The following is a 144,179-nucleotide window of genomic DNA, read 5'->3' on the forward strand; positions in this document are numbered from 1 at the left end:
CATGAAGAAATGCTCAACATCTCTGGTCATAAAAGAAATGCAAATCAAAACAACTCTAAGATTCCACCTCACTCCAGTTAGAATGGCCAGGATCAGGAAAACGAATAACAACAGATGCTGGAGGGGATGTGGCCAGGAGGGATCACTACTACACTGCTGGTGGGAGTGCGAACTTGTTCAACCACTATGGAAAGCAGTATAGCAGTTCCTCAAAAGACTAAACATAGAGCTCCCCTATGACCCAGCAATTCCACTACTTGGCATTTACCCAACCATCCAGAAACAAGGGCATACTAAATCCACTAGCACAACGATGTTCATTGTAGCACTATTTACCATAGCAAAGATATGGAACCAACCCAGATGCCCCTTATTGAGTGGATCAACAAGATGTGGTATTTATACACAATGGAATTCTATGCTGCTGGCAGAAAGAATGACATTGCCCCATTTGTAAGGAAATGGAAAGACTTAGAAAAAAATCATATTAAGTGAAGTAAGCCAGACTCAAAGGAACATAGGCTCAATGGTTTCCCTCATTTGCCATAATCAGTAGAAACCCTCGACTCTTCTAGCAGAGATTTACAATAGAGCAAAACCTAGATACACAGGGCCATACAGTATGACGCTAAATGAAAGGACCTCTAGGATATAAAAACAAAAGCCATATAATGAGTGATTGTTGTTCTTAATGTACTATGTTATCTCTCATCTATGTATCCACCATATAGGATGAGGCTAAATGAAAGGACTTGCAGGAAGTGGTAACAAGAGCTATATAATGTGTGATTATTGTTCTTAATGTACTATTATATTTCCCATCTCTTTTGTTGTCAATTGGTTATTCTCATATTATTGCAGTATCTTACCTTGTTACCTGGTATATATTGTTTATACATTTATGTGTGGATTTGAAATAGGAGAGGGAAAGGGGAAAACAAGATGAGGGGAGGGGTGGGGGGACAGAAATGGGGACAAAAGAATGAGAAGGGATATCAATGTGGGTGAAGTAATGAACCTTCTATCTGGCAAATATAACTCTAAACCTTTTACTAATTACAATAAATAAATGAAAAACTGTAAGTTTGCCAAATACCATCCTAATCTTAGAAGCTGAGAGAGCTTCTTGAAATGAGCTCCAAAGATTGAAATAAACAAAAATGAAAAATAACTTCACTGACTTGAAATTAACCACTACCAGAAAAACAGTAGTAAGAATTACATTGACAAAAGTATTTTATAAACAAAGTTAACAACAACAAAAACAACTGACACATATGTGCCAAAGGATTATCATATTAAGAATAGGTAATGAAATGGTGGAGATGTAGCTCAGGAGTAGAGTGAGGGGTAGGTACTATTAAGTGCACATGAGGCTCTGGGTTCAAGCCTCACTACCATAAAATCAATCAAACAACACCAATCAGTCAATCACTACTACAAATAAGTGAAAAATTGAAAAATTCAATCAAAAATGAACTAAGAACATAGGCGGGCCATTCAAGTCAAGGAAATACAACAGCCAAGAATTTGTCCTTGAGCTGAAGAGCTCAGGGACTGTACCCAGGCCCAGTTCAAGCCCCATGACACACACGCACAAAAGGAATGCCTACTGGGCACTGGTGGCTCATGCTTACAATTCCAGTGACTCCGAAGGTTGAGAACCAGGGATTTTGGTTCAAGGCCATCAGGGAAGGAACATTTGTGTGAATTATGTCCAATTAACTACCATTGAAACCCTGGAGGAAGTGGAGCTGTAGCTCATGTGGTAGAGCACTGGCCTAGAGCAAAAAAATGCTCAGAGGCAGCACCCAGGCCCTTAGTTTAAGTCCCAGGAATTGCAAAAAGAAGAAGAAGAAGAAGACGTAGGAAGGAGGAGAAGAAAAAAAGGAAGAAGAGGAGGAGGAGGAAGAGGAAAAGAAGAGAAAAGAATGTTGAACCTCAATTACACTTGAGGTTATAATTAAAATATTTAGTAGTAGGACATCAGTCCAATAAGTCATTGCTTTTTTTCACCCAAGTGGAATAAAATGAGCTACTGAACTGACAGCAAGTGCTCTGCTGACCATGGTGGAGGTTCGCCTAGGCACTGAGGAGGGCTGCTCGACAGTTCCACAAGCAAACCACACATGAGCTACGATGCAGGGATTCCTCTCCCCAGTGTCTCCTCTAGATACACACCAGCTTCCCCACATGCCACTCAACTATGCAAATGAGAACAGCGAGGGTCACCAGTAACCCTGAAACACCAAAACCCTTCCATACCTATCACAAAGCAGTGGCTCAATGAAGTGATTTCATGCTGTGATTTCTTAGATAGCAGTACACTAAATGAGGTAGAGCTCCACACACACATAACTAATGTCCAAGCCGTGCTGTGCAGTGGTAAAACACAATGACAAGATATGACAACAAACACACCTGCCAGCACCCACATTCATGTGTACACATGTGTGGTGTGCTAATAAACACAGGAAACTGGTTACTTCTATGGGAACAAGAAGTCAGGATTAACAAGGTGAACGAGAGAGAATTTAGTCTTGTCTACACTGCTTTGCCATTTTGCCAGGAACATGTAAGTTTTTTTAAATTACTTTACAATTCAAAAAGTATCTATAAAAAAAGAATAGCTAATGTTTTGGAGGTCTGTGGTGTTTATTCCAGAATACATTGGGATCATTTGATAGCTAGGAGATATAAATGCTTTCTAGGAAGGGCCAGGTAGTTAACAATTCAGGATCTGCAGGCCATGCCATCTATTGTGCAGCTGTTATCTTCTGCCATTGTAGGACAATGCAAACTGCATTGTAAATGGGCATGACAGTGTTTCAATAAAACTTTACTGATTTAAAAAATCAGGCGTAACTGGCCTGTGATATTATATCTGGCTAATTTCGAATTTAGACTAAGATAGGCATTAAATAATTATATTTTGCCAGTCCTAGTGCTTGAACTCAGGGACTATACTCTGTCCTTGGGTTTTCTCAAGGCCAGAGAGGCCTACCACTTGAGCCACAGAACTACTTCCAGCTTTTTCTATGTATGCGTCACCAAGAAATCAAATCTTCATGCATGTGAGGCAAGCACTCTACCACTAGGTAGACTACCAGGCTCCATAAATAAAATATTTTCAGTACTTACATGTACAGAAAAACCCATGTTTTCTATTAGTCAATGAATTAAGTAAGCTGTATTTACTGAGGTCTGGCTAAGAATTCTTGAGAGTCATCAGAGTGGAGATAAGTTATAACCCACTAGCCCCACAGCAACAGTGCCACACAGCCACCCTACAGACACAGCAGACTTTCATATGACTCATGAAGGCCTTCAAAGTATCTCCTGACCTGCCCAAGACTAACAAGGGTCTTAGGGCAGTGCCTCTGGATGTCACCTTGGACAGGAGGGGTTTGCCGGATGGGGGCAGAGGAGGGGGAGAAGGCCTGGGGACACTGAACATTTCAGGGCAGAGCCAGTCATGCAGGACCAGGTGACCCCCATACAAGCAGAAAACTCAGAAGTCCAAAGCCAACACAACCACAGGGCTGAGCTTGGGTGCGATGGGATTGGGAGAAGGGAATGTCTAATGAGGGGTGCAGGCTGGTCTGCTGCTATCCTAGTACCAGAAGCAACTAATTCTCACCCAAATAAGCCCACAGGACCCAGGGTAGTTGTCCTGGCTCCCATAGGCCAGAGCAGTATGATTTTCCATGTCAGGGAGAGGGCTGGCTAGACAGATGAGTCACAATAACTCACTCCCGCATTTGATTCCTCTGGCTGGGAGAGGCCAGGGAAGCAGGGCCATCGGATCAGTACTCAATGAGGGTCTTCATTCTCTTTTTCAGCTGAGCCATGAGTAGAGTCCCACCTTCCCAGCCCACCATTGCCAACCTCCTGTGTGAGGCAAGCTCCAGCTCCCATGGAGCTCCTGCAGGAGCTGGAGGACAGTGCCCCAGGAAAACCAGGAAAGAAAGGCCATACCTGCTGGGGTGCCGCTGCTTTGTTCCCACTACTCCTTTGGATGCTACTTTGAACAACTTGGGGGCAAAGGGCAAACCAAAAAGCCCAGCAAAGCCACACTTTCTGCCTGGGTGTGGTGAAGCCCCAGGTGGGCTCACATGTGGTAGGAGGGAAGGCTGGGCTGGCAGGAGAGGCCTGGACTCTGCTGAGGAAAGAACAGAGTGTCCTTCTCCTGTGTGGCCTCAGCTAGGGCATCTCCGGATATGAGCTAGGCTTGTCTCTCACCTGCATTGCAGCCCAGGTCCAATGTAGGCTCTAACTGGCTCCATTTGGCACTCCTAAGTCCCAAGTCCAGCACAGGAACTAACAAACCAACAGATTACCGTATTTACTCTCATTACATTACCCTCCCTTTTTCCCCTCCTGTCCAACACTGTACTGGAGGAGCAGGATACTCTCCACTCTGCCCAAGGAATTCTGGACACACTGTGTGTCTGAAGATCTCTGTGGACCGGCACTTGGAAGCAAAGATCCTTCCTTTTGGTCAGTCCTGGTTCTTGAACTCTGAGCCTGAGTACCGTCCCTGGGGGGCTTTTGTGCTGAAGGCTAGCAGTCTACCACTTGAGTCAAGCTTCAGTTCCAGCTGTTTTGTGGTTAATTGGAGATAGGAGTCTCCTGGAGTTTTCTGCCCAGGCTGCCTCAGATCCCAGCCTCCTGGGTTACTATTATTGCAGCAAACCACTGTTACCTGGCTACAAATTCCCTGAAGACTTCTTCCTGGGTCTAGGCCATCTTCCTGCCTGGTGTTATTTCAGGGAAAATCAAGCCATGTTCTGAATTATGACAGTGTCCACCACTGGGATGTTGATGTGAGAGGAAGGGAAACAGAGGCAGGACAGTAGGGGACAGAGGTCAGACAAATGAGTTGCCTGCTCTCCAGTGTCAAGACACAAGCTGACCAGGAACAGAGCGATTGGACCTACGGGAACTTCTGAAGTTCTTTCCTCTTGCACATCCTGCCAGGGCTGGCAAGCATTGCCTTAAACCCTAATGCCCAGGAGGTTGCCTTGGGCAGGAAGGATCTAGAACAAGTGAGGGCTGACATTGCTTTTCAGTGAGAGTCTGTCTCGTGTGCTCTGGGTAGAAGACAGCCTGGGTGATGCCCTAGGTGGACGTCCCTCAGAGAAGAAGCTCCAGATCCTCAGCTACAGTCCAAAGACCGGGGAGGCTGAAAGGGGTTAAGAATCCACCCAGGATGTTCATTTACAAGATGGATAGGTGCCAATCAGGTCTGTACCCAGGCCAACATGGGCAGCATCCTAGCTCAGGAAAAGCAGCTGGGGTCATGGAATAAACACATAGCTTGTATCATCTCTCCGATCTCTTCTGGCTCAGGAGGGCTGGCCTTTCCTCTCTAATATATGAAACATGGTGAATTATTGACAGCACAAACAGGGAGTGAAGGGCAACTGATGCCTCCACTAAAGTGAAGGAACTCGTTGAAGTGAGATCACTAAAGAGACCATCTGGATCTTTTTCTTCCTATGGTGAGGTTTCATAGGTTGCAGAACTGCCAGGCTTAGCTAGTAATTACAGAATCTATATTAAGCATGGATGGCTTAGGAGAAAAACAAAAACATCCACATATTAAACAACAGCTTACTGATACCCCCAGATGGGGCCTGAAGTAATCCACGCACATGTGGACCGCAGGAGAAATTGCACCTGACCCACCATTTCTACTGGCAAGAATAAGCAGAGTAAAGCAGATCTGAAAAGCAGGCATACTTTGGCTTTGGAGTCATCAAGTATTTTCTCTTCTACCAGATAATATTTGTATTTACAAATATGAATATATATATATATATATACTGTTCTGTGCCAGTGGGTCAAGCTTATCATTCTAGTTATTTAGGAGGTAGAGATGGAGGGGGGCTGGAGTTGCAGTTTAAGGCCATTCAGGGCATAAATGTTCCAGTGATTCCATCTCAACCAATGGCTGGCATAGGGACTCATGCTTTTCATGTACAGTGACTTAGGGATTCACAAGTAAGAGGATGGCAACCCAGATGGCCTGGGTGCCAAAGCAAGACTGTACTTCAAAAACAATCGGCATGGTGGGAGTTGGTTTCTTACTGCTATTATCCTTGCTACTCAGGAAGCTGAGATCTGAGGATCACAGTTTAAAGCCAGACTGTGTTGGGGCCTGACCTCCATCTCTGAGGCCTGATTCTGGCTCAGCTGCAATTAAAGGGCTTTGGCCAGGCATTCACTCCTTGCAGACCTCTTTTAAAGCATCTCTGTGTACCTGACTCGATTGAGGCCCCCGCAGCTTCGTGGGTCTCGCAGCAGTGGAGGTCTCACAAGCTTTCCTGAACTTGTCCCACTGAGTACCTGAAAGTCACCCCCAGACCCTTAGTGGTAGCACGGTAGCCCTCTTCCTATTGGCTAGCTTCCCAGTTCCCACCTTCTCCTACCCCAACAGTATATAACTAATTGTCTGACACAATAAAGAGAGAACAGCAGATCAGATCAGATCAGCAGAGATCAGCAGAGAGATCTGATGCGCTTTCATGGTTAACACTGTTCCTAACTCAGGGTGGTTTTTTCTTCCCCGGTAATTGGGGGAGGGCTGGGTCAACAATACTTACCATCTTGCTTGGCTCCGGGGGACTACAGGCTGGTCCTGTGTGTCCCTCCCCATTCCCCGTGTTGCCCCAGAGAAGCAACAAGACTGGGCAGGAAAGTTCATGCATGTATTTTGTTTATCCCCAGTCCTGAGGCTTGACCTGAGGGCCAGGTTGCTGTCCCTTAGTTTCTTGTGCTCAAGGCCAATGTGCTACCATTTGAACCACAGTCTCACATCTGGCCTTTTCTGAGTAGTGTCTTGGAAAGAAGAGTCTCACAGGCTTACTTGCCTGTGTGTTTTCTAACCACAACCTTCAGATCCCAATCTCCTGAATAGCTAGGATTACATGCACTTGATCATGTGACTATTATCTAGAATTAAACACCAAAAGGCAAAAGTGAAACTGGGATTCAAGTGGTAGTTTGTTAGCATTGAGAGAAAAAAGTCACGGACATGCTCATACCTTGAGATTAAGACCCTGCTCTAACACCAAAACAAACAAATAAACCCCCAAAATAAAACAACACCCACAACAAAAAGTCTAGAAAACAAAAGCAGAAGCTACTAACCAAAGGACTCTTGCATTGATGGTATAAATTCTGGAGTAGTACCAGCAAAACTAGCATTTGTCACTTAGCTAGGTAATATTTCTCAAAATCTCCCAACATCCCCCTGGGTGTGGTCCAGGGACCAGAATCAGAGCCTCTTTGAGGAACCATCTCTTTTTATCCTTCGTGGTGGCAGCAGCAAGGCCTCAAGAAGAGGAGGAAGAAGCTTTTCTTTGAAAGCAGCTCCATTTTACCATGAGTAGAGCAGAGACACAGTTTCCCTTTTTAGATATGGCAGGCCCCTGGAAAGATGACTAAAACTGAGCTCTAACTGTTTGAGGTCTTCCCATTACTCCTGCTGTGGCTGAAATCCCAGTCTTGCTCAGTTCAGAATCTCAGAATGCTTTGTTTTCACCTCATGTATGAATTGCACAGCAGGGTGTGCTGTGTGTGACTTAGTCTCCCTCTCTGGCTCTAATCTTGAAAGGTCCCACAAGGTCCATGTGTTACAGGCCTGGCCCACAAGGTAGTGCTATTGGCAGGTGGTGGAGTCTAATGAGAGGACTTTAGGTCATAGGTGGTGATCCCCACAAGGATAAGAGGAGCCTGAGGAAACAGGGTGATTTGGCTCTTCCATTCAGCCCCAAATACATATACATATACATATACATATACATATTCAGATACAGATACAGATACATTTATATATATATATATATAATGTCTCATGGTGGACTCAAATCTCCAAAACTATGTACTAAATTGGTATGTTTATTACTGCAAATATTAATTATAACAATGGAGATCTGACTGGCATAATCTCCTTCATGGAAGTAGTTCTTATCTTTTTTTTGATTATGTTGTACCAATTTACATTGGTAGCAGTTTAGTAATTCTTTCTAATGTGTTTTTTACTGATATTACTCAAATAGAATTTCTCTTTCATTAAAAAAGACACACAAAAAAACCTCCCTCTCATTTTCCCTGAGGTTCAGTGTCACTATTAAATGGAAGTTAAATTTAATTTTGTTATTACATGAGTTGCCAATCAAATGTGTGAAATGCAAATTTTAATATTTAAAGGTATATAATAGCAAATGTCATGATGAAGATAAAATCATTTTGATAGCAGAGAGATAACTGAGTCATATATATATATATAGTATTATAAAAACTAAAGCATGATTTGGAATTTTACATTTAGTTTTAAACAACCATTCAATCAATCAAGGATATCTCATAGCTGGATGCCAGTGACTCACACCTATAATGCTAGCTACTTGAGAGTTGGCAATCTGAGGATCTTGTTTCAAAACTAGCCTGGATCAAAAAGTCCATGAGACTTTCTAGCTCGCTTATGATTTTACAAAGCGTTCTCATCTCTGGTAGTCCTCCTTGCCTTGACATGTACTATGCAAGCTGCAGCAACAAAGCCACTTTAATGGTCATGTCTTCCATCATGCATCTTTTCCTTCTATTCATTCTGTTCTGCTTTTTTTTAAAAAGACACAACATTTGATGTAGGCATAGTCCTTTTTTCCTATATTGCTGGCTCTTTGGAAGGCTAAGATCACAGTTTCACAGTTCCAGGCCAGACCAGGAAAGATGGAATTTCCAAAACTCTATCTCAAGGCAAGAAATCAGTGTGGTATTATGTGCCTGTTACCCCAAGTTACAACATAAGCAAGCATAAACAACACATAAAGCATAAATAACACAGTTGGGGTCCAGGCCAAACCAAGAAAAATAATACAAGTATTCCCAAATAATCCGTGCATAAAAAGGCTGGAAGCATGGCTCAATGGTGGAGTTCCTGCTTAACAAGTATGACACTCCAACTTTGGATGTCAGTACCTTTAAGACCAAGAAATCAAAGGGGAACTGTGCCCATAATTTCAAGTGTTTAATCCACTAGCATCTAATGAATGTTAAATTTAGGCATATCATTTTTCTGTTCACTTTCTCTTCTTGTTGGTTGTGGGACTTGAACTCTTGGCCTGGGCACTGTCCCTGAGCTCTCTAGCTCAAGGCTCCCACCCTACCCCTAGAGCCACAGGGCCACTTCCGATTTTCTGGTGGTTAACTGGAGATAAGAGTCTTATTGAACCTTAGTGCCAAGGCTGGCTTTGAACCATGATCCTCAGATCTTAGCCTCTTGAATACGCTAGGATTATAGGCGTGAGCCTCTGCTCCTAGCTTTCTGTTCACTTTCTATATATTCCAAGTTGGTTTCAGCCTTCCCTTTCTCTTTCCTTCTACCTTCTGGATTCATGTGTAGGATTCCCACTAGGAGAAAATATATCATCCCTTTCAAGATGCTCTCATTCAATTTTAGGTTAGATTTGCAACACCTCCCAAGTCTTTGGCCTCTGGCAACAAGGCTAATTCTGCACTGGAAAACCACCATTCTCGGTGACTTAAGTGGGTAAGAATTAGGGGGAAAGAAGTAAATTTGTGCTGTTCCCACCAGAACTCACAGGAATGTGCCTATTTCTTCTCCATCACAAATACATAGTTGGTTCCCTACAATGACTATTTTTGTCAACCGTGTCCAAAGTATGCTTTGTGCAGTGAGTGAGTGTTGTGGACTCCTTTCTTCTACCAATTTTTTAACATAGTTTATCCAATATCAATAGTTGCAGCTGTGGCTGTCTCGTGACTGTGACAGAGCACGTGCCTGCAAGCGAAAAGCCCTAAGTTCAACGCTCAATGTCATAACAAGAAAAGTCCAGTAACAAACTGGGGTGCTCATTTGAATACAATTTAAAGAAATACTAAAACAGCAAACAAAATTGGTTTTATTGGTGACAAATTTGTTAAGAGTGGAATGGGAAAGGAAAAGAGATTAGCCCTAGATGAGCTTGGGTAATTGCTTTCTCATAGGCAGTAGAAATTTTTGGAGAAGCCAGAATAAATATACTAGACGCGATAAGCAAAACAACTTAAAAAAAAAATTCTGGGCCAGGAGTTTGTCCTAGTGATAGAGTGCTTGCCTAGCATGCACGAAGACCCGGGTTCCATTCCTCGGTACCACGTACATTGAAAAAGCCAGAAATGTTGCTGTGGCTCAAGCGGTAGAGTTCTAGCCTTGAGAAAGCCTAAGGACAGTGCTCAGACCCTGAGCACTGGCAAAAAAAAAAAAAATCTGAGCTGGGGGAACAGTGGAGGTCTAGCCTGGTACATGCATCCAAACATTCCAACCTCAAAGTTCACTGCGAGTCATGTGCTAGTGGCTCACACCTGTAATCAGTCCTAATCAGGAGACACAGGTGGCTAAGAGTTGAGGCTCATGGTTCAAATCCAACCCAGGCAGGAAAGGCTAAGAGACTACTACTCAGAAAAAGCTAGAAGTGATATTGTGACTCAAGTCGTAGAATGCCAATTTTGAGCAAAAAGAGGCTCAGGGACACCATCCAGACCCTGAGTTCAAGCCCTAGGACCAACACACACACGCACAGAAAATCATTTGTAATTTTATATTACTATAAACTGTACCATTCTAGCCTCAAGCCTGTACAGAGCTCCAATCACACTGCAGGTGTTTTAATTTCAACAGCAAAGGTTGTAAATGTTGGAGTGTTTAAACTCAAGCCATTATAAGGTTACTGATACCAGGAAAACTGTTGTCCTCTCCTGGAAAACTTCCAGTTTCCTTTATGCTTGTGTGTTTAAATATAAAACCTAGTTACAAAAGACAGATAAAGATTTTTCTAGGAAAATATTCCAAGTTTCATTATCTATGCCCTTTGAGAGAGGTCACTAAATCTTTTTGAAAAGTAAGGATGCATTTTACATAGCAGCAGAGATAAGCAAACCTGGTCCATGGACCACAATCATCCTGCTGCTGTTTAAAGTAAATTTTATTAGAACTCAATTATTCTTCTTCATTTATGCTACCTATGGCTGCTTATATAACTCTACAATAGCAGAGCTAAGCAGATGCAGTACTGATCTCTTGACCTGCAAAATGGAAATCATTAGTGTGACCCTTGTTGTTCTCTGCTGGATAGTATTCTCCTCCCATTTTTGCCTGGGCTGGCTGGACTGTGATTCTCTTACCTACAGCTGGGTCTACACCACTAAGATCACCACCTTCTAGGTAGTCGTGATTATAGGTATGTACTACCATGCCTAACCCCCATTTTTTCAGCTCAGAGTTTTATGGGTGTTTTGTTTTGTTTTGAATTCAGTGTCTGCTTATTGTTTCTAATTTATTTGTTCTGGTTTCTTCAAGAATTTCTAGTGCTCATATGATTGTGCATCCAGTGCTAATGTCTTGGTCATTTTTATCTCTTGGCTCTTTTTTCTCCTATTCCATATTTAACACATTTGTCACCAATAAAACACATTTTGTTTGGGCTACAATAGTTTGGTTCTTTAAAATGCATCCAAATGAATACACCAGTTTTGTCATTGAGTTTTTCCTGTTGTTGATGCAGGGCTTTGTGTTTACTAGTGCTCTATCAATGACTTGAATCACAGCTACAGTTTTTGAAATTGGATTATTAATCCTTTTTGAATGACTTTCTTTCCTTTTCGATATTTTTTACTGTTCCCTAATATGATTTGTAAGAAGGCTTTTCTTTCTGCCTCTCAGTACAAACACCAGAAGTTTCTGAAACCTTTCATGTTTCTTAAAGTAATATGTCATGTGAGATAAACTTTTATTCTCAGTGTAACACAGATTTTCTTTTGTAAAGTCCTTACAGGGGCTCCATGTTGATTTTGCTGCTGCTGCTTTTGTTTGTTGATTTGTTTTTCTGACTTGCTCGTCTTTGAATGAAGAGAAATCCATTCAATTCTGATCTTTGTGGTGGATGGGCAGACCTGCCTGCCTTCCTGGTCGGGCTGGGTGACTCTATGTCTTATACCCCAGCTCAGTGCCAGGTTGAGTGCTGTGGAAAAAAAATACATCCATGCTTATTGTATCCACTCCAGTAGTGAGGACATGTGGATTTCCAGTTTGCAGGTCACAATGACTAATACGTGGTGCCTGTACTCATGCATTTCTGTTGGATATAAATCCCGGAGATGAAATGCTGGATGAAGCCCATGTTCTACCTTAGTAGATAATTCCAAGGTCCTAGGAATAGCAACCTGAAACAACGTAAGAAATATTCAGCACATTTCTTTTTGAGTAGACAAGCCAGCACATAATCATAGTGAAAATGCTGAAATAAGACGCAAGAATAATTTTCTCTTGAAGTAGAGGGCATCTAGAAAACACCAAAGAAAATAAAACTCTTTTCAATCAGCAGTTACTAGTGAAAGTCATTTGAAGTTACTGGGCATGTTAGGAAAAGAAATCTGTCTCCTCAGGAAGCACATATGGACAAGCTCTCAAGAGCCGCATGTCTCAGAAGAAGCACTGACTACTGGAGTTCTCAAGATGACTTGTACAGCTTCTTAAAAAACCATACACAATCTGAAAAAAAAGAAGTCAAATAGTTAAAAACGAGTCTTCTTTTACAAACATTTATTTCCAGAATGAGAAAAACTGTCTAGCTATGATGCACTGAGCTCTGGTTTTAAAGACAGGCAGCTCCCGGCTACCCTCGCTCTGTCATTTAGAAGCCTATGGATTCACATATTTCTTACATCAGTATCTTATTTTCCAAATATTAGTACTGAAGAACAAAAGCTTTCAGTTAACTGGTTTATAACTGAAAACTCAGTATTTGCACATGTAAAATATTCAAACCACATATGTTATCAAGACTGTCACCCCAGGAGTTAGGACTTCACCATATGCATGCCCCAGCATCCACTGCCTTCTCACACCAAACATTCATTCCATCCCCCAACAATCCAAAAACTCTTCTTTTTTTGTTTTTTTTTTTTTTTGCCAATACTAGGGCTTGAACTCAGGGCCTGGACACTTTCCTTGAACACTTTTTACTCAAGGCTAGCGCTGTGCCACTTGAGTTACAACACCACTTCTGGCTTTTTCTGTGTATGTGGTACCGAAGAATCAAATCCAGGGCTTTGTACATGCTAGGTGAGTACTCTACCACTAGGCCATGCTCCCAGCCCCCAAGATTCTTAACTGGTTTCAGTATCAGACCGAAAGTATGAAGTCCCAACTGTTGCTTGAATATTATGTAAGCCAAAATGGGTGAGACTCAAGATACAACACATTTCCAAGCAAAATTCCCTCTCTAACTGTGAGCCTGTGAGACCAGACAACTTACGAATTCTTCCAAAATGCAACGGTGAACATGCTCTGCATAGCTATTCCCATTCCAGTAAGGATAAGGTGGAAACAACAGGCCAGTGAGCAAATCTGGGACCTTGTAAGGCTAATGCCATTGGAGGTTAACGCTTGAGAAATGGCTTCCTTTCAAGGCCACAGCAGCACCATCCCTGTTGCTCTTCTGTGGGGGAGGTTCTGATCTTTGGAATCTGCGATGACCCACCCCAAGGCTTGAGGCAGGGATTCTTCCTTTAAGGTTGTGCTGGGACTAGAGTCTCACCACCGAGCTCAGAGTGGAGGACAGCTGGCTTGCTGACTCTTCAGTCTCCTGTGGGGTCATTCACACTCCTTCATTCCATCCAATCAAATCTCAGAAGTCCAGTAGCTTTCCCCTGTCTCTCTAGGTCAAACTGGCAATGTGGCTGATCATATAATCCCTTTATAAACTCCTTTTCAAATGGTGGTTCAGCCACATCCTAGTGGTCTCATCTGATTTTCTTATTTTTTGCAATATGAATAGGCTGAGAATTTTTCAACTCTTTCAGACCTGGTTTCTTTTGGTTTAACACTTTTTTCTTTGTGTCATCTCTTGTCTTCCCTGTTTATTGTAAGTAGCCAGGAGAAGCCACAATCTTTTAGCATTTTTGCTTAATAGACTACTCAGATAAATACTTAGTCTTATTGCTCATATCCTCTATGAAAAATTAGAATACAGTTCCGGAAAGTTTGCAATAATGTGTTTTACACTTCCATCTGATATTACATGCATCTCAACATTCTATCTGTTACCCATTACAAAGCCACTTCCACATATGTAGGTATTTATTATAATAGCATCCAATCCAATTTTTGTTTTTAAGTTCATCTTATTCATCTGGGGATTAAATCACAGAAATTAGTTTTTTCCACAATTGAAAAGGTTCTAAGTCAATGCAGTGAACACAAGCATTTTAAGAATCACAATATTCAAGATGTCTTCGAGTTGTTTCTATCATCTACTGTTTCCACTGCTGCTTGTTCAAGTGCCATGTCTCTGCTTGTACCCAGGTATCCTTGACTGTGCCCTACCAGTTGTAGGTGATAATTTGTTTTTGAAAAAAGAAAATTCAGGTCCAGGGTGATGTTAACCTCCTCTAAGGAAAACTGAACATGTTATTTCTGACAAGTTACTGAAGAATCAAATAATTATTACTTAATTCCACTTCTGGGATTATTATTTTTTTATTGTAGGGGTAATGCACAGAGGAGTTACAGTTACATTCACCAGATAGTAGGTGCATTACTTCTGACATATTGATACCTCTTCTCATGCTTTTGTTCCCATTTCCCTCATCCTACCCCCTCCCAATCATCTTGTTTTCCCCCCATAAACATATATACAATGTACCAGGTAACAAAGTCAGATACAGTAACAATACGAGATTAACCAAAGGGCAATAAAAGAAATAATGAGAAATAATGTAGTACACTAAGAACAACAATCAGACAAGATAAAGCTCTCATTTACATATCCTAGATCCTTTCATTTAGTCTCATCCTACATGACCTTATGTACCTAGATTTTGAGCTATTGTAATCCTCTGCTAGGAGAGTCCTAGATGTGTACTAATTACTACAAATGAGGGAAACCATTGAGCCTATGTTCCCTTGGGTCTGGCTTACTTCACTTAATATGATTTTTTTTCCAAGTCTTCCCATTTCCTTACAAATGGGGCAATGTCATTCTTTCTGATGGCTGCATAGAAATCCATTGTGTATACACACCACATCTTGTTGACCCACTCATCTACTGAGGGGCATCTTGGTTGATTCCATATCTTTGCTATGATACATAATGCTGCAAAGAACATCCTTGTGCTAGTGGCTTTAGTATGTCCTTGTTTGGGGACATTTGGGTAAATACCAGGGAGTGGAATTGCTGGGTCATAGGGTAGCTCTATGTTTAGTCTTTTGAGGAATCGTCATACTGCTTTCCAGAGTGATTGAATGCGATTTCATTCCGTTAACACTGTAATAGCAATCCCTCCTGGCCATATCCCCATCAGCATCTGTTGTTATATTTCTTGATCCTGGCCATTCTAACTGGAATGAAGTGGAATCTCAAAGTTGTTGTGATTTGCATTTCTTTTTTGGCCAGAGATGTTAAGCATTTCTTCATGTGTCAATAGGCCATTCTTACTTCCTCTTCAGAGAAGTCTTTCTTTAAGTCTTTAGACCATCTTTTAATGGGATGGCTGTTTCTTTGAAGATTTGTTTTGGAGCGATTCAATTTTTTTAGCTGTAGACATTTTAGATATGAGGCCTTTGTCTGTTGTATGGCTAATGAAGATCTCCCACTCTGTGGGCTTTCTATTTAATTTGCTAGCTACGTCCTTTGCCCTACAGAAGCTCTGCAGTTTAATGCAGTCCCATTTCTCCAAACTTTCTTTAATTTGTTGTGTTTCTGGGTCTTTATTAAGAAAGTTTCTACCTATTCCTTCTCATAGAGTTTTCAAGTTATCTGTGTTTACCTCAAGGTGTTAGATCCATCTGGAATTAATCCTGGTGCAGGGTGACATAGAAAGATCCAACTTTAGTTTTCTGCAAGTGCTTAACCAGTTCTGCCGGCACCATTTGTTAAAGAGGCTGTCTTTTTCCAATCTATTTTTTTGTTTCCTTATCAAAGATTAGGTGGCCATCAGTCTGTGGGTTGATTTCTGGGTCCACAGTTCTATTCCATTGGCCCTCAGGCCTGTTCTTGTGCCAGTACCAAGCTATTTTGGTTACTATAGCTTTGTAATAGAGTCTAAAGTTTGGTATTAAAATTCATCCAGTGCTGTTCTTTCTCGTACGAATTCTTTTTGCTATAAGAGGTCTTTTATTATTCCATATGAAATTTTGGATTCCTTCTTCTATTTCCTTAAAAAATGACATTGGGATATCGGTGGATATTGCACTGAATTTGTAGATAGCCCTTGGCAGGATTTCCATTTTCATATTAATTCTTCCAATCCAGGAGCATGGGAGGTTTATCCACTTCCTCAGTTCTGCTTTAATTTCCTCTATCAGGTTTTTAAAGTTTTCATTATAAAGGTCCTTTATGTCCTTAGTTAATTCCTAAGTACTTTATTTTCTTTGTGGCTATTGCAAAAGGAGTAGCTTTTCTGATTTCTGCCTCATTCTTCTCGTTGTTAGCATATAGGAAAGCCATTGATTTTTGAGGGTTAATTTTATACCCTGCTACCTTGCCAAAGTTTTGTATCAGCTCAAGCAACTTGGGAGTGGAGTCTATAGGGTTCTTTAAATACAGAACCATGTCATCTGCAAAGAGGGAAAATTTCACTTCTTCTTTCCCTATTTGGATCCCCTTTGTGCTTGCTTCTTGCCTTATTGGTCTGGCTAGGAATTCTAATACTATGTTAAAGAGGAGTGGAGAGAGTGGGCATCCTTGTCTTGTTCCTGATTTTAGAGGAAATGGCTTTAGTTTTTCCACCATTAATTATAATACTAGCTGTATGTTTGTCATACAGAGCCTTTATTATACTGAGGAATGTTCCACGGAATCCTAGTTTCCCCAGAGCTTTTAGCATAAAGGGGTGTTGGATCTTGTCAAATTTCTTTTCTGCAACTATTAAGATAATCATGTAATTCTTGTCCTTGCTCCTATTGATGTGATGAATGATATTTATTGACTTGCGTGTATTGAACCAGCTTTGCATCCCTGAAATGAATCTTGTTTGATCACAGTGTATAATTTTTTTTGATGAGTTGCTGAAGACAGTTGGCCAATATTTTGGTGAGAAGTTTTGCATCAATATTCATCAAAGAAATGGGTCTATAGTTCTCTTTCTTTGATGAGTACCTGTCTGGTTTTGGGATGAGGATTATGCTGGCTTCATAGAATGAGTTTGGCAAAGAGCCTTCGCTTTCAATTTCATTGAAGAGCTTGAGGAATATTGGTGTGAGCTCTGCTATGAAAGCCTTATAGAATTCAGCAGTGAATCCATAGGCCCTGTGCTTTTCTTGGATGGTAGGTCTCATTGCCATTTCTATTTTAATACTTGAAATAGGTCTATTTAGTTGATGTAGATCTTCTTGGTTCACTTTGGTTATGTTAATATTGGCTAGAAATTCATCCATCTCGTCTAGATTTTCAAATTTGTTGATATAAAGGTTTGAAAAGTATTCCTTATGATGCTTTGGATCTTGGTAATTTCTTTTGTGATATTTCCATTCTCATCCATGATTTTATTTGGGTGTGTTCCCTTCTTTTTTTGGTAAGATTTGATAAGGATCTGTCAATTTTGTTAATTTTTTCAAAGAACCAACTCCTTGTTTTGTTGATTCTATCTATGGTGATTCTGGACTCTAATTCACTTAATTCTGTTTTAATTTTAATAACTTGTTTCCTTCTACTGGCATTGGGATTTGTTTGTTACTCTTTTTCCAAGAGCTTAAGGTGACCATTAAATTGTTGGTTTGAGATTTTTTTTCAATTTGTTAATGCAGGCTGTCAGAGCTATAAATTTTCCTCTGAGTACTGCCTTTGCTGTGTCCCAAATGAGCTGGTATTTTGTGTGTTCCTTTTTGTTAAATTCTATAAACTGTTGAATTTCTGTTCTGATCTCCTCAATGATCATTCAACAACGTGTTGTTTAGTCTCCATGAGTTACAAGATTTTCCTTGGTGGAGACTGATGTTCAGTTCCAATTTTATGTACTAGTGGTCTGAGAGAATTCAGGGAATAATTTCAGTGTTTCTGAATCTGCACAGGTTTGCTTTCTGCCCTAAACTGTGGTCTATTTTAGAAAATGTTCCATGTGTTGCTGAAAAAAAATGTATATTCCAGTGCTGCTTGGTGGAATAATCAGCAGATGTCTGTTAGGTCTAGTTGGTCTATGCAATTGTTCAAGTCTGAGGTTTCTCTGTTGAGTTTTTGCCTGGTTGATCTATCCAGAGGTGATAGTGGTGTGTTAAAGACCCAAACAATCACTGTGTTTGGATCTATGTGTAGTTATAGTTTATGTAAAGTTTGTTTGATGACGTTAGGTGCTCTGGCATTAGGTGTGTAAATATTTAGGATGGTTCTATCCTCCTGAAGGAGAGATCCCTTTAGTAGTATGTAATAATATTCTTTGTCTCTTCTCACTAATTTTAGTTTGAAGTTTAATTTATCTGATAAGAGGACTTCAACTCCAGCCTGCTTATGGGGGCCATTAGATTGATAAATTTTGTTCCAGCCTCCCCTTCTCAGAATATGTTAGTTTTGGGGGGCAAGATGTGTCTCTTGAAGACAGCAGAAAGATGGATCTTGCTTTTTGATCCAACTAGACAATCTATGCCATTTAATTGGAGAGTTAAGTCCATTGATATTGCGGGTTAGGAGTGAAAAATATTTACTAGTTCCAGCCATTTTTTTTTCATTAGGGCCTGTGACTTGTCAATTCTTGCTGTAATTAGCTGGTATGATTTTTAGGTGCCATTTCTCTGTCAGTAACATGTTTGTATCGATTTTCAATATGTAGACTGTCTTTCAGAATTTTCTGTAATGCTGGTTTGGTCGATAATGTTTCAGCTTTTCCTTGGTATAGAAGGTTTTCATTTTTCCCTCAGCTACGAATGAACTTAGCTGGGTACTTTATTCTTGGTTGGTAGTTATTTGTCTTTAGGTATGACATACATCATTCCAAGCTCTTCTTGCTTGCATGGTCTCTGCTGAGAAATCTGTGGTTTTTCTGATTGGTTTTCCTTTATTCTCTTCTCCCTGGCTGTTTTAAGGATCCTTTCCCTGTCTTTATGGATCCTGTAGGGATTATAATGTGGCAGTAGGATGTCCTTTTCTGGTCAGGTCTGTTTGAGGTTCTAAAAGCTTCTTGTATCTGGATGGGCCTGTCCTTCTGCATATTTTGGAAGTTCTCTGAGATGATTCCCTGAAGTATATTTCCAATTCCATTGACCTCCTTCTTCAGGCCCTCCTCAATACTGATTAGCCTTAAATTAGGCTTCCTAATTGTATCTTAGAGCTCCTGAAGAGATCAGTCATAGTTCTTAGACTTGGTTTGACTTCTTTTTCTGGTCTTTCTCTATAACTTCTAGGTTATCTTCAAGTCTGGAGAGTCTCTCTTCAGCATTGTCTAATCTGCTATCAATACTTTCTACTTTGTTCTTCACTTGGTCCTTCTACTTGGTCATTTTTGATGCCTTGCATCTCTTGTTTTAGATCATGATTTTGAATTGAGTGCTCTCTTTGAAGTCCTATAGCTCAGAAATTTTACTCTGAGATTATTTTTTTATCTTTTTTAAAAATTTATTTTTTCATATAGTTTTATTGTAATTAATAGAAGGGTTACATGATATTTGCCAGATAGATGGTGCATTAATTCCCATACAACTGAGATTATTTTTTTAATTCATTTGAATGATTGTAAGCTTAGCTGTAGTATGTACAAGAAGATTAACTTCCAGTTAACTTGTACCACTAGGGCATAGTCTTTTTGATTCCCTACACAAAATGAAAGGGGAATCCTTAAGGCTTCAACTTTGACTCTAGCTTTTGTCCTCTTTGTTTATGCTTTTAAGTAGCATTGTCCAATGTTTCAATCACATTTTCTAGAATTGTCATAGCTCCTCAGGAAATAAACATAAAAACTTAAAAAAAGACAAAAGGACCTTTGAAATCACTGATACGTATAAAAAACATATTAACAGGAAAAGAGAGGTTCTAAGTACCAGAGTCAACTCTGAATTTCTTTTAAGATTTTGGCCTGGAAGTTCTCCACAGTGTTATAGCTCCATGACTTTCCAAGTAAGACATGTATCTCAACAGTCAGTAGTCATTACTGCTTCCCCTCTCCCTGTGCATTACTAAGTCATCTTACAACTTTCCTGATCCTACAAGAAGGAATGGAGAGGAATATTATGAGTTGGGGACAACAAAACCTATGTTCCACTCATGTGATTTATTGGATGATCTTTGCTGAGGGTCCTTAAAACTTGTTTTAGGGTTTTTTTAAAGATGTTTTATAACTATCATACATGCTTTACATGGGTTTGATGAGGTGTATTTTACTTTCAATCCATAGTTGGAAGATGTCTTTTTTTTTTACTCCTTTACTTTTACTTCATGGGTCATCATAATAGGGAACGTATAAAAATCAGATATATATAACTCAAGCTGGGTAAATCACTAATTTTATTCAATTCACACTCCAGAAAAATGACATTTCATTTCTCTGGCTTACTTTTATCAAGAAAACAGGATAGGCAAAATGCTTTGAACTGATGTGGTACAGGTCATTACATATAAGCATATGGTTAATATCGTCAAAGATTTCTGAGGTTATTTCATTACTTTTATTTTGTTGTTGAGACAGTCCACCCTTTACATTCATGCCTCCTCCTCCTCCCTCTCATCATTTTATTTCAGCCTTCCTTTCATGATCCTGTCTTTGACTGGGGGTTAAGATTCCAATAGATCCCTGCAGCGGGTCCCCTAGAACATGTGCAGTGCATGAGCAGACCCCACGAGAAGGGCAGCATAGGAAACTATACTGTTAGCAGCAGAATGCCAAGACAGGAGTTCTCTCATGCACTGATGCTTTTTCCTATCACGACAGTGAGAATTCTAGGTAAAAAGCAAAAATATGTGTCCTCCAAGGCAGGAAAAGAAAGGCTGATTTGAGCCAAGAGCCACTCCCTTTTCCTTTTAAAAACTTTCAATTGACTCTTTTAACTTTCAGTAGACTCTAGTTCTGTTCTCCTAGTCACCTGATAGATAATGTAGCACATATCAATTAGGCTGCTAAGTGGCTTCTACTACTTTGGATAAAAATGACCCCTGACTGGTAAACTGCATCTGGATAGGGTGGACTTGTGAATAAACTACTAATACTGCACAGGAAATGATTACTTTGAGCTCCCCCCCCCAGTGTGCTAAGTTTTGTTACTGGGTGAAGCAATTGTGGAAACCCTTAAAGCTATGCCTAAGGAATTATTACAAGAGATTATAGCCCTTGCGATATGAGCCTGGTAGCTCCTGTTCTATGCACTGCAAAACTTTTCCTTGGTAACCCAGGACTAAGGAAAAGAAGTCTGTGTCCTATATGGCCAAGATAAGAACTTCTACAGACAGAAAAGTGACATATTTCTCTGCTGGAAGCCATGTTTCCTGTTGCATCTTGCTGAGTACACCCATGCCGAATGTGGTCTGGGCCAGACTTGTGAGGATGAATGTTTACTCTAGCCTAACATCAGCCCCTGGTGGGAGCTGCAGATGACGTCCGAATTGTCATCTTGCACAGGGTTAGTGCTTCGTGCTAGATTAACAACTAGCTAAATGCATAGCCTGTCCGCCTTCGTATGAGCATGCCTTTTAAAACAGTGTTCACCATCAAATGTGGCGGCTTACACCTATACTCCTAGCTCAGTGGGAGGCGTAAGTAGGAGGTTCCCGTAGTCCGGGTCAGCCAGAGCCATTTGAAAAGTAACTAAAAACAAAAAAGGCTGAAGGTATGCAATAAGAAGTAGAATACTTGCCTCACAGGAGTGAAGCCCTGAGTTCAGGCCGCAGTACCACTAGAGGAGGAAAAATGGTTCATCATTCAGAAAACCTTGTCTAGTTCTATGCTAAAATAATTCACAAGAAATAACTAGATTCCTACTTCCCAGATCCTAGCATCCCACTAGGGGTGGTCACTGACGCAATGCTAAATGTCAAGGTGGAAGCCCAGACCTAGAAGGCATGCTCAGTTTAAGTAGGAGTACTTGGTTTTCTTAAAGAACAAGAGAGTCATTGGCATTCTGCTGTCAGACAGGCACAGGGCTGAGGTTGCTCCTTTTCCTTCGCTGTTTCCTCCCCACGGAAAATCACGCTTACCTTAGCTGTCTTCCTCATCTTCACCTTCTGTGTTGCTCTCTGGTTTCTCCTCATTCTCAGGCGCCTCCTCATTCTCTGGTGCTTCCTGGTTTTCAGGTACCTCCTCCGGGGCCTCCTGTGTCTCAGGGACCTCCTCTGTCTCGGGGACCTCCTCTGTCTCAGGGGTCTCTTGTGTCCCTGGGGCCTCCTCTGTCTCGAGGACCTCCTCTCTCTTGGGAGCCTCCTGTGTCTCTGGGAACTCGTGGCTCTCAGGGGTCTCCTCTCTCTCGGGGGCCTCCTTTGTCTCAGGGGTCTCTTGTGTGTCAGGGGCCTCTTGCGTCCCTGGGGCCTCCCCTCTCTCAGGAGTCTCCTGTGTCTTGGGAGACTCCTGTGTCTTGGGGGCCTCCTGGTCCTTGAGGGTCCCTTGGCTGTCAGAGGCCAGGTCAGCATCAGTGGCTGGACCCCTGTCCCGCGACTGCTGGGAGAAGTTCTGCTGGATCATGGCCTGCGTGTGCTCGTGGATGATCTGGTGGGCTGCCAGGATGTGCTTCCGCTGCGCGTTCCTCACTGTACCAAACAGAAGGATTTCTATTCTGAAAACCCGAAGGAAGCCATTCCCAAATGTTCTCAAGGGCATGGGGACACAAATTCTAATTTCGCAGGCCACATCGTTTCTGCGTAGGGCTACCAGGATTCAGCACAAATGCTGGGCTCTCTGACAAGGCCAGGCGTCTTCTAAAGGTAAACCATACAGCTGCCACAGCTTAGCTGTGAAACCCACCTCCAGCTCCCGCCCTCCGCATCACCAAAGGGCAGGCCTGACCACCAGGATCAGGCTGGATCCACAGCAGAATGGGCCTTTAGGAGGTGGGCCTTGCGTGAGGAAGTAGATCAGTGGAGCATGACTTTGAGGGATGTATCACATTCTCAAACTCTTCTCTGTCTCTCTGTCTGTCTCTCATTCTTTCTGTGTCCTTGCCACCACAAGGTGAGAGACTTCACTCTGCCACGATGCTCTGCCTTTCCACAGTCCAGAAACAACAGAGCCAGTGAACCAAGCATGAGACCTTTCAAAATGTGAGCCCAGCTTGACCCTTCCTCCTTTCCAATGGTTTCTCTTGGGTATTTGGTGTCAAGGGTAAACAGTGACTAACAGAAAACTCACGCCTACCCCTCCCTCTGTCTCCTGAGGTTTTAAACTCAAGGTCTTGCATTTGAGTCATCTACCATGTGAGCCACTCTTCTAGGATTTCAGAGAGATTTTTTTTTTTTTGCCTTCTTGGCCTAGGCTTGTGCTTCTCCTACCTACATCTCCCTGTTACCTGGGATTCCAGATATGAGCCACTGCTCCTGGCTCCAAACTTATTCCATGCTGCTCACATTGTGCTTCGGGCTGGGGATGTCCTTCCCTCCGCCCCTCACCCCTCCACAGCTTTTGCCTCACCCGGAATGTCTGCAGTGGCAGCCCTAGGTTTTCACAAAGCTCAGTTCAAGTCTCTGCTCCTCTAGGATATCTACTCTGATGAGGACATCCCATCACCACTCACCACACTTGCATTTTGGACCAACCTGGCAGCCCCAAAGCACTTCACATAAGGTATAGTTTGTTTTCTCCCTCTATCACCAATGATCATGAATGACTGTTTAGCTTTAATGAAACTCTTGCCTCATACTTCTCCTTGAACCTTAGTTCCCTGCATGGAGGGTTCTGTTGATTGATGATGACTTAATCATCAAATTCTAAGAATATTTATTACCAAGCCTCAGTACAGACAAGAGAAAGTGCTAGTCTTTGGAAAGGAGAGGTGTTCGTGTGGGTGATGATGCAGTCATTAGCATTTGTCCTTAATTTGTTCCAAGCACACTTTTAAGCAGCTGACATGTAATTATTCATTTAATTCTCTTACAACCCCAAAAGAGAATATTATTAATATCTTCATTTCACGAAGAATAAACAAGACATAGAGAAATTAGGTAACTGACTCAAAGTCATATAACAAATGAAAGACAGTAAGAAATACTATGGGGAAAATAATATAAAAAATGATAATTAAAAAAAAGAAATACTATGGAATAGCTTTGGTGGCACATTACTGACTTCAGCACTTGGGAGCTTAAGGCAGGAGTATCATGAGTTTGAGGCCAGCCTGGGCTACATAGTTAGACCCTGTCTAGATAGATAGATAGATAGATAGACAATCTTTGCCCTTTGAATATCATTTACTTTATGCAGGGTAATACATAGCATTTTTTTTAGCATGTGACAGTAGTGTAGCTGAAAAAGTGCGACCTTTGAAACCAGAGATCTTGACTTACTTCTGCATACTGTGTGCTTCCAAGGATAACTTTCTCAACTGAGAAAAGAGAATATGCCTTCAGTTGTTATGAGAAAAGGAAATACTAAGGCCAGAAGTAATGTAACTGTAACCTCTCTATGCATTCCCCTGACAATAAAATAAAAATAAAAAAATTACGGGCCAGGAGTTTTGCCTAGTGGTAGAGTGCTTGTCTAGCATGCATGACAACCTGGGTTCGATTCCTCGGCACATATATAGAAAAAGCCGGAAGTGGTGCTGTGGCTCAAGTGGTGGAGTTCTAGACTTGAGAAAACCCAAGGACAGTACTCAGATAATGAGTTCAAGCTCTGAGACTGGAAAAAAAAAATGAGTAAAAAGAAAAGGAAGTACTAAGGAGGCTAATACCTGAGGATGGAGGAGGTTCAAAGTCAACTTAGAAGAGTTAAACCAGAGATATTCTTATCTCCAGTTAACCAGCAAAAAGCCAGAGTAGAGGTGTGACTCAAGTAGTAGAATATCAGCCAAAAGCAAAACCACAAGGCCCTTAGTTCAAACCGAAGTACAATCAATCAGTCTATCAATAGATAAATAATGAAGTTTTGTAGTTCCTGTTATTTTACACCTATATATGTCTCTGAGAAAAAAAAAAGCTAACTCAGTAAGCACTGATGGATCATACCTGTAACCCTAGTTACCCAGGATGCTGAGATCTAAGGGTCACAGTTCAGAGTCAGCCCAGGTAGGAAAGTCTATGAGACTCTTATCTCCAGTTAATCACCAAAAAGCCAGAAGTAGATCTGTGGCTCAAGTGATAGAACACTAGCCATGAGCACAAAAAGCTCTGAGACAGTATGTAGACCCTGAATTCAAGCCCTAGGACCAGAACCAAAATTTTTTTTAAAACAAAAGGTAATTCAAGTGGCCAGGAGTTTGGCCTAGTGGTAGAGTGCTTGCCTAGCATTCACAAAGTATCACATACATAGAAAAAAGCCGGAAGTGGTGCTGAGACTCAAGTGGTAGAGCTCTAGTCTTGTGAAAAGCTTAAGGACAGTGCTCAGGCCCTGAGCTCAAGCCCAGGACTGGCAAAAAAAAAAAAAAAAAAGATAATTCAAAATGACCTACATGTAATATTACCTTATTTTTGGGTAATGAATACATAGAATATATGTATATATATATACACAATATATATAAGTATATATCATAAATACATAACACATATTTAGATATCAACAAAGATGTTATAGATATAGCTGAGATATATAAATAAAATAAAAGGTATAAAACATATAAATAAGAATATACTAATATATATATTTTCCTTATTTTGAAATGAGAAACAAGTTTCTCCTTTTGATTTGGCATAAATAGGAAGGGAAGAGGTTGAGAACTAATACAACTTGACCATAGGCAATTCCCACTAATTTCTTTCATTCAAGTTCCTCTTATAAATCCTTCCTCCAAAGTTAAGTAAATATTAAGCCCGCCATTTCCACCCCTCATTTATGACCCCAGGTAAAATGGCTCAGATGCAAGTTGACCTGCCAGTGGACCTGGGAGAAGCATGAAGGAATTGGTAAGTTTAAAGGATCTAGAAAACAGACTGTACATTTTCACTGTTAAACTGATATAGGAATATATATTACTTAGTCTGAAAATTCACATTTTTGGAGTAGGCACTATTACACACTGTTGTGGGAGTAGAACAACTGGGTAGAATCTATAACAGTGAAAAATACACATAGCCCTATTTGCCAGGAATTGCTAGGAATTTATTTTCTTCACAATCATGGCCCAGGATAATGTAAAATGCATCCACTAACAAGAAAAAAAAAATTCAGGAAACAAACTAAATGCTTGTCACCACAGTGTACTAGTTTAAAAAGCACACAACCACCATGAAGGAAGAAGACATGGAAGTCCGTGTCCTAACGTGACTGAATCCTACCATCTTTTCATCCTCCATTAAGCAATCGATGGAGCTCTGCAGAATCCTGCAGAATCCTGTGCTGCTGTCTCACCTAAATATGGCCTTGTCCTGATGTCACCCTTCTTGGGAAATGAAGCCAGTAGTTTCAGAGCTCTGGAAGAACCTGTCCTTTTATGATCTACTTTTGTCTCCTCCTCTATTGACAGAAAGCATTAATCTTTACAAACATGCCACATTTGGCAAATGATAGGTTGAGGCTCCAACAGAAGCACAGTCTGGGCTGCCACAAGGAAGTAATAGGATAGATTTAGGCCCTCAGCATCTCTGCTTTTCAACGCCCACAGCTCCCATACCCTGCCCACAAAAGGCTGCTTCTGTGTGAATCACAGACAATCCTCTCAGCAAGCTGGGGACCTTCCTTTCAAAGAGCTTTGGCTCTTGAGGTGCTGGCAAGCATACTGCAACTGCATCCCATCTGCAGAATCTAGTGAGGTGCTCAGAATTTCTACTCACATAGCAGGAAGGAAATCTAACAAACCTAGTAACAAGGAAAATCAGTGCTTCCTCAGAAATCCACCCCCACCCTCACACACACCACTGTTTAGTTTTCATTTCTAGGGTACTAAAAATAAAACAGCTAAAGTAAAACATTTCTATTGGCTTACCTTTTTCTTTGACAAAGTCTTTTTGTACCTCTGGGATCAGAAAGCTATAAACCAACTCAGCAACAATCTCCTCTGATTGAAGCTGTGTTCGACTATAAAATTTTGAAAAGAAAAATAAAGGGTGACATTGTTCAAAAAGAAATGTGCTCTTTATCTGGCTTATGTAACTGTAACTATAACTCTGTATATCACATTTACAAATAAAATAATGTAAAAATCAAACTGTTTTCTTGTTCCCTTGCTTGAACTGTTGGAATGATGGTTAGCAACTCCACTGCCTAACTCTCACTACTCCCCTCCTTTCCTTTGATTGAATAATCTGAAATAACACATTCCTGGTGACTTTCCTTAAACCCCATGAAAAATTAATATTTGACTCAGTCCTTCATCTTCCAGCGTGATAAGAAAGGTTAAAAATTTCAGCTTACTGCTGAGCAATAGTGGTTCACACCTGTAATCTAGGTTCTCAGGAGGCTGAGATCTGAGGATTGGGGCTCAGAGCCAGCCCAGGAAGTTAACTCTATGAGATTCTCACCTCCATTAACCACCAGAAAACTGCAAGTGGAGCTATGGCTCAAAGTGGTAACCTCTAGCCTTGAGTAAAAGAGCTCAGGCTTAGTGTCCAGGTCCTGAGTTCAAGCCCCAGTTTATCCAAGGAAGCCATACGCCTGGGATCAAGTTGGAGTCATGTTGCACATATCCATAACCATTGCTCTCATGCTTCTGAGTATTTTATTTATTTATTTATTTATTTAGTCGCTCTGGGACTTGAACTCTGGGCCTGGGTGCTGTCCCTGAGCTGTTCAGATCAAGGCTACCACCCTACCCCTTAAGCAACAGTGCCCCTTCCAGTTTTCTGGTGATTAATTGGAGATCAGAGTCTCTCGGGCTTTTTAGTGCCCGGGTGGCTTTGAACACGATCCTTAGATCTCAGCCTCCTGAGTAGCTAGGATTACAGGTGTGAGCCACCGCACCCGGTGCTTCTGAGTATTTTAAGAGTGTATCTATGAAAGTAATCATCATTGCAGAGGATGGCTGAGAGGTCAATTTTCAGTATTCCAACTATTCAGAGAGAAGGGACTGAGTGACTTCTAATGATTATACTAGTAGGACAAGGGACAAGTATGTGTTTCCCCTTGGTGACAAAAATCTTAAGCTCCTGACAACTGACATTTACATAACCAAAAAGAAGCTGTGTACGTGTTTGTGTGTGATCTGTTTTGGGGCATACCGGCTCTCCATTTCATAGGCAATGTTATTGATTTTCTCAGCCACCTTCTCAATTTCTGCTCTGGCTTGCTCATCCGCAGTATTTGCTTCAGTATTCAGGATAATTTCTTCCAGATAGGATGAAACAGTACTTTGGTGAACTTTAACCACCTACACAAAACAGAAATATCCCTTTTTATTAAAAACATTCACTGACCTCTTTTGTCACAGGTACTTCGTTTATTACATCAACATTGCCATCTCTTTCCCATCTACTTGCCTGCCTGGTCATTCTGGTGGGCCTCATCTGTCCAGTCCATTTTAGGATCATGGATCTTATTTGTGGGTGGGCAATTGTCGGGAGCAAGAGTGGAATCAAACTGTACTTTGATTTGCATCAGATAATTGCTTGATTGTCTTATTGTTTTTTGGCCTTCTCTTGTTCTATTGATCTGAGATTTACCATATGAATGTAACCCCCAACAGTTCCCTGATTAACCATCTGGATGTAACACCTGGGAGTGCCCTGGTCTGGGGAGGGGATATAAGCTTTGAGTTGAGAATAAACGAGGAGCTGCAGTTTTTGCCGGGGCTGCAGACCTCCCGGACCCGATGTGTTTGTCTCTCTTCTAATTTTTCCAGTCCCTGCCCCCTATTTCAGGAACCCCAATTTGCTGCCGGTAGGCCCCGGCAGGCAATAAGACCATGGCTTAAATCAATAATCTGGTTTGAAGTCTGGCTTTAAAGTTAGGAGGTATTTATCACTGTCTTTTCTGTCTTTCAGCTTAAATAATGGAATCCCTTGGTTTTATCAAGGCAAAAGGACCTATATTTTCTAGCACCCGTAGAAGACAGCCAGAGCTACAACTTCTAACCAAAGGAATAATTCAGAAATGGTAAGCTTTTAACCAGCTCTTGCCTTTCTGGTTTGTTTTTATTTTATCTTATTTTTCATTTGTTTGTTTTTGTAGTTGATCAAGTTAGAAATTTGAATTTGGTAATATATAGTAAACAAACATCTTCAACTGTGTTGGAAAGGACAATTCATTTAGTTGTATTTTTTAAAGGTTTTCTTTCAAAGGCTCCTTAATTAAAAAGAACCACTAGCTGTTCTTAGGTCAATCCTAATTCCATGGAATAAGGTAAATTATTAAACTCTCAAGCCAAATAAGAGGGCTCTTAAAACTCACATAGTATTTGTGTGTGTGTGTGTGTGTGTGTGTGTGTGTGTGTGTGTGTGTGTGTGTGTAAGTAGTCCTGGGGCTTGAACTGAGGGCCTAGGCCTTGACTTTGAACTTTTGTGCTCAAGGGTAGCACTCTACCACTTGAGTCACAGCCCCACTTCCAGTTTTTTGGTGTTTAATTGGTGATAAGAGCCTTATGGATTTTCCTGTCTGGGCTGGTTTCAAACTGCAATCCTCAGATTTAAGCCACTACATAGCTAGGATTATAGATGTAAGCTGCCAGTGTTCCGCTGTGGTTTTATTCTTTAAGTGAAGAAGACAAGAATATAGCTGTATAGCTAAATTTCAGGATACAGAAACAAAAGCCATGAGTGACTGTTGTACTTAATGTACTATGTTATCTCTCATCTCTTTTGTTGTCCCTTGTCTATCTCATATTGCTACAGTATTTCACCTGGTTATCTGATATATTGTATATATGCATATTTGGTTACTTGAAATCGGCTAGGGAAGGGGGGAAAACAAGATGAGGGGCAGGGGTGGGAGAAGGAAATGGGGACCAAGACATGAGAAAGGGTATCAATGTACGTGAAGTAATGTACCTTCTATCTGGTGAATATAATGTAACCCTTCTATTGATTACAATAAAAAATATATGGAAAAAATAAAATAAAATTTAAAAAGAGATTAAAGTAAGATATGAACAATAAATGGCTTTTAACTATTTAAAAAAAGAATATAGCTGTATATATTTCTATGTCTTAAAGTTCCAGCCTGGCTCTTGCTTTTCTTCCTACATCTACTCCAGGGGAAATGCTCACACAGCTGCCCTTGTAGTATTCTGGGAATGTGGCCACCATACAGAGTCTGCCCTAGCTCAGCACAGCCACAGCCAAGCTCTCTTCCTCTATTTCTCAGTTGCCTTGTCTGGGAGACTACATAGGTTTCTCTCTGGTTGGCCCTGAAGCTCCTCTCTCCTGCCTATAGTAAAAGTAGTTTTCCCTTGCAGCCCCTCTTCTCTCACAATGGGAGACAAGGTTAGTCACAAGTCCCAACATCCACAGCATCCCAACATCCACACTCTATGGTCTTTCTCAGGATGAGCATGCTTGAGAATTACCATAAGCTAAAATTTCCTCTGATGGTGCATCTCTATCATTTTGGAATTTTATACCAATATGCCTTGGTCAGAATTCTAATTCACTAACCGGGTATGTTAACTCCCAAGTTACACCTTCAGTACAAACATATCTTCAAATTGTATCTTGTATATATGCATTTCATATATTTTTATCAACTCAGATGGAAATTATTCAGGAGGCTAGGATCTGAGGACTGCAGTTCAAAACCAGTCTGGGCACAAAAGTCTGTGAGACTCATCTCCAATTAACCACCAAAACACAACAAGAAGTAGAGCTGTGGCTTGTGATAGAACACTAGCCTTGAGCAAAAAAAAAAAAGGTTCAGGGACAGTAACAAGCCCTGAGTTCAAGCCCCAAAACTGGCATTGTGTGTGTGTGTGTGTGTGTGTGTGTGTGTGTGTGTGTGTGTGTAAAACAATAACTCCACCTAGTGGAGACTAAATTAAATTCCTGGTTCTACCCCTGCCTGAAACTTACAATCCCCTCCTCTTACCTACCTTGGAACTTGCATTCCTCTCCTCTTATCTACCTTGGAAGACCATAGTGTCGCCTGCCGTACTTGCTCTTTCTGTTCTCACTGTGGCCTTTATGACTTCAGCAGCCTGGACCTTGGTTTCCTCTCCTCTCCCCACCCTCCACAAAAGCAAAGTAGGCAGAAGGCAGTGGCTCATGTTTGTCCTCCTAATTACCCTACCAAGGACACTGTGAGATCTGAGGATTGTGGTTCTAAGCCAACCCTATCAGGAAAGCTCATGAAACTCCTATCTACAATGGACCAGCAAAAGTCAGAAGTAGCACTGTGGCTCAAGTGGTAGAGTGCCAGTCTTGAGCTAAGGAACAACAGACAGAGACTTCAAGCCCCAAAACAGACACTACATCTCTCTGTCTGTCTATCTATCTATCTATCTATCTATCTATCTATCTATCTATCTATCTATCTATCTCTTTATCTATCTACCTACCTATCTATACATGATACAGATATGTGTATATATACCCATATATATATATATATATGCGTACATATGGCAGAGTAACCCATTTGTTTCCTTCATGGAATCTTGGCGTTTTATAATTCTACTTGTGTTTTGTTCAAGTAAGAGAGAAGAGATCAGGTCTGCTTTTATCCCTTCCAAAGAATCTCATAACGCCCTGACACTGTGCCTGGTCTGGATGGAATAGGATCTCAAGAGCTGTTTGCTGGAAATTTTTTTTAAAAAGGAAAGGCCAATGCCACTCCACGCCATCAGATCCCTTAGCTTCCTGCGGGGAGGGGGCAGGGGTGTCCATCTCCAGCCCGGCGCCCACCAACCTCCTTAAATATCTGGTCCTCCTCGCGCAGGCGCCTCTGCTCCACCTGGCGCCGGCCACTCTCCTCGGCCTCCCGCATGCGCCGCTGGCGCTCGGCCAGCATGGCAAAGGCGTGGATGCGCCTCTCTTCCTGCAGTCTCACCAGCTCTTTGGACAGAAAGTCAAACATGTCTGCCAGCGCCCTGCCCTCCAGGCCAGCTAGATGGTTTTCAATCAGGGACATCTGAAAAACAAAAAAATGTAATTGTAGTTCACTAAGGAATGAATGGTGAACTTGGCAATCAAGTCAATTACAGGAACCGGGATGAGGCTAGTTTTTCTCAGGAGCCCCTTCCCAAGAGCTCTTGCTGGGAAATGTATCACACAGACCAGGAGATGGACTGCTGTCACTGATGGGTCAGTCTCCACCTTACAAACAGGAGTTGGCAAAATGTTTCTAATGAATGGACACATGGGATGTTGGTTGCTCTTTTCTTTTCTTTTCTTCTTTTCTTTCAGTTGTATTCAGAAGGTTGAGTCTTTTCAGACATGAAGAGAAATGCCAAGGTTCTTATTGAAGCCTGTAATCCTTAACTACTCAGGAAGCTGAGATCTGAGAATTGTGGTTCAAAGCCAGTCCAGGCAAGAAAGTCCATGAGACTCTTATCTCTAATTAACCGCCAGAAAAGCCGGAAGTGGAGCTGTGGCTCAAGTGGTAGAATATTAGCCTTGAGGAAAGTCAGGGACAGCACCAGGTCCTCAGTTCAAGCTCCAGGATAGGCATAAAAAAGACAATATTGGAGTTTAATAAAACAGAATTTCCTAGAAATTCACTCATGACACCTTTTAATTTTCTGTGTATGCATCTGGTCCTTTCATACAAGCCTGAGGTATTTTAACATCCCAAATAATAGGAAAGCAGAAAACCTTGGTACTCTTGAGTCTTTTAATAACTTCAAAGGCTTTAACAACTATCTTTGAACCAGTTCAGGAAAAGAGCCTAAATGCCTATGTGATTGTTGGAGTAAAATAGAGACCCGTGGAGCTCTCAGCCAGGACAAAGCCACTGTACCTACTGATGGATCTATGTGCTTCATCTTTGACACATCCAACAGTAAAGTGCTTAAGATTATTTAGACTGTGTAACTCTATCTTGCAACTTGTCCTCTCTCCTCCCCTAGGTCTTTTTTTTTTTGCCAGTCCCAGGGCTTGAACTCAGGGCCTGAGCACTGTTCCTGGCTTTCTGAAGGCTACAGCTCTACCACTTCAGCCACAGCCCTACTTCTTCCATCTTCTGTCTATGTGGCACTAAGGAATTGAACCTGGGTCTTCACGCATGCTAAGCAAGCGCACTCTCACTAGGCCATACTCCCAGCCCATCCCCTAGGTCCTAAAGGCAGAAAAATAAGCTCTTCTTCCCACTGTTCGATGCTTTTAACTACTGCTAGCTCCTCCTCGCTTAGTTCCCCTTCTGGTTTGCCTCTGAAGAGAAGGAATTCTCACAGGTGTCAGAGATGAGGTTGTCAGTCAAATGCTGGTATTTGCTTGGCACCCTGATCACCCATCTTCACCTATCTCTTAGAGCACGCACACTTGCTAACCATGGAGTTCAACTTCACTTTTATAATAGGGAGTGTGGAAAGAAAGGGTGACAGCACCTCTTTGCTCTTACATGACTAAACAGTGGGCATTCTGCCCTGGGATCAGAACAGATTCTCTCTTTCCCCATATCCAAGCAACATCAGCAGCTTTACTTGAGGCCAAGAGATGAAGGTAAGAGTTGGAGGACGGACTCATCTTCAAGACCCTAAGATAGCTATTTATTCATGACTGGCCCCCTTCCTCATCAAAAAACCTTGGCATCCTCAATCTAGGTGGCATGATCAAACTTAAAAGTAAACAAAAATGCTTAGGAAGGTGATTCTCTTGTGATTGCATCATGGAATCCATTGCATCATTGGGGATTGTGTTTTCTGGGCCATTTTCCAGACAAATGTGAGAGTAAGGGAGACTAGCATTGCTGTAGGTACATATGAGAGCCTCCTCCCCAGAGGCCTGTACTTCATTGGTGTTCCTGGGAACAGATGAAGGATGAATGGCAGCTTTTCACATTAACTCCCCCCTCTACACTTAGCTGATACCATCAGTCATGTCTCCATCATCTGGAGTAAATGGGTTGAAGACCCCAGTGGGCTTTGCTGTATCTGTTGAAGTTCTTTATGCCAATCCTTAAAAGGCCAAGGAGCAAACTTGCACCCACAGACTCAGGACCTTCTGCTTCCATTGTTTCCCTATTTGACTATCTCTAGAATTATAGGACCTCCACAATTCAGAAACATAAATCCACAATCTTCTCCTCTGTTGCTGGTCACTTGTCTGGTGGCACAGCTTATGTCTTTTATATAGCCCCCATACCTGCTCCCCTGGCTCAGTGATCATCCATGGCACTGCTTTCTTGTAAGAGACGTAAAATTGTGGTCATTTCCACACTGCTTACTGTTATATTTAATTCCCAATGGTACAAGAGTTATGCATGGATCACATGAATAGTTCTTTAAGTCTTTTTTCACACTAAACTCTACAAATTGATTCTTATTTCAGATTGATTAAGTGGGGAAAGGCTCAGAAATATGTCTATACTATTGTCAGCAACATTAAGAAGTAGACAAATTGCATGAGTCCTGGAAGAGAACAAGAACAACTTTTACTGGTTCATTTAGAGCTGTGACTCTCAGCTGTGCCAGGGGGCAGACAGCAGATCATAGCATATATCAACCAACATGGAGTGAACATAGCTAATGGGCACTTCATCCAGCATGAGCTCTGATGGGTTCACATTCCAGAGGTAAACGCTTCCATACCTGGATACTGGTGGCTCATGCCTATAATCCTATCTGAGATCTGAGGATCACAGTCTGGGCTGGCTTCACATCCAAGAAACTATTATCCCCCATTAGCTGGCAAAAAATAAAGGTGGATGGAACATACTCCAAAATAGATCATATAATAGTTCATACCGAAAACTTGAGCAGATACAAGAGGACTGATATAATCCCATGCATTCTATTTGATCACAGTGGAATCAGACTAGTTCTGAACAACACAGTAAAGGGTAAAAACATCCAAACACTTGGAAGCTGAATAACACACTTCTGAATAACTACTGGATTACAGAACAAATCAAAGAAGAAATTCAAAGCTTTCTTGAATGTAATGACAATCAAGATACATCACAAAGGAACTTAGGGGACACAGCAAAAGCAGTTCTAAGGGGCAAATTTATATGACTAGGAGCCCATATTTAAAAAATGGAAGAAGAGCATGTAAATAACCTAAGAACAAATTGAAGCACCTGGAGGAGCAAAAAAAGTTAATTCTAAAACAACTAGAAGGACAGAAATAACAAAAATAAAATCAGAAATATCAGAGATTGAAATAAGATCTACTATAAATAAAATTAATAAAAAGTTGGTTCTTTGAAAAAGTCAACAAAATTGACAGACCCCTGGCAAGATTAATCAACAAAAAGGAGAGGGGAGATGCAAATAAACAAGATTAGAGATCCTATGGGAACAATCATGACCAATATCCAAGAAATTCAGTGCATTATGAATAAGTACTTCCAGGGCCTATCTTCAAAGAAACAAGAAAATCTAGTAGAAATGGATGATTTCTTAAATAAATATAGGCTACCTACATTGAACCAAGAAGAGGTAAGCAAACTGAACAAACCAATTTCATACAATGAAATAGCAGAAGCAATCAGGAAAATACCAACCAAAAAGAGCCCAGGTCTAGACGGTTTCATGGCGGAATTCTATAAGTCTTTTAAAGATGAAGTAATACCTATACTCTTGAAACTCTTCTGAGAAATACAAGTAGAAGGAGCAATACCAAACTCATTTTATGAAGCTAATATTACATTCATCCCCAAACCAGGGAAAGACCCAACAAAAAAAAGAGAACTACAGACCTATCTCTCTAATGAACACAGATGCAAAGCTCCTCAATAAAATACTAGCCAACAGAATCCAGAAACAAATTTTTAAAATTATACAATTATACACTACAATCAAGTAGGCTTCATCCCACAGATGCAAGTCTGGTTTAACATTCGCAAATCAATCAATGTAATATATCAATAGAGCTAAGGATAAGAATCATATTTCTGTAGACACGAAGGCATTTGACAAAATACAATATCCATTCATGTTGAAAGCACTAAAAAAATAGAAATAAGAACATTCATTAAAATAATTAAAGCCATACATGACAAACCTACATGGAGAAAGACCAGAACCATTTAGTTTAAAATCAGGAACTAGACAGGGATGCCCACTCTCTCCACTTTCTCTTCAACATAGTGCTGGAACCCTTAGCCAGAGCAATAAGGCAAGAGAAGGACATCAAAGGGATCCACATAGGGAAAGAAGAAATTAAACTATCCCTATTCACAGATGACATGATCCTCCACCTGAATAACCCAATAAACTCCACTTCCAACTCCTAGAACTAATAAACCACTTTTGCAAAGTGGCAGGATACAAAAGTAAGCTGCAAAAGTCAGTAGCCTTCTTGTGTGCCAACAATACACAAAAAGAAGGCAAATCAAGAAAATGATCCCATTTGCAATAGCCCCCAAAAGAATAAAATACTTAGGAATTAACTTAACCAAAGGTGTAAAGGAATTATTTAATGACAACTATAAAAGCCTAATGAAAGAAATTAAAGAAGATACCAGGAAATGGAAAGACATCCCATGCTCATTGGTAGAGAGAACTAATATAGTGAAAATGGCCATACTGCCAAAATTGATATATAAATTCAATGCAATCCCCATCAAAATCCCAATGATACCCTTTACTGAAATAGAAGATACAATCCAAAGATTCATTTGGAACAACGAAAGACCCAGAATAGCCAAAACAATTCTAGGCAAAAAGAGCAATGCAGGTGGTATTACAATGCCAGACTTCAAACCCTACTATAGAGCCATAATAACAAAAACAGCATGGTACTGGCACAAAAATATACCAGAAGATCAATGGAACAGAATAGAAGATCCAGAAATAAAATTACATACCTATAGTCAACTTGTATTTGACAAAGGAGCCAAAGATATACAATGGAACAAACACAGCCTATTCAATGATTGCTGTTGGCAAAACTGGGCAGCCACATGCAGAAAACTAAAAATTGATCCTAGTCTTTTGCCATGCACAAGCATTAACTCAAAATGGATCAAAGACCTCAATATCAGACCTGAAACCTTGAAACTGCTACATGATAGAGTAGGAGAGACACTGGAACTCGTGGGCACCGGCAAAAACTTCCTGAACAGAGTCCTAGGGTCACAACAGATTGGAGAGAGACTCGACAAATGGGACTACCTACAAATAAACAGTTTCTGCACAGAGAAAAGCATAGACACTAAGTAGGAAGATAGCCAACCAACTGAGAAAAGATATTTACCAATAATACATCCAACAAATGCTTAATATCCAATAACTACAGGGAACTCAAGAAACTAATCCCCCTCCAAACCCAACAAACCAATCACTAAATGGGCAAGGGAACTAAAGACAGACTTATCAAAAGAAGAGGTTAAAATGGCAGAAAAGCATATGAGAAAATGCTCATCATCCATGGTCATAAAGGAAATGCAAATAAAAACAACCCTAACATACCACCTTATCCCAATTAGAATGGCCAAGATTCTGAACTCAGACAATGACAGATGCTGGTGGAGTTATGGAGAAAACCCTACTGCACTTCTGGTGGGAATGTAAATAAGTTCAGCCACTCTAGAAGGCAGTTTGGAGATGTCTTAAAGAACTGAAAATAGACCTTTCCTATGATCCCACCATTCCACTCCTGAGCATCTATAATGAACATCATAACCCAGGATATGATAAGGACACCTGCTCAACTATGTTCACCTCTGCACAATTCACAATAGCCAGGCGATGGAAACAACCCAGATGCCCTACTGAAGATGAATGGAAACAAAAAATGTGATACATATATACATATATATACACGCACAATGGAACTCTACATAGCCAACAGACGCGATAAAATAATGACATTCACTAGGAAGTGGATGAAACTAGAGCAAATCATGTTTAGTGAGACAAGTCAAGACCAAAGGAACAAAAGGCGCATGGTACCTTAATATGTGGATAATAGATCCAAACAGTACAAGAGCGATGACTCAATATTTGCGTACCCAATGTTATGGACATGGTATTGTAAATATAAGCATAACTACATAAACATAAAAAGTTATGACTCTATGGATAGTTTTATTACATAGATGAATATATACCTATGACATATATACAAACCCTCAACTTAATTTTAATTATGTTCTAAAATCTAAGTGCCATGATTGCATAGAGATTTCCTTGTTGAATACTTGTTTGTTAAACATGTCATTTGAAATATGATGTAAAAATCAATGTTAATAAATTCTTTAATAAAAAAAGTCTTAGCCAAAAAAGAAAGAAGAAAAGAAAGAAAGAAAGGTGGGATTTGAGGTGTGGCTCAAATGGTAGAGTACCAGCTAAGCAAGTGTGAGACCCTGAGTTCAAAATGGATGCTGAATACTGGCAAAGTGCTGAGGTTGTAGGAATTTTTTTGGCCAGTCTTGGGGCTTGAACTCAGGGCCTGGGCACTTTCCTTGGGCTTTTCTCAAGGCTAGCGCTCTACCACTGGAACCACAGCACACTTCTGGCTTTTTCTGTGTTTATGGTACCAAGGAATTGAACCTAGAGCTTCGTGCATGCTGGGCAAGCACTCTACCACTAGGCCATGCTTCCAGCTCAGAATTTTTTTTTTTTAATCTGTAATTCTAATGCTCCTGGAGCTTTTCTCAAAGGACGGGAGAACATGTAGCAGGACAGAAAGGAAGAACCTTGTGCTCGTGCAGATTCCTCTGTCGCTGTAGGGCCAGTGTCAGTTGCTTCTCAGCTTTCCTCAAAATCTTTTCATCTTCTTGTAGTGCATGGCTGGTACGTAGCTCATGAATCAACTCTAGCCGCTTTTCTTTCCCTTCAAACATCTGCATGAAATTAAGTCACAGAAAAACTTGTCCATTAACTATCTTTCAAGGTGACATGTTCCAGGTGTCATGTGCAGACTGCAAAGCACTTGAAAGAGTGGGTTATGTCTGCATCTGGGGGCTTACACTGCAGGAGTGTTCCACCTGGTTAGGATTCATGTGTCTTTTCTGTGCCTTCTGTGGTTCAGAGAGAAAAGGAGCTCACAGACGAGAGGTGAGCTGTTGACTCAGCTTCTAATGATGCCTCTCACAGACTAGGAGGCAACTACAAGGACATAGTAAAAACTAGAACCTTCCCTACAAGTTCCCATGCTCCTGCCCTGAGAATAGCATTTTTCACAGCTGTGGTGGTTTTCACTTATTTTGTTTTTATTTTATTTTATTTTATTTTGTAGGTCATCGGCTTGAACTAGGCCTGGGCGCTGTCCCTGAGCTCTTCCTCTCAAGGCTACTACCCTGTAACCTCTAGGCCTGGCCATTGTCCATGAGCTCTTCAACTCAAGGCTACCACCCTATCCTTGAGCCAAGCCCCACTTCCCGTTTTCTGGGGGTTAATTGGAGATAAGAGTCTCAGGTCCTTTTGTGCCCAGGTTGGCTTTGAACCTGGATCCTCAGATCTCAGCCTCCTAAGTACCTAGGATTACAGGTGTGAGCCACCGCACCCGGCTTGTTTTGTTTTTATTTTTAACCCAAGGATGAGTGCCTAGCCTGTAATACATAATATGCTATCTAAACTGAAAGTGTCGCATTTCTCCAAGAGAACATTAAATGGAAAGTAAAGAACAGTGTTAAAACAGGCAGAGCAGCACATGCCTATAAACACAGTTATCAGGAAGTCAAAGCAGTAAGATCATAGTCTGAGGAAAGCCTAGACAAGTATGTAAGACTCTGAAAAACTAAATAAGAAAGGGTGTGGGGGCTCAGATCTCAGGATCTGAGGATCGAGATTCAGAGCCAGCCAGGGCACTACAAAGCCATGAGACTCTTATCTCCAATTAATCTCTGGAAAATGGGAAGTGGGGCTATGGCTTAAGGGTAAGATGGTAGCCTTGAGCTGAAGAGTTCAGGGACAGTGCCCAGGCCCAGAGTTCAAGCCCCATGACCCACAAACAAATAAATAAATAAACAAAACGCTAAAATAAAGCACTAGGGCTGGGTATGTGGTTCAAGTAGAAGAGCACTTGTCTAGCAAGCATGATGTCCTGAGTTTAATCCCCAGTGCAAAAGAACATAGTGAGCACAAGTTCCTCTCCAGCTTCCCTGGACTTACTCATCAGGACTGAGTCCTGCATGGGCCTGCATGGTGGTTCACGCCTGTAATCACACACACGCACACACATGCAGGTGGGCCTGGTAAGAACTACAGATAAGAACTGGTAAGACTACAGTATAGCCATTATGAGTTTAGCTATCTCATTGATCCTAAACATATTATCAGATATATGCAAATTCAAATAACTGCATTAGGATATCCTTCTAGAAAACTAAAGGGTCTCTTTGTTTTATAAAGTTGCTCTACTCAAAATCCAAGTGAGAAAATTTGTGCAGCTAGTATCCTGGAGGAGAAAAATGGTTCACACTGCCAGTGGTGGGTTGGCAAAGTGCAGGAGGAAATGTGTGCATACATTCTCAAACACAAGCGCTGGTAGCTGGATCTACACACCATGTTCTGAATGACTCTGCCCCGGAGTAGCTGTTGCAGGTAGATCACAGCCATTTCTATCTCCTCTTCTTCCTGAGGGAAAATCAGAATAAGGAGCTTGACAACAGCAAATGTGTGTTCGTGTGTGTGTGTGTGTGTGTGTGTGTGTGTGTGTGTGTGTGTGTGTGTATGCACATGCATGCATGTTCTTTGAACTCTGGGCCTGGACTCTGTCCCTGAACTCTTTCTGTTCAAGGCTTGTTCTCTACCATTTGAACCACCCCTCCACTTTCTGTTTTTTTTTTTTCTTGCAATCTTCAGATCTCAATCTCCTAAGTAGCTAGGATTACAAGTGTAAGCTTATTTCACCTGCTTATTTCAAATAAGATGCATTTCAAACAAGAGGGACTGTGTCAGATGCAGGTTTGAAAGATGTTAAGCCTGTTCTCTGCCTCATTTGCTCCCAGTTTCTTTTTCATTATGAATAATGTATTGCTTCCAGGTCCATACTAAAGGAAAATGAATGCCTTATCATCCCTGCCAATGATGCCATTTCTAGCAAAATCTTAAAGCAGTAAGGACAGTGCAATATCCTTTCAACAAGGCTGTGTTCATGTGTTCTCATGGGTTACAGACTGCACAGCTAGTTTCTGTTTTGAGTGACAGGCTGCACAGGAAAATTTAGCTAACCTGGTAAATGAAAATGTATTGGCAATGATGAATTATCTTACGCAATGGTCAAAGGCAGGAAGAACAAGATCTGGCCGTCTAATGAAGGGACCTCTGGGAAGAGAAAATGTTGGCAGCAGTAGCACTAACACCCACGACAACAGGGAGGATACAAAGGCCTGCACGGATTCTGGAGAAGCAGTGGGTATGGGTCCTCCCTCCCTGACAGGAGGGAAAAGGCTTTGGTGAGACCCCTCTCCTCCTCAAGTTCCCACACCCATCTTCTGATGGTGAACACCTTCGCCTGCCTCTGAAGCCTCTGCAGGCAGAGAATGCCCCCACTGATGGGGGACTAAACGCCTCCAGCATCGACTGAGACTGGCATGGTGACATGCTCAGCGGTTCCCTGTGGGTTTGTGTGCTGTGAGGCCCTCTTTCATATCCTCCCCAGTGCCCACATGGAGCTTAGTGAGAAGTGGTCAGGAGCCATGCCCTTCACAATGGCATCCCCAATTTCGTTCCTGTCTGACCAGCCACTCCCTGGGTGAGAAGGAAGTTGCATGGTGACTGTTCTCGGGCTTCTTTTATTTGGCACACAAGAGGACTACTGTCTATGCCTATGCTTCATAGACCATTTTCATTCTCAAAAATAATTGGGTTTAGATTTCATTTTGTGTGTGTGTGTGTGTATGTGTGTGTGTGTGCATAGACATGTGTGTGACTATGTTTGTGTTTGCTGTTTGATACTTGAGAATAAAGGACAAAAAAACAATTTTAAATCAGAGCTTGAGAAACTACCTACTGTGCAGATTTTTTTTCAACCCAAACTTTCCTAACAATGAAACAGACCACCATGCTGAAACAAGCATTTCAAACCAGTTTCCAACTCACATAGGAGCCCATCTCCAAGGTTGGGGTAGGAAGTCGAGGCAGAGGTATGGGGATTTTTTGAAGGAAACGGAGAGGTTTCTTTGTTTCCACAACTTTATTTTTCTTGTCCAACAGCACCTGAAATGACACAATGAATGTTATCCCTAGCCTTGGCATTTTCCACTACTACCAGCTAAGCCTACCTGCTCCAGTGACCAAGCCCGCCACCCCTCACACTGAGTTTTAAACTAGATGAGGTTAACTCCTTCCTGATGGCCTGATAACAAATATGAAAGGAAGAAGTGGAGCCACTTCAGATATCTACACCAAACGTAATTTGTAATACTAGGAATTTGCTGTGCCTGTAAGTAATGTCAAGTTTTACTAATCCAAATCCAAAGTTGGAAAGCCTGTCAGGAAATCACATGCTTCTAAGAAAGTTTTCCTGCAATATGAGATGGAGGGGGAAACTATTAGTGAAGCACATCATAGACAACCTCCAGGAGAGTCTAGAGGAGAAGGAAAGTCAGGGTGTACCTTGGATTCATGGTCGTGAATGCCCAAGACTGAGTATAAGTTGGGGAGTGGGGTGTTTCTCTGGGAAGCCACATGAGACATGATCGGTCTTCCATATAACAATTGTACCTGATGGACCTCTGCCAGCTCAAAGTCCGACCTCGCTGTCCGCTTCAGGAAGCCAGATTTGGTGGTGATGATCCTTGGCTTTGGAGCTTTGAATCTTGGTTGTGTCACAAAATCTGGGAGACATGCCTCAAGTTCAACTAATCCTATAAGAAGGAAGTACATGTTTACAGAGGATACTGTTAATTTTAACATCAGTTTACCAAGTGGTTTCTTTAGAACTGTTCTTAAGGCCTATCTCACATAGGAGAATGCATTGTCCATGAAATGTAAAGCCCATTTATGTCTATATAATTAACACAGGCTCTCAGTGATCTAGACTATAAGCTGAGAAATATTTTCTAAAACTGAAAATATTTTCAAGCAGATATCCGTGGCTCATGCCTGTAATCCTAACTACTCCAGGATCTGAGATCTGAGGATTAGGGTTCAAAGCCAGCCAGCCAAGACAGGAAAGTCCATGAGACTCTAATCTCCAATTAATTACCAAAAAGCCAGAAATGGTGCCATGGCTCAAAGTGGTAAAGCATTAGCCTTGAATACAAAAGCTCAGAGACAGCACTCAGGGCCTGAGCTCAAGCCCCAGGACTGGCACACACACACACACACACACACACACACACACACACACACACACACAAATACTCTCCTATGCAAAAAGAACACACTGCAAGGAAGCATGAGAAAAGGTGACATTGTCCAAAAGGGAATTTACTCTTTGCCTGGCATGTAACTGTAACCCATCTGTCTAATAAAGATTTAAAACAAAACGAAACACATTTGGTTAATCTCATGTTGTTACTGTATCTGACTTTGTTACCCAGTATGTTGTATATACATTTATTTGATTATTTGAAATAGGAAAGAGAAGGGGGGAAAACAAGATGATTGGGGGGTGAGGGAAATGGGGACAAAAACATGAGAAGGGGGAAGGGGTATCAATGTATGAGAAGTAATGCACCTACTATCTGGCAAATGTAACTGTAACCCCTCTATACATTACAATTAAAAAAAGAAACACAGGGCCGGGAGTTTGGCCTAGTGGTAGAGTGCTTGCCTAGCATGCACGAAGACCCGGGTTCGATTCCTTGGTACCACATACTTAGAAAAAGCCAGAAGTGGTGCTGAGGCTCAAGTGGTACAGTTCTAGCCTTGAGATAAATCCAAGGACAGTGCTCAGGCCCTGAGCTCAAGCCCAAGACTGGCAAAAAAAAAAAAAGAAAAAAAAAAGAAACACAGTCCACGATAATAACCAACAGGACATAATGATCTCATTTATGCTCTGTCATATTCCTCCCTGTATATGGCAGCCAGCCCAGCGCTGTAACTTTAACAGTGTAAAACTTAGTCTTCATCTTGGCCACACCAGTTCTCTTAGTGTTGACACAGTCTTCTCCATGAATTTATCTTCTGCTATCTATCCTCTTACCCTCTAGTTTTCTGGCATTTCCTTTGAAAAGGGTGATGTCATTTTGCATTTCTTAATTGCTTCATAAATCTGGTATAAAATACTGTCACTGCTTCATTTTGTATAGGTGATTATTAATGTCATCAAATGCTTTGGGGTACTAGTGGCTCATACCTACTACCCTAGCTACTAAGGAGGATGAGACGCATAGGATCTTGATTTGAGGCCAATCCAGGAAAAAAGTCAAAAATTATCAATAACATTCTAGGTAAGAGGAATGGTTCAAGTGAAAGAACTTCACCTAAGCAAGTGAACACAAAGTTAGGCTCAGTTCAAACCCCAACACTTCTCCAAAGCCATTTTTAAAACTTCATTATGGGGCCGGGAGTTTGGCCTCATGGTAGAGAGCTTGCCTAGCATGCACAAAGACCCGGGTTCGATACCTTGATACCACATACATAGAAAAAAGCTGAGGCTCAAATGGTAGAGCTCTAGCCTTGAGAAAACCCAAGAACAGTGCTCAGGCCTTGAGCTCAAGCCCAGGACTGGCAAAAAAAATTCATTATGGGCACTGGTAGCTTATACCTGTAATTCTACCTACTTAGGAGAACAAAATCTGAGGATCAAGGTTTGAAGCCAGCCCAGGTAGGAAAGCTCATGAACTTATATATCTCCACTTAATCCCTGAAAAGCCAAAAATGGAGGTGTGGCTCAAGTGGTAGAGCACTATCTTTGAACAAAAAAGCTCAGGGACAGTGCCTAAGCCCTAAGTGCACACCCCAGGACTTGTGGCTGTGCGCGCGCGCGCGCACACACACACACACGCACACACACACACACACACACACACACACACACACACACACACACACAGACCCATTGCTCTATTTCCTAGGCTGGTCCCAAACTCTTGTACTCAAGTGATTCTCCCACTTCAGCTTCCTCAGTAACTGGAATCATAGACATATGCTGCCACAACTAGCTAGCATTTTAAAATATATAGTAGTTAACTGAATTTGACTCTCTGCTAAATTAATCTATAGTGTGTCCACTTGCCTATTTAGGTTCTGGCAGTTTTATTGGTTTTATTAATGAGTAGATGAAACCTGTACCTTGGTGGGATTTTTTTAAATAAATATTTTCTTGGAAGCTTTTAATCTGAATTTTTTTTTTTTTTTGCCATTCCTGGGCTTGAGCTCAGGGCCTGAGCACTGTCCTTGGACTTTCTCAAGGCTAGAGCTCTACCACTTGAGCCTCAGCACCACTTCTGGCTTTTTTCTATGTATGTGGTACCAAGGAATCGAACCCAGGTCTTTGTGCATGCTAGGCTAGCACTCAACCACTAGGCCAAACTCCTGCCCCTTAATCTGAATTTTTATACTTAATTTGTATGCCTATAGTGCTGTTAGACATCATCCATCACTTACCTTCATAAGTATTGAGATAGTAATTTTTGACCACAAACTGCTGCGTGTTATTGTCTGGGAAACGACCAATGCGAGAGAAAGGTCCATAGACCTGTGACCCGTAGTCAGCGTACTCCCTGATGATATCTCTCCTCTTCCACTTCCCTTCGAGGGTCTTTGACTTGGACAAAAGTTTCCTCATGGCTGAAATGAGACATACCTCCATGACTATCTCCAAAATCTTGTTCTAAAATTGTAAAGGCAGAATAGCAAACCAGTTCTGATTTTACTCATGAGGAAACTGGATTGAATGAATTTCACATTCTTTAGGCCTAAACATAATACTGGAAACACATACACGCATACAGCATGCAACACATGATGCCAATATTAGTCCACCTGGTAGAACACGGACACCTGATTGTCTTAAAGAGTGATTTTCCCCAACCACTCTTCCATTGTTGAACAATGGGTTGCCCCTCACCCCTAATGTATTTGATTCCTCAGGTTCATGACAGAATTTTATCATAGCTAAATCCCTCCCATTTGCTTTCCTGTCTCTAACACACCCACCGGACTTATGTGTGTGCTGAATTTTGGCCACTTTCTCCTCTTTGGCTTCCTGCAGTCGACACCACTGTGCATTCAGCTGCCTTGTGTTCAATTCATTTTGATTGTCTGCTCGCTGCTTCAGCAGCTCTTGTAAAAGCTCCAGACGAATATCCTGCAATCTTCAAGTAAATTTCAAAGCATTAAGAAATATCTGGTATCCCTGGACTACAGGCATGACCCATGTGACAGGGCACTTGCCCAGCAAGCACAAGACCCTGATTTCAAACCTCAGCATCAGCATAATTTTTTTTAAAAAAAGTAAACATGGGCTCAGTTCCTCTCTAGAGTGGGCAATACAGTCACATGCTAGCAGTGTAACAACGTTGTGTGCAACAGTGGACCACAGTACTGCTGTGATCCTGTGAGACATTAGGAAACTGAAGATTCTTCCTTTCAACTGACAGCACCACCATAGTAACATCACATTGCAACACATCACTCTCGCAGGGGACGATGCTGCTCAGTGCATTTGCTGTGCAGCTGCACAGCTGTGCAGAGTGCACGTGCATGTGCACTTGCATGTGCACCAAGGATGATAAATAGTTGCTGTTCTATGCATGTACAACCCTGTACGTGCACTGTCATTTTACAATGTCCTCCTGGTTACTGTAAAACAGTCTACAATGCTATGTTAGCAGAGCCTTGCTATCTGTTTATTGTACCTCTTGGTCATACTGAAATGCCACAATGAATGACTGATTATACCATGTACATTGTGCAAGACCGCCCTGTAATGTTCACACAACAAAATGACCTCATGGCACATTCTCAGAGTGCATTTCCACCACTCAGCAGACTGTGACCGACTTGGAGTCTCCGTTTCCTATCACCTTGCCTCAATTCCTTCAATTGCAAAATGAAGATGATGGTGGCTGCCTCATAAGACGCCGGTGAGCATTGGTGAGCTCGTGTACTTACACAAAGGGCTAGATCAAGCGTCACACTGAAGCATGCATGAGAGAGTACTCTGGAAGGCTCGGTAAGACCCAGATTGCTGCTCCCTTTCTGATTCAGCAGGACTTTTCTCTCTGATAAGATGCCTTGATAAAGGCCACAGGTTCTGCTGGTACATCAGGCTTGAGGGCCACATTGTGAGAAGCACTGACTTAGAGCATGCTAGGCACTCTGTAAAGTGCTGCCAGCTCAATGAGGCCCTTCAAATCATCACCACCATCATCATCATTGTTACTCTCCAGCTGATCTCTCTCTCTCTCCTTTCCTCCTTTCTTTCTTTCTTTCTTTCTTTCTTTCTTTCTCTGATACTGATATTTGAACTGAGTGTTCTGCTTGTTAGTCTGGTGCTCTCCTACTTGAGACATGCCCCCAGCCCTTTTTTCTTTGGTTATTTCTGAGATACAGTTTGGTTGGCCTAGGCTGGGCCTAGAATGCAATTCTCCTGTTTACATTTCCACGTAGCTGTGATGTTAGGTATATGCCACTATGTCTACCACTTAAGAAGTGTTCTCACTGTTTTTGTTTTTGTTTTGCCTCAATTGGTCTCAAACCCAATCTTCCACATCTCTAGCTCTCGATTGGCGACAGTTACAGGCATGAGCAACAAACTCTGAAATCTCCCATCATCCAGCACCCAGCTCAGAGGCTACCTTTACTAAATCACCCACTGCAAACAGAGCCAGCTTTTTTCACCAGTGTTCCTCTAGCACTGTGTTTACAGAACAGCATGTATCACCTGGGAGAACTACCTGTGTGGAGCAGGGCTGGAGCCCTTTCTCCTCATCCTACCTCCTCATCCCAGTCTCCAGCGAACTGTAAGGAGCTCTGGTGGGACAGAGCAGTGTTTATTCCTACCTGCGTCTCCATCTCATAGCCCAGTTAGGAGGGAATTGAAATATGTTTATTAAAATGTTTTTTCAGAACCAGGTGCTAGTGGCTTGTGCCTGTAATCCTAGCTACTCAGGAGGCTGAAATTTGAGGATCTCAGATCAATGCCAGCCTGGACCAGAAAGTCTGTGAGACTCATATTTCCAACTAACCACATTTCTCAAGTGCTAGCCTTGAGCAAAAGAGCTTCGGGACAGCACCTAGGCCCTGAGCTCTAGCCCATGACTGACAAAAAAAATAAAAACCAAAAAATTCAGTTTAACAAATAAACTCACCATATTTCCATTGATGTCTTCATGCAGCTAGATACATTCTTAATATTTTTAATGCCTCTGACAAGATACATTCCACTCCAGAGGCCAGCCAAAAGTTAAAATTTCTGCAGATAATGACTGAATACTTTGACACTTACTTTGCCCCAGATACTATTTTTGGTCAGCTTTTCAACAAAACATCACCTAATCAGAAAGTTACTGGGGAAGAGGTAGGGAGAAAGAAGGGATACACTTTAAAATGCCAAGCAAGCTGTGTGACCCTGCCTTGGTCCTCAGCTCTCCTGTGTGCAAGGGGCCTTACAAACATTTTAATGAGCAGCCGTGTGGCTCCGCCTGACCCAGGACAGAAGTTCTTGCTCCTTTGCTTGTAAGGGGGTTGTAATTTTGGGTTGCAAAAATTTCTCATCATCTCAACCTATCAGCACAACCTCCTTAACCAAAGTACATCAGCTAAAGTGACTGAAAACTCAAGTAGAAAGGCTTCTTCATATTGTTATTTGTGCACACTGGCTGCAAAGCTCATGTGTTCCTGGAAGAAGACCGCAATTTGCTTTCTAATAGGAAAGTCCTCTCAGTTCTAGCTGGAACCCATGTCCTAGGGGTGAACTCAATGTCATGGCAGGGAGGCAGCGGCCTAGGGGATGAACGAACACCAGGACAGTTTGGAAGGTTCTTTGCAGAAACCAAGGGGATGCTTTGACAGTCTAGAGAGATCCTGAGGAGAAAATTTAAAAAGGGAGAAGAATCAGAAAGGCCCTGGAGGAGCTGCAGGAATGAGTTCCCTGATGAACTTCACACACCCTGGGGACATCATCCTTTTCTAAATTACAACAGCCTCTTGGATCTCATCAGGGTTGTGTGATTGCTCTTGAAAACACCAGAAACCCTGTTTCCCATCTCTGTAAGAGAAGAATTGCTTTGAAACAAGGTATTTGGGGAAATGCTTTACAGATTTAATATAAATTATATATATGAACATTACTCTTATCCATCCAGTTGTGATTGAGGGTCAACAAACATACTTCTCAATCTCCTGATCTCTGAAGAGCCACTCCTTCCTCTCCATCTCGTTCATCATCTTTCTCCTCTTCTCAAACTGGGAAGTATCGCTCAGAGGAGGAAGGGTGGCCTCCCATGCACGCTTCTCCCGGGCTCTTTCTATCATTTCCACCTCGGCCTGTCCTGCTGGGAGTCCTCGGCCTGCAGGATGACATGCCATCAGAAGCAAATGGGAAACCCATGTGCACTCTATGTATCCTTGACTCCCATTATCTTCTCTGGTCCAAGGGGTGTGACAAGACATGGCTGTCAGGTGACCTAGAGGCACCGGTGTCACTGGTGTCTTACATTGCCCAACAGGTGACTGAGCTCGGAGATTTTTCAGTTGCTGATAAGAAGCCAAAGCATTTAAGAAATAACTAAGTGACCACTAGCCTTATATTGGGCAAATCTATATTTCAAAATGTAAACAATAGCAACATCCTAAGGGGAAAATATGAGAGGCAGAGAATTTGTCATACAAAAGTTAAATATATATATATATATATATTTGTTAAAACAACCAAAGAGGCACAGGGAGTGTGGCCTAGGGGTAGAGTGCTTGCCTAGCATGCAGGAAGAACCCGGTTTATTTCCTCAGTACCACTTGCAGAGAAAAAGCCTGAAATAGGGTTGTGGCTCAAGTGGCAGAGCTCTAGCTTTGAGAAAGCTTAAGGAGAGCACTCAGGCCCTGAGTTCAAGCCGCAGAACTGGCAAAAAAACAAATAAGCAAACAAAAACCAAGGGGCTAGGAGTTTGGCCTAGTGGTAGAGTGCTTGCCTAGTATGTACAAAGACCCAAGTTCGATTCCTTGGTACCACATGCATAGAAAAAGCCAGGAATGGGGCGATGACTCAGTTCAAGGCCGGGACTGACAAAAAAAAATGATAATTAAGGAATAGTCATTGGCTGAGAATCTCTCATCTTTGTGTCCCACGGTGAATTATAACTTAGAATGGTCCCTCATTTCAGGCAGGTGAGTGGCATCATCAATTATGTTATCTGACCATCTCAGAGGCACTGACTCAGATCTGACTTCCTTATGTCTCTTTAGACCAAGGTTGGGGAACCCACTAACATTCAGGTGGCAAGCATGTCAAAATGTAGCCTTGATTTACTGATGACCCAGCTGCTGAAGTAAATGACTATTTGATAAATAAAACCTCTGTTTTACTTTCCTTGTTAAAATAGATAAATAAATAAGTACTCCAGGTGCTGGTGGCTCAGGCCTGTAATCCTAGCTACTTAGGAAGCTGCGATCTGAGAATGGCTGGCCCAGGAGGAAAGTCTTATCTCAACCTTGAGGACCAGCACACACACACACACACACACACACACACACACACACACACACAAAATAGCAATAATAATTTTGTTATGTTTATATTTACAAAAATAATATATAAATCCACTATCTAGCTTTGAAAAGTATAGAAACACCTCACCTTTTCCAGAGGCAAACACAAGACAGTTTAGAGAATGTGTTGTCAATTCTTTTTTTCTTTCTTTTTTTCTCTTAGTCTACATTATGTTCAAGTAAATGAGAAATTTTATGTATATAGTATGGATGTAAAATGTAAACATACATTTTATAAGTACTTAAACATATGCAATTCTGCATAAAAGTTTGCATTAGCAACTTAAAAATAAAACAGTATGCAAATAATAGCATAAATACTTAGCTTTAACAACTGTACAAACACATCTTGATATATACACTAAACATGTGTGTGCATGCACACATGCGTGTGTGTGTGTGTGTGCACGCGCACACGTGCTGATCCTGGGGCTTGAACTTAAGACAGTGGTGCTGTTTCTGAGCCTTTTTGTTCAAGGCTAGAACGCTAACCACTTGAGCTACAGCTCCTTTTCCAGCTGTTTGGATGCTTAATTGGAAATTAGTCTTACAAACTTTCCTACCCAGCTGGCTTCAAACTGGGGCACTCAAATCTCAGCCTCCTGAGTTGCTAGGATTACAAACATGAACCACTTGTGTCTGGCTCATTTTACCTTTTATATCAAAGAAATTAAAAGGCAAGTTGATATTTCTTCCATCCACATTTTCTAACCCCCTTTTCCAAAAGAAACACATAAAGAAACTTGGAGTTTTATTTTCAGTCAATCTTTGCATCTTTTTATTTTTTTTTGTTTGTGCCAGTAATAGGGCTTGGACTGAGGGCCTGAGCACTGTCCTTGGGCTTTCTCTTACCATTGCATCACTTCTGACTTTTTCTTTTTTTCATATATTTTTATTGTAATTAATAGAAGGGTTACATTATATTCATCAGATAGAAGGTGCATTACTTCACAAACATTGATACCCTTTCTCATGTCTTGGTCCCCATTTCCCTCCCTCCCACTTACACTTTTTCTGTATACGTGGTACCGAGGAATTGAACCTGGGTCTTCATGCATGGTAGGCAAGCACTCCCAAACTCCTGGCCCAAAGCTTTGCATTTTATATAGTGGATGTGTGGCTCAGTCTTGAGAGAAAAAGTCAAGCAAGAGTGTATGGCCCTGAACTCAAGCCCCTACTAGGGACACACACAAAAATTCAAAGCCTTAGCATTTTAGACACAGATTTCTATATAATGACTTACAATGACAATGAAATCTTTCATTTCTTAAAGTGTTTTTAAATATGCCAATAATTGTTCTCACCCATTTGATCTTCAGCAATTATTCATATTTAACTACTAAAGAGACCACAGAGCTGAAAGGTAAAGTAACTGTGCCAAGTCACAGTTGGTGAAGGTCAGGAACTGGATTTGAACAAGGCAGTCTAGCTCTGAGTTCTCATACACTGCCGTCTCTCCTTTGCTAATAGACTCAAGTATGTGCCAGAAACCAGAGCTGCTTCAACTGTGAACCAAAAAACAAACTACTTTTACATACAAGGTCCCGTACTGCCTATATGATTCTGGAACTTGCATTTTTCACCCAGCCCTCTTTTGGGGACTTGAACCATACTGACCTAAAGAGACCTAAGACCTCATTACAAGTCAGGCTGTCTCACAGATGGACATTTTTGGCCATTTCAACTAGACATCCTTTAGGGCCCATGTGTGAGCTTTTCTAGAAGTTTTGGAGGAGGAAATGCTGGTATGTGGTGCCTATTTTAGTTCGGGACGCTGCCAGGTTTTCCTGCAGAGAGCACATTTTCACTCCTGTATTCTGAGATTCTCTGTCAGCTCTTCTGCAATCCTAATGTTTCCTCGCATCCTCCCACATTGCTTTGGCCTAATCTCGGTTGCTCTTTGCGGTCTTTACAAATACCTCACACATGATAAATTTTACTTTCACAGGAGATGGAGGGCACAGGAATCTTGGTTTTTATCACTTCTATATAATCTGGAGAAAAATAAAATATGCTAATTTACTGAGACATAGCTCTAGGGGGAGGAAGATTTGGCTTAGAATTGTTTGAAGGGAAGATTCGAGGATGGGGGATAAAATGAGGGAAGGGGTAAGTAAGTAACACTGTTCAAAAAGAAATATACTGGGGCTGCGAGTTTGGCCTAGTGATAGAGTGCTTGCCTAACATGCACAAAGACCTGGGTTCAATTCCTCAGAAAAAGCCAGAAGTGGTGCTGTGGCTCAGGTGATAGAGCTCTAGCCTTGAGAAAGTCCAAGGACAGTGCTCAGGCCCTGAGTTCAAGCCCCAGGACTGGTAAAAAAAAAAAAAGAAAAGAAAGAAATATACTCATCTTAGTTATTGTAACCCTCTGTACATCACCTTTACAATGAAATTTAAATTTAAAAAAAAAGGTAGATGCTATTTGGGGGAAGAAATTAAATCTGTTCAAGTATATGAGTTTTCCTATCTCTAAACATAATGTGCCTCTGTTTTAACCAAATCATTGTTTATATGCTTAAACATAAGAATAATTTATAACTTTTTGCTACAAAGGCTCTCTGTTAGGTGATTAATAGCACTTGTTATTTGCTAATCTTATGAATGTGATGTTTCCCTCAACTTAAAAACATTAGATACTACTTATACATAGGAAATCTGCTAGGCCTTGTATCTTGATTTCAACATCAGTAACTTGCAGAGCTTGCTTCTTAGCTCTGGTAATTTATTTTACTAGTTTTAAAAATGAGTTTTGTCAGTCAGGCACCAGTGGCTCATGCCTATAAGCCTAGATACTCAGGAGGCTGTGAATTGAAGACCACAATTCAAAACCAATCCAGGCAGAATGTGTGAGACACTCATCTCCAATTAACCACCAAAAAGCTGGACATGGAGCTGTAGCTCATACTAGAGTGCTAGCCATGAGTAAAAGAAAGCTCAGAGACAGCATCCAGGCTCTGAGTTCAAGCCACAGGAATGACACAAACAAACAAACAAAAAGAACATTTTCTGCAAATGGAAAGTTTTGCCAATTCCTTCTAATCCATTCCTCCTTGTTCCTCTTACCTTACTGCACTGGTTTAGTAGTTATTCTTTCTTTCTCTCACTTTTCATTTTGCTGGGCACGGCTTCACCCATGCCAGGCAAGCACTCTACCACCAAACAATATTCCTGGCCTTTTGACTTCGCTTTATGAAAACTTCTATTACTGTACACCACACATGGAAAAAGTTGCAAATACAAGCATCCCGTAGAACCAGCACAATCAGAAGATAAGAATCGAGACAGTCCTCAGTCTCCTTCTTAGGTTCTATGAGCCCCAAGGAGAGCCACCATCCTTCCACCTAACAGATTAGTTTTGATTACTTTTGAGTTTTGCACAAGTAGAATCAGCAATGTGGTCTTTTCTGTCTCCTTCCCTTTACTGAGTGAGTACTGTCTATGTGGGGGTCACTGATGTCTTTCCTGATAGCTCTACTTCCATCCTCATCGATAAGCTAGCAGTGGAGCTGCATGATCATGTGCTTGAACTGGGAATCCACTGGATTTTAGCTACCGATATCATGGCTGACATATTTGGGATTTTTCCACTTTGGAGTTATGAGTGGCGCTACCATGACCCTTCTCATACATTTCTTTTGGTGACTACACATAGTTATTTCTGTGACTACAAATCTATATTCATTTTTCTTGGACATATAGCTAGGAATGAAATCTCTTGATTATAGATTGATATTTGTAATGAGCACATTACATTAACAAATTGCAACCTGGAATTTTCTGCAAGATATTGTGGTGTATGCAAATATCTTTCACTGTCATAAACATTGATCTAATAAAATTCTAGATTTGGCCAGGAACTGGTGGCTCATGCTATAATCCTAGCTACTCAGGAGGCTGAGATCTGAGGATCATGATTCAAAGCCAGCCTAGGAGGGAAAACCTGAGACTCATCACTACACACACCCACACACATTTGGGAAATGCAGACATGGTTCAAGTGGTAGAGTGCTCACCTTGAGCAAAAAAGCTCAGGGACATTGCTCAGGTCCTGAGTTCAAGCCGCAGGACCAGCACACACACACACACACACACACACACACACACACACACACACACACACCCCATTTCAATATCTGCATTTATTTCTTCATAGCAACTTAAAGGTTATACTTTAAGATGTCAATCTGGTATTTTTCCTTTGTGGAAAATATGACTTTTCCCTGTCTCAGTTTTTGGGTTCTTTGTTTTTATTTTCTCTTTTCTTTGCCACTGTTTTATCTATCTTCGAATACTTACACAAGAGGGTTTCAATTTAACATGTCCGCTTATGTGCACAATGCAGCATAATCAGAGTTGCCTCTTCCATCATTCTCCCCTCACACACCTATCCCATCACTACTGTCTCCTCAAATTTCCTAATTCCATTTTCACATATGAATATTGAATGCTATGACTATATTCACCCGCCCTTTCCTCTTTTCATTTTTTTCTTTTCTTAGTGGATGTGAATTTTTTTTTGGGGGGGGGTGGTCATGGGACTTGAACTCTGGCCTGGGCAGAGCTCTTCAGCTCAAGGCTACCACCTTACCCTTGAGCCACAGCCCCACTTCCCATTTTCTAGAAGTTAATTGGAGATAAGAGTCTCCAGTTATTTGTCCTTTTGTCCCCGGGCTGGCTTTGAACCTTGATCCTCAGATCTCAGCCTTGTGAGTAGCTAGGATTACAGTTGTGAGCCGCCATGCCCGGCTCTAGATGTGAATTCTTTTTTTTTTTTTTTTGCCAGTCCTGGACTTGAGCTCAGGGCCTGAGCACTGTCCTTGGACTTTCTCAAGGCTAGAGCTCTACCACTTGAGCTTCAGCACTACTTCCAGCTTTTTTCTATGTATGTGGTACTGAGGAAACAAACCCGGGTCTTTAAACATGCTAGGCAAGCACTCTACCACTAGGCCAAACTCCCGGCCCTAGATGTGAATTCTTAAAACGGTGTTTGGTTTGGTTTGGGGCTTGAACTCAGGGCCTGAGCACTATCCCTGAGTTTGTTTTATAGTTTGCCATTGCTCAAGGCTACTGCTCTACTACTATCCTATTTCTTACTCAGTAGAATATTCTTTGTGAGAACTCATTCCTTTCTGCAGTCCTGGCAAATTCTTTGCTATTATCTTTCCTTGAATTGCTGCTCTTCCATTCCTTCTAGCCGTACTGTCTGGAGCTTATTATCCTTTTTTCATTTCCCTTTTTCTTGTTCTACTGCTTGTTGCAATATAGAATTTCCTTCATTTATTTTCTCAACATCTGTTAGCCATTCATTCATCTTCTTATTAAGGTGCTTTGCCCACTTTTATTTTAGCCGATATTTTCTTGTTATTGAATTAGGTTCTATGGATATTTCAAATATTAGTGCTTTATCTGATGTACAATGTGCACATGCTTTCTCTCAATCTGTGGATTACTGCTTCATTCTATAAACCAGAATGATCTGTGTGTGTGTGTGTGTGTGTGTGTGTGTGTGTGTGTGTGTGTGTGTGTATGTGTGTGTTGCCTCCAAGAAGTCAGCAGCATCAGCATTTTGAAATCTCCAGGGAGAAGTTTTAGCTATCACTTCTTTCATTAACATATGGATTTGTTTAGGTCAAATGATCAATGAATACTGTAATCTCCAAATACTCTAAGATAATTAGCAACTCACCCCAGGTCAGAGTAGCCAGTGTCAAGAGCTCTGGGATGGTGTCCTGACACACTACATATTCTGGAGAGTAGGGGTCTGTTTGAGTATCTGCATCCCGGTAATCAGTCTGAGTGGCCACTGTAGACTTTAAAGAGGCAGGTAGATATGATACACTGTCAGGAGAAGAGCTATACGGCTCAATCCTAAAGGGAGAAAAATATTTTAAAATAGGAAACTCAGTGTGATTAATGTTTAACATTATATAATCATCTAGAAATGAATCTTGGAATTTCACTAAACACATTCTCACTTATTTATAAATTCAGTTAACCATGATTATGCCCCCAAAATCTTGACAGAAATAGCTGGTTATTCTCACTTCTAACAAGAAACTGAATGGTAATAAATCTGTCACTCTATCTAGATAGTATCTACCTGTGTACCATTGGGAAAGGTTGTGGGATAGAAATACTTGTTTAAAAAAAATATTGATCATTAGGGCTGGGAGTTTGGCCTAGTGGTGTAGTGCTTGCCTTGCATGCATGAAGACCCGGGTTCAATTCCTCAGTACCACATACATAGAAAAAGCCAGAAGTGGTGTTGTGGCTCAAGTGGTAAAGCTCTAGTCCTGAGAAAGCCCAAGGATAGTGCTCAGGCTCTGAGTTCAATCCCCAGGACTGGGAGGAAGAAGAGGAAGAAGAAGAAGAGGAATCTATTTAACAACTTTCAGACCTTGGTCAAGGAAGGTGATCCAATTAGTCTACTTGTAAAAAAATTACCAGAGGATTTACAAGATAATCACAGAATGATCCCCGCTTCTCTCAGGCATGCCTCTCACAATGTTCAAGTCTACAGTGGTCCCTGGGGAAGCTGGCATGGCACAGAGCTGCTCCATCAGGGGACAATGGGGACTCAGTTCTCCAACTCCATTTTGAAATCTCCAGGGAGAAGTTTTAGCTATCACTTCTTTCGTTAACATATGGATTTGTTTAGGTCAAATGATCATCAAATCATAAAATTCTAGCATTCCTAAAATACCTCATGGCTGATTTATTTTTCTGATAGAATGTTGAACAATTGTCAAGTAAGTTCGTGTTCCAGGAAAGCAAAAGAGAACCCTGAAAACATATTTCTGGGTGAGGGGAATTTTGGAGGAATTTGAGGAAAAAGGGTGAAAAAGTGCAGCAGTGATGAAAATGAACTATATAACTCCTGGGTGGAGATGAGAGGGAAGGAATGGGAGAGAATTAAGGAACAGATGACACTGTATGAAGGAAATGCACTTAATACCTGATGCATGTAAATGTAACCTTTCTGAATATCACCTCTACAATAACAATAAAATAAATTAATAAAAAAATGTTTCCAACTCCTTTTGTAAAATTACTACTATGGTTTTATATGTTTCCACTCCACAACTCATGGTGAAACTTCATTTCATTCTAACAATATCAAGGTTGGGCTTTCTCAGCCTTCAGAACTATGAGAAGTAACTTTCTATTACTGATAACATTACCCAGCCTGTGGTATTTTATTGTAGCAGTGCAGACAGAAAGTTCATAAGAAATACATTTTGAAAAAAAAAGAAATTCACTCTGTATCACAGTCTTCTATATACAAATCAACATAGGCACATATTCAACATAAACAAGTATTAAAAAAACAATTTGTTCTCAATCAATCTGATACTTTTGTTATTTTTCTACTGTTGTTTATTTGTGTTTTTTCATATTGCTCATGACCTTGTAGAAAACCAGTAAGTTTGAATAGCCAATGTTCAACTTTGGCATATTAAAATATCAACTTTGTAATCAGCAATAATCAAACTTCAGCATATGGAAGACTGAAGAGTTCGGGGAAAGTGGTTTATCTTGGGATGGTTTGTACTCCATAGCTTGAAAAATGCAGACTGGGGAGAACTATTTTCTGGGAGCAACACAAAAAGAGAGGATACGTTGAAAAGAGTTTTGAAACAACAGCCACTTACTTGGTTGTTGCCAGCATATAACTGAGCGGCATCTGTTGAAGAAATGGAAGGAAAGGCCTGGAAAGAAAAGGAAAGTACAAATGGGTGGGATTGTTGTGGGTGTACTCTAAGCACCCTGCTAACTTTAGTATTGTTCCTTAAAAATTAATGAGGTCTAATATCCTACGTATCAGTAATGCTCAAACTTTATCATCTATAAAATTACAGTGGAGTGGGTGGGATGAGGGTTTCGGGATTAAACCTTCCTAGGTCTACCCAGGAGACTTAGTCCATGTGGCCTTGTCCTCTCTGCAGGGGACAAGCAAGTCATGGGGTCACAATCCACTCTCCATGTGTGCCTCAGCTTCCCTTAGTCCCCAGAAACTTCTCAAATTGCATGAAATATTCTAAAACTCCACATGACTTAGTTTTAAAACTTCCTCCCTCAATATCTAAGACCGGAGTGGACCAAAGTTAACACGATAGTAACACTTCTCTGAAAAAGATCAGCATTCAGAAAAGAAAGTCCTATAAGGAAGTTGCCCATAAATTAATAAAACAATAATAATGTAACTTAAAAATGTACTTTCTAGCATTTTACTAATCACTCGGCTTCTGTGATTAAAACTCTTTTATACAAATAGCAAACATAAACATTTTAAAAAATGTAAATGTTTAATGTACTTTCTATAGAAAGGCTATTTAATGTGGCATCAAAACTGTTTTATTAATCTAAGTAAGACCTACATAAAACTCTCACTTTGTTCTCATTTGATTTGCATATATGATTATCCATGAGTCTTGGTCAGAAGTGAAAGTGAATCTTTAGATTATGTTGGCAACATTCACTCAGAGAACAAATGCTGTCCTTTGTAACACTTGTAACAGATTTCCCTTCAAGTGACTTCACGATATCACTGCCATGTCTCCTTTCATGGGCTGAGTTGGTTTTAGTCTCAGACATACATCCTTCGTTGTAATGAGTTCCTATAAATCAGGCTGGAATTCCCAGCTCTGACCCTGGCTAGCGTCCAGGACAGTGAGCGGCTGATGCTCCGTTTCCATTTCAGCTTCACTATTGGTGAGATGGGGATAATGCAAACCCTCTGCTGTTGGCAGAGTGAGCTTAGATATGCTAAGCATGTCTTGAGGTGCATGGTAGATTACATGCTGCCATCATATTGTACTGAGCGTTTCTAACCAAGTCCAGGGCTCAAATGTGTATTAGGTATTATTTTCTACCTGTCAAAGTATTTATAGCGATTCCTTCCAGTCACTTCCGGATCTTCACAAACTGCTTTAGGTATCTGAAAAGAAGCGTCAGTTCTAAAATGAAGCAGGAAAACATTATTCAAGTCTATCATTTCCACATATACTTTCCACTTAATATTTTTATATCTATATAGAACATTCCATACTGACAGAAAACTCTGCTATAAGATGTGTTTAAACTAGATAAAATTACTTTTCCACCCCCAACCCCAAGCCAGGAAACCAGGGACTACTGAGAAGAGAAATAAGCAGATGGATGAAATCCTACATGCAGAAACACCTCCTTGCAATTAAAAGCACACAAGACTAACAAAGTTTCAAAAGGAAATTTTGATATTCATGTTGGAAGACATTCTTATTTGTTAATTTACTAGCCATAAACTTGCAAGTGATTTTAAAAACAAGTATTTTTTCATACGAAGTTTACAGGTGTTTGGGCTAAATGTCTCAAAAGATATTTTAAGCCAGGTATTTGTGGCTCACACCTGTAATCCTAGCTACTTAGTAGGCTGAGATCTACAAAGCCAGCCCGGGTAGGAAGTCCATGAGAATCTTAACTACCAAAATAAACAAGGAGTTTATTGAGGTCTTGCTCAAGTACTAAAGCACTAGCCTTGAGCAAAAGGCTAAGAGACAGTGCCCAGGCTCTGAGTTCAAATCCCAGGACCACTACCATGGGCGCGTGCACACAACACACACACATGCACACACACACACACACACACACACACACACACACACACACAAAAGCAGCTTGCAATCTCTAGGTGGATCAAATGAACAACCAACTCAATCATCCATGTCTTTGGTGACAATTGTCATTTAATACACATATAAATATTTATGCCAGCCTTCTGAGAACTTCTACCAACCAACAAGTGTATAACTCTTGCTCCTAAATAAGGCTTGTTTTAGGAAAGGAAGCTTACGTGCCAACTACACACTTTCTAGTCATGCAGAGTAAGTACATAGCAATTTTAAAAATAATGTATTCATTAAAAATATGAGTGCTTTTAGAAAATGGAGCTACCCAACACTTACTTGGCCATCTTGCAGACGGCTTCTTTCTGTTTTACCTCCGGTCCCCTCCATTCTTTACTGATAAATGGTGGGATCGGATCTATACTTTTCCAATACAGAGAATATCTTGGATAATGGATCAGGTTGCTGAACATGGCTCTAAATCTGGGAACTTTTCTCTAATATAAGGAAATGAAGGGAGGGAAAAAAATCAAAATCATATCAGATTTTCTCTTTAAATAAAAAATTTAAATAAATGTATATATATATATATATATATCATAGGAAGAACCACCATTGGTAGATGTAAAGAATTTTTCCAAAAGAAATATGGCATAGTGATGGATGATTGGAATCCAGAACTTGGAGGCAAAGGCAGGAGGATCTCAAGGGAGAGGCCAACCAGCAACACACAGCAAAACCTTTTCTCAAACAAACAAAAACCAAAAAATCTCCAAAAAGTTGTGATAATGGCAATTGGTATAGCAAGGGCCAGAACTAGAATTACTTCAAACTATATATGTTTTCATATTACTTGAATTCTCTCAACACAGACACAAAGGCATTTTCCAGGGAAATGACTTAGTGTATGGATCCTTTATTTTCTATTAGTTACTTCATCTTCACAATAGGACACACCTGCCCCCAAGTAATCATAGAATTCCTGCAGCATCAGGAATTAAATTCAGTGCATATTTAATGAGTAGTCAATCTGATTTACACAGTTAGCTGAAGAAGATGACTCAAATTTATTAAATAGTCTTGGTAGGCAAATTAAACTTACCAGTCTACTTTGAATAAGGGTGGCTTGAATATTTGCCTGAGCATGGTCTTTTGCACTTGATACAATAAATAAAGGATCTGCAGAACAAAAGAAAAAGCATAAGGAATAGAACCTATCTAAATCTAGAATGAAAAAAAGTCAAAAGCAATATAGTCCCTTTCTTTTTCCTATTCTCTGTCCTCCCTTTCTCCCTCCTCCCTCCCTCACTTGTACCCTTCCTTCCTTCCTTCCTCTTTTCTTCCTATCTTCTTTCCTTCCTCTCTCCCTCCCTCCATCCCTGCCTTCCTTCTTTCCTCCTTTCCTCTCTCCCTTCCTTCCTTTATATTTCTTTTCAAGATGGATGTCTATTTTGCCCAAATTGGCCTTGAACTCATAGGCTTATATGATCCTGAGTTTCCCTGAGTAGGCAAGAACAGACATATATTGCCTTCCCCAGTTTATAATTTCTGATTAGAAAGGACAGGTAGTTTCTATCTCTGCAGTAGCTATGACCCAGTTACTCTGACTCATCTATCAGAGAAGATCTGTTTCATACATTTCTTTCCTATCAATTCAAAATCATCTTATGGACTTAGAATGTAAACAGGGAGGCTAGTATATTTCAAGCTCAACACCTAAACACAATCTCTTTTTCAAACTTCTTTCTGGGTCTGCGTAACCTAAAAAGTATTTATAGAGGAAAGACCTTGTGTCTATGCATTGTGGCCACTTACAGGCAGAGGGATAATTTATTTCATTTTCCCATATTCAGAGCACTAGTAACATGCAAACAGCATGACCCTCAGAATTGACAGACACAATGAGCAAAGGTAGTTCTCTAAGAAATAAATATTCACAATCTGTAGAATTTGATCCTTAAGGTTCTAAGTACTGTCAATAGGCTTAGTTCATTCCTCCAAAGTTAAAAGATTAATGATGAAGAGTATTGATGACTGATTATACCAACTATTAAAATCAACCAACTGAGCACTAAATTCATAAGCAGTCTTCCAATCAAGACTTGATTTCCTAGATAGACATCTCTAGGGAAACAGTAGTCTAGCCTAGACTACTTAGTGGCACATATTTCCCCATAGAAATGAATAAAATGGCCAGACGCAGTGGCTCATGCCTGTAATCCTAGCTACTCAGGAGGCTGAGATCTGACAATCAAGGGTCAAAGCCAGCCTGGGCACAAAAGGACCTGAGACTCTTATCTCCAATTAACCAAGGGCGGGGTCATAGCTTGAGCTAAAGAGCTCAGGGGCCGTGCCCAGGCTGAGTTCAACCCCCATGACCCACCCCCACCCCCCCAAAAAAAAAGAAAGAAAGAAAAGAAATTAATAGAATGACATTATGACTTAGAAATAAATTTTTTTAATTTAGATCTCTAAATCAATTACTAAAACTGAATACAACTTTTTAGGTGACCACACAAAAACACCTTCCCAGATGCTGTCATGGACATTTCCAATAAGTGTGAATAGCAGCAAATCTCAGGCTCTCTCTTTTTCTTTTATTCAACAAAATGCTTATTGATTGGTTAGTATGTCCTAGGGACTTCGAACATATTACTCAACAAAAAGATTTTGAAAATCCCCACTTCATAGGGAGGGAAAGACAATCTTCCCTGCCTGGGTTTTAGACTGCTGGGTGGGCTTTGCTTCCTGGCTATGAGTAGCCAGACTGTCTGTTTCATTGTATGAAATTCATTTGGCCAGCTCTGAGTGGATTTCTGCTCTTTGCAAAGGACATTGAGCTATTTATTTTGTCTGCAAACAAAACACGACCTAATAAATTCTGTGCTTGCTGTCATGGTACAGGGTTATTTCCACTCCCAAATTACCTTTGAAAAATAACATGGGTATGATTACAGAAAGTTACTGAGTTCCTTCTATCAGATGGAATGAAGAGTGAACAGAGAAGAACCCTGGCAAGATTATGTAAGTGATCATCACAATCCCAATGCAGGAAATGGTTATCCAACAGATGCCCCTCCAAAGAGGACCCTGGGAAAACCAAAGGTGACATCACACTTTTGAAGGCAAAGTGAGGCTCAGATGACAGGAGGCTAAGGATTATCCAGGGCAAAGTTAGCAAAGATCATGCTTACCTCGTTACTCTCATTAAAACAGTAAATCTAATCGTGAAGTACCTAACACGCATCGGTACTAAAATAGGCTTGAAGAGGCTACAAAAGAGGTGTAAATCCAGAACTGTCAAATTCAGGCAAGACAGCCTTCAAATAGAAAATCAAGGCATTCAAATAAATCAGGACTTTACTTTGCCCGAGAGGAACCGGTGCACCTAGTTTATAAGCGATGTTTTGGTTGATAAGAAAAGGGAAGAGGGGGTCGGGGGGGGGGTCACTAAAACAAACGTTTTGCCCAGCATGTCAAAAGTGGAGTTGCCCTAGGGCGGGGGAGCAGGAAGACCATTTTATGAAGTTTTTAAGGAGGGACTAGTGCATGGATCTCTCACTCTGCTCACTCATTCCATGCTTTTCTGGACTCCAGGAGTTCTGGACCAGGCTTCAGGAAGCTGGCTGGGTGCTGGGTGCAGGGTCAGGGGGAGTGGGCCATTAGGAACAGAAAGGCGGCCCCGCATGGGGCTCGGAGCGGCTGCGCTCCCTGTGTGCCTGGGTTTGCACGGTCACCTGGCGGGCGCGGAGCTGCCCCATCCTAGGAAGGACGGAGGCTCTGCTGTCCTTGGCGCCGTCCACAGGGCCAGCTCGCCGGGGTGGGAGTTCTGGGGCAGCCCTTACCGTACAGGAAATCGTACGTTCGACTGGGCATGTGCCCTCTGCCCCTGCACCTCCTGAAGTCCATCTGTGGAGACTCCTGGAGGTGCTCCTTGGTCTCGGTGACGGTCACTGCGGGTCTCATGGTGCTGCCCCTTTCCTCCCGCCAGCAGTAGTGAGTCCTAGCAGCTGTGTGCACTGTAGCTATGGTAACCGCGGCAGGCGCGGGGCGGGGACAGGAAACAGGGGGCGGGGCCGCAGGAGGGGCGAGGCCGCGGGAGGGCGTGGTCTGTTGAGGGGTGGGGCCTCTGTGGTGGGGCGGGGCCGCCGGAGAGGCGGGGCCGCCGGAGAGGCGGGGCCGCCGGAGAGGCGGGGCCGCCGGAGAGGCGGGGCCGCCGGAGAGGCGGGGCCGCCGGAGAGGCGGGGCCGCCGGAGAGGCGGGGCCGCCGGAGAGGCGGGGCCGCCGGAGAGGCGGGGCCGCCGGAGAGGCGGGGCCGCCGGAGAGGCGGGGCCGCCGGAGAGGCGGGGCCGCCGGAGAGGCGGGGCCGCCGGAGAGGCGGGGCCGCCGGAGAGGCGGGGCCGCCGGAGAGGCGGGGCCGCCGGAGAGGCGGGGCCGCCGGAGAGGCGGGGCCGCCGGAGAGGCGGGGCCGCCGGAGAGGCGGGGCCGCCGGAGAGGCGGGGCCGCCGGAGAGGCGGGGCCGCCGGAGAGGCGGGGCCGCCGGAGAGGCGGGGCCGCCGGAGAGGCGGGGCCGCCGGAGAGGCGGGGCCGCCGGAGAGGCGGGGCCGCCGGAGAGGCGGGGCGGAGCCTCCTGTGGCTATAGTCGATGGAGTGGCAGGGCAGGGCTGCGAGAGGGGAGGGGAGGGGGATCCAGGAGAGGCTGAGAGTAAGGAAGAGAAAGGTTGGGCCTTGCTAGGCCTTGGACTTGATATCGCATCAGTTGGGGAAGGTGCATCAAACACTGGTCTGCTTCTACAAATTATTGATAATATACAGCATGTAACTATATTCACTGAAATATGGTAGATTCAGGGGAGAATTCCTTAGAAAGACGCAGGCCCAGAATTCAGGCCCATGACCGGAATAAAAAAAGTGTTCACCTGCTCCTAGGATGTCCACTTTTACCTCCTCATTGTAAAACTACTGTGTCTGAGCAGGGAATGTGGCTTAGTGGTAGAGTGCTGGTCTAGTATGCATGAAGCCCTGGGTTCAATTCCTCATACATAGAAAAAGCCGGAAGTGGTGCTGTGGCTCAAGTCGTATAGCGTTAGCCTTGAGAAAACCCAAGGACAGTGCCCAGACCCGGAGGTCAAGCCTCAGGTCTGGAAAAACAACAACAACAACAAAAAAGACTCATGTTCTCATGTTCAAATAATGTCAATTTAGGACTTGAGCTCTAATACAGGAATTTGGATAGAACAAAATTTATGTTCACAGTAACAAAAGTAGATGACCAGTATGAAATTAGCTTCTGTGTCATTTAGTCATCTCATATAAAAGGAGCATTTGTACCAAAGAGGGGGCCTAGTTCAAAAATGTAATTGAGATGAAACTTAAATTTGGTCTTACTGGGAGAGTTCGCCCTGGGATTTGGGGGTCCTGAATGTCTCATGAGGCACAGGGCACTACCTCTCCGTTTTAATGTGTGTGGAGATACTATTTACCTTCTGCCCATTTTTAAACAGTTGAGTTTCCTAAGTTTATTTTTACTCTTATAATGCAGCTCAGGTACTTGTGAAAATATATTATCTGACCTTTTCCATATGACTTTGTGGGAACCAGTTTTCTAGGAATGGGCACAATGTTGCTGACACTGTTGCTGCTGTTGTCCATAATAAACTATCTTATCTGTGACTTTGATTTGGTGGCTGACAGCATTCATGAAACTGGCAAGAAGCAAGTAAAATCTCAGATTCTTCTCAAGCCTGAAAAGCTGTAGAGAACGTTATTCAGCACATATTTACCTGGGAAAAATGTTAATGATCCCCCTACAAAGGTAGACATATAAACACCAGGCAAAAATTACTTAGTTTTGTAAGTGGACTATGAAAAGTCAACCCATAAACTAGGCAAATGAGACTTTAAGACTTGTAATTCTTCTCTCTCAACAAATGGTGTCACCCCTTCTCTACCAATCTCAAGAATCCATCCTTACTTATAATGCTCATTCAAATCAGAATTGAAAAATGAAAACTTAATTTTTTTAATGGCCTTAACCAAACTACCTTCAGAGTTGCCATCATAAATGGTTGAGTCACTTACTCTTTAAACTCCCTATGATGCTTACTTCCAATACGATCTCTAATTATAGATCAAGAAAATAGTTTCCCCAGGCTGGGAATGTGGCCTAGTAGGTAGAGTGCTTGCCTAGCATGCACAAAGACCCGGGTTCGATTCCTCAGTACTACATACATAGAAAAAAGCCAGAAGTGGTGCTGAGGCTCAAGTGACAGAGCTCTAGCATTGAGAAAGTTCAAGGACAGTGCTCAGGCCCAGAGCTCAAGCCCAGGACTGGACTGGCAAAAAATAAAAATAGTTTCCCCCCACCCCTTGGAAGCAATAGGTTATTGAGATTTTTTTTCCCCTTGGAGTGGAATAGGAAACAAATTTCATGTTTTATATTCTTACTTTCTATTGAATACTGAAACAGACCTTCCTACATGTTTTCAGGCAATCAAGCTGAACAGGAAAAGTGTAAAGCATGATGATTATGTGAAAATCAAAATTGACTGTGAAACTTATTTAGTTATTTACTCAAGAACTTAAAAAAAAGAAGAAGAAGGAAAAGTAACCTGGGGGTTGGGTGTAGAAATTCTAAAACAAGAAGTGAATTGATATAAGTGATTAACTTTGCTCAATATATTAGTGTGCATCTCAGCTCTCATGTAACTCCTTAAATTCTATTAATTATTCTCACTTTTCTTCCTTGTTCATTTTCTAGAAACAATGGAATTCAATAACACAAGTGAATACAAATCATTAATTAATTTTAAAATAAGAACTAGTCAAATGAAGTAGGAAAGTAAACAGAACTTAGGGAGATGTGAACACTCCCAAGTTCGGGACAATGAAGAAGTCATGGACATCTCTAAACCGCACTCCACTCATCCATACAGGTAAATAGTCATTTCAGCTGCTGTGAAGATAAAATGATGATTCATGAAATCAACAGCCTTTGTACAGGAAAACTTTTATGAGTAAAAGTTTCATGTGGTTTCAACTGGATAAACCTTCTAAATGGATACTTTTTTATATTTCAAATATCTTCTCACAATTAGCATCTACTTGTTTAACTTTTTCTATAGTGTCGCAAATAAAACTCCAAATTTTTACTTTAGTGTAATTAACTTCACCAAAATTTACATTTTATGTTTACAATTTGTGCATTTCAAGTGTGAATAAGTAATCTTCACCCTCTGGGTATAAAGATGTGCTTCTTTGTTTTCTGTTGTTAACTCTTAGTTTTATCTTTCACACTTTAGGCCTTTCCTATATCTGAAGCAGCAGTGTTCTATTTTCTCCAGTTAAGCCAATTTTCTTTTCCTCATGATTTATTGAATCATATGTATTGTATATTGTTTATAAGTGATGTTGATGGATTGGAAACAATGTGATTGTGTGTCTAGTTCAAAGAATTGCTAACCGTAGATGACAGCGAAGTTAAGACAATCATTACCAATGTATATTCTACAAAATTAAGAAGAGTGAGGGGAGACATGCGTAGAGGAAGGATGGGTAAGAATGTTGAAAGGGGTGATGGTAATCAAGCTATACTCATAAACTGCTTTTTTAAGTGGCAATTCCTTTGCACTGATTGGGTTTTCCAGTCAGAATGACTTAATAAATTGCAAAATACACATGTAGAAACACTATTCACAGATTCCTATAGATTCCACGAGTTAAACCTCTGAAATACAGAAACATACTTTGGTATGTACCACTTTAGGTGGTTTTACTTCTGAGTGCCCCAAATATCTATGTCTTGCACTCCTGTTTTTAAGAATGAAATGAGCTCAGGGTGATGTGCCTGTAACTCCAGCAACTTGGGTAATTTGCAATAGGATGAACGGGATTTATTTTTTCCTGCAGAGACTTGGTTGACAAAGGAAATGAATTCCACTTTCATCATACCTTCCCATTCTAGGGCTTGAACTTTCACAACCAATTACCGGCAGGAAAATAATTTTGTTCAGCCTATTGTAAATAACTGCTACAACATTACTAAGGCACTAATTTACTTATATGTTAAACCATATTCAAGAAATGACAAGGCGTGGGAAATTCTCAATTTTACCAATGGATACATGAGTGAATTTGTCTGTTTGAACCGTCCATACTAAAACCAGTTGGAAATCACAACACATGACTGAGGATTTAATACATACAGGAGGTTAGAAGACCTTTTTCCTGCCAACACCTGAGGACTGTTCAAATGTCCTTTCTACTCATTTTTAACTAGGTGGGTAAGAAGCAAGGAGGGTCAGCTTTCTTGGGCTTCCATTTCAACATTCGTGGGAGGTAGAGGGGTTGCAGCCTTACAGTTCCCAAATTAACATAGCTTTTAAAAAAAGAAAAAGAAAGAAAATGAAGTCGGGCGCAGTGGCTCTCACTTGTAATCCTAGCTACTCAGGAGGCTGAGATCTGAGGATCGAGGCTCAAAGCCAGCCCGGGCACTAAAAGACCTGAGACTCTTATCTCCAATTAACCACTGGAAAATGGGAAATGGTGCTGTGGCTCAAGGATAGGGTGGTAGCCTTGAGCTGAAAGAGCTCAGGGACAGCGCCCAGGACCAGAGTTCAAGCCCCACGACGGACAAAAATTTAAAAAAAAGAAAGAAAGAAAGAAAGTGAGAGAGAAAGAAAGAAAGGAGGAAGAACGAAAAAGAAAGGAGGAACAAAGAGAGAAAGCTGCGCATGCGCCCCGGTGAAGGCCTACATCCCGCCTCTTCCTCTTCGGCACCTTTAGCCCCGCCCTCCGCCGGAGAAGCAGGACTTCCGGCTTTCTCTGGGACGGCTTGCGGAAGTGCTCGGTAGGTCATCGTTGGGAGAAGTCGTCCTCGCGGTCACAGCTGCTTCCGTCTGGAAAGATGCCGGGTCTGGCGGCCGCGAGCCCTGCCCCGTCTGCGACTCAGGAGAAGAAGCCTCTGAAACCCTGCTGCGCCTGTCCGGAGACCAAGAAGGCGCGCGATGCGTGGTCAGTGCGCCGCCCGGGAGGGGCCCGGCCTCCGGCTGCCTGTGCCCTCCGTCCTCCGCCCTCCTTTGCTGTGGGGCTCCCCAGAGTTAGGGAGCCCAGTGGGTTGCTTTCACGTCCGTCTGACCCTTTGCCCCGTGAGCATGGGGAAAGGCAGAGGGTCCGGAGAGAGAGAGGTCAGGTCGGCCTGGAGGCCTTCCTACGAGTAACTTCTCAACGGCGGGCGTTCGTGTTAAGCGCTCGGTTCAAGCACGTAAAGATGTCACCGGATTTGAAGGAGCTTAGCCAGTCACACCAGTGATTGCCATACCACGTGCTAAGGGCTGGGATGGATCTGACAAGACCAGAGTAAAAGAAACTGGGCATTTCTAATTGCACCCTCTCCCCCCTCCAGAATGCCTGCAGATCACAGGACACACACAGCGTATTTCTTGTATTTCTGAAATAGTCTCCTTCAGTCCTTGGGGTGTGTGTGTGTGTGTGTGTGTGTGTGTGTGTGTGTGTGTGTGTGTGTGTGTGTGTGTGTGTGTGTGTGTGTGTGTGTGTGTGTGTGTGTGTGTGTGTGTGTGTGTGTGTGTGTGTGTGTGTGTGTGTGTGTGTGTGTGTGTGTGTGTGTGTGTGTGTGTGTGTGTGTGCGCGCCTGTGCGCGCGCAGATCCGGGGGCCTAAGTGCTGTGCCTAAAGCTTCCTCTTCCCCTCCCCACCCCCCTCCAAAGCTAGCTCTCTGTAGCTTGAGCCACATCTCCACTTCTGGCTTTCTGGCGGTTCATTGGAGATAATCTCACAGACTTCCCCAACTGTGCTGACTTGGAACCATGATCTTCAGATCTCAGCTCCCTGAGTAGCTAGCATCACAGATGTGAGTCACTGATACTTGGCTAGTCCTTCAACCCTTTAAGGCAGCCAGAAGTTAAAACTCAATGCACCAGTGTGGGCAGGGATGGGAGGGGCAACTAGGGGAAGCAAAGTAAGGGGAGAATGTGCTCATTACCTGATTTATAAAAATGATAACCTCTCTATACTACACCTTAATAAAATTATATTTTAAAAGGTTACTTCAACTAGTCTACAACGTAGGTAATAGAAACATTTTTCTAGATAATCACAAAAGGTTCTGTTTGTTCTCACTTATGGAGTTTAAAGTATATCTGTTGCAGAACATCTCATTGGTAAGATACCTCAGATAATATTTCTTGTCCTCAGAGTAGGAAACAATCGTAAAAATAGGGGGAAAAGGAGCCGGGTGTTTGGCCTAGTGGTAGAGTGCTTGCCTAGCTTGCACGAAGACCCAGGTTCAATTCCTCGGTACCACATACATAGAAAAAAGCCGGAAGTGGTGCTGAGGCTCAAGTGGTAGAGTGCTAGCTTTGAGAAAGTCCAAGGACAGTGCTCAGGCCCTGAGCCCAACTCCAGGACTGGCAAAAAAAGGGGGTGGGGGAGAAAACGAACTCATAATTGATATAATGAGTCGTAATAAGATTTTAGGAGCCAGTGCTTTTATCAGTTCACAGTTCTTGCCAAATATTACTTAGAATTCAGACTTCAGTGCGATGCTAAAATTGCTCCAGTAGTAACTTAACAGTGAGTGCTTATTGAGTCTTCAGACCAAATGGCATTGTGATTAAGAGCCTGGAATACAGAGTCAGGCTTTGACTCCTGTTCTGCCAACTTGGTGTCCTTAAGGGTTATTTAATCATATCTGACTCATGTCTGTAAAATACACTGGTAATGTATCTGCCTCTAGGATTACTGTAAAGATTTCCTGATACAAACCACATCAAGGGCCAACCATAATATATAGCATTTTCATAAAGGATCAGTGGATGCTAGCTGTTACTTCATGGGAGCTCACTCTCCCAAGAAGCCACTCCCCAGCAGGCAAACCTTGATGAACTAGAGGCTGGGAACAATTTTAGTGAAAGGAAAAAACTCTTCTTTAGATTCTTTTTACATGGATTGCTTCAGACTTTACCTTAGCCTGTAAACAAGAGTCAGTTCTTATCATTGAATTTGACCTAACTTGATTATTTGCTAAAATTAAATTTACCAGCCCTAGAAATAAAGTTGTGTGGACCTAGATTGGTTTTTGTTAATGCTTTGTGCACGGTCTCAAGGTACTCCAGACTAGCTTGGAATTTATTATCCTCTCTTCCCATCCTCCTGAGTGCTGAGATTACAGACCTGTACACTACACCCTGTCTTAGTCTTTACTTGGTGAATTTTTTTTTTTTATCATCAAAAGGGAATTCAAGCTTGCCTGATGGTTAGGACTGCATATATTTAGGCATGTTTGAATGTAGGACAAAAACCTAAAAGATATCATCTGAAAAAAAAAGTTCTTCTCTGCCCATCATTTAACAAAAATATTTTAGTTGATTTATGTCATTATAGAGCAGTGTTCCTTAGGTAGAATCTAAAGGCAGTATTTGATATGCAGAATCTTTTTTTTTTTTTTTAAATCAGATTCCCTGCTTCCCCGACAACTACTTCTACAAAACATCTTTGCAGGCATGACACTACCACAAGAGCATGTAAAAGCATGGTGTAATGGCATTCTTTTAAAGACCAGCCACCCTTAGCCATGCTCTGCTTCAGTCTCACTGTTATGAGTATTTATCAATGTCTTCTTTGTTAAATAACAATATCACTTTGTATTATAGCATCATTGAGAAAGGAGAAGAGCACTGTGGACATCTAATCGAGGCCCACAAGGAGTGCATGAGAGCCCTGGGGTTTAAGATATGAAATGGTGAGCATATTGTTTTGAATTTGCCTATATTATTTTACAGATTTAGCAAGTATTGGACAATACGCTATTTAAAAAGTACTTTCGCTGGCTAATCTGGTATTCCTTAAAATAATTTCTGTTTCCAGTGAGGGGTGAAAATGATGGTAATAAGTTGCAAGGCATTCATTTATTGAGCTTAAGAGGAATATATCTTTCTAGGGTTTAGCAAAATCCTTTAGATTATAGTCAGAGGACCTCCTGCTGTAGGATGTTCAAAATATTCCATTTTCCTAGAGTTTCTGATCGAAGGTGACTTGGGAGTGTCAGTGAGAAAGAGTTATGAGGAGCCAGTAGTTTGGCCTAGTGGAAGAATGCGCGCCTAGCATGCACAAAGACCCAGATTGGATTCCTCGATACCACATATATAGAAACACCCGAAAGTAATGCTGTGGCTCAAGTGGCAGGGTGCTAGACTTGAGCAAAAAAACAAAACAAACAAACAAACAAAAAAAACAGTGTCCAAGGACACAATGCTCACATCCTGAGTTCAAGCCCCAGAACTGCCCCCCACCAAATCTTAATAGACATCCATGTGTGACTAAGTCATCACTCTGTTCTTAGTACTATTACTTGTAGAGTGGGGGGGAGCGAAGGGAGGGAGAGAATGTTTTAGTGATTGTTTCACACTAACTAGAATGTAAAGTCTGAGAAAGAGTTGATGTTACCATTCCACTCACTATTGTATCCTGCCACTTGTGAAACTACCTGGTACGTAGTAGGTGTTCAGTCAAGAATCATTAATTAAATAAATGAGGAAACTAAGACTTGTAGTAATGAAAGAACTCCCAAGGTGGATTTGGGGGGGGTTGTTTGTTTTTTGGTCAGTCCTGGGGGTTGAACTCAGGGCCTGAGCACTGTCCTTGGGCTTTCTTAAGGCTAGTGCTCTACCACTTGAGCCATAGCAGCACTTCTGGCTTTTTCTGTGTATGTGATACCGGGGAATCGAATCTGAGTCCTCCTGCATGCTGGCAAGCATTCTACCACTAGGCCAAACTCCTGGCCTTATATTTTTTTGCTGTTGTTGTTGGTTGTGGCATTTGAACTCTGGGCCTGAGCTCTTTAGCTCAAGGCTATGGCCCTACCCCTTGAGCCACAGTACCAGTTCCCCCAACGTTATATAAGCAGGACACTCGCTCTGCTTTGTGCTTGGTCCTTAAGATCCTTACACCACTGCTGCTTTTAACTCATGAGAGCTGAGAGATAACACCAAAGCCACATTCCAGTTTCATAGTGATAGAGCCTGGTTTCTTTCCTTCTCACCTCTTTGCTGTCTCTCCAGAATTTCATGTCCAGCCAGTCTTCCTCTGATGTATTAAAAAAGGAAGGTTAAAGCTAAGTGCCAGTGATTATATACAGAGATTCCCTTCTTGAATACTTTTTTGTTAAATATATCATTTGAAATATGATGTAAAAATCAATGTTAATAAATTTTTAATAAAAAAGGAAGAATAAGCATATCTGTGCAGTAGAATATAAATATCGCAGTTGCTTGACTAGACCATACATTGTTTTTCTCACATAATAAAATCCAAAGAGTAATTTGGCTCTTCATATCTTAATATAATCTACCAAAGGGAAAAAAGTTTTATTAAGAGTAATTTGGCTCTTCATATCTTAATATAATCTACCAAAGGGAAAAAAGTTTTATTTTTTGAAACTTAAGAAGAAGCTGCTTCTGTATGTCATGGGTAAAATCATAGACTTAAAAAAAATAAGCCATTAATAAGTAAAAGAAAAAGAGTGAAGGTGAAGGAGAAAGACGGTGTCGCCTCACTAACTGGGAAACTGTCTGGACTGGAAGTCCTAAGGCTTCATTTGATTCTCCTGGTGTTCACTTCAGCAGGTTTTTACTCTAGTGGTGTTTAACTTACATTAAGACAAACCTCTGGTTGTTCTTCTTTTCAGTTAGAAACAGAGCCTTAATATATTTGTGATTCAATATGTAAGATGGTAAATCTTTTAGTGTATATAAATGATATACATCTGTGGCTGTTAAACTGGATGGTTACAGAAATCCATGTTGGATCATTTTGTAAAATAGTAAAAAGACATAATTTAGGAACAACGAAAACTTCTCTTGCACTTCATGTGAGCCATGCATGTGATAGAATGGTTGATATAAGTAACATACATTCAAGAGGACCAGAAGATAGCATGGTTTTCATTGTCTTTTCAAGGCAAAGAGTATGAGGGCTAGGTTTATATTTCATTTGTATATAAAATATAATGTAAAAGCTTTAAATTTAGAAAAGTGATAATAAATTGACTGTGTAGTGTTGTGTTGGACAGCTCTTTAATTTTCTGAACCTTATTTTTCCCATCTATTTTTTTAATATAAAAGTAGGTACATTCAGCCAGTGGGTCTTACCCAGAACTGTGGCCTGCTGTTGACTCAGAAACCCTTAGATGATTTTTAAGTACATCTCTTCTTTTTTTTTTGCCAGTCCTGGGCTTGAGCTCAGGGCCTGAACACTGTCCTTGCACTTTCTCAAGGCTAGAGCTCTACCACTTGAGCTTCAGCACCACCTCCAGCTTTTTTCTATGTATGTGGTACCGAGGAATCGAACCAGGGTCTTCATGCATGCTAGGCAAGCACTCTACCACTAGGCCAAACTCCCGGCCCCAAGTACATCTCTTTTAAACAGTGACCAGAACTAAAAAAGTAATAGGGAATGTACTAAATGTAAATTATCTGACTATTTAAATACAAAGGCAGAGACTTGAAAATTACTTAGAAAAAAATGAGTGTGATGGTAGTTATTTTACACATTTTTTTTCCCTATCTTCTGGCTGCTTTTTGTACTGAAAGAGAAAATAGACAATGATGGGTGGCTAGTCTCTTTTTGCCTGTATGAATGAGAAGACACTTGAAAAACCCAGTTTGGAGGGTTAACTGAAATTAAAGAACTAGTATTGAATACTGATGATTCTTATTACTAAGTTTAACTGCACTTAATAGTTGGATGTTTAAAATATACACAAAAAGAACTGGATATGAAAAATCCCAAGATAATCTAGTGAAGTTACTTTCTACCATGTAACGCTTCCTTAAAAAGTAGATAATGCTTAGATATAGAAGACAGCCCCTCCTGTCTAGTATGTTACATCCAGCAATATCTGTGTCCCAGGCTTTCCCAAAGTAACTAGCCCTTTTGTATTTTGTCAATAGCAAATGTCATTGAAATGTTAAATGGCCTCATTTTTGGTTTTTGTTTCTCCCTAAACCTTTCCTTAACTATATTCTTTTGAGCTTTTTAGAGCAGGGAGTTTAGTCTTAAATGAATCTTATATTCTTTTTTAAGTCAAATAACAAGATGACAGAGCATTAGACTTGAATTGGCTGACCTGTCTCTTTAGCGTTATTGTCCATGTTAGGATTGGGAGAAGAGAGCTGTTTGGAAGCTGGCACTTCCAGCTTACACCAGAATCCTGTCTTCTATTACTTTCCCTTTTTGATTTTTCCAAATGAAAATTTAAAGGATTGTCCTTATTTTTCCCTTGGGATTGAGGGTAGTAACTTTCTACAGGATGTGTTTGTGTACTAAATTGACCTGCCTTCCACTTTCTGGATCTTCGCCAAATGTGTTTGATCAGCAAAGACAGGGATTTGCAAATCTCTTGAATGTCTGGAAAAAGAAACTGCCTTAACATTTTTTGGAAGATACCTTTAGGGGAAAAATATATTTTTTATTTGAACAAAAGCTTCTAAAGATTAAATTTTATAATGAAAAGTTTCAGGATGTTTTTAATTGGGGTAAACTAGACTTTGAAAATGTAGATCTACCTGACTGGGTTAGGGTAATTATGGCAATTAGTTAATAATACCTGTCTGAAGCATTTGTTTCTAGTGGTCTTAGGTCTCTACCTCCACAGATCTGATCTGATGTTTGAAATCTGACTTTCTAAAATAAATCTTTTCTGTAGGTGGCCGGCTTTGTGAATGAATAATCCCTGAAGAATGAAGAGTCATTTTGGGAGTTGTTTCCTGAGCTTTGATAAACAGATAAAGTATTTATAATTTATTTAAAAAGAAAGAAAGAAAAGGTCCATGGTCAGATATTTTCAGGTGTGTTTCTTTTTTGTGTTCCTCACATAGCCTGTATATCCCCTAGACATGTTATTCCTTAAAGAGTGTAATCACAAATCTTGTGCCTAGAATTTCTTTTGTTCATTATTCTGTTGTTCTATGAACAATCGATATTCATTGTTACCAAAAACATATTTTCTTAACCAATAAAATCTGTACAATTAGATAAATGGAAGAATGAATACCCTTTACCAATTCAGAATGAGCATGCCAGTGATATTTTTTTCATTTATGAGTCATATTTTTCTAGGCTTGGAGGTGTGCCCCTATAATTATAACACTCAGAAAGCTAGAGACAAGAAGATTCCAAGTTCAAGGACAGCCTGTTGCACTTATTGGGACCCTGTCACAGAATACTAAAACCAACAGAAAAAAAGAAACCATACATTTTGTTTTTAGATTTTTAATTTTTTCCCTGAGACTTATAAATTATTTTTAATATATATTTTATTGTATAGGTGTTATACCGAGGAATTACAGTTACGTAAGTTAGGTAATGAGTCCATTTTCTTTGAACAGTGTTTTCTCTTCTCTCATTCTCTTCTGGTTTTTGCCTCCCATTCCCAAGTTGTATAATTCATTTTCAACAAAGTTGAAAAATTGTTCGCCTTTTGTCCTACCCTTTCTGTGTCCCCCCCCCCCAGATTTTGAATTTTAATTTTTATTCTGGTGTAGTGCTTGGCATTAAAACTGCAGCCTTACTTGTGCTAGGGATGTCCCCTACTTTCAGCTACAACCCCATTCCTTTAGTTTTAATATTATTAATAAAAGGCAAGAACTGGGTGAAAGTTTGGTCGTAATATCTAAACCAGTTTTATTCTTTGCTAGTTCCATATTTGGAAAAGGTTCTTAGAACTTTAGTGCCTAGAGATAAGATAGTTATTAGTAAGAGGCTAGCTGTGAAATACAGTGAACAGGTTCAGCAGCTGGCTATGTGATGTTGGATAAGCCACAGTGTCTTTGAGTCTGTTTTTTTTTTCATCTGAAAAGAAACAGAATGAATACATAACTTCGATCATGAAAGCCCAGCACCTGTGGCACATTCCTGCCATCTTAGCTACTTGGCAGACTGAGATTAGAAGGATTATAGTTCAAGGCTAGAACTGGCAGAATAGTTTGAGAGACTCTTTCTCAACGAAGACTTGGATGCAGTGGTATGCTGTTATCCTAGCCACATTGGAAGTTATAAATGCCTGGGCAGAAAATGAGACACTTTCAAATATAACCAACATTAAAATAGTGTATAGCCAGGCTGTGGTAGTGCATACCTCTAATCCTAGTTGCTTAGGAGGCTGAGATCTGAGGATCACAGTTCAAATCCAACCCAGGCAGAAAATCCCATGAGACTTCTCCAATAAAGCACTCAGGAAAAGCTGGAAGGTATTGTGGCTCAAGTAGTAGAACACTAGCCTTGAGCACGAAAAGACTCAGGGACAGTAAGCACCCAGGCCCTGAGTTCAAGTCACGGCCAGCAAAAAAAAAGTATAGAAACTATGTGATACAGTAGCATTTACTGTTTTAATGTCCTATAATTTGATTCTCTTCATATTTTTATTTAATTATTCATTCATATTTAGTACTTTTTAGCGGGCACAACACAATTTATGGGGAGTTTTTCTAGATAAAGAATCTTGTGTTCTCAAGTATAAACCAACTTCCTTCCTACCTTGTGTGGATTCTGGATAGATAGTTCATTTTCCTGCCTCATACTCCTGAATGATAGGAGTGTATGTATGTGCCACTATGCCTAGCTACATTTTTAAAACTAAAATAGAAGTTTTCTATATTTTCTAAATATGATCTATTTTTAATGAAATCAGGTAATTGTCTTTTCCCCTCAGCATATTTTATCATAGGTGAGTACAGCTCTACAGAGGTGTGCGTATCAGCTATGTATGAATCCCCTCTAACTTGCTATCCTTGAGCCAGGATGTTTTATGGGATGCCTGCTGAGTGTCAGCTGTCCCTCTAGAATTCAGTCTGGAAGATACTTTTTTGTTATTCCAGTCCTGGGGCAGTGCCTGGGCATTGTCCCTAAGCTTCTTTGCCCAAAGCTAGTCTAATTCTGTATTAGAACCACAGCACCATTTCGAGCTTCTTGGTAATTAACTGGAAATAAGAGTCTCACAGAGTTCCCTGTTCAGCAGGCTGACTTTGAACCTCGATCTTTAGATTTCAGTTTCCTAAGTAGCTAGAATTACAGGCATGAGCTACCCAATGCCTGGCCAAAAGGACTGCTCTTTTAGTGATCTTTTTTTGTATTTTCCCTGCATGGTTGCACGTTTTGGGCTTTGTTTTTGCTTTTCTTTTAGCTATTCTGTAGTACTTCTATAGTAGAATACCATACAAAAGTCTTACAACTATCCTTCACTAGATACTAAGCAAAGGATGAACCAGAGGCTACAATTTTCAAGGCTTTTGATGAGTATTGCCTGACTAATGTATAGGGAGATAAACCACACTTCAGTATCTAGGAGTTCCTGTTTCTGTCAATTCCTGGCAATACTTTGTTTTGTTTTGTTTTGCTTTTTTCATTTATTTTTATTGTAGTTATTAGAAGGGTTATATTATATTCGCCAGATAGAAGGTGCATTACTTCACAAACATTGATACCCTTTCTCATGTCTTGGTCCCTATTTCCCTCCACCCACCCCAGCCCCTCATCTTGTTCTTATTTTTTTTTGTTTTGTTTTTGCAGCTTCCTTCCCTCCTTCCCTCCTTCCTTCCTTCCTTCCTTTCTTTCTTTCTTTCTTTCTTTCTTTCTTTCTTTCTTTCTTTCTTTCTTTCTTTCCTTCTTTCCTTCTTTCCTTCTTTCCTTCTTTCTTTTTAAATTTTGCCAGTCCTGGGGCTTGAACTTGGGGCCAGAGCACTGTACCTGAGCCTCAATATGCTCAAGGCTAGTGATCTACCACTTGAGCTGCAGTGCTACTTCCAGCTTTTTCTGCTATGTGGCACCAAGGAATGGAACCCAGGGCTTCATGCATGCTAGGCAAGCACTCTACCAGTAGGTCACGCTCCTGGCCCCAATACCTTGGCATTTTTAACTTTTGCCAGTTAGTTATGTCTGCTTGACTTCCAAAGGAACTAAGCATCCTTTTCAACTTTTCCCACAGTTGGAAATAATCTCACAGGCCTTCAGCAATGTACAAGCCTTCTCAAAGGTGATGCCCCATGTTTTAGTAATAATGTTTAAACATTTAAGAAATGAACTTGTCTTCCCATGAGGTGACCACCACATACTACTACACCCCATTAATATTCAATAATTCCTGAACTCAGGACGTTACATTCAGTTTGTTTCTAGTAGTCTCCTTTGTGTGAACTTGAAATGTTTTTAAAGTTAATGGAAACAAGACCACATCCTTAAGCAAAGGCCTAGACTTACCACCATCACTGGCCTGGGTAAGGCTGATGGAGAACTGTAATCCATATTTTATAAGAACAAGTGTTCGAGTCCTGGCCAAAAGGGAATCATCCTGCCCAAATAACTACTGACCTGGGATGTAAGTCTAGATCACTAGACTTTTTAAAAAAATAAATAACAATACCAGATGCCCAATGTAACAAAACCAAAAAAACCCTGTATGTTCACTTAGTACATAGCTAATGAGGGCTGAATACATGCAAGAACAGCCCTAGGTGTTGAGTATTTGTGTGTAAATCAGAAATACATGCTGTCCCTAAAAAAATGATAAGCTGGCTCTTTTACTGAAGACACCACCAAGTAAGTGCTATATAATGGAACATGAGCTCTGTGTTTTAAGAGCTTGTAGACTGGTGCGTATATGCATATGATCCATGAAAATAACAAGCTGAATATTTGATGCTATGATGGCTATCCAAAATACTTACCTCAAGAACTCAACATGTGACTACCTAGGGTTTCTTTGGCTGTAAAAACTGTAGTAGTTGCCACCTATGTCATCAGTGGTGCTTTTGACCTAAAATAGAAAAGGAGAATTCTCATGAAACTGGAAGTACAAAGTTAGGGCAAGGTCTGGATGTAATGATGCCATCCAACTCTGGTTATTTTCATCTCAGAGCTTGCCCTTCCCTCTTCCAAGACTGATGAAGGCAAGATTGTGCTTTCTTGTTCAAGACCAGTAGATGTGAAAAAGCTCTCTTAAGCCTTTAAAGACTATATATATATATATATATATATATATATATATATATAATTTTATTTTTAGCCAGTCCTGGCCTTGAGCTCAGGGCCTGAGCACTGTCCTTGGAATTTTCAAGGCTAGAGCTCTACCACTTGAGCCTCAGCACCACTTCCAGCTTTTTTCTATGTATGTGGTACCAAGGAATCCATCCCGGACCTTTGTGCATGCTGGGCAAGCACTCTACCACTAGGCCAAACTCCTGGCCCCTAAGGTTATATATATTTTTATGAAGCAATAAAATATTTGTTAGCAGAATGACTAATGCTACTTGGTGTAAACAATTTCTCCCTTAGATCTTATTAGATACCTAGAGAAAACAAAATCTATTGCAAAGGAGGATAAGGCAAATAGATGCTGAGTAGGCAAACATTGCAGAACTATCTTGTTCATGTAACTGCCAGGTTAGCCTGAATAAATATTGTTTCTCTCATAGTTGTCTCAATTTTTTTTTTTTTTTTGCTAGTCCTTGGCTTGAGCTCAGGGCCTGAGCACTGTCCCTGGATTTTCTCTAGGCTAGGGCTCTAGCACTTGAGCCACAGTACCACTTCAGGCTTTTTGCTAAGTATGTGGTACCAAGGAATCGAACCCGGGTCTTCATGCATGCTAGGCAAGCACTCAACCACTAGGCCAAACTCCCGGCCCAGTTGTCTCAATTTTTAAAGAAATGAAACTATAACTTTCGTTGTCTGATATTCAGGTGTGTGTGTGTATGTGTGTTTGTGTGTGTGTGTGTGAGGGCTGGGGGGTGGGGAGAGAAAGAATATCCTAGGGCTTGAACACAGGGCCTGGGTGCTATCACTGAGCTTTTTGGCTCAAGGCTGACACTGTACCACTTGAGCAACAGCTCCTTTTCTAGCTTTTTGGTGGTTAATTGGAGATAAAAGACTCTCATGGATTTTCCTATCTAGGCTTCAAACTTTGAACCTTAGATCTAAACCTCTTAAATGGCTAAGATTGCCAGTGCTTGTCTGTTGTTCAGTTTTTGCAAAATAAGGCAATTAGCAAATGTTCAGAGGACTGGTCCATGAAGAATATACAGAGATCTGACTATGGAGGCATTTGGTTCCAAGAACACCCAAGTACACGGAAAGAAGCAATACAGAAGTATAACTTACTCCCCTCCCGTAGAGCTTTGCAGATGAAGAAATCCAGGTTTATAATGATGCCTCTGTGATTCGTTCTATTTCTGTGCTCTTTGCCCTCCTCATCCTTGGGCATGTCTCATGGCCATAGCAACTGCCCAGCTATTACCTCAGCCTAGGCCTCCATAATGTCTAAGCTCTGCTGGTTCTTCCTTCTCCACTTCATTGGTCACATGCAAACTCTCAATTCATCAAACCAATGAGATGCTGGGCTTTTCTGCACATTTTTATTCAGGACTTGACAACAGGGGATTCTGCTCAAGCAAAACCAGAGTTCCCTAAGCTAAAGTAAAATCAAAACAGCTTGTATGTGTTGTGTCCTTGAGATGAACTTGGAAATGTGTGTCAAGAATTTAACATCACAACTGTTTTAATTCTGCATCAGGAAAGTATTCATCTCAAGCCCATTGGTGAAGCATTACCATTTTTTGTTTTATTCTCATCTATTACAGTTCAATAGTAGTAAAGTTGAAGCAATAATGCACTTTGAGCTGGCTACTGATGACAATACTCCTTGCTCTCAGCAGGCCAGGATCTGATGGATTGTAATTCAAGACTAGCCCAGGCAACAAAAAGCTTGCAAGACTTCATCTCCAAAACACTGTATAAAGCAGGGTTAAAGACGTGGCTCAAGTGATAGAGCCCCAGCAGAGTAAGCAAGCAGCAAGAGGCTATGAGTTCAAACCTCTAAATCAAATAGTTGCAAATCTAGCCTAAATTCCTGACCTGGGAGATGCCTGGGAATTCCTGCTTGGGAGATGCTGTTTAGCTGTCTTTCCATAGCTACTGCTGCTGGAACTATGACACTATGACTAGCCACTCTGTTACTGGAACATGCCACGTACTTTTGTTTTATATTTTGTTTTCCGTACTGTGATGCTCTTCTCCTAGCTGGGGAACACCTAATCCTCATTTCAGACCAGCTCACATGTCACTTTCCTGCAATATTCTTCCTCATTTCTTGGTGTCCCCCATCAGTGTGGGCTTTTTTTTTGGGGGGGGGGGGTCGGTCGTGGTGGCCCTGGGCGCTGTTCCAGAGCTCTTCAGCTCAAGGCTAGTACTCTACCACTTGAGCCACAGTGCCACTTCCAGTTTTCTCGTGGTTAATTGTATATGAGTCTCATGGACTTCCGTGCCTGAGCTGACTTTGAACCATGATCCTCAGATTCAGATCTCAGCCTCTTCAGTAGCTAGGGTTACAGGCCTGAGCTACTAGCACCTGGCAGGATTTTTTCCCCCCTTTTAAACACATTTTATGGGTCTGCAATTATTCTGGGCCATTCTCCCCCCTTGTAGACAAAAAGAAAAATCCTTTAAACATGGTAATTATCTTAGGTTCACCTTTATATCCCTTGTCATCAGCACACAGTTTATCCTGAAATACTGAATCAAATCAACTCAATAAATGATATTATTTCTGGGGGTTTTCCTCCCCTAAATATTTCTCATTATACTACTTTTATGCTTATAGACAAGAATGTACTATTTTGATATAACAGCTTTTTTGCTTCTATAAAATCTGGCTTTTTTTTTTTACTTTTTTATTGTCAAGATAATGTATAGAGGGGTTACAGTTACATTTGTAAGGTACTAGGTATATTACTTCTTGCACATTGATACCCCTTCTTACTTTTTCGTCCCCATATCCTTCCCCCATATCCTCCTAATCATCTTGTTTTTCCTTCTCCAAATCTGGCTTTAAAAGCAAAGTTTTATTGTATTCTAATCACAAGTCCTGTCTGATGTCATATTTATACTTAATAAAATGATTCTTGGACTCATGTTCAACAGCTTATGAAAATCTTGTGAGGTGATAAATGTATCTGGCTACATATAAGCTCCCAAAAGTCCTTAATAGGATATAACTCTTAACACAGAGTATACGATGTAGACTCACACTGACTTAGCTTTAATCCCTCTGTGCCCTGAGCAAGTGCCTTATCATCTAGGCCAGCACTATACCACTTGAGCCACATCTCTAGCCTCCTTATCTTCTCTAAACCTGGTTCTTCTATTAAAAAAAAAAAAAGGAAAAAGAAAGAAAGAGGGCAGGGAGTTTGGCCTATTGATAAGAGTGCTTGCCTAGCATGCGCAAAGCCCTGGGTTCATACCTTGGTACCACATACACAGAAAAAAACAGAAGTGGTTCTGTGGCTCGAATGGTAGTGTGCTTGCCTTGAGAAAGCTCAAAGACAGTGCCCAGGCCCTGGGTTCAAGCCTCATCAGGACTAGAAGACACACACACATACACACACACACACACACACACACACACACACACACACACACACACACACACAAGAAGAGAGGGGAAGAATAAAAAAGCAAGGCTGCATCTGGTGGTACATGTCTATAATCTTAGTATTTGGGAGGTTGGAGGCAAGAGGGTCTGCATTTCAAGGCCAGATAGATACTATCTCAAGAACAGAAGTCAAAAAGGTATCTTGGGATGGCCTGCAGAAACCAAAGCAGCTTCATAAACATGAGCACCCTCTGCTCACATAATTACATGTGGATTGGCAGGGAAGCTCACTGAGTTCAGTCTGAGCAGAAAGGTAAGCAAGCAGTAGTTAACAGTTCTGCCTGTCTCTTTAAAGGTCAAGGCCAACTCATCGGGCAGGCTTGCTGAGAAAGATGACTTGCTTTGAAATTCAATCTGAAGCAGAGCCTTGATTGCTTCTCTGCACCTGTGCCCTGCCTTTCCTGCTCACAGCTGGCAGGGATGCCAACCCTGGGAGGTGGGGGTATGACTAAGGTGATGGAGGAGCAGCTGTTGCTTATTCAAACGCATGGGCTGACTTGGGAGGCAGGCAAAGAACACAATCAGCACATGGGAATCCCCACTCCACAGCTCTGATGACACTGTGGGCCAGCATTGTCATGAGGGAGGCTTGGGATATTTCTTTCTTGACCGTCCTGTCCGTTTTTTTCTTTTTTACCACTTTCTTTTTTGCTCACGGCTGAAACTTTACCACTTGAGCCATGCCTCCACTTCCCATTTTTTCTGGTTAACTAACCATAAGAGTCTCACAAACTTTTCTTCTCAAGCTGGCTTGGAACCATGATCCTCAGATCTCAGCCTTCTGAGTAACTGTGATTACAGGCATGAACCCTCAGCACAGTTGGCCACGGTTGTCTTCGAGGCTTCTTTCAGCTAATACTTGTCTCGTAGCAGGCGTTCAATAAATTATTTGTTGAACTAAAGATTCACTCAGCACACTTGACAATACCTGGGTTGTTGTTGGTTTTTCCTTAACTGGCTGCATTTTAACAGTAAAGTAAAGGCCTAAAATCTTAAATGAATTAGCCATTTGGATGGTTATGGAAGGTTATTGAGTTCACCGCCTGTACTCTAGGGTCAATAAAACTTCTGGGTTCTCCTAACCCAGGAGTCAGCAGGAAAAACCCAGAAGGCATTTGGAATGCAGAGTCACATTTCTTAGCTTGATGTTTGCACAGTCCAGATTTATTTATTTCCTGAAAGTCCAAAGCAGGTTCCCCCATGCAAATAACTTACCCTGGGAGTGCTAAGTCAGATGGTCTCAGGTTCAAATCCTTGTAAAAATAGCCCCTCTCTGCACCTCAGTTTCACTCAGATTTAGAAGGAAGATTATGCTAATGACTGAATAGTAAGTACATAAAATGCCTAACATAAATCTGTCACTTAAAGGTGCTTCTGAGTTATTGGGATAGGTGATAGTGATGATATGTATTATTATTTCTTTTTTATTGTAATGTATAGAGGGGTTACAGTTACACTTGCCAGAGAGTAGATGCATTACCTGTAGCACACTGATGCCCCTTCTCATGTTTTTGTCCCCATTTCCCTCCCCCCCAATCATCTTGTTTTGCCCCTTTCCTATTTCAATTAATCAAATAAACATATTGTATTATCATTTCTTAACTATTACTAGATCCAAATACATGTTAGAGAGAGTTAGCTTGGAATTCAAAAGACTGCTTTTACAGAGCTATTTCTGTTGAATGGACATCATATAAGAGCATAATGATTATTTGCAATGTCTTAAAGGCTTTCAAGAGGTTTTTTCACTGCTGACCCTGTATCTGCTGCTAGTGTGATATTCTGCTGCTTTGACTGCCCTTCTCCCTCAGGGGTTCCCTGTGGCCCTTCCTCTAGCGAGTTCTGTCTCTACACCTTGTCCCGCCTGCAGTGTGAAGATGAAATCTCTCTGTGACTTCTGTTGACCCAAGGTCTTATCTTGTCCTCTGGGAGGTATGTTAAGTGCTCTGCCTGTCTGCCTGGCCTGTTTTTTCTCACTGCCAGTACCTCTTGGATTCCAATTCCAAACATGGTATCCCTCCGGGGTCACCCTTTCTTCCGGTGCCAAGAGAGAACGCATTCCAAATGGCACACAAGTATGCCTCCCATGCTGGGCGCTGTCATTCTGCTTGGGAACAGAGAGCAGGATGTGGCCGCTTCCCTCGACACAGCTGAAGTTGTCAGTCTACCTTTGTCTGGGAACAATTTCTCTTCTCTGTTAGGAACTAACTATGAAGGCCATCCTAAAAAACCTGGAGTCACGGGAGTTTTCCACCACTCTACAGAAACAGCCAGAGCCTCGCTGAGGAAGAAAACAGCTTTTCTATTTCTTCATGTACTATGATTGGAATCCATTCCCAAAGCCACCGGAAGCATCCCTGCTGGCAGAGGCAGATTTGGTGGTGAGAAGGCACCTGGAAGTACAGCCCAATTCATTCGCAGTGTTTCCTATATGTGCAAGGCTTTGACACACCTCAATAATGAGCACCAACAGTAGCTCGGTGGGCCAGCTCCTCTTCCAGGGGCCAACATGCTTTGGCTGGAAGCAGGTTCTGGAAGGTGCTGTCTACCACCTTGCCAACTGTATCCTGCTCTTTGGCTTCATGGCTGGCAGTGGGGTGTATGGATGCTTCTACCTTTTTGGCTTCTTGGGCACAGGCTACCTGTGCTATATGCTGTGGGGTTGGTTTGATGCCTGTGGGCTGGACGTGGTCTGCTGGAGTTGTCTGTTGACAGTGGCTTGCCTGCTCCAGCTGGCACACCAGGTGTACCGCCTGCGCATGAACGTCCTCCCGGAGGAGTTTGACCTTCTCTATAAGACGCTCTGCCTGCCCCTGCGGGTTCCCCTGTGCTCCTACAAGGAGATTGTTCGCTGCTGCCAAGAGCAGGTCTTGAGTCTGGCCATGGAGCAGAACTATGCCGTGGAAGGAGAGACACCCATCAACCGCCTGTCCCTGCTGCTCTCAGGCCGGTAAGTTCCTCTGTCCAGGATTCGGATCCCCCTCCCTCCCTGCTGAGCCTACACTTCTCATTTCCCAGGATCCCTTTCCATTTCATGTCCCCTTTCACTGAGGGAAGGATGTGGCAAGTGATTTTTCTAGGAGTGAGTTTATTCCTCTTTCTTTGTATTTTCCAAGAGACAGATCATGGGGTGTCTTCTCAGTTGGTAAGAATGACTGTATGAATACTTGTGGCTGGGAAGTATGGGGTGAAATGTTTCTTGAACTCACAGATAAAATGACCACACACACACACACACACACACACACACACACCTATGTCTGTAATTTTCCCTATATGTATTAACATTTACTCATTATGTGCAACTATGTGCAAGGAATAAGACCAGAAAGAGAGGAGATCCCCAGTAACCTCTCTTCCTCCTGGAGCATCAGCTACAACCTTGCTATGTTTGACTTGTACAGCATCTAAAGTACAACTGTTCTGTGTACAGCCAGGTACGGAGGGATGTACTTCCATTTTCCGTGCCAGTTGTTCTGCCAAGATTCTTGTAGACCAAGAAGTCAAGCCCTTAACGCTGAGGGCCCACGAGGACAGAGAGCAGTGATGTCCATATTGTCACAGTGAGGATTTGGTGGAGATGCTTCTCCTCTGAAACACTGACAGTAAGACATGGGGAGCAGCAGTTGCTGCCCGCATCAGTGTGTGCTCGCCTGGTCAGCAGGTGAATGGTGGTTAGTGACATCTAATGAGGGAGGCCCATGGGACTAAGTACTGCATACTGCAGTAGTTAGAGTTTTTTTTAAGTCTTGCCTCAGTGTCTCTTGGAGATAAGCACCCATTCTCCCCCAATTTCTGCCAGCTTGTTCAAGACTGCAAATGTGGCAGAAAAATTAAGATGGTGATTGAGAGGTTCTGATTCCAAGAAAGGAATAAAAGACAGAAACTAAATATGATTGCTAGCCATGCTATGAGGGAATGAAATTAATGATGCTAATAGTATGACAACATAATGACTACTAATGATGTGTATTCTTTTATAGTATCCAAAGTGTTATATATACACATATATTCCTTATTTACTTGTTGGTTGTGGGGCTTGAACTCCGGGGCTGGGTGTTGTCCCTGAGTTCTTCAGCTCAAGGCTAATGCTCTACCACTTGAGCCACAGCACCACTTGTGGTTTTCTTGTGGTTAATTGTAGATAAGAGTCTCAGGAACTTTCATGTCCAGGCTGGCTTTGAACCTTAATCCTCAGATCTCAGCCTCCTGAGTAGCTAGGATTATAGGTGTGAGCCACCGGCACCCATCTTTTATTTATTTATTTTTTTGACTCAGAATTGTTGAGTGAGTTATGAAGGGAGAGATACTTCATATCATTTACTAAGAAATTAAAAGGGCAAACAAGTGGACCAGGAGTTTGACCTAGTGGTAGAGTGCTTGCCTAGCATGCACGAAGACCAGGGTTCGATTCCTTGGTACCACATACATAGAAAAAAGCTGGAACTGGTGCTGTGGCTCAAGTGGTAGAGCTCTAGCCTTGAGAAAAGTACTCTATTTTCCAAGTCCCAGGAGGACCACTAAGAGACCACCAAGAGTCAGACGTTCTGAAATGCAAAAGCAAGGCTTTATTCAGGCAGGCTAGCTCCAGGCTTCCCCACACAGCAGAGCCTAGGAGGAAGCCCTGAACAGAATTTCTACAGGGCTTTTAAAGGCAAAGACTACAGATTTACATCAACATAGCAATCAGCTATTGGAGTGAGATAAGGTAGGAGTTAGGGACACTTCAGGGCAGTAGAGTCCTAATTAACTGTCTGAGGGTAGTTTTATGTCTTTAGAAAAAAATGCCATCCCTTGAATTTACATGAGTTCTGGTTAATTTTAACCCAGACAGGTCAGTTCCTGGGACTTAATGGCACTACAATTCTGTTTCTTTAATTTATGTGCACTTTTGGGTCACTCACAGTTTACATGCTGCTTCAGAATGGGAGCACTTTCTTTTCTTTTTTTTTTTTTTTTAGCTCTTCAGTCCAAGGACAGTGCTCAGGCCCTGAGTTCAAGCCCCATGACTGGCAAAAAAAAATTTTTTAAGGGGCAAATAAGTGAATTCATCTGTAAACTATACATTATCTGAAAACAACTATACATGGTTACTATATTCAAAACATTTGCTAGCTGTAGTTCTGTACTTAAAAACAATGGAGCCTGTTCATTCTTGAGCTCCATGATGCTATTTGATAATTATATCTTCCCTTTTAAAGGAGGGGGACCAGGAAGAGTCACCCTCCACTGCACAGACTCATTTCTAGAAGCAGATTGTAATTATCATACAATTCAGGTGTCCTTACATATGAGGCATTTCCTCTGAGCTTGTGTAAGCTGGTGATCCTGGGAGGGAGAAAGAGAGCTTGCCTGCATTGTTCTTTCCAGCACACTTTGCAGGAAAAGCATAAATTAGGGGCGAGGGGTGTAACTCAGTGGTAGAATGCTTGCCTAGCATAAAAAAGCCCTGTGTTAAATCCCCAGAACCTCAAAAAAAAAAATGTAAGTTAGCAATTAGGAAGTGATACTGGGAAAATGTTGCTGGTTATCTTTGAGATGATAGCAGTCTTTCGTGCAATCCCAAGTTTCTTAAGTCAAACAAGGAGGAAGGAGGCTAGCCTGTTCCTGGGCTCCATTTGAAGGATGAGCCACTGCAACCTGAGCTGGTTAGAAAGTGGTGCTGGATACTAGGAAGCTGATCCTCTGCTGCAGACTCCCACTGGTATATGGAGACTGTCGTCTGGAGCTCTTTGCTCAAACCTCAGAAGTCGTCTTTGTTTTGCTCTTACAAGGGCAATGTGGCCCTTTCAAGACTCTGAGAATTAAGTGACTTCCTCAAAGCCAGTCACCAGCTTAAGCTGAGCTTGTCCTTGCAGTTTCTCTCTTAGAAAATGGGAAAGTACCAACTCCCACCTGTACAACCCCTGAGCAGGTAACTAGCATCTTTCTAAACTTTCACATGAAGACATAACCCATCATCGAGAGCAAGAAAGGAAAAGAGACAGATAATAAAAGATGCAGTAGAGTTGTTGAGATGGTTTCCTTGCCCAGAATAATGGTGGGGGAGCTGCCTATGCTCAGCAGCTTCTTTCTCTCCTCAAGTCTTCCTCTCTGAGGTAAGATTTCCCGAGCTTTTGATCCTTGTTTAGGGTAATACACAAATGAATTTATTCACTCATTTGCTCTTCTTTCCTTCTTCTCTTCCTCCCTCCCTAATAAGAATGCTAGGCAGTCCCAGTCTATCAAAGAAGCCAATAATTAATGTGATACTCTATCATGGCTATAGTTTTTCTTTCTTTTTTTCTTTTACTTTTTTCCTGCTGGTCCTGAGGCTTGAACTCTGGGCTTGGGCTCTGTCCCTGAGCTTCTTTTGCTCAGGCTAGCATTCTACCACTTGAGACATGGCACCACTTCCAGATTTTTTTTTTCTGTGATGTAACTGGAAACAAGAGTCTCAAAGACTTTTCTGCCTGGGCTAGGTTCCAACCAAGATCCTCAGATCTCAGCCTTCTAAGTAGCTAGGATTACAGGCGGGAGCCACCAGCACCTGGCTTACTGCTATCATTTTTTCCAAGAAGAAAGGCAAAGTGGGTGACCTAGTGAGTCACCAATGGGTCTCTTTCCTGAGGAGTTCCGATAAGACTTTGTGTGGAATGGAGCATTTAACCTGAGGCCTGAGGGAAAGAGGTTCAGCTGAAGTCAGCACTTCATGTGACTCTCATCCTTTTGTTTCTCAGTAAATATTCCTGGGTCATTCTTGGTTTATCACCCAGTCTTGCAGTTGCAAGTGTGTTCTTGCCATTCTTAGCCTAGTTGGAGACCTACATCCTCTTCTGCTCTCCTTCTTTAGGAGATGATCAGATAAAAGGTAGTTATGGTTGTAGTCTCTTGGTGATTTGTATGCATACATCTACATCTAGACATTGATTAAAACCTCAACTTGATATCCCATTAATTCAAACTGAGCCCCTTGGCTATAACTAGCAGCAAGAGACAACCTTTCTTTTCTTCTTTTTGTTGGTCATGGGGCTTGAACTCTGGGCCTGGACCCTGTCCTTGAACTCTTCAGCTCAAGGCCATTGTTGTACCCCTTAAGCCACAGTGCCACTTCCAGTTTTCTGGTGGATAATTGGAGATAAGAGTCTCACAGACTTGTGGACTTTTGTGCCCAGGCTGGCTTTGAACCAGAGCCCTCAGATCTCAGCCTCCTAAGTAGCTAGGATTACAAGCATGAGCCACTAGCACCCAGCTAGCAAGGGACACAATCTTTAGCTATTCAGCCATGTGTCCAGTCAAAGCTCTAGCACTGTAGAAGACAAGAAAATAAAAATAAAAAGCAAATAATGGAGACTAGAGTTCCCAGATCTTATCCATCTCTATCCTTATCTGCTTCCCTATGGCCTAGTCATCCTTCCAACCTCAGCTAGATGGTCATCTTTGAGAAGTTTGTCATAGTCAGAGACCAAACTTTCCCCCTCCCTGGGCTCCTTCACCACAAAAACACTTAACACATTCACCTGTGGCCAGTTATTTATGTGCCTGTGACTTCCTCTAACCTAGCAAATTCTCAAAGACAAAGGCCAGATTCCACCTTCAGGGTTTGTGTTCAATTGCTCTGGGATAAGGCCCAGGCCTAGGGGCTTTTTTGAAATTCTCCCACCCCAGGCTGCATCTTCCAGCTAGGAACTGAGAACTCTGGGTAGCGGAGGGGAATAAGGTTCAGGAAGACTCCCTTTTTTCAATGCCACCCCTGGTTAAACAGCTCCTGCTTTGGATTCTTTCATGCTTTTAATGAGATTTTACTGTTGTATGATTTGTAACACATGCCCTTTGCGAAGGACATTTGGGCAGCCATTTCCCTTTCGCACACCATTTCTTTTCTGTTTTTGACAGCGTTCGGGTGAGTCAAGATGGGCAGTTTCTGCACTACATCTTTCCATACCAGTTTATGGACTCTCCTGAGTGGGAATCGCTGCATCCCTCAGAGGAGGGGACCTTTCAGGTAATAAGGAACCCCAAGCAGCCCGCTCCTGTCCCTCTGTAACCCAGCTTCAGCTGCCACATCTTTCCTCTCCCACATCTGTCCTTTACTGCTTGCCAATGTGATGATTGGCCACTTACTCCCCTGCGGGAAGAGTGACCGGGCATCTGGAGAATGGGCCTAACAGGACAGTGCTGGTCTTTGAATGGTAGGCATGTAACTGTTCTGCTGAAAACCCTTTCAGAATACACTGACGCCCACAAAAGAAAAACTTTCAGCCCTTAGTGAATCACTTAAAGAGATTTCTGGTCACATCTCTGTTAAGAAATATCAAGTAGATAAAAGAGAAGATAGGGACAGAGACCTCAACAGATAAGAATTTAAGCATCATTGAAGAGGGGTGCCAAGTGCCACCAAACAGAGTCAGAGATGCAAGGGCAGGTGGGATGGGGTTTAAGGAAGCTGTTGAGTTGTGGGACCAGGCAGCTCCAAGGCCCCCCCCGGGGCAATGTGCACTTCCAGGTAGGGCCAGGGCTGAGATTTATTTTGAGAACCACTCATGGTGTGGACTTCTGAGATCATGTTCTGAGAATGGGCCTGGAGGGAAGGAGGTCAGTAAGCTATGGGGGCATCACTGGCTTATGAGGACAAGATAGATTCCCATCAATGTCCCACCCTTCCTTCTTTATACCTTTGCCATGACCCACCACTCATACTTCTCCAATTTCACTATATTGGTGTACAATTCCATGCCCTGGCCACTACTTGGTCTTTTCTATCTGAAATACATTTCCACTTAGACAAGAGATCCTGACAACATCTCTTCTGTGGACTCTGCCCAGTTCCACCAGTTTCTACCCTTACAGTTTGCTGCTCTTTTGGCTTAAGCTGACTCTGCCATGTTGCTTTCTATTGTGATGGTCTGAGTTTCTTTCTGTCTTCCACCTAATGAATTCTTTAAAGATTTGGGTTTCTCCTTCTTTCTAACCCCAGGATACTAAGGACAATTCTAGGATCATCAGAGATATTCAAGAAAGGTTTACTAAGTTGTCTTCCTAGTGGGCCGTTGATACCCCCTCTGGACTCTGTAGAGTCCTCACATCCACCTGCCAAGTGGGGAAGGAACCTGGCCTCTTATCCCTACTCTGTCTTCTGCCAGCCCTTCAAATTTGATTACTTCCTTTTTGTTCTGGATTTCTGGATGGCTAGCATGAGGCATGTACCACATGCCTCATTGATTCACACCAATCTGGAATAGATATTGTTGCTGTTGTTAGCATTATTATAGATGGGGACACTAGGACTCTAAAACATCCTAAAGTTTATCTAAAAAGTTGAAAAACTAAGTAATCTGGATCTACTATTTGTACTCCTGTTACAAGTAGGTGGACCATCAGAAGAGTGGAGTTTATGTGTGCACACCCCCCCCCACACACACACACACACACTCATTCATCCTTTCAGACTCCCCTGTCCACATAGTATGTTGGCACTGGGTTCCACGTATCTCCTATCACTCCAATCAAGGAGTCGCTGAGCCAACATATAAGCCAAGCCCGGAACAGACACATACCAGGCAATGCCATTTGGCTGAGCCCGCTTCCGTCCCCACCCTGACAGTTGGCTCTGTGGTGATGGAGCCTGGGAGGTGTTGTTGATCCCATGGCCAGGGCTGCCAGCCACAGACCCCTCCATTCATATTCCCATCCACCCCACATATCTCCACCCCTTCTGCCTGTCCCAGCAGAGTCCTCTGGGAACTCCCTGAGGGTGTCCAGGAGGGCTGAGCAGCCCTGAGCCAGCTAGACCAGGGTTGTGACACTGACAGGGAAGAGCAGGTGGGGTGCCCAAAGCCCTCGCCTGAATTATGGTCTAAAGGAAAGGCTGTAACCCCAGATGGCCTCTCAGCCTGGAATGTGAATATGATCCTATTCCTGTCTTATATTTTTAGTGTGTACCTCATTTGGAAGCAATAGGATCCCACATTTGCTATTGACAGTGTGAAGTCCCATTTCCTCTTTGCAGATAGGTCCCCCTGGGGTCAAATCCTGTCCCAAGTTATAGTTCATCCTGGGTTTGCCTTTTGCAGTAACATAGTTTTTGTTGACTAAAAGAGAGAAATCAACAGTGACTGCCTAAATTCACATAGTCTTTAACTCAAAGCAATCAACATTCCATCAGAGCCCTCAATAAGTCAGTTACTAGATCTGCTAATCACTGGCACTGTGGCTCTCTCAGGAACCATCGTCATTCCTCTAATCTGTGACCATTTTCCTGGACCTAAGTCCTATTTTCATATAACATCACATTTAGTATCCTCTACCAACCTGAGATGAGTATGAAGAAAAACATTGATACTTGCCAATGCTTTGTAGACATGCCCCAATGCATGAGAGAACCAATCCAGAAGCAGATTTCTGCAGCCCCTTTGGGAAAGAAATCTGTACAGAACTTTTCAAAGTGTTATTTGATAGTCTTATAACATACAAGATTATACTCTTCACTTAACTCATTCATTTTCCAAGAATATTTACTGAGCATTTTATAGACACTGATAATGGTGCTTGAAATATATTAGTGAACAGCACAAATGAATGTCCCTTCCCTTCAGCAATTTACAACTTATAGAGACAAAATATAATCCACAGACATAATAAACAAGTAAATTATGTGCTTTGTCAGAGGGCAATAACTATGTAAATAAGAACAGTAGTAGTAAGGGAGAGGTAGTTGTGATTTTATATTAGGTTGCCATAGAAGCCCTGGTCACACACATGCCATTTGAGCAAAGTGTGAATTCTGAGTATTTGGAGAAGAACATATGAGATACAGAGGAAGGAACAAGAGCAAGTCCTGAGGTGTGACTAGTGTACTTGAGGTCCAGAAAAACCAGGAGGAATGAGATGAGCAGGGAGGTGGGGGGGGGGAGTTGATGTGTATATTTTCTGAACAGAGCCAAAAGGCTTTCGTATTGAACTGGATGTAGGATGTAAAAGAAAGAGACAGTCAGGGAAGATTCCATGGCTGGTCAGCTGAGCTGAGAAATGCTGCAGTTAGAGCTGATCTGGAAAAATAGAAGGCTTTATCTGACATGTCCATCTTCTGTGGATAGCCAATGAAGAATGCTGCCCAAACAGGTAAATATTCAAAACTAGAATTCAGAAATGAAGTCAGTCTTGTCTCATAGTTTTGAGAGTTGGCTGTATACAGGTCATACTTAAAACCAGTGTATGAGATTAAGATCCCTTAGAGAATGAGTGTAGACCAAGAAGGGGTCCAGGAGTGGACACAGTCATTAAGAAATTGGGAGGAAAAGGTAAAGCAGTGAAGGAACCTGAGAAGGAGAAATCAGAAGGCTGTCTTGTGAGTATGGCATCCTGTGTACCAAAGACAACAGTGTGTTAAAGAGGAGGGACTTCAGTGCTAACAAACCAATCAGTGTGCAAATAGATTGATGGACCCAGCAACTTAGAGGGTCATCAGTGACAGGACAATAAATGAATTTAAAAAAATAATGATGTAATAAAACCGAACACTAGCTGGGCTCACTCCTATAATCCTAGCTACTCAGGAGGCTGAGATATGAGGATTGCAATTCAAAACCAGCCAGGGTATGAAAATCCATGAGACTCTTATCTCCAATTAACCACCAGAAAACTGAAAGTGGTGCTGTGGCTCAGAGTAGTAGCCTTGAGCTGAAGAGCTCAGAGACGACACAGGCCTAGAGTTCAAGCACCATGGCCAACGAAGAAAAGAAAAGAAACAACTGAACACTAATAAACACTGAGTGGCTCATGCTTATAATCCTAGCTACTCAGGAGGCTGAGAGCTGAAAATCATGGTTTGAAGCCGACATGGGCAGATAAGTCAGAGAGATTCCTATCTCCAGCTAACCAGCCAAAAGCCATTAATGGCTGAAGCGACAGTGTGCTAGCCCTGAGTGAAAAAGCTAAGGTCTACCATCCAGGCCTTGAATTCAAGCCCCAGACCAGCACACACACACACACACACACACACACACACACACACACACACACACACACACACACCTTTCATAGCCTATTACTGTTGCATACCCATTACTGGTATCCATCATGAAAACACATCAGATGAGAGGTAAGGACACAGAATATGGAGGAGGTGTCTCCAGTGGGTGAAGGCTCCTGACACAGGACGTGCCTTGTCTGTGCACACAGGTAAGAGATCCAGGCAAGTTATGGGTGGCATTTCAAGGAGACTACGACCATCTGCCCAGTAGCCGCATGTCCCTCCATCCACGCAGCTGTGGGTCTAAGCGTCTCCTCCCGCTTCCCCGCATCCCCAGGTCACTCTGACCGCGGAGACCGAATGCAGCTACATTTCCTGGCCCCGCAAAAGCCTCCACCTTCTTCTGAGCAGAGAGCGCTACCTCTCCCGCCTCTTCTCCGCCCTGCTGGGCTATGACATCTCGGAGAAGCTCTACACCCTCAACGACAAGCTCTTCGCTAAATTCGGGCTGCGCTTCGACATCCGTCTCCCCAGCCTCTACCACGTCCTGGGTCCTTCCTCCTCGGATGGAGGCCCCGAGTCGGAGGACGAGGACGTGTCTGAGCCCGCCTGGTCCGCAGCCCGGCCCCCGGGCCCGCCACCACCACCGCCGCTGCCGCCGCCGCCTGGCTCGTCCCCTTGGCCGGCCACCACCCATCCTGCGCGGGTGCCCCGGGCCAGGACGCCCAGGCGCGACAGCAGCCCCCTGGGTGAGGACTCCACCAGCCTGGTGCTGGAGGATTTTGAGGAGGTGTCGGAATCGGAGTCCTTTATGGATTATAGGAGTGATGGGGAGTACATGAGGTGAGGGCGGCACTAACACGGGCACGCCCACCGGCGCAGGATCCACGTGAGTACACGTCCCCACCCGAGGCTGCCTTTAACTCCGCTTCCACGGGGGCAAAGCACGCCTGCACGATCCTCTCTGCTCCCAGGACTCTCAGAACTCAGCTAACCCCACCTGGCAACTCACTCCAGGTGCATGCAGGGCATGCAGGAGTCCCTAAACCCATTGACTGTTCACTGAATTGCATTCTGGAAAGCGGGCCGGTTGACATTTTGAGTCGTCTGGTAGCTCTTGCTTGCTTTCCTCTCCCTCTCCCCCCTCCCCAAGGTTGTGCTCATCACTAAGGCCACCTCTGAGGCTAAAGGGATTTGGTGTGTGGTATGGATAATGATGACAGTGATGATAATGATTTGGTGGTAGTAGGGTTTGAACTCAAGGCCCTATGATTTGTTAGGCAGTCACTCTACTGCTTGAGCCTCAGGACCAATCCTGTGGCAGGTGTTTTAGAGGACTGAGAATGCTGGCATGGCCTGGTACTAGAGGCTCACATCTGTAATCCTATCTTCCCAGGAGACTGACATCTGAGAACCCTCGTTCAAAGCCAAGCCAGATAAGAAAATCCACAAGACTTTCCAATGTACCACCAAAAAACCCTGAAATAGGGGTATGGTTCAAATGATAGTGCCAGTCTTTAGTGATATAATTTTGATTAAGTTCTAAATACTAAGTCCCAGTGATTGTAAATAGAGATTCCCTTCTTGAACACTTGTTTGTTAAACTTGTCATTTAAAATATGATGTAAAAATCAACATTAATAACTTCTTTAATAAAAAAAAGCTAAGGGACACAGTTCAAGCCCCAGTACCAGGAGAAAAAAAAATGCTGGTATATTTATTTCTACTCCCATTGTGTTCCTGATGTTCAATCAGTACTGGAAAGCAGCTGTTTATTTAGCCTGCACAAGCTGGAAATCTCTGTAAGTGGCACATTTTGAAGCAGCTCATGATTTCAGGCTACTAGTTCTGGAAGGAGAATGTCCCAGCCTACTTTCCTCTTGCCTGGTTGAGATCTGTTGGTCATTCAGGCAAAAGGCTGGATGCCATCTGTTAACATTATTGTTAACCAAGGATAGGACAGGCTGGCTTTCCCTGCACCTTGTCCATGGCAAAGGTGATGTGGGCCCAAATCTGGAGGGTCCACCACAGTGGAGCTGGCAGGTTCCTCTCCTGGGACTGTGTACAAGAAAGGCCACACTCAATAATTCTGGGAAGTTGCTTTCATGTTCCCTCTGATGGCTCTCACCATGTTGTGACATTTTCCTCTGGGACTCTACTCCAACCTTGGTGGAGGCCCTGCTTTTCCTCAGGAAAATCCCCCCTCCCTCAGTTCTGAAGGCATGCGAAAGTAAAGAGGGTGTAGAGATACCCCACCAGTCTTTGGGAAGCACCTATACATTTCTCATGGAACTTGCCTGGTGAAGACCTCTGGAGGTAACAAAGAAAATGAGTGAATGTCTATGCAGGCATAATGAGAGAAGCCCAGAGAAATGATCACAATGGCAGATATTGGGGGTTTGTAGATGTGGGGTTTCTCACCTCCTGGGCACCCATAGGTGAGCTGATCCTGGTGTGATTCCAAGGCTCTGAGGCTCACGGTGGCTTTGCTGGCTTTCTCCATTTGCCCAGTCCTCCCCTTCTCTCCCATGGTGTTGCCATTCACCTTCCTACTTGGCTACCTCTGTCCATGCTCAGCAGGATGCACTATGAGTCCCTCTGTGTCCAGCATGTCTTCCTACTTTGCACTCCTTATCAACTCACAGAGCTCTATCCTGGTGTTGTCCTCAATTTCCTTCTCTCCCTGATTCTTTTATTTTCTTCCTTTTTCTCCCTCTCTGACTTCTGCTCAGTCCTTGGTTTGTGGGTTCTTTTCCTTTGCATTTGTCCTGTCTTCTTCTTCTTCCAGCTCATCTTGTTCTTTTGCCCCTTTCTGGCCATGATTTACCTCTTTATCTTCCTCCCAAACCACCTCATACCACCTTCTCCTGGACTTAAACTTACAATTCTTCTGCCTCAGCTTCCCAGTGCTGGAATTATAGGTGAGAAACAGCATACCTCTCTCTATCTTATTAATTTTTAATCCTAAAACTTTCAAGATCAGTACCTATTTCTCTAACTAAAAAGAAAACCACTCAGGCCAGGCACCAATGGCTCATATCTGTAGCCCCAGCTTCTCAGGAGGCTGAGATCTGAGGATTGTAGTTTGAAGCTAGCTGGCACAGACAAATGCAAGACTCATCTCCAGTTAACCCGGAAAAAAATGAGAACAGAAGGCATGACTCAAGTTGTAGAGCCTCTGCTGTGAGCATGAAGACCCAGATTCAATTCCTCGGTACCACATACATAGGAAAAATAATATCAGAGTAAGAGCTTGAGGCCATGAGTTCAAGCCCCAGTACTGGTGGGTGTACACATATGTATGCATGCGCACACACACACACACACACACACACACTCACAAAAGAAAACCATTCAACTGAAGATATAAAAATTCCCAATTTCAAGAATGTTTTCTAAACATCAGGAGGCAGACAAAATGGCAAACAAGAAAGAACCAGGAACTGGGAACCCATAACCCTGACTTCTGGATCTGGCTCAGCTACTCAGCAATTCTGTGATTTCAAAAACCATAGCCTGGCTAAATTCATGCTTTCTTCACTGAGTTGTTGCACTTTCTGTCTGTAGGAGCCTTCTTAGCTGAGGTGAGATGGCAAAAACTGAAATTTTCAGTGGGAAAGACACAAATCCCAGGACATTTGTGTGTTTTTCAGCAAGAACTCGGCTCTGTTTCACTTTCATTTTTCTGATCACTCAGGACTGTTCTTTCTGGGGGTAGGTTCTCTTTGACTAGCAGCCTCCTCTATTCTATACCTACAAAGAATCCACCACTTGCCATGTGATGGCAGTGAAGATATTCTTTGTGAAAGGTCACAGCTCAACCACCAAGTCATTGTTGAGATGCAAAGTTCAGCCTTTTCTGAGACTCAGACAAGAAAACTGCTATCATACTTACTGTCTAAAGTACTGGCTTTTGAAGCACAAAGGAGAATGTAGTACAAGGTGTTTTTGTTTGTTTAGGTCCAATAGAGAGGAAGATTTAAAAATACAAGCCATCTTTAAAGCACAGATCAGGCATTCAGAGCAAGGTTCTTGAAAGAAAACATGCATTCAAAAAGAAAGCATGGTCAAATGGACCAAATTTCAAAGGTCTTCAATTTAGTCTTAAGACCATAGGATGAATTAACTTGAGATCATTTTTCTGAAATTGTAGTTTGGGGTTTTTTTCTCATCTTATTACCATCCAACTCCTTACAGGTTTTGTTTTGTTTTACTTTGTGAGGCTATTGGTGCTTGAACTCAAGGCCTGGGAGCTACCCCTTAGCATTTTTGCTTAAGCCTAGCACCTTCTAACTTGTGCCAAACAGCTCTACTTCCAACCTTTTGGTGGTTAATTGGAGATAAGAGCCTCACAGACTTCTCTTCTAGGACTAACTTTGAACAATGATCCTTAGATCTTAGTCTTTTGAGTAGCTAGGATCACAGGCATGACTTACCAACACCTAACTAAGTTATTAATAAATAAACAAAAATTAGCAACTTGATAATTGATAGAAATTTACTGCAGCTTCCTTTATGAAGTAGGGCATAATTCACCATCTACCTCCTGGCATTCTAGTTACCAAAATAGCAAAATTGCTATTGGTCCCAGCACAGCACTTACCTAAGAGGTAGGAAGCTGGCTGAATTGGGCTTTGTTAGGAACAACACTGACCCAGTGCTGTTTCTCACATCAATACAGCTGAAGAACCAGGCAAAGCTTCTACTGGAGTTCTTGTCTGAAGACAACACAGTGATCATTCTGGTGGTACACAAAAGCAAACAAAAATGCCATTGTTTCTTGTAAAGCCAAACAGTGCCAGAGAATACTGTATTCACACAGGATCTTCCTGACAGATCCCCTCCAACCCCTCACCTCACTTGATGCTGTCGGCAGTCTCTGCCATGTCTACCATGTGTCTCTTACCCACTGGAGATGCTCAGTGGGGAGGACCTTAGCGGAAAGGTATTGAGGTTAGTTGAATTAAGCAATGGTTCCATTACCACAGACTAAATCAGAAGCCATTTGAAATCTGGCAAATTGTTGTTTTGTTTTGTGCTGATATTGAGGTTTGAACTCAGGGTGTGGGTGCTATTCCTTCACTTAATCTGCTCACAGCTGGCACTCTACCACTTGAGCCACAGTTCCACTTTGGGCTTTTTGCTGGTTAATTGGAGATAAGTGTTTCTCAGATTTATCTGCTATAATTGGCTTACTCAGTTTTCAGCCTCTTAAGTAGCTAGAATTACAGGCAAAAGCCACTGGTGCCTGGCTTGAAATGTGGCCAATTTTGATTATGTTTCCTTATTGTTGGAAATAAAAAATTCAGTCATTTTGAAAGTAAAAAATTATATAATGTTTCCTTTTTCTTTATTATTTATGTAATCAGATGATAGATTAAAATCTTGAGGCAAATTGTGATTCAGGAAAGAAGCCCATGATTTGATCTAAGGATAATTCTTGTAGGCAGAAATTTAATTCAAGGCTGAAATGATAAGGAAAAGGATCCCAGCTCATGGGCAAGTGAATTACCCATCATTATAAGAATTCATGAAGGAACTAGAAATCTTCTGGAACTCTTCAGAGGTGACGCAGCCTGTGGAGAAAGGGTAATTGCTCTTCAAATAACTTTGCCATGCATATGTGGTGCTGTGGTTCTGAAAGGGGTATTCTGATCCTGCCGGTGGTGGCAGGAGAAGCAGGTGCCTTGTCCGTGAAACTGGCTGGACATTTCTGTCTGCCAGGAATGCTGAGAGAATAACTGAGATGAAGTGGATCAAGGCCATTATAAATTGTAACACACTAGTTAAATGCACAATGAGGCTTAGCATTCGGTGTGTTCACGTTTGTATCCTTGTCCTCTTTGTCTCTCTGTCATATGTCACTCTCTCTGATTATATTATTCCAGGGATAGTAGTCTGTCTTTCCGGGAAAGTGATAACTAACCCCCCTCACACCAGATAAAGCAAAGCTCAAAGATAGATTCCTGGAAAGACCCTGTGTAGCTTCTTAGCTCCTACATGGCCACGCAATGGCTATACCTCAGATTCTTCTCAGATTCTGATCTGGAAGGAGACAGGCCATAGTCTTACCATGTGACTGAGAAGGGCCCATGGGGCACTTTGGTGATAGTCAATGTGAATAACAGCACTTTTCTCTCCAAACCACTGGAAAGACTCCCAGGAAAGAAACCACTGGAACAGAAACCCTGATCTTGAAGAGGCCTGGCAGGCACTGGCTCACTCTAGTAGGCTATGTCTGCTGCCTAAGGCTACTTCAGTCAGTAAGGTAGTGAACTGGCTTCTCGATTCCCTCCCAGAAACCTCTGAAGCTCTCAGATCATTTTTCATTTTCCTACTTCAACTTTACAGACATTGGGTACAGTTGAAATTAGGAGTTGGGCTGGGTGCCAGTGGCTCATGTCTATAATCCTAGCTACTCAGGAGGCTGAGATCTGAAGATCATGGTGTGAATCCAGCCTGGATAGAAAGTCTGTGAGACTCTCACCCCTAATTAATATCTCTCTCTCTCTCTCTCTCTCTCTCTCTCTCTCTCTCTCTCTCTCTCTCTCTCTCTCTCTCTCTCCCACACACACACACACACACTCACACACACAGGCTTCAAGGGAGCTATGGCTCAAGTAGTAGATCATTAGCCTGAACAAAAGAAGCTCAAGGCCAGTGCCCAGCCCTTGAGTTCAAATGCCAAGACTGGGGGAAAAATGTAGAATTGGTATAGAGATTTTTAAAAATAATTTAAAAAATAAATAGAGATTTAAAAATAGTGGGGAGTCTGACATACAAACCCTCAGCTTAATTCTAATTATGTTCTAAAACCTAAGTTCCAGTGATTGCATATAGAATTTTCCTTCTTGAGTACTTGTTTGTTAAACATGACATTTGAAATATGATGCAAAAATCAATGTTAATAAATTCTTTAATAAAAAAATAGGGCTTGGAGTTTGACCTAGTGGTAGAGTGTTTGCCTAGCATGCATGAAGACCCGGGTTTGATTCCTGCTACCACATACATAGAAAAAGCCAGAAGTAGTGCTGTGGCTCAAATGGTAGAGCTCTCACCTTGAGAAAGCTCAAGGACAATGCTCAGGCCCTGAGTTCAAGCCCTAGGACTGGCAAAAAAAAAATCTATCTGGGGCCAGGACTGAAATCCTTCCTCTTTTTCTTTCCACAGTTTCCAGAACCCCTCTCCAGATTTCCTCTCAAGTTACATCCAGGGGACGGGTCCCTTTGGCTCCAATCCATACTCCTGAACTTTAAGATCACCAAGCTGTTGACTAAGCTGTCTCTGGCCAGGACAGCGCTTCTGCATTCACAGAGCAGTCACTTGCACGCAGGCACCTCTTCTCTCCCACTGGAAGGTTCCCAGGGAAGGTGGGAGTGGACACTGGATGTTATCCTCCTACAATACCAAGAGCCCTGAGTGACATGGAGAAATCCACCTTCATGAAACTTCCTTAGGAGAAGGCATCCAAAGGCATCAGGCTGGACTCCGGGTTGCAGAATCTTGGCAGGTTCCATACCCTCTGAGCCTCGTCTGTTAAGTGAACTCAAAATCCCCTCCCTGCCCGCAAAGATGAGCTGCTGTAGGTCAAGCGCTCACAATGGGTCGTGGCTTCTAAGCTCTCAACAAACCCCTCAGCCATATTCCCTACATGGTTTCAATAAATTATCTGAGAGCATCCATGGTGTCAGCTAGCCAAGAAGGAGGTTTGCCAGTAGTTGTCTCATTTCACAATGACATTTCATCTTATGGAAGCAGAAATTTAAGAACTTTTAAGTTCTTTTGAAGTTCAACTTACAAATCCCTTATTTTACTTATGAACTAAGTATTAAATAATAGCATTTAGGAGGAATTGATAGACTTAGCAACTTTGATTTCCTTCCTTAGACATTTAAAAGTGGATTTATAAATGGAATATAGTCTATTTTCCTTGTGTTCCCTCCATACTTCAATATATATTCTGGTTATCTAATGTGATGTAAAACCTATCCCTAAAACAATGACTTCAAACATTTATTTTTGCTTGAGACTAATGTGAGTTCACGTAGGAGGTACTCACTCCATTTCTGTCACCACTGGATCCTAGCTGAACATCTCTCTCTCTCTCTCTCTCTCTCTCTCTCTCTCTCTCTCTCTCTCTCTCTCTCTCTCTCTCTCTCTCTCTCTCTCTCTCGTAGTGAATTCACTTTTATTACTGCACAGTTCTCTATTACATGAATAAACCACAGCATATCCATCCTCTCTACTAATGTTGGACATTTGGGTAGCCTCCAATTGGGGTGATTACCAAAGGTGCTACTGAGGGTAATTTTATACCTGTGCTTAGGTGCCCATTGACTGTGTACCTAGAAAGGCAATAGCACAGGTATGGGTGCATCCATGTCCAATCATAGTAAATACTGCTAAATGATTCCTATGTGACTCTGCCAACTTACACTACCATTGGTGGTGAGTGAGAGTGCCCCTGGCCGGTCTTCCTCCCAGGAGTCACTGTTTTCTTTTCTTTCATTTTAGACATATAAATGTGCTATTAGGCACATCATTGTGGTTCCAATTTTCTTTCCCCCAGTAATAGAAGGGGACTAATAGAAGGGGATATAGTGATGAATGATAAGGTTAAAGAGTTTTTCTTTTCTGTTTCTGTTTTGTGGTCTGCCTTTTGACCATATGGGTATATTTTGAAATGTCTATTCTTGACCATTTCCTCATTTATATACATTAAGGTTTTGTTTTTGCCAGTCCTGGGGCCTGAACTCAGGGCCTCAGCACTGTCCTTGACCTTTTTCCTCAAGGCTAGCACTCTGCCACTTGAGCCACAGCACCATTTCTGGCTTTTTTTCTATGTATGTGGCACCAAGGAATTGATCCCAGGTCTTCATGCATGCTAGGCAAGCACTCTACCACTAGGCCAAACTCCCACATCATCTAGCATCCTCTTGCATTTCTAGAACAATCTAACTTATTCTCAGAATAATAACTTTAGTATGATGTATTTTTCTTTTTATATATTTCGGGAATTGGTTGGAGAATATTTTGTTTAGGATACTTGCATCTGTGACTCATGGTTGGGTTTGAGCATCCCGAGTACGCTATGAGTTGAGAATTTCTATCTCTCCTCTCTCCCATGGAAGTTAGCTCTAAATCTAAACCTTTATCCTACTTATTTGCCCAGCCCTCCTCTTTCCATCTTGTTCTTTGTTTAGTTGCTTGTGTCTCAAACCTTGGAGTCTTTTCATCAGTCCTGTCAGTTGTGTCTTCGAAACATATCTCAAGTCTAATTCATCCTTTCACTTCATTATGTCATAACAAGAGTACCTGCAATCAACCTATAGCTGCTCTCCCAACTTCTCCGCCCTCCTCCCTGTAATTTATGCACATAGAAAAGTAGCCATATTACTATGCAGGATTCTGAATGTTTTCACCATTAAGAAAAAAACTGAATTTGTATAAGGGGTTTCATTGCTCTCTAGGTCAGAATCTCTTCCTGTTATACTTAGAAAAAACTCAAATTCTAGGGCCAGGAGTTTGGCCTAGTGCTAGAATGCTTGCCTAGCATGCACGAAGCTCCGGGTTTGATTCCTTGGTATCACATACACAGAAAAAACCAGAAGTGGTGCTGCTGTGGCTCAAGTGGTAGAGCTCTAGCCTTGAAGCCTTGACAAAGCCCAAGAGCAGTGCTCAGGTCCTGAGTTCAAGCCCCAAGACTGGCAAAAAAAAAAAACACTCAAATTCTTACCGTAGATTAGTCAGAACTGGTTTTAAGTATAGACTTACAGTCCACTAAAAAATTTATGAGCCAGCATGGGGTACAGGTTGCAATACAGTGATTCAGCCGACTGTCACCACCAGGCTCTGTCATCCAAAGGAAGAAGCAGCTTTGTGGTTCTGTATGCTAGCTTTTACTGCTGCCCCGGAAGTAGCCAAAGTCTCACAAGGCTCACAGTGCATTTGGCACTAATCTCCAGGACCTCACTAGCAATCCGCTTTGGACTTTGTTAATTAAAGGAGTGGAAAGTGTGAAGAGGCAAATGGAATGCCTGACCAGTCCTCCTTTTTAACCACTTCTGAATACAGCCCGACCTGCTTGTCCCTCTGGCCACACTACCTTCTGCTCTCCTCACTTAGCACATGCTAGCCACAATGGCCTGCTTGACATTCAACAGGAATGCCAGCTCCTTTTTGTACCAGGACCACTGTAGTTGCTTTTGGTCTGGGGTACCTTTTACTTAGAACTTACTTAGTGCTTTCTTATATGTACTCAGTTCAAACACTACCAACCTAGCTAAGAATGCCTGTATTACTATCTCTCTGCCCTCTTGCCCTATCAGACATTCACAGCCCAACTCTTCTGGGCCTTCCTATTCCAAATATGTTCTTGTCTAATTATGGACGTGACCTAAAGAGCTCTGTGCGTGCGTGCGTGCGTGAGTGCATGCGTGTGTGAGTGCGTGCGTGTGTGTGTGTGTGTGTGTGTGTGTGTGTGTATGTGTGATGCACACACGCACTTGCACACATGCATGTCAACATCAGGGCTTGAACTCTGGGCCTCTCTCTATCTTTCATTCAGCTTTTTACCATTTGAGCCATATCTCCAGTTCCAGCTTTTTGCTGATTAATTGGAAATAAGAGTCTCTGAGATTTGTCTGTTCAGATTGGCTTTGAACCACAATCCTCTGCATTTTTGATGCCCTGGTCTGCTTCAACTTCCCCACAGATCTTAACAACTGTTACCGGTTTCCCTCCCAGTGGTCTCCTCCCCCTCAGAATTTACCTGGAGATCATGGGACATTTCACTTTTGATTCACTTCTATGACGTGAGCCTTCCCCAAAGTGTCCTCTTCCACACCGCACACCTTGGTTGCCAATTGTCATGTGATTTTCTTCAGTACAGTTGGGGAAGCCCAGACACTCAGTATGCAAATCAGATTCACCCAGTCTGGTAACAGAATCTTTATTCCCGGCCCTGGAGCTCCAGGCGCCCTCTATCCTCATCCCCTGAACTCCTACTCATTTCTCAATGTGAAAACAAAAGTTCCGTCTGTCTGACACTCTCCCCACCCTCTACTTTCACCCCTATCAGCACTGGATAGCTCCCTGCAGAAAGCTGGGAGTCTTAGGACCCCACCGCACCCCCCTCCTCCAGAGTTTATCCCTCTGAAGCTTCTTCTCTAGACACCATAGCACTGGGAGAAATTTTATCCATTGCTATGGTGCCAGCACTTCCCACAATCCCATGTTTGGCATTGAGTTGGTCGTTGTTAGCGGTCTAATCAACCCAGACACTATATGATTGACACATTTCTTTCAGTGTTAGCACTTGGAATTTTAGATTTCTAGTTTCCACTTTCCCTTTTGCCTCTCTTCCTCACTGAAGCCAGGACTCTTCCTCTCACTCTGGTCACTGACAGAGGAGGTTCATCTACGTGGTTTCTCCAGACCCTACCCAGTTGCTGCTCAGCGCCAATCTTCCCACCCATCTTCTTCCCACAGACATAGTTTGGCCTCTAACATCACCTTAAAGTGTCTAAAACAAAAGCCTTAGTTAACTATCCTTCCTTCCCATTCCCTGGAACTTCTCTTTTTCCCTGAGTTTAGTTTCTTATAACCTCATCTCACTTCTATCCTCCATGTGACTCCTGTATTAATTTAACATCTGTCTTTTCTTCAACACACACACACACACACACACACACACCATATATATATATACATATATATATATGTATGTGTGTAGCACTCTCACATGTGTTACTTCACTTCACCCTATAAACCCCACTTCAATGCACCTGAAAAATACGAGGTTTTCAGTCATAGGTCATCAGGCCCAGACAGAAAAGTACCTTTTGGGGAGGTGGGGTGGGTGGAAGCAGATATTATAGCTGCCAAGAGTTTGGGAGATCCCAGCAGCCAGGAAGCCGGGCTCTTCTTTTCCCTTAGGTGTCAGCATTCATTACTCCCTTTGTTGCTTTTCTCTGAATCTAACACATACTCAAATCATTGTTGCAATTACTAACTTAGAACAGTGATCTCAGCTCTCACTGGGAGACAGAACAAGATAACTATAAGAGTCGATCATGGCTGAGGTTGGTTGATGTATGTGTCATTGGGGATTCATTACACTATCTTTCTAATTTGGATCTTTGAAATTTTCCATAATAAAGAAGATCAAAACAGAGCCAGGAGTGTGGCCTAGTGATAGAGTGCTTGCCTAGCATGCTCGAAGCCTTGGGTTCGATTCCTCGGTACCACATAAACAGAAAAAAAACAGAGGTGGTGTTGTAGGTCAAGTTCTAGCCTTGAGAAAGCCCAAGAACAGTGCCCAGATCCTGAGTTGAAGCCCCAGGACTGGCGAACAAAAAAGATCAAACCAGAAATATAAGATACCTATTTCATATAATTAAGTGCATACATGGATGTATGTGTTTACATATTTGAATGCTCGATTTGAATAATCACACTAGTTAAGATCGAATTCTTGAAGATTCTGGGTTTGGAATGTGCATGTGTAAAAGTCTGTGACCAGAAGCGCTGCCATCTCTAACAGTGTCTGCCAAACCAAATTAAGAATAGAAAGATGGGATGAAAAAATAGGCTTTGAATTAGGATGTCCTAACAGTAGAGAAATTGTTAAGAATACAAACTGCAGGCTGGGGGCCAGTGGCTCAAGCTTGTAATCCTGGGTACCCAGGAGGCTGAGATCTGAGGATCACCATTCAAAGTCAGCCCGGGTAGGAAAGTCCATAAGAGTCTTTTTGTCCAATTAACCACCAAAAAGCTGTCAGTGGAGCTGTGGCTCAAGTAGTAGAGCACTAGCCTTGAGCATAAAATCTCAGGGACAGCACCAGGCCCTGAGTTCAAACCCCAAGAGCAGAACACACAATACTCCTTAGTCCAACTGCCTGGATTCAACTTGGCTCTGCCACTTGGATTCGTATCTGTAACAGGTAACTTAACTGCCCTGTACCTCAGCTCAAGCATGCATATGCAAAACAAACTCCCCAGCAACTACAAAGCCAAACCTATCTCACCATGAGGTGATGAAAGAATAGCGACTCAATGAATCTGTGTCTACACCTGTGTCCTTACCTAGAGAGTGTGGCACATAATAAGCACACAATATATTAGAGTTGTGATAAAGAGGATTGCCATCCTCTCAGTATCTGGCTCATAGGTTTGTTGACTGACTAAACAAACACTGTGTTTCTATGACTGTTAATCTCCCAGGCTTACCCAATTGTCAGTAATCCAGCTAGAAACCATGGCAGCAGGCAGATTCTGCTGACCCTGGGGCTGACAGTGAAAGGGAATCATCTCTGAATGTACCCTCAATGTTGGACTTTAAGTCTCCACCAGGAGACTAGCGAAAAGGACATCTGTAAGCCAGTCTCATCCCAGCCCTGCAAAGTGAGGAGTCCATCTGTTGGGCCCTCCCTCCAGGGATATTGACCCAGACCTCCTTTCACCTTTCAACCCAGTGTCACTGTCCAAAACAATGATCTGTCTGCTGGCTTAGGCCCAAGCTAGAATCCAGTTTTAGGCTAGCAGCCAGAGACAGCAAAGGAGAAGAGTCAACAAGGAAAGTGTTCTTCCAGATAAACATGGTTCCTTGTTTATCTTCAAATGGTTATTAAAGCTTATCGTTACATGTCACAAAGCATCCGTCATTTAAGTTCATGAGAAGTACAGTGAAGATTTGGATGTGCAATGTAAAAGGCAGGCAGGCAGGGTGTGTTTTTTCATTCCTGGCTGGTTAATTTGGGGCGAAGTCCCTTGGCCTTTCTGGGCCTCTGTTCCTCCCCTGACACTCTGGGGATGGATATCTACTATATGTTTGTCTTAAAGAAATTGCAGTGAATTAATTCAGTCAGGGCTACAAATTTCTTTGGAGAAAGAGTAAGAGAAAATTGAAGGAGAAAAAAAATCACAATGATAAAGCTACAGAAGTTTCTGAATTCTAGGTTCTTCTAAGAATCTCACGTGAATCCAGTGAAAATTATGTAGCAAGAGAATACATTTAATGTGTTTCTAGCCAAGCACCAGCAACTGATGCCTGTAAATCCTAACTACTCAGGAGGCTGAAATATGAGGATTGTATTTTAAAACCAGCCCAGGCAGAAAAGCCCATAAGACTCTTATCCTCAGTTAACCACCAGAAAACCTGAAGTGGTGTTGGGGTTCAAAGTGGCACAGCACTAGCCTTAAGCAGAAGGACTCAGGGACAGCATCCAGGCCCTGAGTTCTAGCCCCACACCTGACCAAAAAAAAAAAAAAAGGTTTAGAGTCACTTTAAGAGACCTCCCCACCCCTGTCCTCTGCATCTTACAGTGGGAGATACACCAGCATGAGCGCCAGGTCCTGAACTAAAGGGCAATCTGAATAAATGACAAGGTGTTCTGAGTTCAAGCCACACAACTGACAAAAATAAAGAAAGAAAAAGAAAAAAGTAAGGGGGGGAAACCAAGATGGGTGGGGGGGTGGGGGGGAGGGTAATGGGTACCAAGACATGTGAAAGGGTATCAATGTATGTGAATTAATGCACTTTCTATCTGGCAAATATCATGTAACCCTTTTATTAATTACAATAAAAATTTAAAAAAAAGAAAAAAGTAAGTAAAGTGGTTCTAGAAGTAATTTCCTGACATAGGTAAACAGAATGGACTGGGGGAGGGGGAGATGAAGGGAAAATGTAGCAGATATCAACCAAACCCCACACTTTTACAGAGGAAACAGACAGGACAGAGCCAACATCAATCAAATACACTGGAAGAAAATGACAGCCAGTGTTGGAGTGTAAATCAGATATTAAGGGAGAAACAGGATTTTTTTTTTAAGTACTATGATGTTCTGAGTCAAAAGTGATTCAGACTTCCAGCCTGGATGACTGTTAAGGAAGGAGGGCTTTCATCATAAACAAGGACAAAATTAGGGGAAGATATCTATTTGCTATTGGGTAGATTGAGTTTGGACTTCTGTGGATGAAGCAAAAAGTTATAGCTTCGGGGAGGAATGGTAAACATTGAGAGTCAGAGAGAATTTCTTAGTGCCATGAAAGGACTGTGTGCAGCAGTGTTCTCAGAACTCCCAGACTCTCCTCACAGAGGAAGAAGTCTCTCTGGTGTAGAAGGTGCTGTCAGGGTCACTTCAAGCCTGGACTGTGCCCAGAATGAGGCCAGCGTGTTTGAGGCTGGGGAGCAGTATGTCACTTTTAGAATGTCATTCTTAGGAACCATTAATAAGGAGAGTCAAAGCTGGGTGAGAATTCAGTAGTTAGGGAAAACTTGTTTCAATATAATAAATATCTTTTATGTACAACCATAACTTTCTCTGATAGAGTTTAACATTTAAATGTTCCAAGTAGTTCTGGCTGTCACCTATAATCCTAGCCCTTCAGAAGGCTGAGATTTGAGGATTTGGGTGCCAAACCAGTTCAGACAAAAAAAAAAAAAAAGAAAAGAAATCCTGAGAGTCTTATTTCCAGTATTGCTCAAGTGGTAAAACACCAGTCTTGAAGGATAAAGCTAAACAGGACCACAGACCCCTGAGTTCAAACCCCCAGTACCAGCACACACACACACACACACACACACACACACACACACACACACACTTTGCAGAAGTGAGATCTATCTGGTCCAGCTGAAGTCAAGTGTCCACTGTTGGTAGCCAGTTGCAGCTGAGACAGGCCCATAATGTACACTTCAGGCTATATATCTCAAGTAAAGTTCAGTGGCCAGAGAAAGAATAACCCCAGAGCTCAAAAGCTCTCTCAAAGTATCTAGAGCCCTACTATGACCTTCTGACTTGAAGAATATGATTTTTAGACAATAGAATTCATCAAGGAATTCCAAGGAGAATGTCTTAGATTTTAATGAGTGTTATGCTCCAGATTGTGTTCAGAGTGACACTTGAAAAATTCTACCCCTATTGTTCTCTTGATACAGAGCCTTGGGGTCCAATAGTAAAGATAAGAAATTTTATATGCAAGCTGGGCTTTAGTAGCTCACATCTTCAACCCTAGTTACTCAGGAAGCTGAGGCCCAAAGCCAGCCCAGGCAGAAAAGTCCAAGAAATCCCATATTCAATTAACACACAAAATGCTTACCTGGAGGCATGGTTCAAGTAACAGAGGACAAGTTGTCGAAAAGCAAGTGTAGCAAGAAACAGAGACTCTGAATTCAAGCTCTAATACCAGCAGGAAGGAAGGAAAGAAGGAAGAAGTCAACTAGTCATTTTCTAGCAAATATTTGAGAAAGGCTACATATACTGAGTATCAAGGTTAGAGCAATAGACAAGGCAAGGCCCTGAGTTTTCATGGAGAGACTGCAGTCAAGGCATAGTCTGGGAGTCTGGGAGTCACTGGCAGAGAACTCCATTGGGCACATGGAAACCACCACGGAGAGTTGTGGGCCCCTCGACTTTTCTCTGACTCCACCCATGAGGGTATCCTCTCTTCATTCCTGTCCTGCTCCTAGTCTGCGCCTCCCTGTGATGGAGCAGGTGGTCTTGCTCTTCAGAAATGAGCACAAGTCCCTGCAGCTGGCAATCACTCTTCTGTCCCTCTGCTCCAGCTGCTGGGGGCAGAGCTTCCCAAAACACTTCAAGGGATGGGTTCCTTCCCACGTATCCCTCGTAGGCTCCTGTGGGGGCCAGACCCCCACAGCCTTCAGTGCAAAAAGGCCTGAGGAGCCGGATTTATCATTTGCCTGAAAATTACACCACAATACCACCCCCAGTGTTCCATAAGCAACACTTGCACACTCTCAAATGTCCTACAAGCCTTAGCTCATAGTTTTCAACCCTCTTCCTTAGCTACTAGAACTTTCTCTAGGTTCACAGTCAACTGCACTACCTGACTTTGCTGGAATGCCTATTAGAAAGCAGTGAGAAAGACTCAGTGGCTGCCAGGCTGGTTTCCTGAGTATGTGCAATCACTTTTTTTTGGCAGTCCTCGGCCTTGAACTCAGGGCCTGGGCACTGTCCTTGGGCTTTCTCAAGGCTAGAGTTTTACCAATCGAGCCACAGCACCATTTCTGTTTTGTTTTGTTTTTGTTTTTGTTTTCTGTGTATGTGGTACCGAGGAATTGAACCCGGGTCTTAGTGCATGTTAGACACACATTCTACCACTAGGCCAAACTCCCAGCCCTAACTTTTTAAAATAAAGACTTCAGCAGGATGCCAGCGGCTCATGCCTGTAATCCTAGCTACTCAGGAGACTGAGATCTGAGGATCACAGTTTGAAGCCAGTCCAGGCAGGAAAGGTCCCTGAGACTGTTCAATTAGGCAGCAGAAAAGGTGGAGGCAAAGCTGCGGCTCGAGTGTAGAGCATGAGTCTTGCACTGAACACAGGGACAACACCCAGGCCCTGAGTTTAAGCCTCAGGACCCGCACATTAAAAAAAAAAAAAAAGAGCCCATAGCTTGACGTGGTGGCTCATGCCTAGCTACTACTCAGGAGGCTGAGAAATGAGGATTGCAGTTCAAAGCCAGCCCAGGCACTTAAGTCTTACAGACTTTAATGCCCAAGAACTAAAGAATGTGAGACTCTTATCTGCAGTTAACCCCCAGAAAACCGGAAGTGGCACTGAGGCTCAAGGTGTAGGGGTTAGCCTTGAGCCAAAGAGCTCAGGGACAGCATCGAGGCCGTGAGTTCAAGTCCCACGACTAACAAAAAAAAAGCCCATAATTTCTGAAAATTATATATAGACAAGTTCTGGGAGGAGGTGGGCATCCCTTGTAGGCCTTTGGAGAGACTTATTTGATCAAGGTTTTGAATGTCTTGATTCTGTCCCTCATCAGATTATTGGTTTATCACCTGCTCTTGAAACCAGAAAGTTATTTGGATTCCTAGTTCCTTCACTTCCTAGTTTTGTGATCAATGTTCCTCAGCCTCTGTTTCTTCTCTTCTTCCTTTTTCTTTCCTTTCCTTATTCATTCATTTATTTCTTTCTTGCTCCAGTACTGGAGCTTGAACTTACACTGCCACTAGTCCCAAGAATCTGCATTATTCCTTGTTATTTCTCCTACAAAGGATGGCTGTAGTCTTGTTTAATTAAATTGTCCTCAAATTATCCAGTTTGACCTCATCATGTGTTTTGCTCTGACCTTGGCGGCATATGGTTGACACTTTTACCAGCCAGCAGTGTGTTCTGAGTATCCCTCTATTCTTTGTGGATACTACCTAAAATGAGAAGACTGCTGTGATGCAGAAAAAAAACAACAACACAGAGTCAGACCCTAGTAAAGACTGATAGGTATTAGGAAGTGGAATTATACATCGTGGGGGAAGTTCAAGTAAAGACGCACAGCCTGGAAGATGTTGCGCCCTGAGATTTTACCCAATAAGGTGAGTTTACTCAGTGGTAGGAAATCAAGGTACTCCTTTGTGTGGGAAGGCACATGCCTGGGTATTTGATTTGCCCTTTCTTCTCAATCTCTCTTCTTTGTCTTTCCCATTTGATTCCCTGGCCCTTCTCAGTTTAACTTTGATGTGGGACGTGGGCAAGCAGTGTTGGTGAAGGCGAGAGCTATTATATCAGTGCAGGTTGGCATCTGGGGGTTTAAGGATATAGTCTCATAGCCCGGGGCATTTCCCATTGGCTATGTGCTAAGAGAATAACATGTACTAGCCCAAAGAAAACCTACTCATCTTCCCCACAGATCTCTGGATTCTCCAACCCTCCAGACACCGGAGGGGAGACAGCGGGAAGGGGGAGTAAATGGCATCATCTTCCTCCTGGCCTTCATTCTCTTTCTTCTTCCAGGCTTTGCTTTTCAGTTGCTGTTTTAATATAGATAATTTCATTTTCTCTAATCCTACAGATGGCAAACTAGTTTTTCTATATAGCAAGGTTACACCCCAATAAGACAATTAAATGATTCTATATATTTCTTGATGTTTTATTTTTTTAAAAAACACATTTTTCTTTCTTTCTATTTCTACTACACTCTAAGTACAGATAGATGCCCCAGGACCTGAGGCAGCTGCATAAGATTAGGGAAGCTGAAACAGTATCTTCGTAAAGCTTTCCAGATTGCAATGGAGATCCATGTCTGCAAAATGAGTCCTTTCTCCCCCCACCATGGTAATTACAGAAAAAATAACTAAGAATTGGGCCTTTCCTCAGGGTGGTCATTATCCTGTCTGCTAGTAGTGATAGTCTAGCTTAAGTTGTGCATATGTGTACATGTGCTCACACACTCATGTGACCACACACACACACACACACACACACACACACACTCATACATACATACCACACTTCCTTAAACAACAATCTAAGAAGATATATCCTGCCAGGATTATGCTAAACGCAGGCTATTTCCAGGTCATGATAAACAGATACACTTGCTTGTAAATTGACTGGTTCCGGCAAGCAGACAGTCTTTTTGCTGCAAGAGAAGAACAACACAGGCAAATTCTTAGTTGGCCAAGCGAGAGGGCTGAGAATTGTATGGCTCTGGTATTCCCATACCTAGTAAAAGGAGTCTTTCATCATCTTCATTAAAGTTGTTTCTAGTACTAAAGTAGAGTAGTAGAATACTTGACTAGCATTCATGAGGCACTGAAATTGAGGGTGGGAGAGGGAGAGGGAGAAAAAGAAGGAGGAAAGGAAGGAGGGAGGAGACAGAAAAGAAAGAAAGAAAGAAAGAAAGAAAGAAAGAAAGAAAGAAAGAAAGAAAGAAAGAGAAAGAAAGAAAGAAAGAAAGAAAGAAAGAAAGAAAGAAAGAAAGAAAGAAAGAAAGGGGAAGGGAGGGATGGAGGGAGGGAGGAGAAAAGGAGGAGGAGGAGGAGGAGGAGGGACCTGTCCTCCAAGGACCAGGGACAGTAAGACTAATCACATTGATGCCTGGTAGAGATTCTAGATCTGTACCCATGAATGTGACCAGAGACACTTTTGACGTGGATGCCAAGGAGTAAAAATGAAGAAAAGAAAAATGAAAAGTATGAACTGAAAAAAATTGTGATACCAAGAAAACCTCATACAAACCAAATGCAGATGAGTTTCCTCTATTGAAGGGGGTGTGGAAAGTTAAAGCCATCCTGTCCCCCACCCCACCCCCACTCTATCCCCCTTCCTGACACCTCCACCCAAGATAGCCCTACAGGAAAGTCAGAGTCTTTATCATCTCTGTTTCCCAGATGGTAATCGCTGTGATGAGATTAAAGTTTGTCAAGAAACACACCAAGGCCAGGACCCGGGCTGAGGGGGCTATCTAGCTGGGTGGGAGCTCACCTGTCATTGACGGGGAGAGGGGCAGTGCAGAACTTCCCGGCAATGGTAGTCCTGTCTTTCTTCCAAACCGAACTGGAAACCTGGAACTTGAGCTTCACTTGGTTGATCTGGCACTGGGGGGTGGGGTGGGCTATGACTCCCCTACCCTGGCGTTGTTGTTTAGGTCTGAAGGGAAAGAGCAGGGGATGGAGAATGAATCACTGTGGAACTTTTTGACTGTCACACTCCTTGAAGATGGGGACATCTTGCTTGCCTCATGTCACCCTTTGTCACACACAACTAGAGAACACCCTTTGAACACAACTGGACAATATTGGCTGATTTTGAGAATAAGCAATTAGACACTGTAACGAAAGACTAACTCTTAGAATTTTCCCTGTAGAAAACTGTCTCCCCTTTGGGGCCAGGAGTTTAGCCTAGTGGTAGAGCGCTCGCCTAGCATGCACGAAGACCCAGGTTCGATTCCTCGGTACCACATACATAGAAAAAAGCCAGAAATGGTGCTGTGGCTCAAGTAGTAAAACTCTAGCCTTGAGAAAAGCCCAAGGATGGCGCCAAGGCCCTGAGTTCAAGGCCTGGGACTGGCAAAAAAAACCAAAAAACAACTAGATCCCTTTCTCACCTATGACTTTTTTTTTTATTGTCCCTCCCCCTCACCTATGACTTTCTAAGTGGCTGAGAGCTGCATGCTCACATCCCATTATCTAGAAATAGAAGCTCTTTTCTGGACAGAGAACCAGGTGTGGAGACCACTCTGTGTGAGGCTAGTCATAAAGGTGTGGGTGGAAATGGCAGGTTTTATCACTTCCCAACTGTGTGGCTTTGGATAAGTTACCTAATTTAACAAGGCTATGGAGTGACACAGTTCTCAGTAGGAATCCTAGCTTCTCCATATGCTGATAGAGACCAGAACCACAGGGTTTGATAAGTATTGGCATCAGCCTAGGGGACTCAGAGTGACACAGGAATCCAGGTCTCTCTTGCCCTTGTCCATGGGTTACTAGTTAATGTACCAAATGTAGGCACCACTGTAGCTGAGAAGAAGGGAGAGGCACGAAGTGATTAGCTAGTGAAGTCCTTCATTGGCTGGGGACCTCACACAATGGCCAGAAATAGTGCAATCGAGTGTATAGAAAAGACCTGCTGCAGGGGGGATAGGGAGGAGAGCCCCAGCACGGCTGCTAAGCTCAGCAGGGCAGAGATTGGGCCCTCCTCTCCCTCTAATTTCCTGCTCTCCTAATGATACTATCATTAGTTTGCTGGGTAAAATTCCCTTTGTAAGACTCTGTTGTCCTGGGACAATTACATTATCTCACCCCTCTGTCTCCTGCTAGCTTGTGAGTGACTCAGCCAATTCCTTTTTAAAGACATATGTACTGTTGTTCCTGAATTCTAGCCTCCCCACCTACGCTTTTCTACCTGCCAATGTCTTGAGGCACCTCCATCTGGATTCCCAAACACCATTTCTTATCTAGCCCCGGATAGCTACACTCTAACCACCTGCTAGGGTATCCATCCGGGTATCTGCTAATATCATCTGCTAACATGTGAATCTACTGTGCTTGGAGCCAGTGCTCTCAAATCTGGAGCCTCCCAGCCCCCCACCCTCACCATAATGTTTCTGTACTAGTGGGGGCTCTCTAGAAGGTGCTGCCCCCACTCCCACACTAGGCCGACTTCACCCAGCCATTGGCAATCCCATAGTGCCTTCTCTGCAATGTCTCCGTGAGCCCAAATGGAAAAGGAAAGGAGACGGGTCCACCACATGGGGCACTTACGTACATGATGATTTTAACCGAAGAGGTAACGTTGCTGCTAAGAAAGGTGACCTTGATGCTGGTGTCCTTCTTTCTTGGTTCTTGTAAGTGAAACTCCACAAGGCTGTGATGTACTAGGAAGACAAAACAGAACAAAGGCTGGGCCAGAGGGCAGAGGTGCAATGAGCAAAATGCCCCAGAGTGCAGCCATGAAAGCAGGGAGCCCCGGCTCTGCCCCCATAGCAGTCCAGTGCCATAGCAGTCCAGTGCCCCAGCAGATTTTCAACCATCTCAGAGCCTTGGATTCCTCAAGTATCGAGTGAGGTGGAGAAAGTAGGTAGCGCACAAGCTGGAGTGAGAGTTGAGTGGGTTAATACATACAGAGTCCTAGAAGAGTGTCTGTGCCTAGCATGCTTCCAGGAGTATGGGGTTTATTATTAATGGTTTCTTCCACCCTGATTGTGACTTACTATAACAATGTGATCTTGAGAGAGCTGGAAAAGACCTAACCAATGCTGCTGTTGTTTGAATGTTTGGGAAGGAAAGGAAGTAGCTACTTCCTGGGTTACACTCACAGTGCCCAGAATTTCCCCTACCTATTCTATCCTTGTAATTGATTTTTGCCAGCAAGCACTTACTACTATTGTTTGTTTCCCACAGGAAGATTTAGAGGCTCAGAAAGGAGCTGGGAAGTGGAGAAAACCAGATTGAAATCTAGGCCTATGTGTGCCCAGTCTGAGCTGTGGGATCTATTTGACATTGCCCCAGACCTTCTTTAACCAGAAAACACAGCTACAAAAACTCCTGAACTAACTCAACACACACCGGCTAGAAAATCAGCTAAAAATATAGTGGCTGTGTAATTTACCATCTTCAGCAGTATAACTGTATCCCATTCACCCCACAAAACAGACAGAGGGACCCCAGACACAAACATCACCCAGGAGGTGCAGTCACTCTAATGAGGATACACATAGCGTAGGTGGGATTGATGGCTCAGCCTGTAGTGTACATCATGGCTTCCAAGACAGCCCTCTCTCTCACCCTCATACCCAGTCTCATACCCTCCCTATAATGTTGGCTTCAAGGAAACACAATGAGTAGCACCAGTGACTGCTTGGAATGGGTCTTTGAAGGGGAAGGCAGGTAGAAGAAAGGGTTGGGGACTCTCTCCCAAGAAGGACTACCCAGATAGGAAACACACAGGGAGGGCACCAAGAGAGAGAGAAACATAAAGGAGGAAGGGAGCTAGACAGAACCGTGAAGGACACCTTGCAGTGGTGAGAGAAGCAAGGATGATACAAGTAAGATGTCTGCAAAGTCCTCATCTGCAGAGCCATCACGGGACTCATCCTTACAGTCCTGGTTCTTCCATCCTCCAGGTTGTCTTTGGCCCAGCCCTAGTCCTCTCCCTCCCACTTGGGTTCCCACACTGGCAGGGGCTAAGCTGGCTCATTCCTGCTCACCGCAGTACGGCGCTCTGGATGTGGTCAGCAGGTACACGCTTACTTCCTTGGGGAGTGGCTCTATTTTGATACCACCTTGTTCCGCTAGCCCTGGAAATAAAGAAGCACAATGATGGCAGATACCAGAAAAGGACACTTCATCAAAGATGGCAGACCCTAGAGAAGACCACTTCAGGGTCTCACAGCCAGCACCCACACAGAAATTAGTTCATTCACACAGCCTGCATGCTATATGCATCTGCACTGCAGGTTGTTCTTGCATCCAAATGAAGTCCTATGGGAGATAAACAGTGACTGTGCTCCTGGGAGCCTAAACCCATACTCCATAATTGTAAGAAATTTAAAATCATGTCTCTAACTTGGAAGCCAGTCTCCCTCTACTGCAGTTATTTCTTTTTCTTTTCAGCTTTGCCAAAATTATTATTAACTAGGGTGTACAAAGGGGTTACAATTCCATCAATCAGGGTGTGAGCACAATGCTTCTTGGTCAATATCAACTCAACTCTTTTTTTTTTTTGCCAGTCCTGGCTTGAACTCAGGGCCTGAGCACTGTCCTTGGGCTTTCTTAAGGTTCAAGTTCTACCACTTGAGCCACAGCACCACTTCCAGCTTTCTCTATGTATGTGGTACCAAGGGATGGAACCTGGGTCTTTGAGCATGCTGGGCAAGCACTCTACCACTCGGCCAAACTCCCAGCCCAATGTCAACTCTTTCTTTGTTCTCCCACATTTTCCTCCTCAGGTCACTTAGTTCATTTTTTACGTAATGTACATTGCCTATAGTAACATCACTCTCTCCTGTGCCACCTCTTTTGCCTACCCTCCCAACTTGTGTCCACTTCCTAGTATTCATTTTGATAAATAACAGGAGTTACGCCTTTTTCCTCCCTTAAGTATGCCCTCCTTCGCCTGTAGGTAAATGTATTGCGCCCTGTATATGTGATGCATAGTTATATTTTAGATCTAGTTCTCACATATGAGAGGAAATGTGTATGGCAGTTGTCTTAATGGCACTTGTATCCTACACAGCAGGGACACAATGGGTCAGGAGTGCTTGACCTCTTGACTGATTGCCAGAGGCCACAGGAGGAGGAAACATGGAGTCACCAATAGTTCCTGTGCTTAGTAGCATGAGATGCTCAGCATGAGGAAAGTGAAGGAAAGCGAAGATGAAGAACGTGACGTCACATCCATTGCCCCATCACCCTGGGGAATCGGTCATGAGCCCAGCGAGGGGAATTACACTGGCTCAGGTCGTTATAGGAAGTAATCTTCCCTTCACATTTTGTTAAGCTGGTCCCACTGGATGAGGAATGACAGGCTGCTGCAGTTCTGAGGGGCAGCCGAGGGTGGGGAGGAGCCACTTCCACTGTCTGGTTTCATCCTAGAGTTTTTACCCTGGAAAGTACCAGGATAGTCACTGCCATGTGTGCACAGGCGAGTAGAACAGATCCTTCAGCCCTCCTGGACACCTTTCTTCAGCTTGCCTTGGATTGTCCAGCAATGCACTGGAGCCACCCAGAAACTAAGTACTTACTCAACAAAGTACAACTAAGTACCAGCTGGCATTAGCCACCACCATCACACACCCCTAAGGGGAACCTGTGTGCCACTTTGGGACTTCAATACACTGGTGAGGACCTGCGAGGAGCTGACCCAACTAGAAGTGCCCATGCAAAGCTTCTAGTCTAAGAGTAGGGAGGGGTTCTAGATGGGTCCAAAGTTTGTAGAGTAAGGCTGAGGGCAATCTACAGGGCGAGGGGCAGCTCACTGAGGCACGTTCAGGTGAGAACAGGCCAACCATTCCATCACTTAATTTTTCTTCTCCAAGTTGGATAGATTTCTTGCTCACAGGAGACAGGGATGTTTAAGAGCTGAGAGCAGGCAGGGCTAGAGCTTTTCCCACATTGTCAAAGGATACTGAAGGGGTGACATTTTACCTATCCTTGGACAGGAAAGCAGGAAAGGATTAAAGCAATCCAGACACTGCCCCGCAAGGAAGGCCTTGTAGCTGGCACAGGGAAAGGCCATGAACTGACAGGAATTCTCCAGGGCACTGATGTAGAGATGCACGGCTCTCATGTGATCACAGATCAGATAGCTGTAACCTGAAGAGAGAGGCAGGAGAAACAAGCAACGTTTCAATCAGGACAAGTGGAAACTCCCTCCATGCTTTTACTGTAAGTCTTCTGAATTTTATAGTCCAGAGACTATAAATACTCGGGATGTCCCCTAAGCCCTATTCTAAAACTGTGATCAGACATGGTTACTGAATCCTCCCCTTTCCCTTTTTAAAATTTTCCTGAGCTCTCCAAGTTGAAGAAGAAAATTGCTTGATTTGAGATTCATTCTTATGAGAAGATGTGGAGCGTTAGAAATGTTCAGCCCATTCCTAGAAATGATTGCTTTCTCCACATTTTTGCATTTACTGTCACTCACACAAACTTTTTTTTCTATTTTATTGTTGGGATGATATATAGAGAGTTTACAGTTACATTCATCATAGTGGATACATTACTTCTTGAACACTGACACCTCTTCCCTTGTTTTTCTCCCACTTTCCCTCCCCCATTCCCTCCCAATCATCTTGTAACATTTGTTTGATATGTATCTTCATCCTATTCAACTAGGTAGGTTGGCAGCCTCTCATGATCAATCTCTATGTGTTCAAAATTGCTTGGACAAATAACTGACCAAATAAATTTGTCAAATATCCCAATATACCAAAATCTTGTGGGGGATTTTTATGGTTGTTGCTGTTGTTTACTGTTTGAAAATGCACAAACAAGCTGGGCACTGGTGCCTTATGCCTGTAATCCTAGCCATGCAGGAGGCACAGACTTGTAGGATTATGGTTCAAAACCAACCAAAACTAGAAAGTCCAACACTCTATCTCTTACTAAGCAGCAACTCTGCTCTGTAGAGGTTGCAGCTCATGTGAACTATGCCATTCATGCTGGCCCAGGAAGATCACAGACTATTGGCTTGAGCTAAAGAAGCCCAGAGAAGTGGGGAAGGCAGCCTAAGCTTGAGGCTCCTTTCCTGTACCAGGGCTTCTCTCTGGAAATCCATGCTCCAAAGACATTCAACTGAGAAAGACACCATAGGACATAGCCAAAGGCATCATCAGGAAGACACTGTGCACCCACACGGGCTGCAGACTGTTGGTGAGTTTCAGTCTGTAGACCAGCCAAACAACAGTCTCTCCTGGCTTTCTGACCTGCATAAAGGAATGTGGGACACCCAGGTTGGTCTTGGCCTCCATTCACAAAGTAATCCACGTGTCCAACAGGAATCCGGATACCTAAATCTGAAAGGGGCAGATAGCTATTAGTTTCTGCTTCTGGCCCTTCTTTCCCAGGTCCCAAAGAAGGTTTCCCTAGCTACAGAGCCTGCAATCTGAAATTGGGACCCAGCCAACATATGCCCACTTCATCCCAAAGGGGTTTGCAAGAGAGAAACCACAGGGGAACCAACTGACAAGGTACTCGCAATGGCCAAGCAAAATGAACAGAAGACCCCTTGACACAGTTTGTATAAATCGATAGATGTTGTAACCTTAGTAAATTTCCTCTCTGAATAGTTTTCGTTTTCCTTCAAGCAATGGTTCAGATCCATTTATGTGGAACTCTCATAGTCTCCCTCAAAACCTATTTCTATGCTTACCTGACTGTGTGGAAACAGAGACAGTGATCTGAATTTAAGAGAGAGGCGGTAGTTCCTGTTTCATTCACTGTGGGCCCTACTCCAGGAATTCCCAATTGCCCCTTGTGAGCCATCAGACTGTGTCAAGCCCATCTGCCCAAACCCCTGCGTTTCTCCTTCATTTTCTGTCCTTATGGTAAGAAATCAATAGGGTGTAGTTTATCAATGGCTCCCAAGCATTTACCTCTCATCATTCAGTCCTGCCTTTTCCTTGCTCCTTGTACTCATCCCAAGAAAAGTCTGATCAACTCCACCTTAAAATTTACATTCTGAATCTTTCTATTTTTCTCCATCTCTAAAATAACCACCTTGGCCTAAGCCACCAGTCTGTAGGCCAGACTCCTACCACAAATACCCTGCACCAGACCATCCTAACCATCAGCCTGGTGTCACTGATCTTACAACTAAATGTAAGATCCTTGCTGTGGCCAGCACCATCTTTTCTAGGTCCATTCAGTCACCCCTCCTCTGTCTACTGTGATCTAACCACACAGCCCTCTTTCCTGTCTCTAGTCCTAAACACCATTAAGTACATGTTAAGTACATGCCTACGCTATGCAGCCATCTCTACCCTCTAGCTGCAAAAGTTGTTCAGTATTCCAAACTCACACTGCCCCATTCAGTGCTGACTCTGTGATAATCTTCACTTCCTGTCTGTCTCCATGACTTTGACTTCTCCTAAGAAAGAGATTTGTTGCCATGTTCAAGAGCAAGGTTAACTCTGTAGGAGTACTTGCTCCATTTCAGGTCGACAACCTTCATCTTGGGACATCCATAGGCAAGGTCTGGCCATAGTCACCTCCTCCCATTCCCACCTGTAACTGCAATACCCCCAGCCCCAACTGCATCAGCGACAGGCTGTCACCATAGTCCAGATGCCCATTCCCTGTCACACGCTATGTCTAGTGTCCAGATGCAAGGTGCCCAGATTTGACTATGTGCCCCGGTATAGAATGTTTTCTTGGCTATGGGCTAGCTATAGAATATATCATCTCAGCTACATGCCAGATATAGGATATTTTCATGGTAATTAGCCAGCTATTGGATATTTGGCCCTGGCTGGCTGATATCTCCAGCATCCAGCTGCAACTACAAAGATTTCCTGCTCCCAGCCCCTACTCTGGTCTTTAACCCCCCCACATCCTGTAACTGCTCCCCTGCCTGAGAGCATTTTACTCACCTCTACCTACAGGAAATCAGCCTGTCCACTTTGGACATTAAATCTTTGTGCTGAATTAGAGACTAAGACTCCTAGACAAAACTACTGTTGTGCATGAGAGGAAATCCTCAGAATCAAACCATCTCGGTGGTCACAGTGGCAGTGAAAGTTGCAGAATGACTAAAACTGGAGGAGACTTTCAAGCTCATCCTGGTCAACAACCCTCTGAGAACAGAAGCCTGGAGAAGGACAGGGCATCTCTGCCCAGCAGCACCCTGCCAGCCCCATCCTGGGCTCACTGCATCACCCCAGGCATCGTCCCAGCTCACTGTCAGTGTCGGTGTGGATGGCTTCCACGAAGAGGGCGTCCCCAGCATCCAAGCGCTCTTCCAGGCTGGCTCTGGTGTACTCAGGTCCAGCAGGGTCCAGGCCTGCAAGGACAGACTGTCATCCAGAGCCTCTTTCCTGTCAATGCAGGAACCACCAGGGGTCCACTCCATGCCTTCCTGGCAGCACCTTTAGCATAAGTCATACCATCCTCCAACAGGGACCAAGGTGCCTTAGCCAGAGTCTTCCTCTGTACTGGGGTTTGAACTCAGGGCCTATACTTGCTAGGTAGGTCCTCTACCATTACAGCCATAACCTCAAACCTTTTTTGGGGGGAGGCTTTAGTTATTTTTCATATAAGGCTATGTATTTCAGTCCTCCTGCCTGTGCTTCCCATATCTGGGGCTGCAGATGTGAATGAATCACGCACCTGGCGTAAGTGGAAATCTCACTGAATTTTTGGCCAGGCTCCCAGACAGCTGGGATTACAGGTATGAGTCACTATACTAGGTCTATTGCCTCTCTTGAGCTAACTTCTCAATGACTCCATTTTTCTGACTCTAATATGAGCTTACAGAAATGGAGCTGTTGCTCAAGTAGTAGGGCATTAGCCCTGAGCAAAAAAAAAAAAGCTCAGGGCCAGGAGTTTTGCCTAGCATGCACGAAGCCTTGGGTTTAATTCCTCAGTACTATATGTGTGTGTGTGTGTGTGTGTGTAAAATATTACATGTGTAGTATATGTATATGTATGTATGTGCGTGTATTTATTATAATATATATATATATACATGTAAAGCTGGAAGTGGTGCTGTGGCTCAAGTGGAATAACTAGCCTTGACAAAGCCCAAAGACAGTGCTCACACCCTGAGTTCAAGCACCAGGACTGGCCAAAAAAAAAAACCTCAGAGATAATGCCCAGGCCCTGAGTTCAACCCCAGGGCCAGCACAATAAATAAGTAAACAAATAAGTAAATAAAGTGAGTTTAGTGACACCTACCATTTAGCAAAGACTGAAGAAGGTTTAGGATATCTCCAAGGGATTTTCTGACTCAGAATCATCCAACCAACTAGTATAATTAACACACCACTCCAAGGCCTTGGTTTGTTGTTGTTGTTGTTGTTGTTTGTTTTGCTTTGTTTTTTGAGTTTCTTTTTGTGTGTGCATGTTCTTTTTGCCAGTCCTGGGGCTTGAACTCAGGGCCTGGACATTGTCCTTGAGCTTTCTTGAGATTAGGACTCTTTTACTAGGGCACACTCCCAGTCCTCCAGGGCCTTCTTTTTAATATTTTTGAGGGGGGCAATACTGGGTGTTCTTGATTAATAATGGCTCAGAGGAGTCCCTAACTCCTTTGCAGGTATTTAGCAGAACCATCTGAAGGTGACTTCTACAGTTGGCCAAAGCTACAGGCTACTGTAACCCAGTTTACAAACAGAGATACTGAGACTCCGAAAGGCATGGCCTCTTCTACCACTGTTACAGACTGTGCCATAATAACACAGTATCGGTGCATGTAAAAGACCCATAACAAATACACTTTAGTGGTAACAGATGTCTCAATCATACGCTCCCAGACTCTACCCACCCCTCTGCTTTTCTGAGAAGAGGCATCTCCAGGGCTACCTCGCTCTGCCCCAGCATCCTGGCAGGACAGAACAAAGTGGGAGTTACCTGTGATCCGTCCCAGCTGGCCTTGATAGAAGTGTCCCACCATGCCTCCAACATGCGCCCCCAGGCTCACCCCAATGATGTGGATAGAGGACTCCGGCACACCCAGCGCCTGGAGGATATAAGGCCTAACTCAAGTTAGCTAGTTAGCTTTTCCTGATTCATTCTGTAAGGGACCGCATGCTGTCTTGCAGGAAGGCTGTTTTGCTTAATTTGCAGAAACTCCTTCTCAAACTCTAGCAAAACCCTACCTGAGTCTTTTTTTTTTTTTTTTTTTTTTTTTTGCCAGTCGTGGGGCTTGCACTCAAGGCCTGAGCACTGTCCTTGGACTTTTCTCAAAGCTAGTGCTCTACCACAGCACTACTTTCAGCTTTTTTCTATGTATGTGGTACCGAGGAATCAAACCTGGGTCTTCATGCATGCTAGGCAAGCAGTCTACCACTAGGCCAAACTCCCACCCCTGAGTCTTATTTTAACAATAAGTTCCTGGAAAGGATTATAAAAGCTGACCAACAGCCATTAGGTCAAAACCATGACAAATTGACTAGTCCATCAGCCATATAAGCAGCTAGCTGAGCTGAAACAAAAGATACCAGGCCAGGTGCTGGGGCTGGTGGCACCTTCTCTGGTGGCTGAGATCTTACCTACTCAGGAGGCTGAGATCTGACCGTTGAAAGCCATCCTGAACAGAAAAGTTAATGAGACTCTTATCTCCAATGAATCACCCAAAAGCCAGAAGTGGAGCTGTGGCTAAACCAGAAGTGAAGCTGTGGTTCAAATGGAAGAGTTCTAGCCTTGAACAAAATCCTAAGAGACAGTGCCCAGTCCCAAGTTCAAGCCCAGGACACTCCCCCCCCCCCTCTCTCTCACACACACACACATACACACACACACACACACACACACATACACACACATACACACACACACACAGAGTCAACGTTCCATTTCCTCTGCTTCAGGAAAAAAGAGAGCCCTCATCTGAACCACACGGCCCCTTGCTGACTGCCCATGCTGACTGACAGTTTTCTCACAGTGCCATTCCTTCTCAGGGACAATTACTCCCCAGCCCTCCACAGCCACTATCCATTATGCCGTGATGGTTTGCGGAGGAGAGAGGTTCAAGGCCTGCCTAAGGTCAGTACTCCATGGGGTCAAGATTTGCAAAGCTTGCTTACTTTCTCTCTCTGACAACCCTGTCCTCCATGAACAGCCTCAGACCACCCTAAGCTTCTCTGTACCCACCAGGAGTTTACTGAGGAAGCGGGAGATCTGCAGGCTCAACTTGACCACATTTTCCACAGCTGAGAAATAGACCCCTGAAGATCCGTACACCCAGTCCACAGCAATCACATTGGCATTCGCTGTGCTCAGCAGGGTTCTGATGAATTTATCAATCCAGGAAGGCTTCGTACCTAACACCCTAGATAGGGACAAAAGGGAGAGGAGGAAAAGGAAAATTACCTGCCTGGCTGAAATCCATTGTCACAGAAACTTCTATGGCTCCCAAACCCCGTGAGGAAGTCAAAAGCAGGGAAGACTAGCACATACATTGGTCCTGGAACTTGAACAACTCAGGGCCTGGTCACTGTCCCTTAACTTTTTTTTTTGGTGGGGGGGTGTCATGGGGCTTGAACTCTGGGCCTGGGCGCTGTCCCTGAGCTCTTCAACTCAAGGCTACTGCCTTATCCTTGAGCCATGCCCCACTTCCCATTTTCTAGCGGTTAATTGGAGATAAGAGGCTCATGGCTTTGTAGTGCCCAGACTGGCTTTGAACCTTGATCTTCAGATCTTGGACTCCTGAGTAGCTAGGATTACATGGAGCTGGCATCCTTTAGCTTTTTTGGTGCTCTATCACTTGAGTCTCCTTCTGGTCCCTTTTGGTTTGCTGGTTAATTGGAGATAAGAATCTCACAAGGTTTCCAGTTCCCCCATGGCTGCAAGTCTTGATCCTCTGATCACAGCCTCCTGCATAGTTAGGATTATAGGTATGAGCCACTGGCTCTCAGCTGTTGGTGTTCATTGTAGAAAAGAATTTGTACCTTGGGGCTAAAATTTGGGGTCTTAATTCCTATTCTACAATATAGCCTCTTTCCTTGAGGATGTTTTCATTCATTCACCCACTCATTAATTTGTTCATTCATTCAACAAACACTGAGTACCTGTAGGTCAGGGAGTAATCTAGGTGTTTTCCAAGAAATAAAGGCAAGTTAGGTACAGTCCCTATCCTTCTGGAATTTACAGTATAATGACACTTTTCTGGAAAAAGAGTCATGAGAAAGTTTTCTGAAAGGTTGCATAACAAATTAGAGTCAGAGAAGTTTCTCTGGTAACCCCCACCCACACACTGTACCCCAATATGCACAACTTCATGTGGAAGGGAATACAGGTGTGTGACCCAGGAAGTGGTTTGGGGGGATCTGGGAGCAGGCAGGCTGGCTAGCCTCAGAAGCTCTCTTGGCTTGGAGGTAGATACACACTCAGCTTTGATCAGTGACTAGTTATAAAAGTTATTTAAAAAAGGGGGCAACCAGTGGCGTATTCCTGTAATCCTAGCTACTCAGGAGGCTGAAATCTGAGAATCACAGTTTGAAACCAGCCCAGGCAGAAAAGTCCATCCGACTCTTATCTCCACCCAATAACCAAAAAGGCAGAAGTAGAGATATAGCTCAAGCAATAGAGCTCCAGCCCTGAGCAGCGTCCCCCCATCCAGAGCTGCTTGCTCTGCAGGCTACTCCTCCTCTGCCTTTGGTCTTGTCAGTGTGCTTTGAAGGAAGAACTGTGACTCCACTGAGACTATTTTTACAACAAAATTTGGACTTCAGAATATCAGACATTGCAAAAGTGCCCAGCTCTACTCGGCGCCGTGGCTCATACCTATCATCCTAGCAACTCAGGAGGCTGAGGATAAAGGTTCAAAGCCAGCCCTGCACAAAAGGACCTGAGACTCTTATCTCTAATTAACCTCTAGAAAATGGGAAGTGGGGCCTGGCTCTAGGATAGGGTGGTAGACTTGAGCTGAAGAGCACAGGGACAGAACCCAGGCCGAGTTCAAGCTCCATGATCTCCCTCTCCACCCTATTCCTGCCCACACACACACACAAAGCTCCAGAGAAGTGTTAACTTCTGGGTATGAGGGTTGTGGTACTCATACATAATCATACTATAGAGCTGGTATTTGTGACTCACACCTGTAATCCTAACTAATCAGGAGGCTGAGATCTGAAGTTTACAGTTCAAAGCCAGCCTGGGCAGGAAAGTCTTTGAAACTCTGTTCTCCAATTAACTACCAGAAAACTAGAAATGCAACTGTGACTCAAAGTGCTAGAGCACGCCAGGCATCGTGGCTCACACCTGTAATCCTTGCTACTCAGGAGGCTGAGATCTGAAGATCGAGGTTCAAATCCAGCCCAGGCACTCAAGACCGTGAGACTCTTATCTTCAATTAATCACTAGAAAAGGGGAAGTGGGGCTGTGGCTTAACAGGTAGGGCAGTAGCCTTTAGCTATAGAGCTCTGGGATAGTGCCCAGGCCCAGAGTTCAAGCCCCATGACCCACAAAAAAAAAGTGCTTACAGCAGTAGCCTTGAGCAGAAAAGCTCAGGGACAGTGTCCAGTCCCTGAATTCAAGCCCCACATCATCATCATCATCATCACCACCACACCATACATAGACATTAATCAAATCTTATAAACTAAGGGAAAAGTGAAAGCAGGAAATCAAACCCTGGGCAGAAACTCCTGGGTGACTGTGGTAAATCAGGACCTCACTACCTGAGAGGAATTGTGTCACGCAGCCCCCACGATGTGGGGATAACAACATGGTGTGTGTTCATCAGGGGAAGACTGAGATAGCCCCTGCCACAGCACTATGTGCAGTGACTTGGCCAGGGCTCCACGTGTGGACTGCTAGTGGGTGTGTAGGCACGAGTGCAGAAGTGATCAACAAGAATGGACAATGTGTATGTGAAGCTCCTTCGGAGACAGCCAGGATGTGAGGGACACATCTCTGAATCCATTCCTCTCCTCTCTCCCACGGACTTGCTGTGGCATGTAGTTCCTTCCTAGCTCCTCACAGGGAATAGCCCTATCCATTGCTTAGCGCCCACCTGAATCCATGAATAAGGAGTTTGGTCCCCAGAGTGGCATTAAACCCGGCGTTTTGGATGTCACTGCTTTCTTCCACCAGCTGCCCACAGCTGGGATATGCAGGGGTGAAGAGGAGAAACTGGACTTTGAGGTTGGTGCCACGGAGGAGGTTGGCATTCTGGAAGTCGGTGCACTTGGGCTGTGGGGTGGGAGGTGTCTGCCCTAGAAGAAAATAAAGCAGAATCGAAACTTCCAGAGAGAGGCCATCTGCCCGTAAGGCAGAGAAAGAAACAGGACTTACGGGAGGACTTACGGGCACCACGTTTATTAGACATGGGCTGGCGTCAGGATCACCTATGGCTAAAAGGCTGAATCATTTCTGGAGTGAAAAGACAAATGTATAAAAAGTTTTTCCAGCTGAGTGTGGTGGCTCACGCCTGTAATCCTAACTACTCAAGAGACTGAGATCTGAGAATCAAGGTTCAAAACCAGCCCGGGTACAAAAGGACCTGAGACTCTTATTTCCATTTAATCTCTAGAAAATGGGAAATGGGGCTTGGCTCAAGGGTAGGGTGGTAGCCTTGAGCTGAAGAGCTCAGGGACAGCGCCCAGTTCAAGGCCCATGACCCCCCCCCAAAAAAAATTTCCATTGCTCAACTCGAGGCAGTTAAAGACCACGGGGATGTGGTTGTTCTATGAGCTGGGGGAAAGCCCCTCCCCCAAATTCCTAACTGCAAATTCCTGACCTCCAAAGCTCCAGAAGCCGATTGTATCTGGGGAAGTTCTTTACAAAAGTACAGATGAGGCAGATCGGGAGAGCCTGAGTATAATATGACTAGTGTCCTTAAAATAGGAGGAAATTTAGGCAGAGACAGAGGAGAGATGATGTGAAGGGACACAGGAAGAAGACAGCTATTTACCTGCCCAGGAGGGATGTGTGGAGCAGAACCTACCATCCCTGCCCCAGCAGGACCCTCTCCAACCCCCTCCCCTCCGCCCCCACACACGGCAGTCTCAGACCTCTAGCTCCGGGCCCGTGATATGCCACATCTCAGTTGTTCAAGCTGCCTCTCCTCAGGGGCACTTTTGTTATATAGCACTAGCACACTAATCCAGGCATCTGAAAATAGCCCTAAAACTGGGAGCTCATGCCTGTAATCCTAGCTACTCAATAGGCTGAGATCTGAAGACTACTGTTCAAGTCTGCCCAGACAGACAAATGTGAGAGATTCTTATCTCCAATTAACCAGCAAAAAGCCAGAAGTGGAGCTGGGACTTAGCTCAAGTGGTAGAGCAACAGCTTTGAGAGAACAGACAAACAGCATCCATTCTTCCTTCCCAAGAAGCTGAAAATCTGGCTCAATACCCAGCATCCCCCTTCCCAGCTCATCCATGTCCATTTCTGAGGTGATGGGCTGGAATCCCTGACTCCTTACCCTCCTACAGGAAGGACTGGAAGAAGATCACCAGGCAAGCTGACCCAAACACACAACATGCAGCCCTGGCACTACTAAGAGATTCCTGCCTCCCATTACTACCATAGAACACAGAGATGCAGAGAAGGTCTTTACACAAGTCTTGATCCTTCAGTCTTGCCTCCCAAGTGCTAGGATTATAGGCATGCACACAACTGGCCATTGGCTTTTTAAAGGGAGAATGAAAGGACTCTATTTAAGCATAAGATTTGAGCCATATAAATTAAGGAACCTATCCTGCTGGTCATAAAAGAAAACATGCATCCATTAAACAGAATTAAGTCCTTTTAAAATAGCATAGTAGGTCACAAAGCAGGAGCTATAGTTTGAGTGTAATTGGGGTATCCCCCAAAAGCTCCTCAGGTCGTTGGGAGAAGAAGAATGTAGTGGCCCAGAATCCTCTTAATTCTTCCCATTTCTTCCTTTTCCTGCCACACATGCTCTGGCTGTGATGTGCTGCCCAAAGGAGCGGACAAATGAATGGACAGTCTAATCATAAACCTGAACCTCACAGCTAAATCAACGCCAACTAAACCATCTTTTTTCTTTTTCAAGTTAGTTGTCTCGAGTATTTTGTTATAGTAATATAAGACTGATCAATACAACAAACCCCAACAATCATCCAAGAATCACTGTCATCCAGACAACATTATAACATCTAAATAAAATGTCATGAAATTAGAATTCAAGCCAGGTATTGGTGGCTCATGGCTGTAATCCTAGCTACTCAGGAAGAAACGTAAATAGCAAACAAATACTTGTAAAAATTTGTATGAAAGCACTAATGCAGCACTTAGGAGGTTAAAAAATAATTTACCAGAATGGGCTTGATTTCTTACCTGTGCAAACAGAAACTCAACTAATGGAGAGCTATGGGAATCTAAGGAAGCAAAGCTTAAGCCTCACCAATCAAAATTTGTCCACTCACCTCCCACCAAGCACACAAAACTGTTCCTCCTCTTTAACCTACCAAGTACTTTATTTTTCCTTGTTCCATATGTACCTTGGAAAAATGTCCCCGTCAAATCTCCTCAGTAAAATCCTGCACCACTTGTTGTATAGACTGCCCAAACCCATCAGCCATCAATTGCTCAAATAAATGCTAAGATTTTCAGGCACCTACATTTATCTTTTAACAGGGGAAACCTATCAACTTAAATACTGCTACTAGGAAGAAAATTTAAAAAGTAGAAAGGTTAAACTCAGGAAAAAGTGACAAAGCAACTCTAAAATACAAAGAAAGAAATATTAAGTTGAATAGTTAAATGACAGAAATAGAAAACAGTGAGCTCTAAGCAACACTGCAGTGGCTCAGTCATCGAATTTCTCAGGCCAAACTTCTGAGCATGTCATTCTCTGACTCTGCTCTTCCTTATGTCTCCTACACACAGTTGTGAGACCTTACCATCATCAGCATTCAACCATTCGTATCCACCTACTCACTGCTTGGGTCATTTTGCAGAAATCTTGCTACAGCTGTCACAGCTTTTCCTGATTTCCTAACCAAGGACTATAGGCTCTAAATGACTTAATCCCACCCCCTCCCCCACCTCCCCTTAGGAGCATTTTGCCTTGCTGTTTACTCTGTTTCAGCCAGGTCCTTTTTGCTGTACCTTTAGTCACAGGGTCTTTGCACTAGCTGTTTCTTCTGCCATCAATGCTAATTACCCTTCTCCCTTCAAATCTACTTGTTCAATGACATTTTCTCTCCTTTGCCACTCTATTTAAATTATTATCTATGGATCTTGCCCATGTTCTCTCAATCATTACCTTCTACTTTATTAGGCAATTTAATATTTTTATACTTACTGTTTATTGATTAGAAGGGATTTCCAGCCAAAACAGGCAGGGATTTTATCCATTTTGTTCTTTTGAATGCTTAAGAGTGGTGTCTACCACACATATCTTACACCAAAAGCTGGTTCTTTTGAAAACAACAATAAGCTAAATGTACTTTTGATAAAACAGAGAGAAAAAAAGGAAGTCACAAGTAAACAATATCAGGAATAGAAAGGGGATATAAATATAGACACAGTCAGTTTCTTTCAAGCCAGAAAAGAATGTTTATACCCACCCAAAGTTGAAACTAGATATTTTCCTTAAAAATGGACATTTCCTAGAAAAGTACAATTTACCAAAACTGAAAAAAAAAACAGATAATCAAATGTAAAACTGAAACACAAAGGAGTTGAAATTGTACTCTTTGATCCATCTTTCAAAAAACTGAAAACAGGCTCATTTTAGAGAAAAGCTGTTCCAAACCTGTAATCCTCAACTTTCACACTGTTCCAGAGAGCAGAAAACAGGCCTCAGAATCTCAACTCACTGTATGAGAACAACCAAGACATGCGATTCACAGAAAATAGCAACAACTCTAGATCTGCCCAAGACACCAAGAAAGAAAACCTGCTTGGTTGGTGAAAAGGCCCTGAATTCAATCCCCAAGGCTGTCAGAGAAAAGAGGACAAGAGAAACTCAAGATACAAAACTATCTCATGGCCCAGTAGCCTTCGATCCAAGGGATAGATCTGTTTTACTATGATAAAATATGAGTATTTAGAGAATCATATGCTCAGAAGAGGGGCCGTGATATAACTAGTACAGCACCAGCTTTGCATAGAAACACCAAGTGAGAGTTCAGGGCTCCGAGTTTAAGCTCCAACACCTGCACCAAAAAAAGGGGGGGGGTGAAGGGGAGCATTTTCAACTTAGAACTGAGAACCGTGAGTTGCTTCCACTGTTCAGCTGACTATCATGCTGGAGGCCCAAGGCCCCAGCCAGTGGAACTAGAAAGCAAAATGGATTAAAAGAAATAAAACTTGAAAGGGAGAGGATAATTGCTGATGTTTGAAGACAGTAAAGTTGTAACATAGAGACTATGGTCTCTCTGCATAAATAATCACTTGATCCCTAAAAGAAAAATGAGAAATCTTAAACAGTTTTCTTGAAGGACCCTCTCCACAGAGATAAATTTTATGTATAGTCCCTAGTGTATTTTACCCCAGGGAAAAATTATATGTGTGTATACACATATATATGCATATGTTTATATAGGTTATTATATATAGTTATATATAATTTTATTCATCTTGTATTGGGTTTGTAGTAGAATATACCTAGAATTTAGCTAAAGAGAAAAGAATCCTATTTTGTAAGTTTTAAAGCATTAGGGCTTGAAGGCTATTTCAATTAAACTGGAACAGAACTCAGAACACAAGACACTTCAGAGAAAAGGGAAGTGGCTGAAAAGAGGAAAAGTCTTAGAGGCCCTTGTGGAATACTCTTGACGAAAGAAATGTGAGACAAAGAAAGGGGAGGTAGTAAACAAGAAAAGGAGGAAGGAGGAAAGAGAGAAGGAAAAAGGGAGGGAAGGATTTAGGCTGGGAATAGAGGAAGGGAGAAAGGAAAGAAGAGTTCCAAGCAGTGGACTCCATAATTCCCTGAGAAAGGATAGCAGAACCAATGCGCCGTTCTTCTCTGAGATGGTAGTTAACCCTGGTGTTAAGCTCTGGGGTCCAAATTTCCCCTGCATGACAGGTCAAGGTCTCCAGGCAGGCACATGGAGGGCTTTCTGGAGCAGATGGTTCCAAAAATGAATTGCCCAGAGAGAGCTAGGGGGAACATCTTCACTTGCCAGCAGCCCTCTGTGGCTTTCTTCTGGAGCTGAGGGATGTTCCTAGTGAGTGGTGTACCATTCTTTGTCAGTCCTCTTTAGAAAATGAAGTTTAAAGCCTTGGAAAAGAGAACCTGCAAAGTTTAGTCTTGGTAGATGGCAAGAATGAGAGTGCAGTGGGCAGACCTTAGGGCCCAGGGTGGCCATTACTCGGGCACAGGCAGACTGGCAAAAAAGAAGTCGCCTGGGTAGATGGAAAAGGACTGATTGCTTTGTAGAAACAGTCCGAAAAGTACTTCAACTTTTCCTTTGTCCTAGAAAGGCAGGAAAAGGGAAGGCAGCATAGGCTGGAATGAGAACCGCAGGTAAATTCCAAACACTCAGGGGCTAAAAGGGCACAACCAATCAAAATACTGCAGACAAGAGACCAAGCCACCTTCTAAACATCTAATTATCACAAAAGTATAATCAAGACCCAAAAGCTATCCGGAGAAAGCCCCCACCTAATCAGAGCTCTTTCTATTTCTTCTCACACGTTCACACCACCCTTCTTTGTCCATGGATTTCATTCCCAGAGTTCATGAGACAAGGGCCTCACAAGAACCAGAAGTAAAACCACCCACAGCCCACTTCAGAGTGATCTCTCTAGCCCACAGGTATCACTGGTACTGAGTCCAAAGAGCCAGAACACTAGCCAGGTTCTGCCAGAAGCTCCCTCCATCCTTATTTTCTTCAGGATGGGTACAACCTTCCTCTACACATTGCCACTCCTACCCAGCCCCTCAGGATGCTGGGTAATGAGATCCTGCAGGTCACCAAGGTGCCCCCTCATAGACATTGGAAGACCTCTTTAGCCAAAGGTAAGGGATTGTATTCTGTGGATGAGGCTCCTCGGATGCTCACTACCAGCCAGTCCTCAGTGTGGGTGGCTTTAATCAACATTCTGGTGACCTTCCCCTGTGTCTGGCCAGGCCAGGGAGGAAATAGTGTCTGAATGAAGAGTCTTCTTGCCTCCATGAGGATTGTACTCCAGTAGGGAATGACTGTGAGACGTGGCACTCATGTGATTGTTGAGAGGGAAGGTTGGGGATGATGGCCTGATGCTGGAGAGGACCCTTGCTCAGAGAGTGCCTGAGAACTGAGAATGGCAAGGAGATCCTGGACATAAGGCATCTGGGGAAGGCACGGGAGCAAAGAAAGGGTTGGCAGACTTACTGGGGCTCAGAGTAGAGGTCAGAACAAGGATAGCAGAAGGAAGTCAAGTCTTGGGTTGTGGAACTGAAGGCCTGCTGAAGTTGTGTGAGCCAGGTACACATGTGGAGTGAGGTTTTCTGAATGGAGGGGAACTGGCAGTGAAGTCTGGGAATCTGTGGAGATGATGCATGATCATTGAGAAGACTGAAAAGGAGAGTCTTCTATCTTCTTTCCACATGTAAACCTAAAGAGCAAGAGCCTGCTAAGAAGTGTTTTTGCTATACGGGGTCTTTTATTATTCCATATGAAATTTTGGATTGCCTCTTCTATTTCTTTAAAGAATGACATTGGGATATTGATAGGTATTGCGTTGAATTTGTAGATAGCCCTTGGCAAGATTGTCATTTTCACGATGTTGATTCTTCCAATCCAGGAGCATGGGAGGTTTTTCCATTTCCTCAGTTCTGCTTTAATTTCCTTTTTCAGGGTTTTAAAGTTTTCATCAAAAAGGTCCTTTACATTCTTAGTTAAGCTAATTCCTAGGTACTTTATTTTCTTTGAGGCTATTGCAAAAGGAGTTGCTTTCCTGATTGTTGCCTTGTTCTTCTCACTGTTGGCGTAGAGGAAGGAAGAACAGCGAGAACAAGGCAGGAGGAATTTCAATACCAAACTTTAGACTCTATGACAGAGCTATAATTATCAAAACAGCTTGGTACTGGCACAAGAACAGGCCTGAAGACCAATGGACTAGAACTGAAGACCCAGATATTAAACCACAGACCTATGGCCACCTAATCTTTGACAAGGGAGCCAAAAAAATAGAATGGAAGAAAGACAGCCTCTTCAACAAGTGGTGCTGGCAGAACTGGTTAAGCACATGCAGAAAACTAAAGTTGGATCCTTCTTTGTCACCATGCACTAGAATTAACTCCAAATGGATGAAAGACCTGGAGGTAAAAGTCGACACTCTGAAAACTTCACAAGAAGGAAGAGGAGATACACTAGACCTCCTGGGCACAGGTCAAAACTTTCTTAATAAGGACCAAGAATCACAACAAATCAGAGAAAGCCTGGATAAGTGGGACTGCATTAAATTGCAGAGCTTTTGTATGGCAAAGGACATAGCTAGTAAATTAATTAGGAAGCGTACAGAGTGGGAGAAGATCTTCACCAACCATACAACAGACAAAGGCCTCATATCTAAAATATATCAACAGCTCCAAAAATTGAATCACTCCAAAACTAATCTCCAAAGTAACAACTATCCCATTAAAAGATGGGCCAAAGACTTAAAGAGAATCTTCTCTGAAGAAGAAACAAAAATGGCCTATAGACACATGAAGAAATGCTCAACATCTCTGGTCATAAAAGAAATGCAAATCAAAACAACTCTAAGATTCCACCTTACTCCAGTTAGAATGGCCAGGATCAAGAAAATGAATAACAATAGATGCTGGAGGGGATGTGGCCAGGAGGGATCACTACTACACTGTTGGTGGGAGTGTAAACTCATTCAACCACTATGGAAAGCAGTATGGCAGTGCCTCAAAAGACTAAACATAGAACTCCCCTATGACCCAGCAATTCCACTACTTGGCATTTACCCAATCATCCAGAAACAAAGACATACTAAATTCACCAGCACAACAATGTTCATTGCAGCACTATTCACCATAGCAAAGATATGGAACCAACCTAGATGTCCCTCAGTTGATGAGTGGATCAACAAGATGTGGTATTTGTACACAATGGAATTCTATGCTGCTGTCAGAAAGAATGACATCGCCCCATTTGTTAGGAAATGGAAAGACTTAGAAAAGATCATATTAAGTGAAGTAAGCCAGACTCAAAGGAACTTAGGCTCAATGGTTTCCCTCATTTGTCATAATCAGTAGAAACCTTGGGCTCTCCTAGCAGAGATTTGCAATAGAGCAAAACCTTGATACAAAAGGCCATATAGTAGGACGCTAAATAAAAGGATCTCTAGGATATAGAAACATAAGCCATATAATGAATGATTGTTGTTCTTAATGTGCTATGTTATCTCTCATTTCTTTTGCTGTCCCTTGGTTACAAGGGATATTGTTACAGTATCTCACTTTGTTACCTGATATATGGGATATATTTGTATTTGGTTATTTGAAATTGAATAGGGAAGGGGGGAAAACAAGATGAAGGGTGGGGGGAGGGAAATGGGGACCAAGGCATGTGAAAGGGTATCAATGTATGGGAATTAATGCACCATCTATCTGGCAAATATCATGTAACCCTTCTATTAATTACAATAAAAATATATGAAAAAAAAGAGCAAGAGCCTGCTGGGCCACTGCACCAACATCACCTTAACAATAAGAACTAACACACCAATGTAATTCTATTCTCCCTAGCAAACTGACAGTTCTAAAAATGGGATGCTACAGAATGTTGGCAAAGAGGTGAGGAAATGGCCATAGCTCACAGACCAATAAAAAGTTATAACCTTTTTGCAAGGCAATTTTTCCAACATCTGGAAAGATGTATATCAGATAAAAATCCTAAATCCTCAGAACTTAGCTGGGGACACACCACAGAAGTACCTTTCAGCAAACCAAAAACCTAAGCTCTGAGGAATCAAGGATGAGGTGCTACAGCTGCCCGTGGGAGCTCAAATTCTGTCAGGAAAGAAGAAATAACCTCTGTCCCACAGGAAACAGTGACATGAAACCTTTGACCAGGACGCTCAGAACTGGGAGAACGCCCAGAAGTACTACCTCACCCAGGTAGGGGAGGACTTCTGAAACCACCTGAGCTGGCCTCAGATTCTAGGGACAGTTTGGTCAACGAGCACATTCCAAAGCTAAGTGCTGGTAGCTCATGCCTACAATTCTAGCTATTCAAGAGGCTGAGATCTGAAGATCTAGGTTCAAAGCTAGCCAGTCAGTGAAGTCCTTGAGACTCTTTTTGTAAACAAAACAAAAACTATATTTTTGTTGTGTCTTTTCTCTTCTGATACTGGGGATCAAACCCAGGATGTAGCTCTTGCTACACAAGCACTTTACCACTATGCTATATCCCAGCCCTCTTTGAGACTCTTATCTCCAATTAGCCAGCAAAAAGCCAGGAGTGCAGTTATGGTTCAAGAAGCACCGTGCCAGCCTTGAATAAAACAGCCAAGTGAGCATGCAGGTCCTTAGTTCAAGCCCCAGTACCAGCATTAAAAAAAAAAAAGTAGGGGAGGAGAGGAGGCAGGGTGGGAGTTTGGCCTAGTGGTAGAGTGCTTGCCTAACATGCACAAAGACTCAGGTAAGATTACTTGGTACCACATACGTAGAAAAAAGCCAGAAATGGTGCTGTGGCTCAAGTGGCATAGCTCTAGCCTTGAGAAAGCCCAGCAATAGTGCTCAGGCCCATAGTTCAAGCCCTGGGACTGGCAAAAAAAAAAAAAAGAAAAGAAAAAAGAAAAAAAGATACAAAGAACAGGAACAACCCACAGGTAATATGTAATGTGGATACCTGCATTCCTCAAAAAAACTAAACATGGAGCTGGGCACAGTGGCTCGTGCCTATAATCCTAGCTACTCAGGAGGCTGAGATCTGAAGATCGAGGTTCAAAGCCAACTTGGGCACTAAAGTCTGTGAGGCTCGTATCTACAATTAACCACTAGAAAACCGGAAGTGGCACAGGGGCTCAAGGGATTGGTGGTAGCCTTGAGCTGAAGAGCTCAGGGACAGTGCCCAGGCCCAGAGTTCAAGCCCCATGATTGACAAAAAAGAAAAAAAGAAAAGAAAACTAAACACGGACATACCCTACAACCCAGCCATACCACCCCTAGGGATCTACCTGAACAACAGGAACCAGGATACAGAAAGGACACTAGCACTTCTATGTCCATTGCTTAATTGTTCATAATAGCCAAAATATGGAAACAACCCAGATGCTCCACTGCAGAAGATGGATTCAAAAAATGTAGTACTTGTATACAATGGAATCTTATATAGTCATTAGAAAGGATAAAATAATTGGCATTTTCAGGGAAATGGATGGACCTTGAACAAATGTTGACCAAGGTAAGCCAAGATCAGAGAGACAAATGGATGCTTTCCTTGACAGGTGGATATTAAATTTAAAACACAATGAAATAGGGGGCCAGGAATTTGGCCTAGTGGTAGAGTGCTTGCCTAGCATGCACGAAGACCTGGATTCGATCCCTCGGTACCCCATATACATAGCAAAAAGCTGGAAGTGGTGCTGAGGCTCAAGTGGTAGAGTGCTAAGTCTTGAGAAAGTCCAAGGACAGTGCTCAGGCCCTGAGCCCAAGCCCAGGATTGGCAAAAACAAAACAAAACAAAACAAAACAAAAAACCCACAATGAAACAGGACAAAGTAAACAGGACTCCAGATACCTGTATACAGTGAGATAAAAAAAAGACAAAAGCAACAATTATAGTACCCAAGAATATCTTCATATGTATATAAAATAATATGCAGACTAAAAGAACACCAAAGGCAAGGAAACAAAGGACCTCTTCTTGTCTTAGCGTTTTTAGATGATGCTGTATTCTTTACGTCATATATGGTGTATCCATATACACTTCTAAGGGAAGGTTGGGTGGGGGCATTGAATCAGTGGAAAGCGGGTGAGAAAGCAGAGCAGCAGAACTAACTGGCTGCACAGGACAAAATTGACTCATGGGCAGAGATGGGAGGGAGGCAATGAGAGAAAAAGAAGAACAGCTGACATTAAGCAAAAGGAAAGAAATGTTTATATCACCCCACTGTAACCCCACTGTATATCACCTCTCAAACAACAATAAACAAATATGGATACCTGAAGGCAGAGGGACCTTTCCAAAGGCCTTTCCTCCCTACTGGAGTGAAGAGGCTGTTAGTGGGTGTTAGTGTTCGCTTACTATATTAGGCAAGTATAAAGATAGCAGGTTCTTTACCAGGGGAAAGAAAAAAAAATACCATGCAATGTAAATGGTATTTGAGGGAAGTGGCTCTGCGGTTAGGAGAGACCAATGGTCATAATCCCATCAAAAGACAAAAGAAACCCAAATTCAGCTTTGAGTGGGTAGGGTTAGAAAAGACCTCTAAGTGATATGACAAAAATCATCATGAAAGATTTCCAACTTCGTTTGAAAAGCTTAAATTCTGCACTTAAATCTATCTTAGAACAATAGATATGCATGGGGTACGCAGGTATGGATTTTCTTTGTAGTCACTCTGGCTTGTGCAGGCTGGAAAGGGTGGCAATACAGATTTTAGAAAAATGAGTCACACAGCCAGGGGAAGTTCATCTTCTGTGACCTGAGAAAGCGTATTGCTTACCATATTCCCATTGTGTAGTAGGGGTTTTCTTTCCCCCTTTTAAATTCACCTCCGGAGAGACAAAGGAGTTTTAGGGGACCTTCCAACAGTTAGTACTGCATGAGAAGACAGTTCAGAAACACAGATTCAGGTTGAGATGAAAGTGCCAAACCAAGGCCCAAACTCTTGGCCTACCTGAACTTCCAATGCTGAACCACAGCAGGGACCCCCACAACCAGAAGCTTCTCTCCTGGAGGCCTGGGAGCATGGCTGGGCTGGGGTCTCAGAACTGGTTGCTGGTACAAAGCTAGCCCCAACACCAAGAGCTCAAGTAGCCCAGCCTCCCACCAAATATCCACTTGGAGCTTACTAATCATTAACTGGCCTTGTGGTCAGTCAAAGAAAAATAAACTCTTCCTATTTGTTCAGACTCCAGAGATTTCAGATTTCAGTTTCTTCTTCTCAAGGAAAATAAACTTTCCTTTTCATTTTCTTTTTTTTCCCCTTAAAACCAGGGCACATTGAAACACCCTGTTCTTCCTCTCTGAGTCAAACATGAACAGGAAACGATTTCCTATTTCCCATCACAATGCCAATGATGACCAAGTGAGTCTTTTATCTTTCAGGAGTTACAAAACGTTCATTGTGCAAGAATTGTTTGTGAACATGTTTGTCTTGCTCAGAAGACTGAGCCCCTTGAGAATGAAACTCGCTTTTTGAGAACAGAATTTACTTTTTGTTTTGACTCTCCAGGACCTGGCAGAGCCCAGCAATCATGTACATGTACTAAACAGAATTGAGATGAAAATTACATCTGTTTCTAGAGAGCACTGTGTTTTATTAGAGTCCTGAGAGTAAAGTAAGTACAGCCTCCAAAAAGAGATAGGCAAATTCTGAGTGCACAGATGAAGAAACAAAATAGTAGAGAAGGAAAATAAACTAGCAAGTAGAAGTGACAGAACTGGACCTGGAACCAGAGGGGATGCTGTGATTGCATGACCATTTCCTCACAAGGAGCGGCAGAAACCACAGGGAGCTATTTCTAGGCAGGTGATGGGGCAGGGCCGGCCACTCCCTAAACTGTAAAGCAAAATCTCAGCTACAAGCCAGGATCTTCCTTTCTGCACATGAACTACGGAGTGAGCACTGTAGACATGTATATTTTATCCAGCAGTCAGGGGTGTACAGAGATTGGAGATTTTGTACAAAGTTGTGCAGAGCTAGGATTTAAAACAAGCTAGCCCCAGAATCCATGCTCTGCATCCCTGCCCTGTGTAGCCCTCCTTTCATGCCATGTCATCACTGCAGGAAATAAGCTGAAAATGATTCTGGAAGGACCAGCCCTCATCTTCCTTGTGTGACAACAAGCAGGACCACCGAAGGCTGTTCCCATGTCAGAGACTGAGCTGGTTCTTCTCTTTTCTTGCTTAGAGTTCTCAAGAATAAATGGGTAATGTGCTGGGGACACAGCATCCTAAGATAGTTGGGAACTGACCAGAGTAACCTCTGTTCCAGTCCTCCTGCCTCCCCCTGCTTTGCCTAGTAAATCATGCATCCCTTGGGCATAAAATAGTATAGGCCCTGGGGTCCCTAAGGTGCGGTCCAAACAAGCACATGCAAATGAGACCATCTGCCTCTGGCAATGTTCCTGAGGCAACAAATCCTAGGACTTCCGATTTCTCTTGTTCTGGCCTCCTGGCAATGGGTAGTAAGTTTACTTCCTGTTATGTGGCCTGGATTGAAAGAGGGCTGTGGTGATAGTGGTAGAGGTACCTTGTCTCACTAAACTAAGAGAAGTTGATAACCAATATGCAGAATGTTTATGGAGATTTCATTTGCACCCTAAACACCACAATTTGAACCTTCCTTTGTGTGTGGTGCTAAAGATCAGATTCAGGCCTTCTAGCCTGCTAGAGGTTTTACCACTGAGCTACAACCTTAGCCACTAGCTTTCATTTGAAACCATCTTTACATTGGTTACTGGTGCTTTATAACTATAATCCTAGCTAGCTACTCAGGAGGCTGAGATCTGAGGATCCCGATTCAGCCTGAGCAGGAAAGTCCATGACACTCTTACCTCTAATTGAACACACACACACACACACACACACACACACACAGAAGTGGAGCTGTGACTCAAGTGGTAGAGTGCTAGCCTTGAGCAAGAAAGCTCAGGGACAGTACCCAGACCCTGAGTTCAAGTCCTAGGACCAGGAAAACCAAAACAATGTTATGCCTGTCTGTTTTTCCAGGAAGAACAGATGGAAACATGTTTAACACTTACTCAGGCAAAAGACAACACCCACCAGTTTGGCCTACACAAAAAATGTTTATGTCTTGGGGTGACGTCAAGCCTCCAAATGTAGACAAGATGGAAAATTATGTCACTTTGAAATGAGAGTTTGAGTCAGTTGGTTACCTGACATCTCAGGCTTACCATTGGGTAGATGGTGCAACT

At 42.7% G+C, this 144,179-nt stretch overlaps 4 protein-coding genes across 8 annotated transcripts; 2 read left to right on the top strand and 2 right to left on the bottom strand.

Moving 5' to 3' along the window:
• Positions 1–10,601: 10,601 nt before the first annotated feature.
• On the bottom strand, positions 10,602–64,368 carry Cfap91 (cilia and flagella associated protein 91). Of its 4 annotated transcripts, none has more exons than XM_090345733.1 (18): positions 64,152–64,368; positions 61,409–61,485; positions 60,646–60,803; positions 59,575–59,658; positions 58,354–58,410; positions 56,388–56,569; positions 49,329–49,506; positions 46,151–46,308; positions 45,599–45,781; positions 42,767–42,909; positions 42,143–42,259; positions 40,604–40,675; positions 38,794–38,940; positions 31,900–32,121; positions 28,284–28,432; positions 27,053–27,144; positions 22,182–22,727; positions 10,602–12,231 (listed from the first exon to the last, which is right to left on the bottom strand). In XM_090345733.1, exons 1-17 carry the CDS (start codon positions 64,270–64,272, stop codon positions 22,183–22,185), a joined length of 2,685 nt encoding a protein of 894 aa, XP_090201859.1. In that variant the 5' UTR covers positions 64,273–64,368; the 3' UTR covers positions 10,602–12,231; position 22,182. The 4 variants fall into 4 exon arrangements, with proteins under 4 accessions (XP_090201859.1, XP_090201840.1, XP_090201869.1 ...); XM_090345714.1 differs by having other exon boundaries at positions 10,602–12,559; XM_090345724.1 differs by lacking the exon at positions 10,602–12,231 and adding an exon at positions 21,841–21,880.
• Positions 64,369–69,127: 4,759 nt separating this feature from the next.
• Cox17 (cytochrome c oxidase copper chaperone COX17) lies at positions 69,128–76,977 on the top strand. The gene is made up of 3 exons (XM_090345757.1): positions 69,128–69,318; positions 71,975–72,063; positions 76,027–76,977. Exons 1-2 carry the CDS (start codon positions 69,212–69,214, stop codon positions 72,057–72,059), a joined length of 192 nt encoding a protein of 63 aa, XP_090201883.1. The 5' UTR covers positions 69,128–69,211; the 3' UTR covers positions 72,060–72,063; positions 76,027–76,977.
• An 8,939-nt stretch (positions 76,978–85,916) lies between these two features.
• On the top strand, positions 85,917–103,732 carry Popdc2 (popeye domain cAMP effector 2). Of its 2 annotated transcripts, none has more exons than XM_090332249.1 (4): positions 85,917–86,749; positions 91,675–91,783; positions 96,087–96,498; positions 102,920–103,732. In XM_090332249.1, exons 1-4 carry the CDS (start codon positions 86,259–86,261, stop codon positions 103,003–103,005), a joined length of 1,098 nt encoding a protein of 365 aa, XP_090188375.1. In that variant the 5' UTR covers positions 85,917–86,258; the 3' UTR covers positions 103,006–103,732. The 2 variants fall into 2 exon arrangements, with proteins under 2 accessions (XP_090188375.1, XP_090188370.1); XM_090332244.1 differs by having other exon boundaries at positions 96,087–96,638; positions 102,920–103,009.
• A 10,885-nt stretch (positions 103,733–114,617) lies between these two features.
• Positions 114,618–142,256, bottom strand: Pla1a (phospholipase A1 member A). The gene is made up of 11 exons (XM_090345769.1): positions 141,917–142,256; positions 130,170–130,371; positions 127,307–127,484; positions 126,065–126,173; positions 124,398–124,499; positions 122,425–122,514; positions 121,145–121,312; positions 119,206–119,295; positions 117,765–117,873; positions 115,983–116,147; positions 114,618–115,137 (listed from the first exon to the last, which is right to left on the bottom strand). Exons 1-11 carry the CDS (start codon positions 141,987–141,989, stop codon positions 115,053–115,055), a joined length of 1,371 nt encoding a protein of 456 aa, XP_090201895.1. The 5' UTR covers positions 141,990–142,256; the 3' UTR covers positions 114,618–115,052.
• Between the last annotated feature and the right edge of the window lie 1,923 nt (positions 142,257–144,179).

The sequence above is a fragment of the Megascapheus bottae genome, chromosome 1 (assembly GCF_031878675.1).
Source record: "Megascapheus bottae isolate mThoBot1 chromosome 1, mThoBot2.hap1, whole genome shotgun sequence".
Taxonomy (NCBI): Eukaryota; Metazoa; Chordata; class Mammalia; order Rodentia; family Geomyidae; genus Megascapheus; species Megascapheus bottae.

Excerpts from the sequence above, each read along its gene's own strand:
- Cfap91 (XM_090345733.1), bottom strand. The coding sequence starts at position 64,272 with ATGAGACCCGCAGTGACCGTCACCGAGACCAAGGAGCACCTCCAGGAG. Across the intron at positions 40,676-42,142 it reads CCTTGGAGATGGGCTCCTAT|GAAGAAGAGGAGATAGAAAT; the intron begins GTGAGTTGGAAA and ends ATTTTCCCTCAG. Across the intron at positions 32,122-38,793 it reads GGAATCTGCACGAGCACAAG|ATGTCCCTGATTGAAAACCA; the intron begins GTTCTTCCTTTC and ends TTTGTTTTTCAG.
- Cox17 (XM_090345757.1), top strand. The coding sequence starts at position 69,212 with ATGCCGGGTCTGGCGGCCGCGAGCCCTGCCCCGTCTGCGACTCAGGAG. Across the intron at positions 69,319-71,974 it reads AAGAAGGCGCGCGATGCGTG|CATCATTGAGAAAGGAGAAG; the intron begins GTCAGTGCGCCG and ends TTTGTATTATAG.
- Popdc2 (XM_090332244.1), top strand. The coding sequence starts at position 86,259 with ATGAGCACCAACAGTAGCTCGGTGGGCCAGCTCCTCTTCCAGGGGCCA. Across the intron at positions 86,750-91,674 it reads TCCCTGCTGCTCTCAGGCCG|CGTTCGGGTGAGTCAAGATG; the intron begins GTAAGTTCCTCT and ends TGTTTTTGACAG. Across the intron at positions 91,784-96,086 it reads CAGAGGAGGGGACCTTTCAG|GTCACTCTGACCGCGGAGAC; the intron begins GTAATAAGGAAC and ends CCGCATCCCCAG.
- Pla1a (XM_090345769.1), bottom strand. The coding sequence starts at position 141,989 with ATGCTCCCAGGCCTCCAGGAGAGAAGCTTCTGGTTGTGGGGGTCCCTG. Across the intron at positions 130,372-141,916 it reads GTTCAGCATTGGAAGTTCAG|GGCAGACACCTCCCACCCCA; the intron begins GTAGGCCAAGAG and ends ATTTTCTTCTAG. Across the intron at positions 126,174-127,306 it reads GCTTCCTCAGTAAACTCCTG|GCGCTGGGTGTGCCGGAGTC; the intron begins GTGGGTACAGAG and ends TATATCCTCCAG.